This window comes from Chelonia mydas, chromosome 5, assembly GCF_015237465.2.
Source record: "Chelonia mydas isolate rCheMyd1 chromosome 5, rCheMyd1.pri.v2, whole genome shotgun sequence".
In the NCBI taxonomy this organism is placed as follows: domain Eukaryota; kingdom Metazoa; phylum Chordata; order Testudines; family Cheloniidae; genus Chelonia; species Chelonia mydas.
In genome coordinates this window covers 34,724,009-34,847,112 of record NC_051245.2, presented here as the reverse complement: position 1 = coordinate 34,847,112, position 123,104 = coordinate 34,724,009, and the positions used below count along the sequence as shown (strand labels likewise).

Below are 123,104 nucleotides of genomic sequence, written 5' to 3'. Positions count from 1 at the left end.
GGGACTTCAGGAGGTCATCTAGTCCAAACCCCCTAATCCTGTCCTGTAAGCCCCCATTTCCCTAGGGGTCCTGACCCAAAAGGGAGTCACAAGACTATTGTGGGGGGGGGCAGTATTTTTACCCTTACTTCTGCACTGCCCTCAGAGCTGGGTGGCTGGAGAGCAGTGGCTGCTGGCCAGGCACCCAGCTCTGAAGACAGCACCGGCTCCAGCAGCAGTGCAGAAGTAAGGGTGGCATGATATGGGAGGGTCATCACTTTTTAGGGGGTAGGGGGTGATTGCAGCCTGAAATATTTTCAAAGGGGGCCCCAGCCAAAAAAGTTTGAGAACCCCTGCCCCAGGCCTCATTCACACCCACCATGAAGGGGCAACTTTAGCCCAACATGCACACAACCCCTAGCACTTTCTCTGTACTACCAGCTAGTGCAAAGAAGACAAATGGCCCACTGAAATGAGCCCATTGTTGAGCTTCCTGAATGAAATGTGTTTTTAAGAAGGTATTTGAAGGGGAGGGGAAGGAGAATGTTTGGCACACAGAGGTGGGAGGCTGTCTCCGTGTGTAGTGGTGGCAGAAAGGAAGTTACAAACCACTGTCATAAGTGATATGCTTATATTTAATCCACTGTAATTGACAGAAGTTGAAAAGCAGTCTAATAGCCAGCTGGGAACCACAGTGTTTCTTCCTGTGTCTCTACTGCTGTTTTCTTGTTGTAACAAACCAGAGCAGAGTACTGCTTGAACAAAAATCACAGCCTTTTGATTTTTCTCTTATCTGCTGCATTCTGTATTTTTATCAGTATAGCTATGTAGACTGAAAAAAAAAAACTATATCAAATGGACCTTTGGCTAAAATGTGGCGGCTGGTTTATGTCAAATGTGAATAATTTTACATCTTTGATCTTGCAGCTAGGGCAACTAGGCCAGCACTTTTAATGACTCACACTAGACAGAATGAAGTGTGTCTCTGAGAAAACAGGAGGGGTACCATTACTCTATTTTTTTTAAATAAACAGAGTTGTAATAGTTCTTTAAGCTGAAGAGGATAGATCCTGAGCTGGAAAGAAGCACCTAAGTATCAGCCAAGTTCTGTGAATAGTGTGTATATAATAATGTAACCCTTCTGCCAGGCCAAGTTGATAGCAGCAAGGGCTGGGTTCAGTATACAGGGGTTCCCTCTCATCAAAGCAAATGCAAAACTGGCTCAAGCCCCCACCTAGTGACCTGGGAAAATCTTACACACACCCCTGGGCGCCTAAAAGAGGCAATACTTCCCCTCTCTCAAGCACAGAGTCTCTTTAAAAACATGAGGTAAACAACATCAGCATTAAATTGGGAAAACGCCACAACTAGGGTTCATCAACCAAACCATGAGCAAAGACCCACCCCAGCAAACTGGGCCATGTCCTTTCCCTTGGGTTCTTGGGTCCAACAACCCAAACGTCTCTTGAGTCCAGCAATCCAAAAATCACCCAAAGTCCAACAACCCAAAAGTCCAGCCCCAGAGTTCAAAAGTTCATCTGCAGAGTGTTACTCCCCAGTCTGGGTGAAAATGTGTGTGTGTGGCAGGGGGAAGAGGTAAGGGGCACCTTACATAATCTGAAGCTGACTGCCCTGCAGCTCCATAGGGCTTCACTCCGATCCGCCCCACAAGCCACTCTGCTCCACCAGCCATCCCACAAACCGCTCCACAAGCAGCTTCTGCCATCCCACGAACTGCTCCATCAGCCAGTCCACAAGCCAGTCCAGCCATCCTGTGAACTGCTCCGCTCTGCAATAGATCTTCAGGCTCCCCACTACTTAACACTGTGTTCAGTGATTTCAGCTTGTAGTAGTAGGAGCCTTAGTATTTTTACACCATAAGGCCAAAGTGAATTCAGCTTAGCACCTGTAGCTAGGCTCCTAATAGACCCAAAATTAGCTCTGATATTCCACAGTGGAAAATAACAGAGGTGCAATTGATGTTTTGGGCCTTCACAAACGGGCCCACACCACCAAGTACTAACACCTGTCAACAGCCTCTCTCAATTCACAGAGTTTTGGAACCCATGTCCCTTGCCTAGCGAGTGCTACTTCATTGATGGCGAGTCCCTCCATCATAACAAAAGGCCAAGTACAGTTCCACTGTCCTTGATTCACAAAATCAGGATAATAACAATTTATTCTTCCTGCCCCAATAAAAGAGAAACTGGGGATCCCACAGCAGCCAAAGTGACCATTTGGGCAGCTATAGGCTCATTCTAGGCGGGGGGTGTGTGTGTGCCTATGCAAATGAGATCAGCCCCTGAAGTTCTTTTCCACAACTTGCCACACCTCACCACCAGATGTCAGGGTGGAGCTCATCCTGACTCTGCTTACAATAACTTATTGTGGTAGTGCTTTTTTCTGATCTACAAGAACACATTCATGGTGTTACCAATTTAGCAACTGCATGAGAGAGAGAAATATTTGTAATCACTATGCGCACTGTCTACACATTTCCCTCGCCCCCTCACCCCCCGCAAAAAACATTTTAGTGGCTTTTTTTCTTTATCTATTCAGCTACCAGACTATGTATGTTGTATTGTCCTTTCACCTAAAGGACCTCAATTTAAACTAATTAAAACCAGACATTTCTGATGCATGTTAGTATTATAGTGAGTGACTAGAACACATCAGGCTACATCAAGAATCGCTGTTAACTAACTCTGCCCCTCTTTGTATGCACTGCATACAAGTTCCACGAAGCAGAAGCCCAAGATAATGACTATGGCAAACTGTTTCTTTCTCTCTTTCTAATCTAATCTGGGGTGCATAGCCCAATGGCAGCTAAATGTCATTTTCTTCTGAACCTTAAGAAACAGTTGGCTTTCAGGGTGGGTCAGGCACAAGTCAGGCTACAGGGTCTGTCCGGAAGTTTCACCGCAAACAGAAAACCACCTCCACAAGAGGCGTACAGTGCTAACTGGTGATAGTTTTGTGGTGAGGTGCAAGTGAAGACAAGTTCTTCCTGTTTACAGAGCTTTTAGCGTCCGGACGATATCCCACAGTGACTAGGTGACCACTCTGGCCAGCAGCTCTGCTGCTCTGACGCCAGGTAAACAGACATCCGCCTCCCGCTGTAAAGCCCTGGGAACTTTGAAACTCCCCTTCCTGTTTTCTTGGCAAGTCCAAAAACTCTGCAAGTGTAGACATAGCCAAAGAAAAGGTAAGCTTGTGTGTTGGTGGTTAGAAAAAACAATCCTCAATGCGGTCTGGGCTGGCTTAGTTTTGACCATGTGGTCGGGACCTTGCTAAATGCAAAGTAACTCTTTACAAGCTGTTCTGGAAAGTCACCAGTACCCTTCCAGTGGACTGTCGCCACCCTATACCGGAAACCTACTGACCACTATGCCTACCTACATGCCTCCAGCTTTCATCCAGACCACACCACGCGATCCATTGTCTACAGCCAAGCTCTTCGATACATCCGCATTTGCTCCAACCCCTCAGACAGAGACAAACACCTACAAGATCTCTATCAAGCATTCTTACAACTACAATACCCACCTGCTGAAGTGAAGAAACAGATTGACAGAGCCAGAAGAGTACCCAGAAGTTACCTACTACAGGACAGGCCCAACAAAGAAAATAACAGAAGGCCACTAGCCTTCATCTTCAGCCCCCAACTAAAACCTCTCCAACGTATCATCAAAGATCTACAGCCTATCCTGAAGGATGACCCATCACTCTCACAGATCTTGGGAGACAGGCCAGTCCTTGCTTACAGACAGCCCCCCAACCTGAAGCAAATACTCACCAGCAACCACACAACAAAACCACTAACCCAGGAACCTCTCCTTGCAACAAAGCCCGTTGCCAACTGTGTCCACATATCTATTCAGGGGACACCATCATAGGGCCTAATCACAACAGCCACGCTATCAGAGGCTCGTTCACCTGCACATCTACCAATGTGATATATGCCATCATGTGCCAGCAATGCCCCTCTGCCATGTACATTGGTCAAACTGGACAGTCTCTACGTAAAAGAATAAATGGACACAAATCAGACGTCAAGAATTATAACATTCAAAAACCAGTTGGAGAACACTTCAGTCTCTTTGGTCACTCGATTACAGACCTAAAAGTGGCAATTCTTCAACAAAAAAACTTCAAAAACAGACTCCAACAAGAGACTGCTGAATTGGAATTAATTTGCAAACTGGATACAATTAATTTAGTCTTGGATAGAGACTGGGAGTGGATGGGTCATTACCAAAGTAAAACTATTTCCCCATGTTTATTCCCCTCCCTCCCCGCCACTGTTCCTCAGATGTTCTTGTCAACTGCTGGAACTGGCCCATCTTGATTATCACTGCAAAAGGTCCCCTCCCGCCCCTTCTCCAGCTCTCCTGTTGGTAATAGCTCACCTTACCTGATCGCTCTCGTTACAGTGTGTATGGTAACACCCATTGTTTCATGTTCTCTGTGTATATAAATCTCCCCACTGTATTTTCCACTGAATGCATCTGACGAAGTGAGCTGTAGCTCATGAAAGCTTATGCTCAAATAAATTTGTTAGTCTCTAAGGTGCCACAAGTCCTCCTTTTCTTTTTGCAGATACAGACTAACACAGCTGCTACTCTGAAACCTGTCTTAATATGGTGCACTAACAAGCTTCAAAGCTGTCAGCCTGCAACAGTTCACTGGGTTTTCAGTTGTTAAGCCTTAAATCCATTCAGCTAACATGATTTAGCCCATCAAGACAAGTCCTCATGGAGCCTTTCGTCAGACTGAAACAATAGCACCAATAGATTAAAATACGTGTAAGCAGAAGTGCCTGAAAATGGCAACCGGTCACGAGAGGAAAGTCACTAGCATGATGCAATGTGGAGAGAATTCCCTAGTGTCACTAGAGCATTTAACAATCACTAGAATGAGCTTAGGGTTCAGTTCCAAGGTTGTTGCTTTTTCAATTTTTTTATTGATCACTTTGATTTAATGAGTTGGATCTGTGTATGGGGGTCTTTCCATTGACTTCACTGGAGCTGGATCATGCCTTTAGAGCTGGACTGCACCTTTAGAGTGGTAAAAATTTAATATCCACAATGAGTATGTATTCAGTCTTTACTAGGTCCTGGCTCAAGCAAACTCCCATTGAAGTCCACAGCAACTTTGGCTCACTCCCACAGTAAGTAAGCATTCTCCAACATCATAACTGGCATTGGTAATGAATGGACCCTTTCTGGAATCCTTGTAATGAGGCAAAGTGGCCTCCCTGCAGACCTGAGAGGGAGGGACCATTACACCTCCCCAGTCGACAGAGTCGAACATGCCCTGCCCCACTTACCGGACATATCAAGGTGGGACAGCAGGTAAAGGGAGGGCTCTGTAATTCAGTTGGGGCTGGACCAGGGAAGGAGGTGGACATTTCCTTTAGGGAGCCAACCCCTCTGGCTGATCCCAAACCAGCGCCCTACTGACTGGGAAGCCGCAAGGCTCCAAGGAGTTGCTGGAGAGGATGCCGCCCAACTGCAAAGTGGCGAGACAGAGCCTGGGACCAAAAGAGCAGTGCAGGCACATCTGAGTAGGAAGTAGACCTGAGGAGCCAGACTTTGGTCCAGTTGCGCTGCCAGGAAGCAAGGCAGTGCCTTTGTATTTACCCGCTGACCCAGTGGTGGGACCACCCACCACTAACAGGACCCTGGTCTGGGACCCAGTGCAGTAGTGTGGGCACCGGGTCCCCCTACCCCCTGCTGCCACCCCCACACCTGGGATTTGCTGCACACTCACCCTAGGCCAGAAGGGCAGTACTTGCTTGATTGTTGTCTGCCCCAGCCAGCAGGCTGTGGGATATAGACTGTTGCTCTGCCCTGCCCAGAGGAGCCCAAGCCCAGGTTATTGGTACCAGCCATAGTGCGGCAGAGTGGCCTCCCTCCTAGTGTTGCCACCTTTCTAATTGCTGGTAATGACCACTGAGGTCCTTCCCCTGAGGCCCCGCCACTGCTCTGTCTCTCCCCTAGCCCCCAAAGCTCAGCCCCTGTCACTCCCCCTCTCTCCCCTTTCCTCCTGTTGCTTGCTGGATTGTCTCAAGAAGCCTGCCTGCAGGTAGGAGGTGGCCCTGGGTGAGCAGGGGCTGGTGCTGGTCAATGACCCAGCGCTTCTCCCACCCTGCAGTAACCAGACTTTTGGGTAGGGTGCCATTTAAGTTTGGTAGGTCCCTAAAAATCAGGCACCACTGGAAACCCTAAATGGCACCTGGACACAGAAGCCAAAAACCAGACTGTCTGGCTAAAAAGTGGACAGGTGGCAATCCTACTCCCTCCAGACCCGAGAGGGAGGGACCATTACAGTCCTGTATGTATTTTAATGGTAAAATTTCAGTAGGATCTGGTTTGATTTCACATAGGACTCATGTAAAATAAATACGTGCCTGTTTGTCACGCTATATTTCTATCTAAAGTATTGCTCCAGCACCCTTAACTAAACTAACTTAAAATATAGCACACTGTATCACATCAAAATATCAGCAAAATGGGCAGTGTTGTAGCATGGTTCCCCTCTTGCTTATACCAGTGTCACTCATCTAACAAGCAGTAGCAGATGTTTGAGGCTTTGCTGGTTGGCTTCCAAATGGAGGAGAAATCAGGGATGTACATTTTGAGTATAACATGTTTTATTTACACACACACACACACACACACACACACACACACACCCATCCTGGAGCAGAGAGCACGCAGGGCAATTGGGAATTTCAGCTTCACTGGTGTCCAGTTCCCAGAAAGGAGAACTGCTTTAAGAACGTTCTCCAGGCAGAGACCACCACAGGCAGCATACTGTCCTGCTGCTTGCACAGCTCCCTCTTCAAGGGCAACACCACTGTCTCAACACAGACATTTCCATAACGAAAAAGAACAACACAGCATGTCTGAACATTTGCTTGCACACTGAGAACTGTGAAGACTATATTTAATAGCGCCACCTACATGGCACCTGCGATAGCATTGCACTATTTATAAATATACACTCAGTTTAATATTCTGTTATATGTAATAGCTGTTATCAAAAGTACAATAGAGAGAGAGAATACATTTTTCCCAGAAAAGATTTGTAACCTTATCAAAAATAATAAATTCATGGTCAATAACTTACCTCCAGCTTATTTTGGTGTTTCTTAGTCAATGTATCATCATCACTCCAAATGTACAAGGTTTTCCACCATTTCACACAGTATTTTATGTGGTGGGAAGCAAAATCTAGACAATAACTATCTTCTGATGGAATTGGAGTTCTGTCTGTGCCAAAGGTCATGTGAATGCTTTCCTGTATTTATTGATTAAAAACTTGTTTGTGCTGTCTCCAGCAATTAGACATTTGGATCAGCTAGCCAGGGATCAGATAGTGTGTACTGAAAATGTAACAGATGCCCTGAAAGCACGTCCTGCTCTCCTAACCTTGTGCCCCTTTCTTTTGCTAGTTAGTAACGTGAATTTGTTTCTAAATTAGCAGAAGGCCAGCAATCGGCAAATGTGTAGAGAATGAAGTTGAAATGGATGCGAGACAGCCTGTTCCTTTTGGGCTAGTTATTCAGTCCAGATGTGTCTTGCACAATTATTTTGCATAAAACCTTAGGTGTCTAGACGTGCTGAGCCAGATTTTTGTTTGGTGTAAATTGTTACTGCACAATTGACTTCAGTGGAGCTATGCTGATTTACACCAGCTGAGGATCTGACCTGCTAAATATATATTTTTGGTAAGAAGGAATCTTATCTATGTCCTTGAAACAGAATCATTCCAGCAAACTCCAGGTGCCACCAAACCTGCTGTGTCTGGGGACCTTGGGCAAAGCAGACATTTTGAGTTCTATTTGTTTTGACGATAAGTCTGTATCAGCCCTGGAGGAGCTGGCATACTTAGCTGATCTGTGTCTGACATCCCAGCATGGCCACCTGGCAGACATTTCAGTTCACCTCTGTCTGAGACAAGCAGAATCGATTGTGTTCATGGCAGCTAGTGGAAAAGAACAGTTCAGGCCAAACTGAGCCCTAAGAACCAAAAACTGTTCTAGGAAGGATGTCAGGGAAGTATTTTTTTATTATTTAAGCTAATTTACATGGGTGGTGGTATTTTATTTTAGAAAACTTTTGTCTGAGGGATAACTATTCACATGAGCTCTACTAGTCTTAGCAATGGGGGAAGAAAGGAAAAATAACTCATCTAAATACATTTTAGACTTTGGAAGATAAGGAGCTGAGTGTAATATTTCTGGTGGGACCAGGGGCACAACTCTGATCTTGCTTACACGAGTGTATAAAAGTAGTAACTCAGTGGGAGTCAATGGAGGTACAACAGGCCTATGGTTTCCAATCAGGTCTGATTTACTGAGCTGAATATAGTGTCTGTGAAGCACAGGAAAAATAGCCCAACCTTGTATTCACTTGGAGCTGGGCAGGGAATCTTCCTCTCTTTCCATCCTCCACTGAATAAACTGCTAAAAGACATACATAAAGCTGTTGCAGAGATAATAAGAACTAAAGGATTTGCAGCAGGTGTTGAGCATTATAGTACCATCTGGGCCTGTCTAATTCCAGCCAAAACAATCTCCTCTGCAATTGCACAGAAGGGTAGAGATCTGATAGTAACTAGTAGTAAATCAAAGTCAGGACAGGAGGAAAGGAGAGCAGAAGCCCTGGCTCAAGCATGGAGACTGTTACAGAGGCTAGTAAGGTGGTGGTAGTTCCATTAATTATAAGGAAATGTTAATGCTAGTGGCCAGCTTGCATTCTTTGTGCAATAACTTTTATTTATGTATCATGAAATTTTAAATTTGCTCTGGCTCAGAACTGTTAGGGCATGTGCCAGGTTACAAAAACAATGCAAAACACACCAACAATTAAATGAACAAAGGGTCCCCTGCCTGAGTTCAGTTAACATATTTTCCCTTCACTTAAGTCAGACATAAGGCTGAGAAAATAGATGGGCCATACACCATGCCCTGAAACTCAACCATCACTCAAAATTCACTGTCGCAATCAGTGTCCTGAATTGCAGCCAGAAAATGACTAGAACCAGTAGAGACTTCAGATCGAAAAACTTCAACAATAGGGAACTCATGACAACTGGTCCAGGACTGATGGGCTGGGGACAGCTGGGGAGGAGAAACAATTGTAATAAGACCCTGAGCTCAGGGGGCTCCCCAAAACATACACCATCTAAGTAAATAAAGATGGGTACTGTCCCAGCAAACATGATGTACCAGGACCCCATACTTCTCTTGACAAGCCTGTGGGAGTGGCATCACTAAATAACCTTCATTCTGCACCAGCTGCAGCTTTTGCGTGAACGTAAGGACTCTCCCTCTAACTCTAAAATGTGTCAGCTGCTGGATGTCTGTGCAGCAATTACACAAGCACACACACACACACCTCAACTTTGAGCCCCTCCTGCACCCCAAACCACTCATCCCCAGCCCAGAGCCCCCTCCCACACCTGAACCCCTCATTCCTGGCCTCACCCTGCAGCCCTCACCCCAATCCTCTGCTCCAACCCTGAACCCCTCCCAAATCCCTCATCCCCAGCTCCGTTGGGTCGTGGGCATCAACAATTTTCTTCAATTGGGTCCCCAGGGAAAAAGAAGTTTGAAAACCACTGCTGTAGGCTACATCGCAATAGCAAAGTTGGGAAAAATACTCAAATCTCATTACTACAGGAATGCATTTGATTCTGCAACTGTTCTTACTTGAAAAATAAGAACAAGACAATGGATAGTCATTAAGAAACCTAAAATTCACTGTTATTGAAATATAAATGTAGAGGTAGGATCATACTTCAAATACTTATCAGAAGCCAGGCCCTCTGTACTCCTTCATGGATTATTTGTAGTAATGTATGTTAGGTAAATGGACATGAGCAGGAAGTGAAATACACTTGTGGTTCACAAAATTTGTAATAGGGCACAATGACCCAAACTAAATACCCAGAAAGGGTCAAGAACTGAACGCCTGTTTCAATAACTAATTTGTGACTCCTGATGCTGAATCTTGAAGCAGAAGATCTAACAAGGAGACAGGTACAATGAACCCAATGAACGTCATGCCAGTTGAGACTCTTAGGCCTGGTCTACACTACAGGGTTAGGTCAAATTTAGCCGCTTTAGGACGATTTAAAAATGACTGCATCCACACAACCAATCCCATTCCGTCGACTTAAAGGGCTCTTAAAGTCGACTTCTGTACTCCTCCCCGATGAGGGGAGTAGCGCTAAAAGCGACCTTGTTGGGTTGAATTTGGGGTAGTGTGGTCACAAATTGACGGTATTGGCCTCCAGGAGCTATCCCAGAGTGATCCATTGTGCACTAACCAGGTACACAGGAAAAGTCCCGGGAACTTTTGAATTTCATTTCCTGTTTGGTCAGCATGGCAAACTCAGCAGCACAGGTGACCATGCAGTCCCCCCAGAATCTTAGAGCGTAGAATGTTTCTACGCTCCCCCTATCATCTCCTTCCCTGAGGTTATTGCAGATTAGAAGGTGAAAAAAAACGCACTCGCGATGACATGTTTTCCGAGTTCATGCAGTCCTCCCACACTGATAGGGCACAGCTTAATACAAGGAGGCATTCAGTGGCAGAGGCCAGGAAAGAATTAAGTGAGCATGAAGAATGGAGGCAGGACGCAATGCTGAGGCTAACTGAGGAGAAAACGGACATGTTGAAGTGTCCATTGGGGGAGCAAATGGACATGAAGCGTCTGTTGGGGCTGCAGGAAAGCCAATAAGAGCACAGACCCCCTGCTGCATCCACTGTATAACCACCTACCCTTCTCCCCATGTTCCATAGCCTCCTCACCCAGAAGCCCAAGAACGCGGGGGGTGGGCTCTGGGCACCCAGCCACTCCACTCCAGAGGATGGCCCAAGCAACAGACAGCTGTCATTCAAACAGTTTGATTTTTAGTGTAGCTACAATAAGCAATGTGGCCTTGTCCCTCCCTCCTCCCCCACTCCACCCGGGCTACCTTGTCCATTATCTCATTTTTTTTTTAATTAAGAAAGAAAGAATGCATGGTTTCAAAACAATAGTTACATTATTTCGAAGGGGGGAGGGTGGTTGGCTTACAGGGAATTAAAATCAACAAATGTGGTGGGTTTGCATCAAGAAGAAACACACACAACTGGCAAACTGAAGCCTGGCCAGTCACGAAACTGGTTTTCACAGCCTCCCTGATGCGCAGCATGCCTAGCTGTGCTCTTCTAATCGCCCTGGTGTCTGGCTGCTCAAAATCGGCAGCCAGGCGATTTGCCTCAACCTCCCACCCCACCATAAACATCTCCCCCTTACTCTCACAGATATTATGGAGCACATAGCAAGCAGCAATAACAATGGGAATGTTGGTTGCGCTGAGGTCTGACCTAGTCAGTAAACTGCTCCAGCGAGCTTTCAAACATCCAAAGGCACATTCTGCCACCATTCCGCACTTGCTCAGCCTATAGATGAACTGTTCCTTTCTACTGTCCAGGCTTCAGGAGCCATCGGAGCAAGGGGTAGGCTGGGGGAGGTGCGACTGCGTGGTGCTGCCGGCTAGGAGAGCAGCCTGAGGCAGAAGCCTCCAGCTCACATGATATTTCAGGCAGGACTGAATCTCCATGAGATGAAACTTAAAGAAGAAAATGACCTGGAGTCTCTGGCTCCCATTTGGTGCTCTAAGCCCTGGTCTACACTAGCAGTTTAGGTCGAATTTAGCAGTGTTAAATCGATGTAAACCTGCACCCGTCCACATGATGAAGCCCTTTTTTTCGACTTAAAGGGCTCTTAAAATCGATTTCCTTACTCCACCCCTGACAAGCGGATTAGCGCTTAAATTGGCCTTGCCGGGTCGAATATGGGGTACTGTGGACGCAATTAGATGGTATTGGCCTCCGGGAGCTATCCCAGAGTGCTCTATTGTGACCGCTCTGGACAGCACTCTCAACTTAGATGCACTGGCCAGGTAGACAGGAAAAAGCCCGCGAACTTTTGAATTTCAATTTCCTGTTTGCGTGGTCACCTGCAGCTTGCCACACTGGCCAGAGATCGTCAGCAGAGGTGACCATGATGGAGTCCCAGAATCGCAAAAAAAGCTCCAGCATGGACCAAACGGGAGGTACGGGATCTGATTGCTGTATGGGGAGAGGAATCCGTGCTATCAGAACTCCGTTCCAGTTTTCGAAATGCCAAAACAGATGTCAAAATCTCCCAGGGCATGAAGGACAGAGGCCATAACAGGGACCTGAAGCAATGCCACATGAAACTTAAGGAGTTGAGGCAAGCCTACCAGAAAACCAGAGAGGCAAACGGCCGCTCCGGGTCAGAGCCCAAAACATGCTGCTTCTGTGATGAGCTGCATGCCATTTTAGGGGGTTCAGCCACCACTACCCCACCCGTGTTGTTTGACTCCTTCAATGGAGATGGAGGCTACACGGAAGCAGGTTTTGGGGGACGAGGAAGATGATGATGATGAAGTTGTAGATAGCTCACAGCAAGCAAGCAGAGAAACCGGTTTTCACAACAGCCAGGAACTGTTTCTCACCCTGGACCTGGAGGCAGTACCCCCCGAACCCACCCAAGGCTGCCTCCTGGACCCGCCAGGCAGAGAAGGGACCTCTGGTGAGTGTACCTTTTAAAATACTATACATGGTTTAAAAGCAAGCATGTTTAATGATTAATTTGCCCTGGCATTTGCGGCTCTCCTGGATGTACTCCCAAAGCCTTTCCAAAAGGTTTCTGGGGAGGGCAGCCTTATTCCATCCACCATGGTAGGACACTTTACCACACCAGGCCAATAGCACGTACTCGGGAATCATTGTAGAACAAAGCATTGCAGTGTATGTTTGCTGGCATTCAAACAACATCCGTTCTTTATCTCTCTGTGTTATCCTCAGGAGAGTGATATCATTCATGGTCACCTGGTTGAAATAGGGTGCTTTTCTTAAGGGGACATTCAGAGGTGCCCGTTCCTGCTGGACTGTTTGCCTGTGGCTGAACAGAAATGTTCCCCACTGTTAGCTATGGGGAGGGGAGAGGGGCTAGCCACATGGTGGGGGGAGGCAAAATGCGACCTTGGAACAAAAGCACATTTGCTGTGTATGTAATGTTAACAGCAAGGTTAACCATGAAAGAGTATACCCATTGTTGTATAAAATGTGTGTTTTTAAATACCACTGCCTCTTTTTTTTTTTTCTCCACCAGCTGCATTTGTTTCAAGGATCTTCTCCTTCCCAGAGGCTAGTGAAGATTAGAAGGCGAAAAAAAACGCATTCATGATGAAATGTTCTCTGAGCTCATGCTGTCCTCCCACACTGACACAGCACAGACGAATACGTGGAGGCAGACAATATCAGAGTGCAGGAAAGCACAAAAGGACCGGGAGGAGAGATGGTGGGCTGAAGAGAGTAAGTGGCGGGCTGAAGAGAGGGCTGAAGCTGAAAGGTGGCGGCAGCGTGATGAGAGGAGGCAGGATTCAATGCTGAGGCAGCTGGAGGATCAAACCAATATGCTCCAGCGTGTGGTTGAGCTGCAGGAAAGGCAGCAGGAGCACAGACCGCCGCTATAGCCCCTGTGTAACCAACCGCCCTCCTCCCCAGGTTCCATAGCCTCCTCACCAGACACCCAAGAACGCGGTGGGGGGGGCCTCCGGCCACCCGGCCACTCCACCCCAGAGGATTGCCCAAGCAACAGAAGGCTGGCATTCAATAAGTTTTAAAGTTTTAAACTTTCAAAGTGCTGTGTGGCCTTGTCCTTCCCTTCTCCACCACCCCTCCTGGTGCTACTCTCCTCCACCACCCCTCCTGGGCTACCTTGATAATTATCCCCCCTGTTTGTGTGATGAATTAATAAAGAATGCATGAATGTGAAGCAACAATGACTTTATTGCCTCTGCAATCGGTGATCGAAGGGAGGAGAGGAGGGTGGTTAGCTTACAGGGAAGTAGAGTGAACTAAGGGGCAGGGGGGTTTCATCAAGGAGAAACAAACAGAACTTTCACACCGTAGCCTGTCCAGTCATGAAACTGGTTTTCAAAGCTTCGATGCGCACCATGCCCTCCTGTGCTCTTCTAACCGCCCTGGTGTCTAGCTGTGTGAAACCAGCAGCCAGGCAATTTGCCTCAACCTCCCACCCCGCCATAAACGTCTCCCCCTTACTCTCACAGATATTGCGGAGCACACAGCAAGCAGTAATAACAGTGGGAATATTGGTTTCGCTGAAGTCTAACCGAGTCAGTAAACTGCGCCAGCGTGCTTTTAAATGTCCAAATGCACATTCTACCATCATTCTGCACTTGCTCAGCCTTTAGTTGAACAGCTCCTGACTACTGTCCAGGCTGCCTGTGTACGGCTTCATGAGCCATGGCATTAATGGATAGGCTGGGTCCCCAAGGATAACTATAGGCATTTCAACATCCCCAACGGTTATTTTCTGGTCTAGGAATAAAGTCCCTTTTTGCAGCTTTTGAAACAGACCAGAGTTCCTGAAGATGCGAGCGTAATGTACCTTTCCCGGCCATCCCACGTTGATGTTGGTGAAACGTCCCTTGTGATCCACCAGTGCTTACAGCACTATTGAAAAGTACCCCTTGCGTTTTATGTACTCGGCGGCTTGGTGCTCCGGTGCCAAGATAGGGATATGGATTCCGTCTATGGCCCCACCACAGTTAGGGAATCCCATTGCAGCAAAGACTTCCACTATGACCTGCACATTTCCCAGGGTCACTACCCTTGATATCAGCAGATCTTTGATTGCATCATAGCAGCCCCCACAGTAGATTTGCCCACTCCAAATTGATTCCCAACTGACCGGTAGCTGTCTGGCGTTGCAAGCTTCCGCAGGGCTATTGCCACTTGCTTCTCAACTGTGAGGGCTGCTCTCATCTTGGTATTCTTGTGCCTCAGGGCAGGGGAAAGCAAGTCACAAAGTTCCATGAAAGTGCCCTTACGCATGCGAAAGTTTTGCAACCACTGGGAATCGTCCCAGACCTGCAACACTACGCGGTCCCACCAGTCTGTGCTTGTTTCCCGAGCCCAGAATCGGTGTTCCACCGCATGAACCTGCCCCATTAGCACCATGATGCCCACGTTGCCAGGGCCCATGCTTTGAGAGAGGTCTGTGTCCATGTCCTCATCACTCACGTCACCACGCTGATGTCGCCTACTCGCCCGGTATCGCTTTGCCAGGTTCTGGTGCTGCATATACTGCTGGATAATGCACGTAGTGTTTAATGTGCTCCTAATTGCCAAAGTGATCTGAGCAGGCTCCATGCTTGCCGTGGTATGGCGTCTGCGCAGTAAAAAGGCGCGGAACGATTGTCTGCCGTCGCCCTGACGGAGGGAGGGGCGACTGACGACATGGCTTACAGGGTTGGCTTACAGGGAATTAAAATCAACAAAGGGGGTGGCTTTGCAAGAAACTGAATGGCCCCCTCAAGGATAGAACTCAAAACCTCAAGGATAGAACTCAAAACTGGGTTTAGCAAGCCGTTGATTTCACAGAGGGAAGAAGGGAGGGAGGAGAAAATGAATACAAAACAAATCTGGTCTATTTCTTGTTCTGAGCCACTTCATCTATCTTTATACAGTTTGCTGGCAGCAGACTGTGCAGTACGACTGCTAGCCATCATCATCTCCTGGGTGCTCGGCAGAAGACGGTGCAATATGACGACTAGCCATCATCTTCTGCTGGCTGGAGATTAAAAGACAGTGCACTGCCGGTAGGACTGAATCGCCACGAGACGAAACAAGGGAAATGACCTGGCTGAGTCACTCCCGTGTTTGCCCAGGAGCCCAGTTAAAAGAGCACCCAGGACTACGTTGATGACGGCTACCAATCATACTGCACTGTCTGCTGCCAAAAGGCAATTAACTGCTGCTGTGTAGCAATGCAGTACCACATCTGCCAGCACCCAGGAGACATACGGTGACGGTTAACTGAGCAGGCTCCATGCTTGCCGTGGTATGGCGTCTGCATAGGTAACTCAAGAAAAAAGGCACAAAACAATCGTCTGTCCTTGCTTTCACGGAGGGAGGGAGGGAACGGGGGCCTGACGATATGTACCCAGAACCACCCGCGACAATGTTTTAGCCCCATCAGGCACTGGGATTTCTACCCAGAATTCAAATGGGTGGCGGAGACTGTGGGAACTGTGGGATAGCCACCCACAGTGCAACGCTCTGGAAGTCGACGGTTGCCTCAATACTGTGGACACACTCCGCCGACTACATGCACTTAGAGCATTTGTGTGGGGACATACACAATCAACTGTATAAAAACGCTTTCTACAAAACCGACTTCTATAAATTCAACTTAATTTCATAGTGTAGACATACCCTAAGAGGAGGATAGCCACATCTGTCCAGGAGCCCCTGATCGACCTCACCGAGGTCTGCCAGGAGCACTCAGGAGATGTACGACAGCTATCAGTCCTACTTCACCATCTGCTGCGAAGGCAAGGAGCTGCTGCTGTGTAGCAATGCAGTACCGCATCTGCCAGCAGCACCCAGGAGACGTACGGTGATAGTGAGCTGAGCAGGCTCCATGCTTGCCGTTGTATGGCGTCTGCATGGGTAACCCAGGAAAAAAGGCGCAAAATGATTGTCTGCCGTTGCTTTCATGGAGGGAGGGAGGGGAGCCTGAGGACACGTATCCAAAACCACCTGCGACAATGTTTTTGCCCCATCAGGCACTGGGACTTTAACCCAGAATTCCAATGGGCAGCAGAGACTGCGGGAACTGTGGGATAGCTACCCTCAGTGCACTGCTCTGTAAATCAATGCTAGCCACAGTAGTGAGGACACACTCCGCCAACTTAATGTGCTTAGTGTGGACATATGCAATCGACTGCATAAAATTGGTTTCTAAAAATCAACTTCTATAAAATCAACCTAATTTCGTAGTATAGACAGGGCCTTAGTCCTTAATACTTCCTGCTATGGACAAAACTTGATGTTTCAGAGAAAGTAAGGTTATGTAATGGGTTTCCCAACCTTACTGCCATAGACTATGGGTGGGATATTCAAAAGTCCTCCGTATTGGCCTAATTGTGGTCTCTCTGATGTCAATGGGAGCAGAGTTAGGCTGCTTTTAAAAATGTTATCCTATAAATGCAGAATCTCCTTCCAGTGTAAATATATAGCCTGGAAGCCTGTATTAATTTAGATACTATGCTGTGGCTAATCACCGATTCATCAATATTTCTTGATAGCTTTCATATAGGTGAGTGTATTGTAATGATATTTTCTCCTAGATTGTGTTTTCCTCTTATGTATGTTAACATTTTTATAGAGGAAAAGAATTCATAAAAATATCTTACAAAAAATTTAGGCTACAGAATGTTGTGATACAAATTAGCCTGGGTATTTGTAATTGCAGCATTCATAGTGCCTAGGAGAGAATACTGTTCCAGTAGGGCTTGAGCTAGCATGCTAACAATAGCAGTGAGAACGTTGTGGCTCAGGCTGTCAGGTCCCCCAGCTTTAGATCCGGAGCCACACCGCTATTTTTTAGCGTACTAGCTCAAGTCTGTCTATCCAGGCTGAGTGGGTGGCACAGTTCTCCCACTATGGTTATTTCTGCACTGCAGCTGGAAGCAAAAGTATAATGATAGTATGTATTAACTTCCAGCCCAGCACATCATAGCCTGCGATTTTGCAGGTCATGGAATGCCAGCATTCAGTATCAAGAAGCCATATTTTTCCTTGGCAGCTGAAAGCGTTAATTCCCATGATGTGATAACACAATCATGTTATCTTGTGATGCTGAGGAGATAATGCATGTCTCCATTGTAACTTTTATATCTTGCCCAATTTTTGTTTTCAAAGATTCTGATTTTAAATGAAGTGTGACAAACATGATTATTAATAAATAATGGAGTACTATTACACAGCTATTGATAGGAGAGTCCAAAACTGTACTGATTATGACCAAAACCTGCATTTGGATCACAGAAAGCTCTTTGTAGACACCCTGCGATTTTGCAGGGAATGTCAGCATTCAGTATCAAGAAGCCATATTTTTCCTTGGCAGCTGAAAGCGTTAATTCCCATGACGTGATAACATAATCATGTTATCTTGTGATGCTGAGGAGATAATGCATGACTCCATTGTGACTTTTATATCTGAGTATATATGAGTAATGGTCTCAAGTTGCAATGGGGGAGGTTTAGATTGGATATTAGGAAAAACTTTTTCACTAAGAGGGTGGTGAAACACTGGAATGCGTTACCTAGGGAGGTGGTAGAATCTCCTTCCTTAGAGGTTTTTAAGGTCAGGCTTGACAAAGCCCTGGCTGGGATGATTTAACTGGGACTTGGTCCTGCTTCGAGCAGGGGGTTGGACTAGATGACCTTCTGGGGTCCCTTCCAACCCTGATATTCTATGATTCTATGATATCTTGCCCAATTTTTGTTTTCAAAGATTCTGATTTTAAATGAAGTGTCTACACAGAGCTTTCTATGATCCAAATGCAGATTTTGGTCATAATCAGTACAGTTTTGGACTCTCCTATCAATAGGTGGGTAATAGTACTCCATTATTTATTAATAATCATGTTTGTCACAGTTTCAGGATTAACTGCACTTTTGACACACACATTCCCAGTCTTCCTTGAGGGCACCCACTTAAGATTTTAGGCTTTCCACCTGTCGTTTCTCTAGGAGTGGAGATTCATGTGTCCCTCCCTTCAGCTGGGGGTTTTAGGCTTGGAGTCCTTCTACACCTCACTATAATTTCCCAGCAGGTCTGATCAGTGTCTAGCACCTGGGTTTAACTCTCTTTCTTCAGAAGATAACACAGTATATGCCAATTACCAGCCAACCTTCACAAAGCAAACCATTTATTCTTAGGGCAAAAGCATTTACAGAGAAAACACATAAGAGAACCTCCATGTATTCTAAAAGTGTACCAAAGGTCATCCCCAAATCCAACATAGGGCTCTCGTAGGCGTCAGTCTTTTAAACTGGGTTGCAACTACCAATGCAGAGTACTAAAATATTCCGTCTAGAAGTGGGGTACTAGAACATCAGAGTAGGGGTACGCAAGTATTCCAGGGTTTGTTCTTGAAAGGGGTTTAGCAAGGTTGTGTCATGTCTCTGCCAGGCCAGAGACAGTGGAGAGTGATAAGCTTTCAATGATCTAGTCAAAGTCACACCCCTTGGGACAATGGGTTTGTTCTAGCGGGGAGAAGACCCTTCCTCCTCTTGTCTGAAGGGATGGGGGTTGGGAGTAATGTGAAGTTACCAGAAGCTTCACAGCTTTGGATGGAGTCCTGGGGTGAGTTTAAGTCCTGGGCAGTCTGAAGGGTCAGCAGTGTGCCCAAGGGGCTTGGTGGCTGGACAGTGGGTTCCAACACTGAGGTGGGAGTACCAGGGCTGCCCAGGGGATTCAGGGGCCTGGGGTCTTTGGCGGTGGGGGTCCTTCCACTTCAGGGCACTTCACCAAAGACATGGAGTGGAAGGACCCCCGCCGCCGAAAACTCTCGTGGGGGCTCCTGAAAACTCTTGTGCGGGCCTCTGCGGGGCCTGGGGCAAATTGCTCCACTTGGCTCCCCCCCCTCGGGGCATCTCTGGGGAGTACCAGACATTAGGTCTGCAAGCTGAGGGTGTTCCTAGTGATCCTGAGAGTGGGGCACTGGCTGGACTCCATTCAGGCTCCAGGAGCTTGAAACACCCCAGGGATCCAGAGTGGCAGAGGCTTGGACTCCCCTCGCAGCAGGCCTAGTGGCTAGCCAGGAAGGGGCAGGCACTCCCTAGGGTCAGTCATGGTTTATTACAATAATGTCTAGGGACCAACTAAGATTGGACCCTATTATGTTAGGCTCTGCACAAACACAGAATCCGTGCCCCTAACCCACGACTTGTCTATTCAACAAAATAAGTTCCTGAACTCTTTTGCATCATCTCTCAGAGCTCTGGAACAGCTCCCAATGATTGATTATGTATACTGCTTTAAACTTGATCCAAACTGTCAGTGCCTATGCTTAGAAATACTGGCCTAGCTCCATACACATGTTTTCCTATGTCTTATCACAGATTATAGAAACTAGAAAATTTAAGATGGAAAAAGATCTATTATCTTGTCCCTCCCCCTGTCAGTTCAGGAATGCTCCCTATAATATATTTCAGAGTATCTTTTCCTGTTTAGTTTTAAGTGACCTTCAGGCTTCCGTCAGACTATTTTGTAGTCCATTGCTAGGAAAAAATTTCAGATCGCCTACATTTTTACTTTGTTCAGTTTCATCCCACTATTTCTAACTGTTGTCCTTGCTTTTACTGCTATGTAAAGAACCTGGATCCCTTTAGGTTTTGGCTTCTTGGGAAGTGTGAAATAATTCTGGAGTTAGGTGCTATGGAAAATCATAAAATAGATAGGAAGTATAAGTGGAACACAGTAGGTAGAACATTACTGAATATTTTGGAGCTATGCCACGTGGATCTGCCTCCAACTTAGAACAAATTTTATGTTGTTTCTTCAAGGAATAAGCTTTCTTCCTATTATTCCACTTACTGCCCATACAACCCACCTCTGCTTCAAAATTCAGTGGATAGAATTTTTCCTGTAAATATTAGTCTTTTTTCCATCCTTCCATCTATTTTTAATCCATTGCTTTAAAAAAAACATTGCCATGTATGTTCCATGTTTGCATTCAGGCCCATACCCTTTGACCCTGTTCTGATAGAGCCTCTTGTCTTCCAAATCATTCTGCTCCACCACCATCCCCTTCAGAAAGAGTCCAGTGGAAAGGCCACCCTAATTAACAAGCAGTGTTATCTAGATAATCTCATTAGACTTCATAATCCTGATTCAAATGTGCAGCCAACAACAAATGACAGTGTGTGGCTAAAAGAGTTTCATAGGACTGCAATTTTTAATTGTAATTCTCAGACAGTAAAGTAGTGCCTTTTACATTCAAGGGATCTTAAAAGTTAGCACTGTAAAAATAATAATAATTTAGAGACCAGTTATGCAGTGGCTATTCAGGCAACTACAGTGTCTATGATCTTCCATAGTATTTTATACACAGCCTTCGACAGTAGGTACATTACTGTATCTAATCTAGCTATCGTATTTATATGATGCCTATCACCTTGGTTATCAGACCTGCTTATTTTGTGGAGAGAATATTGGCTGGGACACTGGGTATATTACACATTTCCTACTGCTGTAGAACAACTAAAATGACAACTCTAACATTGCAGTATCCCTTAATGCACTCATGCTACATCCCCTTCTACGCTTTGCAGCTGAGGCTACAATCGCTTGGCTCTGCAATGTATCCTGAAGAGGTGCTTTCGAGCTCAGCGTTTGGCACAGTGACATCCGGTCACCACTTGCTCTGCTGCTGGCTGTGCTCTCTTGGAGGTTGGAGCTTTCCCTTTACTATTCTGATAGTTGCTGGCCCAGGGGAAGAAAAGTTAATGTTCTTTGAATCTTCGCCCCCATGTTGGGGAGGACTTGTCTATAGTCCCAAGTCAGAGCAGGAGAAGAATGGTGCCTTGCATAGCTGACATCTCAACAACAAATGCAGAGCAAGAACCATTCTGTCTAGGGAGGGCAGTTCTGGGCTGGACTTTTTTCGGTGAAGAAAAAGCAAGCAGGCTACATAGGGGAGAAACTCTGAGTGGAACTTCAGGCAGACCCCTTTGGAATATTGAAACTTTGGTCCTCATCCTCATTTCCTGTGCTTCTGATAGAATTTCCACTGGTCTTTGGCCCCCACCCCTAGCAAACATCCAGCCATTCCCCCTCCTGAACACCAAGACAATGAAATGCTAATCATCCTTACACCAAACCATGGCTTTCCTATAAGCTGCTGTTTGCTGATCTTTGCCAAGTAGTCTTATGTATGCTAAGCTTTCTATCTGCTTTCCAAGTCTGAGAACTTTATCTTCTCCCTTCTCCCTTCACTACTGCAGGAAGAGTAAACCTGCTGAGACATCTGATCATAACACTGACAGCTATTGTGTGCAATATTTTGTTACTGCCTTTTCAGATGATTTGTTAGTTGTTGGACTAAATTCACCCCCAGTGAACTCCACTGATATCCATGAAGTTCTGCCAGGATGGATTTGTCCACTGTATTTAAGCAGCTCTTGTACCAGCTCGGGCTGACAGCTATATTGACCTTTCAGTCACCTATCAAAACACTGATGAAACATCTGCTTGCTATTCCCTAATCAGAGAATTATTCCTTTTGAGGATCTCTTTGTAGTTTTCCCCACTTCTATGATTCTGATTTGTAAAAGTTTGACAGAAAAAATGCACCAGACCTGTTATAGAACTTCATTTCTCAGCATGTTCCATTAAATCTAAACTTCAAAGTAGTATACCTTAGACTATGTGCATCTTAAGATGCATGTCAGTTTCATGACGTAATGGAGTTCCTGATGAATATGGAACAGCCTTTATTTCTCATTCTTTGAATTCTTTAAAAAAGCACTGACAACAGATGGTTTAAAAAGCATGTGGGGAACTGGAATGCATTGGGGGATTGGTAATGGCATACAGAACCTTTCACCTCTAGGTCACCAGATCAAATCCAAACAAGATCGGTAGTGACTGCAAGTCATTGCTATCTGATTACTGTTTGGTGGCCTATGAGAAATGAGTTGGTGGTGTCAGTGTTGTTCCTACTGGACAAATGTCCACATCACTAATTGATATTAATTTGTATCCTGACAGCCAATATCCTCAAAGAAGACAAGGACTTGTTGGGGAAGAGATTGAACACTGTCTCTGTAAGGAGGTTAGGTAAACCGATGAGTAGCTTATATTGCTATTATCTGCACGGTACTAGTTTTGTAGAGACAGCTGAGCACTTCAGTACTGAAAACAATTAGTCCAGCCTCTTTCCAAGAACCAAATTCACACCAGCGAATAGCGTCTGGCTACGTAATGGTGCAGTGGTCACTGCAGTGCTTGTGCATGTTCCAGTGCCCCTATTGTGATCCTCAGCTCTTTAAGGAAAGCATATTGCTGGGGATTCATGTGACTGTGTCAAGACTGTATGAACTAGTCTGACCTCCAGTATAACACAGGCCATAGAACTTCCCCAGAATAATTTTGAGAGCGTGTCTTTTAGCAAAACATCCAATTTTGATTTTCAAATCACCCATGATAAAGAATCCACCATGACCCTTGTTAAATTGCTCCAGTAGTTAATCAGCCTCGCTGTTAAAAATGTACGGTTCTGAAGAAAGAGTCCTTGGTGTTGGAAGGGAAAGAGGGCCATTGAGAGACCAGAGGTCAGAGCTAAACTCTTGCTTTCCACCACAGGAGCTGGGAGGCACTTGGCCAAGGCAGGACATCACCCTTTCTACAACTTGTCTCAGTGAGTGTAGAATTCTGCTAGAATGAAAGCTGTTCCATCCTGATTATAAGTTATAAATCTGCTGTAGTGTAAGAAAGTTCAGTATAAGGCTCTCTATTATCTTTGTTTAATATAAGGCATTTTTTCTGAGTTTCTATGTTCATTGCAATCTTTCTTTTCATCAACTTTCCTATAATCAAACTTAACATCCAGTTAAAGATACTGTACATGTGTGTAAGTAATATGAGTTAGAGTTGATTCAACACTAGATTACAAATAATATTCAAAATTAGCCCTCTTCTAGTTAATGAAAATATTTTTGGCTGATGCTAATTTTACTATCCTCTCCTTTACTAGGCTGATAGGTGTTCCTTCAAACAACTTGAAAACCTACAAATAACTATTCATGAAAAGTTATCTTTAAATTGTTTGATTGCTCATCTAAGGGATTGTCAACATGGGGAATTTACTCGCAGAAGTATACTAGTATATTATACCACTCTAGCTATGCTGGTATAACTTTCCCATGTGGACATTCTTATTTCAGAATAAGAGTGCATTTTTTCCTGGTATAGTTTCACTCTGAAAGCAGTAAAGTATGACAGGAAAAGGCAGTGGACAACAAATAATACATTGCCAGTTCAAAATTAAGATAACTAAGTATTAATTTATATTAAGATTAGTTTGTGAATCATAAAAGTTTCATGATTCACAAACAAGATTATCTGGTCACATGGCTGCCAGAATACTTGTGAACAACTAATGACTTCATGAGTTCATCAAACCAAACTCAAGGCTTTAAACAGCAAAAGTGTACACAAATCAGTTTCTTTACTACTTCTGCACAGAGCCCCTAATGTTGATACACCTCACATCCAAGCATCTTTTTCTTAGAGTTAAAAAAAAACAAAAAAACACCAGATCTAATCCATAAAAATCAGCCTTGAGTTTATAACTTGAACCATTCTGAAGAAGTGGGGTTTTTACCCACAAAAGCTTTTGCTCAAATACATTTGTTAGTCTTTAAGGTGCCACTGGACTCCTTGTTGTATTAGTAATAAAGTTAATGTCTCATGTTTTCTTCCATACACACAGCCTCATTCGTCCCCCAGATAATGCGGTAATTAATAATTTGGGATTTATAGTCTGCATAATTGCCACCCAGTTAAAGAAAAGAATGAGCTACTATTCTGTAAGAATGTGATTGTTCCACAAAGTGAAGATTAAAAACCTGCATAAGGAACTTTAAATACTACTAGGATTAGTCAGTGCACTACCATTTAAATAGACATTCACTCTATCTAGTATGTTTCTTTCAGTGCTGTCCAAAGGCTTGTCTTGCAAAGTCATCTCTTTTTGTGGTGGTTTGAGAGTCAATGAGCTAGTGAGACGACAGCATGCCTTCTCTCATACCAGGCTACACTCAGATTCTTCTCTTTCTGCTTTCACTGCCTTTCTGTTAATGCCGATGAAGTGAGCTGTAGCTCACGAAAGCTTATGCTCAAATAAATTGGTTAGTCTCTAAGGTGCCACAAGTACTCCTTTTCTTTTTGCAAATACAGACTAACACGGCTGTTACTCTGAAACCTGTTAATTCCTGTTATACCTAACACTACATCAATACTCTGAAAGATTGAGACACAAGTTACATAGCTTGACATACATGGAGAGGGGGAGAGTGGGGGCCAAATCACTCTTTGCTTTGTTCCATTAAAAACAAAGATGAAGCAAAAATGCCTGCATAACTAGCAGTAGCATAGTACAATCAAAAAGCAGGTGTGGCATGCCTGACACTTCAGTAATATATGTTTAACATGTGACCGAAAGCTTTCCTTTGGCACCTACTCTTCATGGTCTTCTCTCCTAAAGAGTTAAATGATCAGTGTTATTTGAGACTCTTGTTTTGCTCTGCTCAGGAAGTCATGTGACTTGCACACAGCAGGTGCTTCAAATAGTGTGTATGAAGAAGGGTGTGCTGGGCAGCTGAGCTACAAGCAGACATGCTTGGGATGTGCTCTGATGCTATCTGTATCACAGCTACCATCTAGTGAGAAACTCAACAGGTGATCAAAAATGTGACTAGATTGAGTATCCAGAACAGGGGATATTATCACAGAATTGTCTGAGATAATCAATTGGGGGGCGGGGGGGGGGGCGGAGGAACCAGCACTGAGTATCTCTTATCACTCTGATAATATGTGTCTCCTAGTTAGGAAGATATTTTGTGTGGTTCTAGGATGGAATGTAGCTCAAGAGCCTGGTCTGTATTTGGCAGCCAGAACAAGCCAACATATGCTTTAAATCTAACCCAAAAATGTGGGGCCAGCTTTTGACAGAATATTAACCATGTGTTCTCAAAGCAAATGAGAACCCCCCTCTGACAGTCTGATCTGTTTACTGAGATTCATGTTCCTACTGCCCCGCTCACACACACATCAGCGGCCAATTGGGAGAGCAGCCTGGGTGTCTTGTCAGCAGAATTCAGCTCTTAGGATGGATCTACACTTAGCTTAACGAGCAAGTCACAGTGACTTTTCTTAGTCAGACAAGGAGCATCTCTGACACCAGCTGGCCGCTAGAGTGTCCTGCATCTGAGGATCTCAGGCACACAGTTCTATTGAGCACTGAATATTATGTTTTGGTTACCGGGCCTTTCTGTCCTTAATGCTGCTTTAGTTGAATAAACATTGCAAGAGTATTTCCCCCTGAACTAGATGCTTGCAAAAAAGTACCTGTTTGTTTTGCATTGTTCCTAAGGGAGTAAAATCTCACCCCCTTACCTTTCCTAACACTTGTTTTCTCTCTCATGCTTTACTTTAATTTTTGTTGATCAAAGTGAGAAATGTTTCTCTTTCCATTGAAAACAAAGAATGGCAGTTTTGCCAGAAAGGGGTGTGTGTGATATCTTGAGCATCACATGTAATGCAGACTTGGGATTTGGGAGGAAGATTTGCTGTTTCATGTGTCACCTTGTGTGTCGCATAAAATTTATTCCAATGCAAAGTACTTTGCACTCAAATATTACACTGGGCCATGCAGTGCTATTCTTCTGATCATGTACTCTGGCTCCATAAAATGCCAAGCTAATTATTGCCTCAGGTCAAACTGCAGAGTTGCAAAGCCCTAGTTTAGGGCTTGGTTATGTCACATGGACATAGTCCTGTATGTGAGGCTGTGCAGAGCCACAGTACTCTAGAAGGAACAATGCCTCCAAGAGCTCCCCATTACACAGAGGCAGCATACTCTCTCATCCTTTCTAAAGTGCCTATGAGAGTAAAGAGGGAGCTGTCCCTGCTTTTTTTTCTTAACATGGGTACTCCAGTTCTTCCTGCCCTTATACACGTTGCACAAGGGGTTGAGGCTGCTCTCGCGCTCCCCAACTATTGGATACCCAGGTAAGAGTCATGCAGAATCTGGCTTTAGTAAGTACAAGATGACCTAAATATTCCAAGTATCTCACACACACAGTTTACATGGTATTTCATCGTGATTAAGGCTACAATTTAGACATGGGTATTTTTAGTAAAAGTCATGGACAGGTCATGGGCAATAAACAAAAATTCATGGCCTGTGACCTGTCCATGACTTGTACTTAGGGCCCTACCAAATTAACGGTCCATTTTGGTCAATTTCACGGTCACAGGAATTTAAAAATAATAAATTTCATGATTTCAGCTAATTAAATCTGAAATTTCATGGTGTTGTAATTGTAGGGGGTCCTGACCCAGAAAGGAGGTGTGGGGGGTAGAGGGGGTCACAAGGTAACTGTAGGGGGGTACGGTAATACTACCTTACTTCTATGCTGCTTCTGGCAGCTGGAGAGTGGCAGCCACTGGCTGGGAGCCCAGCTGTGAAGGCAGCAAAGCAGAAGTGAGGGTGGCATGGTATGGTACTGTCACCCTTACTTCTGCACTGGCAGGGTACTGCCTTCAGATCTGGGCGCCTGGCGAACAGCTGCCACTCTCTGGCCACCCAACTCTGAAAGCAGCGCAGAAGTAAGCGTGGCAATACTGTGACACACACTTCTTAAAATAACCTTGGGACCCCCACTGAAACTCCCTTTTGGTTCAGGACCCCCAATTTGAGAAATGCTGGTCTTTCCCCATGAAATCTGTATGGTATAGGGTAAAAGCACACAAAACACCAGATTTCACAGCGAGAGGAGGGGGGGAGACCAGATTTCACGGTACATAATGCATTTTTCATGGCTGTGAATTTGATAGGGCCCTGCTTATACTATAAATACCCCCGACTAAATCTTGGGTGGAGGGGGCCACTGCAGGGGGGCTAAGGCCAGCAGAACCAGGTGCTGGGGATCACCAGGCAGCAGCTGACCCAGCCACCCCGGGACCGCTGCTCCAGCAGTCCCTGGGGCCAGCTGCCCGGGGCTGCCTGAGCAGCAGCCCGTGTAGCTGACCCTGGGGCACTCCAGCAGCGGCCAGTGTGAATGGATGCAGAGCCGCTCCAGCAGCTGGATGCAGAGCCGCTCCAGCAGCGGCCAGTGTGGCTGTCCCTGGGACCACCTGAGCAGCTGGCCCCAGAGCCAGCTGGTTGGGGAGCCCTGGGGTCAGCCACACTGGCCAGTGCAGAAGTCACAGAGGTCACAGGAAGTCACGGAATCTGTGACTTCTGTGATCTCCATGACAGACACGGAGCCCTAATCATGTACTACTCTTGACTTTCAGCAGTATAAATAATGACAGATTATGGGAATGTTTACATACTGTGACGGGGCAAGACCAGATCGCTATGGGAAAGTAGTGTTTAGCCCCAGGCTAAACAAATCCCTGTTACCGTGGTAATCAAAGGGCAGTTGCTCCAGGTTAATCAAGACACCTGGGGCCAATTAAGATCCTTCTAGAAAGCAGTGGAAACAGCTAGGTTTGTTGGGACACCTGAAGCCAATCAAGGGCTGGCTGGAACTAGTTAAAAGCCTCCCAGTTAGTCAGTTAGAGGCGTGTGCATCAGGAGCTGTAGGAGGAAGCTGCATTGCTGGGGAAACTGGGCAGGACAAACCCTATCAGGCACAAGGAAGGAGGTCCTGAGGTAAGGGTGAAGTAGATGTGGTGGAGAAGGAGAAGGGGGGGACTGCTGTGGGGAAGTAGCCCAGGGAATTGTACTCGTCCTGTTTCAAGAAGTCAGCTACCAATAGCTACTACTATTAGGGTCCTTGGGCTGGAGCCCAGAGTAGAGGGTGGGCCCGGGCTTCCCTCCCAGACACTCTCCCTGATTAATCATAGAGACTTTGAGGCAACAGAGACTGTGCAAGGGAGAGTTGTTTCCTCCCACTTCTCTTGCTGGCTTATGATGAAAATGGCTCTGTAGGCTGTGACCCTTGCCTCTAGAGAGAGAAGGGCTACGTGGAGGGTCACAGTGAGCCTCTGAAGCTAGCATAATCTGCCTGGAAGCGCGGGACCCACTGAGACAGGGTTGGAGCTTTGTCAATACTTAATCTATAAATTGTCTTTCTGAACAGTATATTTGCATCTGGTTGAGTTTTCAGTCTCATTTGCGAGGAAAGACTTTCCTCTTTAACTGTAGGTTTATTTTTGCCCCATAGTTTTCACACGTTCACAATGAGGTCCCAGTTATTTCTGAACACTAAAGGGAGATTGCTCAAGTAGTTTAGGGCCACAATTAGGCCGACTTTTCCTTCTCTCAGCAAAAGTCCTTTGTAGTTTATATAAAGTGACTTTTTCAAACCCTCCTGTAAGCCATCAACAAAAAATGGCCTCTGCTTTGGTGCTGCATACCCAGTCGTGGCAGTCACAATTTAGAGATGGGCAAGAACTGCAACAAATCTTCTGAAAATGCTCATTTAGACATTTAAAATAAACTCACATCCATTCTGTGTGCAGGTCTTTGTTTGCTTTCTATGACTGTCTGCTGACCTTTGTTACTATTACTTGTATTATAGTACCACCTATGTGCTGCAACTGAACTATGCACTGGACTAGGCACTGTACATGTGCCTAGTATTCATGCAACTCTGCTCCAACACATTTACAATCAAGCTAGGCTAGGAGAAAGGAAGTATTATCCCAATTTTACAGAGGGGAAGTGAAGTTCACAGAGATTAAGAACTTGATCCTGATATCAACAGACTGCATACACACTCAGTGGTCTGCCTGCTCCTGGTAAACTGCAGGATCAGGACCTATGTGACTTTACAAGGTCACACACAAGGCTAGTGGCAGAATCTAGATCTCCTAAGTTCCCAGTCTAGCACCTCAACCGAAGACCATCATTCTTCTCTCTACCATCAGCCCTACTGTAGGTTCTCTTGAGAAGCACACTTTAAGCTTGTATGCTTGCATTTTCACTGAGAGCACACTCTGAATTGTGCGACTAACCAACAAGTGTGTAACTTTCACACTGGGAATCTTACACGACCTCTGTTGGTTAATTATTTAAGTTCTCCAGTGAAGGGAGAAACAATTCCATATGACGTGTAACTAATCCACGCAGAGGAAAACAGACTGAGTCTCCATTTGAGAATCTACAGATGAATATTTACCCATTGAAGCAGTCTTGGACAGTGAACATAAAGACACATTCACCAAATAAATTGTTCACTGTGAATTGTGTCTGCCTGTATTCTCAGTAGACAAAGTTGGATGAGTAAAGGTGTTAACCCCTTGCAAGAGAAGTAGAGCAGTCCAATGGATAGCACTGGCCTGGCACTCAGGCAGATGTAGATTCTAGTCCCAGCTTTCCCACTGGCCTGCTGTGTGACTGTAAACAAGTCACTTCACCTCAGTGTTTGTACAGCGGAGCTCTGGTCTTAGCGTGGGCCTCTGGGTGCTATAGTAATATAAATAATAATTCCAGTGATACAGCTGGACAGGTGAGTTCATACGTAGATAACAAAGCCCTTGGGGAACTGTCTAGATAATTTGTGCTATATCAAAGTAATACCTAAAATCACCATAATTCATTGCCTCTTTCAGAGCCATATTAAGTGTGGACTTCATGTGCACTCAGCATCTGGAACTGCATCAGCTCTTGATAACTGCATCGCAAAGCACTGCTACAGGTATAATAGCGATTTGGGATATTCAGTGGCTGATCAGTCACTTTTCTTCCATTTTTTTTGTTCTGAAACTTTCAAATTCTTCAGCCTTCAGTTCTGCCTGTGCATGCCTGTGTTGATTATGGTCAGTCAGCAGGGTTAAATATTCTCCTTGTGGTTTGAGTGTTGTGGATACATGCACAGGGTTAAATCAAACACTACAATACAAATGCAGTAATAAAAATGTGCAGATCTACTGTGCCCAGTTACTGGTAGTGCACATAACGCCTTTCTGACTGTGACGAGTGCTGAGAATCAGCAGCTGAAGCAGCACTCTGGTCACTGTAAATCCAGTTAGTTCCCTGGAGAGGATCTGATTGAGGGAAAGGAGTGGCTAATTACTAGACTGGGAGGAGCTAAGAAGCTAATTAGCCTGTTAATTGCAAGAGTGGAAAAGAAGTACAGGAAGGAAGCACACAGTGAGAGGGAGAAAGGTCAGCATGGCCAGGGCAAAGGGAGATCTCTGCCCCCTCTTATGATTATATGACACTGTAAATAGGATTGCTGCATGGAGCTATAAGAGGATGATGGTTAATAAAACACAAAGTGCGCTGTGGTTGTGACAAACCAGAGGTGTCAGAACCATTTATGAGAAGACTGGAACAGAAGGCCACAGATCAAAAGACAAGTTAATGATCTAAGGTCTGCGCTCAGTGAGAGTTCTGAGTGTGCAAGCAATGCAGCGCTAGGCCCTTTGTGATGCAGTCAGGCCGCAGTTTCTAATGAGCTTACTTGTGCTCACGTTTGGGGCTTAGGGAAGCACTTGCTTTGAAATGTAAAATATACTTGATCGCAAATTTAACATGGATTAAGAAACATCCGTGTATGGGGGAGTGTTATTTTTATATATATGTAAGCCTTATACAGCTGATATTTACCTAGTTAAACATGGACTAGCTATGTAAAAAGCAAAGTTAAACAAGAAAGTATTAGGCTTATATCATTTACTTTCACCTGCTTCCACACAGGTTTTTATGTTTGAGTTTATGAACTATGGGATAGGGATCAAAGACTGCAAAGTCAAACTAATTTCTTATGGTTTATAATAACAAATAGATGCTGCAGCCTGGTCGTGGTATACAGTCTCTGTATAATGTACAAAACCCTTATGGTTTTGTTTTAGAACTGTGTGAAGGTCCATTCTTAATTTTTAATTATATTTGAAGCTGCAAACGTGTCCCAATCCAAACAGGTTTTTCCTTTTTAATTTTGCAAAAAATGTTTTACTTTTTATGCGAATAAACCTAAATTCTCACTGGTTTTAGCACCGTCCCAATATCTTCCACTCCATTCAAACTGGCTTCATAAGATAGAGCTGAAGACATTGGCACAGTTTCTAGCATATTCCCAATCACTCCTAGACAAGGGTGGAAGGCACTCTCTAGATCTTCATGTGTCAGGCAGAGGGGAAAAATTCATTCCAAAGGCATGGAACTACTGGAGTGCTAACATAACCACAGCAGCATGAAATGGAAATCTTTAATATGAATGTTATTTAAAAACATGAGCCTTCATAACTGGTATTCTAGGAAAACTTATTTATACCCAATATAGTGTAGTAGTTGATGGCTAGAGCTAATATTTGCATTTGTGTACAATTACATTTCTACTACTGCCGAGGCCAGTGTCTGAATGGATTTGATGTTCACTATTTGCCAGTCATATAAGTAAAGCTGCCCAGGAGCAGACTTAGATGAACACCTAGGCCTGGTCTACGCTTAAAAATTACATCGTGATTTGTGAAAGAGAGCGTAGAATCAAATGAAATAAAAATCTTAAATGAACCAAACTGTACCACAGAATCTCTCTGGATAGTAATTCCATGCTCTAATAATAAGAATATAGCAGTAGAGATATATTACTGACCACAATGGGGATAGTGACAGTGAAATGCTCAGGGAGATTAGAGAGGCTATTAAAATAAAAAAACTCAGTAATAATGGGGAATTTCAACTATCCCCATATTGACTGGGTACATGTCACTTCAGGACGGGATGCAGAGATAAAGTTTCTTGACACCTTAAATAACTGCTTCTTGGAGCAGCTAGTCCTGGAATGCACCAGAGGAGAGGCAATTCTTGATTTAGTCCTTGGTGGAGCTCAGGATCTGGTCCAAGAGGTGAATATAGCTGGACTGCTTGGTAATAGTGACCATAACATAATTAACATCCCTGAGGCAGGGAAAACACCACAGCAGTGTAACACTGTAACATTTAATTTTAGAAAGGGGGACGACACAAATATGAGGAAGTTAGTGAAAGAAAGTAAAAGGTACAGCGCCAAAACTGAAATCCCTGCAAGCTGCATGGAAACTTTTTAAAGACACCATAATAGAGGCTCAACTTAAATGTATACCCCAAATTAAAAAAAATAGTAAGAGAACCAAAAAAGTTACACTGTGTCTAAACAATAAAGTAAAAGAAGCAGTGAGAGGCAAAAAGGCATCCTTTAAAAAGTGGAAAGTAAATCCTAGTGAGGAAAATAGAAAGGAGCACATAAACTCTGGCAATTGAAGCCTAAAAATATAATTAGGAAGGCCGAGAAAGAGTTTGAAGAACAACTAGCCAAAGACTCAAAGTAATAGCAACAAAGAAAAAGCATCTCAGAAGCAGGAAGCCTGCTAAACAACCAGTGGGGCTACTGGACGATCGAGAGGCTGAAGGACCACTCAAGGATGATAAGACCATTGCGGAGAAACTAAATGAATTCTTCGCATCGGTCTTCACAGCTGAGGACATGAGGGAGATTCCCAAACCTGATCCATTCTTTTTATGTGACAAATCTGAGGAACTGTCCCAGATTGAGGTGTCATTAGAGGACGTTTTGGAACAAATTGATAAACTAAACAGTAATAAGTCACCAGGACCAGATGGTATTCACCCAAGAGTTCTGAAGGAACTCAAATGTGAAATTGCAGAACTACTAACTGTAGTCTGTAACCTATCGTTTAAATCAGCCTCTGTACCAAATTAATGGAGGATAGCTAATGTGGTGCCAATTTTTTAAAAGGGCTCCAGAAGTGATCCTGGCAACTGCAGGCCCGACTTCAGTACCAGGCAAACTGATTGAAAGTATAGTGAAGAACAAAATTGTCACACACATAGATGAACATAATTTGTTGGTGGAAGAGTCAACATGGGTTTGGTAAAGGGAAATCTTGCCTCACCAATCTCCTAGAATTCTTTGAGGGGGTCAACAAGCATGTGGACAAGAGGGATCCAGTGGATATAGTGTGCTTAGATTTTCAGAAAGCCTTTGACAAGGTCCCTTACCAAAGGCCCTTAAACAAAGTAAGCTGTCATGGGAGAAGAGGGAAGGTCCTCTCATGGACTGGTAACTGGTTAAAAGATAGGAAACAAAGGATAGGAATAATTGTTCGGTTTTCAGAATGGAGTGAGGTAAATAGTGCTGTTCCCCAGGGGTCTGTACTGAGACCAGTCCTATTCAACATAAATGATCTGGAAAAAGGGATAAACAGGTGGCAAAATTTGCAGATCTTACAAAACTACTCAAGATAGGTAAGTCCGAGGCAGACTGCAAAGAGCTACAAAAGGATCTCTCAAAACTGGGTGACTGGGCAACAAAATGGCAGATGAAATTCAATGTTGCTAAATGCAAAGTAATGCACATTGGAAAACATAATGCCAACTATACATATAAAACGATGGGGTCTAAATTAGCTGTTACCACTCAAGAAAGAGATCTTGGAGCCATTGTGGATAGTTCTCTGAAAACATCCACTCAGTGTGCAGTGGCAGTCAAAAAAGCAAACAGAATGTTGAGCATCATTAAGAAAGGGATACATAATGAGGCAGAAAATATCATATTGCCTCTATATAAATCCATGGTACCCCCACATCTTGAATACTGTGTGCAGATGTGGTCGCCCCATCTCAAAAAAGATATATTGGAACTGGAAAGGGATCAGAAAAGGGCAACAAAAATGATTAGGGGTATGGAACAGCTTCCGTATGAGGAGAGATTAATAACACTGGGACTTTTCAGCTTGGAAAAGAGATGACTAAGGGGGGATATGATTGAGGTCTATAAAATCATGACTGGTGTGAAGAAAATAAATAAGGAAGTGTTATTTACTTCTCATGACACAAGAACTGGGGGTCACAATATGAAATTAATAGGCAGCAGGTTTAAAACAAACAAAAGGCAGTATTTCTTCACACAGTGCACAGTCTGTGGAACTCTTTGCCAGAGGATGTTGTGAAGGTCAGGACTATAACAGGGTTCAAAAAAGAACTAGATAAATTTGTGGAGGATAGGTCCATCAATGGCTAAGAGCCAGGATGGGCAGGGATGGTGTCCCTAGTCCCTGTTAGACAGAAGCTGGGAATGAGTGACAGGGAATGGATCACTTGATTACTTGTTCTGTTCATTCCCTCTGGGGCATCTGGCATTGGCCACTGTCGAAAGACAGGATACTGGGCTAGAGGGACCTTTGGTTTGACCCAGTATGGTCATTCTTATGTTCTTATTGAACTGGCTGTATCACTCACGGCAGTGAAAAATTTCCTGCCCTGAGCACTGTAGTTTAAATAGACCTAACCTCCAGTGTAGATGAAGCTAGGTCGACAGAGTTGTTCCATCATCCTGGCTAACACCTCTCACAGAGATGAATTAACTACAGTGATGGTAAAACCCATTCCTAGGTTTCTTCTGACAGTTTCTTTCAACCTAGAGCTCCCTGTTCTCTGTTTAGTTTTGCCTATTTGGATTTGCACACTTCCCAGGTTAAACCATCCAAGTGTCCCGTTCCACAATGAGAAGAGGCAAAGTGTAACTATACCACTTATGCTGCAGTTTGAGTGAGAAAAGGTCTGTGATTTAGAGGTAATCTGGGAATTATAAGAAGTCTGAGAACACACAGGGTCAATAAAAAGAATAAGGAACAAGACGACAAGTGAGTGACCAGGGATCGGGAGCAGGGGAGAGAAAAAAAGAATCGCATTCTAGAAGCAGGTAAGTATCAGTTGATGTGTAAAGTAGACTATTTGCTTACATATCAATGAAAATGTTGGTATCAAAGGTTTATACAGAGATTCAAGATTTGGTATTGCTGTATAATCTAGTTTGTATTTGTCTTCATTGTAATCTAGCTTCTGGAATGAGAATGAATGAATTTTCTAACCACTCTTTATTCTTAATGCACTGCATAATGTTGGAGATTCCCTGTTCCCAACAGCTAATCTTCTTCTTTTCCTCTTCCCATTAAAATGATTTGGAAAAGCAACATCAGTGTCTATACATGGAGTCAATTCTGCTACAAATTGGATCAAAGAAAAAAGTGGTGATCAAAGTTCACCATCTAGTGGAATTTGGCAGCATTACGCTAATACTAGAAACGGTTGAGAGGAATTGCAGGGATGACTGTGACATGTTACTGTCTAATCGAATCTTGATAATATAACAAAGATATTGTGCCAAATCCTAGTCCCACTGAAGTCAATGGCACAATTCAGACTGATTCAGTAGGACCAGGATGTGGCCATGTATATCAGTGGCCAAATGAAAAATCTGGAAAAAAAATTTTTTCTTTAGTTCAAACCAAAACTGAACTTTTTTGTTTTTCATGACAAAATGTGAACCCTCCCCTCAAAAAAATCATTTGAGGCCAACAAAATTCCATTTGATTCAAATTTGATTTGATTTTTCATTGCGGGCTCTGGGGTGGAGCAAGGGATGAGCGGTATGGGGTGCAGGAGGGGGCTCTGGGCTGGAGCAAGGGGTTGGTGGTGTCGGGGGGGGGTGCGGAGTCCAGGTGGTGCTTACTGTAGCTCCCAGGAAGTTGCTGCCAGGTCCCTACGGCCCCTAGGTGTATGGCTTTTACTGGCCTGGTCGGCAGTGCCAACTGAAGCTGCCAGGGTCCCTTTTCGACCAGGCGTTCCGGTCAAAAAATGGACGCCTAGCAGCCCTACTGCTGACCCATGTAGTGCAGCACTTCCACATTGGTTACACTTCTCTTCAATGAATTCCCAAGATTTTTCTTAAACAATGCTAGTGGAATGCATTCAGCTTCTTGTTGGCTACTTCTACATTTTTTAGTCATACAGTAGTGTTGGAAGGACAATAGCATTGTACAATCTAATTTTAGTGTGTAGATCTATCTTCTTACTCTTCCAGATATTTGACAAATGGGAAAATATCAAGGGACTTTACCAGTTCTTGCCTTCACTTTAGTGAGCTGGCTACTACCCGCTGTTGTACTTCCAAGATAGACAAAGTCATCAACTTTTTCCTGCTCTTCTCCATTAATCCCACATCCGCCAGTGTTGACAACATTCTCTGTCTCCATGGTCTTCGGTCTTCTGCATATTCATATGAAGTCCCACTTTAGCAGCTTCTGTTTTTATGGTCATAAAGAGCCTTTCATTCCATCCAAGTTAATATCCAATATGTCTGTGTCATCTCAAAATCAAGTCTCTCAGCTTCTCTCTCGCCCAAACAATGCCAGTGCCCCTTGGCAGCTGCAGTCTATGGCAATGCAGAAGAGAAGTGGGGATAGTATGCAACCTTGCCTTATGCCACAATTTAAACGTTCTGTGTCTCCACTCTGTCCTGCTTCAACCTGCAGATTTGTCATAGAAATTTTATACTAAATTAAAAATCTTTACTGGAATTCCGTAGTGTCTCAGGGGATCTTCCAGAGGGCTTCTCTGTGGACACTAGTAAATAGTTTTTAATTTCCTTGATTTTAGAAAAGCATCTTCTGCTGGTATTCTAATCTTTTCTCAGTAAGTCTTCTCGAGGTTAAAATCTGGTCTGAATATAACCTACCAGATCAAAATCCAGCTGCTGCTTCTCTGAGTACTTTGTCAACAGCAGTTTTCATCCTATGCGAAATGATAATGCAAAACACTTTTTATTGCCAGGTATAAATAGGTGTGTCACCTCTCTCCAGGTATCACAAATAAACTGCTCCCCCTTTTTAGGGAATTGATAGAGGACACCTCTTCTCCAATCTTTAGGGATAATCTCCTTTTCCCAAACCATCCAGCACATGTAACTCACCATCACTTGCTTTCCAGCTTTTAACATTTCAGCTTCTGTCTCATCAAAGCTTGGTGCTTTACCACTCTAGAAGGGTCCTCCTGGGTCATCGAGTCCAGGCACTTGCTAGTGCAGGCAGCCGCATTCTATAATCCCATTCATAAATGTATCAAGATCCATCTGAAAAGTAACTGATTGCCCCCACTGCTCCTGTTGATTACAGAATTTCATTCCTCTGATGGTTAGAAACCCTCTTCTAATTTCCAGCCTAAATTTATTCACGGTCAGTTTATATCTATTTGTTCTTGTGCCAAGATTGTCCTTTATCTTAAATAGCTCTTCTCCCTCCCTAGTATTTAACCTTCTGATGTATTTATACAGAGCAATCATATCCCCTCTCAGCCTTTGCTTTGCTAGACTAAACAAAACAAGCTCTTCGGATATGTCTATGCGGCAACTAGGAGCCAGCCTCCCAGCCTGGGTAGACAGACTAGGGTTGCCAATTTTGGTTGGACATATTCCTGGAGGTTACCTCACATGACAATCTTTAATTAAAAAGATTAATCTTTTTGGAGACTCCAGGACAACCCTAAAACAGACTTGCACTAGCTCCGCTCAAGCTAGTGTGCTAAAAATAGCCAGGTGGATGTTGTGACTCAGGTGGCAGCGTGGGCTCTCAAGCCCACTTGATCCCCTTCGGTCCAAGTTTTGGTCCCTAGCCCAAGCCTCCACAAATGCCACAAAGTCCACACTGCTATTTTTAGCATACTAGCTCGAGCCAACCTAGCATAAGTCTGTCTTCCCAGGCTGCGAGGCGCATTCACAGGTGCAGTGTAGACATACCCTTTGAGACTTTCTTCTGAGCGTCAGCTAAGTGTCCAGATCAGGGAGCCACAACTGGCTCCTGGGAGCCACAAGGCCCTCTTGGATTGAGTCAGTAATCAAGCCCTATCATAATACTTATCCACACGTGGGAGCTTACTGTTACCTTTGTCACTCCCTGACTTGCGTGCTTAACCATGGAACCCTCTTGTTCTCTGATTGCCAGCTGTCTTGCAACAATTGCTACTCTTTCACTCCTTGTTCTGTATCGATGATCAACTCCTCTGCCTCTACAGCTTTAGTAGGCAACATAGTGGCTAAAGTTGCACAAAAAATCTTGTATTTCAAGCCGTTTTCATGAAAAATTACGAAGTGTTGAGACTTTTTAACAAAAAAAAAATACACTGAACGTTGTGGTGGTTTCCCCCCCTTTTCTAGTGGCACAGTGGAAGAAATGCAGGGAGAAAGAAAAGGGAAATAAAAAAAATGGAGGTAGAAATACTGAAAGAGAAAAATTTCCTCAAAAAGCCCCTTTGTCAATAGTTTAGAACACACAATATTGTCCAGCTCTAATAATGACTGATTTGTCCAGCCAGAAGCACAAAGTGATTGTCTCCTGGCTCTATACTCAAACAGAAACTAATGTAGGTTTCAGAAGCATGTGGTTGAAAGTTCATATGTAGAATCTGTATGTGAAGTTAATGGTCTTACTTTGAGACTGCATCTTTAAAACTTGGATTCAAACTACAAAGCTATGAAAAATGTACAGAAACATCTCCCTATTAGTTACCATCTGTTGCAGTGGTCCCTAAACTGTGGAGCACACAGGAACGTTCTGGGGGGATAGGGTACGGCAAGGCCCAGGCCAATCCCTACAGGGGGCGGGGAGGGAGCGCCACCCACCCTCATCCCCAGCCACAGCCCTGGCCACCGCTCCCAACCGCAGCCCCACTCCTGGCCGCGGCTCCACTCCTGACCCTGGCTCCCGGCTCCCAGCTGCGGCTCCGGCCCTGACCGCGGCCCCAACCCAGCTGTGGCTCCGCTCCTGGCCCTGGCTCTCGACCATGGCCCTGGCCCCGCTCCCATCTCCCAATCCCGGCTCCTGGGGTGATGTGGACTGGGTAACGGGGAGGGCACAACCGAAAATGTTTGGGGACCACTGATCTGTTGACTAAATGGAGGTCGTTCTAGTGACTGTAACAGTCCTGAACTTTCAGTGCAGTGGTCCAATGCCATCTGGTACAATGAAACGATAGAAATTTCGGAACACAGGATTATTAAATCCTTCAAAACCTCCTTGAAGAAATAAGAATTGAAAGAATGATCTCAATCCTTTTCCTATTGAAGTCAATGGGAGTCTTGCTTTGGACTTCAGTGGAGGCAGTACTGTGTATAATAATACTCTGTATGCTGCAAAAATATTGCATCTACTGAGGGCTAGATTATGACATGGACTACAGGCCAGCCCAGATGTGCAGGCATAAATAGATGCTTAGATATGTACCAGGAGATATGACATTTAGAATCCCACTTTTGTGAGAACTCAGACTGTGGGTCAACTTTACCCTGGACAAGTGGGCACAACTTTGTACACTTTGGTGGAGTGTTGCCAGCAGTGAAGTTAGACCTGCATCCCAGCCCACTGACATGCTTACTCACATACCAAGTGAAACTGTTTCATGGCAAACCTGCTATGCCAGATCTTTAGAGAGATGACGGACACTTCTGGGAGCAGGTAGAAGCAGGTTACCAAAACTCCTTGGGGGTTATTTTTAACCTATTTTTATATATCAGTAATCAGATTAGTACAATGGCAATTCAATAAGACCAAAGAGTCAATGTTATGTACTTGGGGTATATTTTATCCCTGTGCTCAGAGTTTGACTTTGGCTCACCAGATCATATCCTACAAGAACAATATTTGTGTATTGAGCTAGGACGAAGGTAAGTCATGGACCAGGACTAGATACTGTACAAAGACCCAACAAAAACGTGGTTCCTTCCCCATAGCCTACAATGTTATGAGTGCAAAATGGATTCAGAGTTGGAACCGGACTTGCCCATGGTCATACAGGAAGGTAGTGGCAGAGATAGAAATTGAACTCTAAAGTTCTTTATTCCCAGCCTTGTGCCTAGACCTAAAATGTCACAATTTCTTTACACACCAAGCACCATGGGGGAATTACCATGGCACTGTGTAAACACACAGTTACCATTCTGTACATGCATACAGAGGTAAATCTCAACACCTGAGGTTTTTCTCTATGATCACTCCAACCCCTACCTGTAGCCAGGTTTCTCTTCCATTAAAAATGGCATCACTTTAAAAATCAGAAAAACTTCAATTAAATCCAAATGCCTGTAGTATAAGAACTGTCCTCTTTGCTTCCTGCCTAGCCTGGACAGTACCAGTTCTTTGATTCCATCTCTGTCCTACTTGGTGTCACTTTCACAATCCATGGCCATCACGCTGACAGTAGCCTTAAATTTTTTGAGATATTTCCATGGGTCTTAAACTACCACCCGTCCCAACTCCTCTCCACTAAAAATGCCGGGGACTTGAGCCAAGTCTAAGGTTCAGCAGCTTCAAGCTCCAATGTGTCCAGCATTGCTGTGATACAGATTGAGGCCTTAATCTTGCAATCAGATCTACATTGGCAGAGCCATTTGAAGGTTCAGGGCCTTATTTTGTATGTCAGATTCTTTTAATAATGGCTTAATATCGTGTATGATGGTAAAAGATACATGTTAAGTCCAACACTTATAAGACTCGAAGCAGAAACAGGCCCTGCCCTGACGAGCTCCCAGGCTCGGTGGGACAGAGTGGAACGGTTACACTGAGAAGTCCAGAGGAAAGAATGAGTGGGATTTTTAGCGTGGTTCATCAGCCATTTGTCTTGTGGACAGTGCTGGCCTCTCGGTAAAAAACTGTGTTACGACATTCATGCCGAGACTAAAATGTAAAACCCCTTGTGTTCTTTCAATAAACCTTCAGGAGTGAATATAATTCTAGGCAAGGATCGACTTTCTTTTGAGTATTTGGTTTCTAAAATGCATGAAGAAAAGCAGTGACTACGGTCTTCTGATTAATTAATTTGTGTTGAATCTGCTCATAAGGGAGCCGTTGGCGTATTTCAATGGATGGGACAGAGCAAGAGATTTTTGCTCAGATTTTCAGCTGGAGACGACATGCTGGTTTTAAGTGATCACCAAATAAAATCCTATTCTGCTGTAAGAAGTCTTCTTGTGCCTTTTACGGGATCCCAAAATTAATCTGATCCCTAAAAGGCTTATACAGGTTTATCTCCCTACTTCATGGGAATGTTCAGTCAGTCAGTGGCCATATGCTCTACAGTGTCTCTTGTCCTCAGGAAAACTATTAAAATTAAGAATATATAGATGCCCTCCAAACCATCCATTCAGGGATGAGGATGGGTGGCAGAGAAAGACTCCCAGTGACTGTTGGGGGCAGGTGAGTCCATCGGCTATCAAGATAGAGGAAGGGTTAGGGGAAGAAGTAGGAACAACAGCTTTTGTTGATTACATTAATTTCCTGGTTTGCAGTAGCATCAACTGGTCCAGTAGCAGATCAGGGCCCCACTGGGCTAGACACTGTGCACACGGATAATGAAAAGATGGAGCTTACATTCTATGTATCTGATATCCTAATATCAACCTAATATCACTTTGAATCTTTACTTTTATATTGACAGGTTTCAGAGTAGCAGCCGTGTTAGTCTGTATTCGCAAAAAGAAAAGGAGTGCTTGTGGCACCTTAGAGACTAACAAATTTATTTGAGCATAAGTTTTCGTGAGCTACAGCTCACTTCATCAGATGCATTCAGTGGAAAATACAGTGGGGAGATTTATGTACATAGAGAACATGAAACAATGGGTGTTACCATACACACTGTAACCAGAGTGATCACTTAAGGTGAGCTATTACCAGCAGGAGAGTGGGGGCGGGGGGGGAACCTTTTGTAGTGATAATCAAGGTGGGACATTTCCAGCAGTTGACAAGAACGTCTGAGGAACAGTGGGGGTGGAGATAAACATGGGGAAATAGTTTTACTTTGTGTAATGACCCATCCACTCCCAGTCTCTATTCAAGCCTAAGTTAATTGTATCCAGTTTGCAAATTAATTCCAATTCAGCAGTCTCTCGCTGGAGTCTGGTTTTGAAGTTTTTTTGTGGAAGTATTGCCACTTTTAGGTCTGTAATTGAGTGACCAGAGAGACTGAAGTGTTCTCCAACTGGCTTTTGAATGTTATAATTCTTGACGTCTGATTTGTGTCCATTTATTCTTTTATGTAGAGACTGTCCAGTTTGACCAATGTACATGGCAGAGGGGCATTGCTGGCACATGATGGCATATATCACATTGGTAGATGTGCAGGTGAACGAGCCTCTGATAGTGTGGCTGATGTGATTAGGCCCTATGATGGTGTCCCTGAATAGATATGTGGACACAGTTGGCAACGGGCTTTGTTGCAAGGATAGGTTCCTGGGTTAGTGGTTCTGTTGTGTGGTGTGTGGTTGCTGGTGAGTATTTGCTTCGGGTTGGGGGGCTGTCTGTAAGCAAGGACTGGCCTGTCTCCCAAGATCTGTGAGATTGATGGGTCGTCCTTCAGGATAGGTTGTAGATCCCTGACGATGCATTAGAAAGGTTTTAGTTGGGGGCTGAAGGTGATGGCTAGTGGCGTTCTGTTATTTTCTTTGTTGGGCCTGTTTGCTGTAGACACACCACTGACTTCCTGAGGAAACTACAATCCATCAGTGATCTTCCTGAAAACACCATCCTGGCCACTATGGATGTAGAAGCCGTCTATACCAACATTCCACACAAAGATGGACTACAAGCCGTCAGGAACAGTATCCCCGATAATGTCACGGCAAACCTGGCGGCTGAACTTTGTGACTTTGTCCTCACCCATAACTATTTCACATTTGGGGACAATGTATACCTTCAAATCAGCGGCACTGCTATGAGTACCCGCCTGGCCCCACAGTATGCCAACATTTTTATGGCTGACTTAGAACAACGCTTCCTCAGCTCTCGTCCCCTAATGTCCCTACTCTACTTGCGCTACATTGATGACATCTGCATCATCTGGACCCATGGAAAAGAAGCCCTTGAGGAATTCTACTGTGATTTCAACAATTTCCATCCCACCATCAACCTCAGCCTGGACCAGTCCACACAAGAGATCCACTTCCTGGACACTACGGTGTTAATAAGCGATGATCACATAAACACCACCCTAAACCGGAAACCTACTGACTGCTATTCCTACCTACATGCCTCCAGCTTTCATCCAGACCACGCCACACGATCCATTGTCTACAGCCAAGCTCTACAATACAACCGCATTTGCTCCAACCCCTCAGACAGAGACAAACACCTACAAGATCTCTATCAAGCATTCTTACAACTACAATACCCACCTGCTGAAGTGACGAAACAGATTGACAGAGCCAGAAGAGTACCCAGAAGTCACCTACTATAGGACAGGCCCAACAAAGAAAATAACAGAATGCCACTAGCCATTACCTTCAGCCCCCAACTAAAACCTTTCTAATGCATCGTCAGGGATCTACAACCTATCCTGAAGGACGACCCATCACTCTCACAGATCTTGGGAGACAGGCCAGTCCTTGCTTACAGACAGCCCCCCAACCCGAAGCAAATACTCACCAGCAACCACACACCACACTAACCCAGGAACCTATCCTTGCAACAAAGCCCGTTGCCAACTGTGTCCACATATCTATTCAGGGACACCATCATAGGGCCTAATCACATCAGCCACACTATCAGAGGCTCGTTCACCTGCACATCTACCAATGTGATATATGCCATCATGTGCCAGCAATGCCCCTCTGCCATGTACATTGGTCAAACTGGACAGTCTCTACGTAAAAGAATAAATGGACACAAATCAGACGTCAAGAATTATAACATTCAAAAGCCAGTTGGAGAACACTTCAGTCTCTCTGGTCACTCAATTACAGACCTAAAAGTGGCAATACTTCCACAAAAAAACTTCAAAACCAGGCTCCAGCGAGAGACTGCTGAATTGGAATTAATTTGCAAACTGGATACAATTAACTTAGGCTTGAATAGAGACTGGGAGTGGATGGGTCATTACACAAAGTAAAACTATTTCCCCATATTTATCCCCACCCCCACTGTTCCTCAGACGTTCTTGTCAACTGCTGGAAATGTCCCACCTTGATTATCACTACAAAAGGTTCCCTCCCGCCCCCACTCTCCTGCTGGTAATAGCTCACCTTAAGTGATCACTCTGGTTACAGTGTGTATGGTAACACCCATTGTTTCATGTTCTCTATGTATATAAATCTCCCCACTGTGTTTTCCACTGAATGCATCCGATGAAGTGAGCTGTAGCTCATGAAAGCTTATGCTCAAATAAATTTGTTAGTCTCTAAGGTGCCACAAGTACTCTTTTTCCTTTTCCTTTTATATTGCTGTTTGTCTATTGAGACTGTAGCTCCCCAGGGCATGACTACTGGAAGGGACTCAGATACTACCGTGATGAAGGCAATAAAAGAATCTCTGCAGAACAGAGTAGACTGTGTTCTTATGTGTACATACAATGCCTAGTGCATAGGGAGCGCTACTGCAATATAAATAAGCCTGATCTTATTCAAAGGACATAGTGTCCAAATTCCCTCTATGAATACATTGGCAGTCAAGTAAAGAAAGCAATATAAATAAGTCAAAGCTTTGACATCAAAATACCACAACAAGATTTCTTTATGCAAACCAGTGCTCCAGAGCTGAACACCTTCAACTGTTAGAGAACTTCAGATCTGGCCTGGAATTTTGTGGTGTATTCTCTCTCTCAAACTGTTTGTTGTAGCTTAACAGCCCTGAATTTTAGGCAGTTTTGGATTCAGACTCAAATTTGAACACTGGAGTTTCTGAATGTTTGACAAGTGTTATTACATCTACAGTAGGTTCTTCACAATGAAGCAATGTTTGCAACTATTAAATAATAAAACTACATTATGTTAAGAATGCAAAGGAAGCAATCAAGTTAGGAGACACCCGTGTTAAGGTTGCCCTACACAGTCTTAACTCTGCACTGTGGGTGAACATAATGACCAAGTCTTTGCACCAGATTCTCTGGTGTGATCCAGCTCCTTTTCACCACTTAGTGCAAAGGAGCTGGATTCTGGCTATAAATAGCCAGCACAGAATCTTCTTTTGAAGGAGAAAACTCTGATGGGAATCTGGGCATGATGAGTATATAGAGAAATCAAGGTCAGGCGGAGCAGAGCTATTCCTCACTGATCCACCACTAATGTGAGTTTCTCAAGACTTCTCTGACTCATAGGCACTGGCTCCGTGGCCGCTCTGGGGCTCAAGCACCCATGGTAAAAAACAGTGGGTGCTCAGCACCCAGGAGTCGGACCTTGAGTGTGGAATGTGGTGAGCTCTGTGCTGCTACCAACTTCCATCCTTGGGCAGGGAGTTTGTTTATAAACAGGGGCAGGGTGATTAAGATATCAAAAGGTTTGTCATTAAATTAAGAATCATTAGATGATCCTGAAAGCATTTCCAGGCACTCCAGTTAAAAGATAGGAAACAAAGGGTAGGAATAAATGGTCCATTTTCAGAATGGAGAGAAGTCAATAGCGGTGTCCCACGAGGGGCTTGTACAATGACCAGTGCTTTTCAACATATTCATAAATGATCTGGAAAAAGGGGGTTAACAGTAAGGTGGCAAAATTTGCAGATGATACAAAATTACTCAAGATTGTTAAATCCAAAACAGACTGCAAAAAGTTACAACCGGATCTCACAAAACAGGGTGACTTGGCAACAAAATGACAGATAAAATTCAATGTTAAATGCAAAGAAATGCATATGGCAAAATATAATCCCAACTATATATACAAAATGATGGGGCCTAAATTAGCTGTTACCCATCAAAAAAGAGATCTTGGAGTCACTTGCAGTACTCTGGAAGTACGATGCTTCCAAAGTACTGCAAATTTATAAGAATCCTTCTCATTGTGTCCGTATCATCCTGAACTCATTCTCCAGCTTCAGAAGACGTAAAAATTATCTCCAGTCATCAATGGGATAGATGCAACTGAATAATGTAGCTGTCCTTAACGTGCATCAAGATAATACCAGAGAACCAGTTGTAAATAAGATTGCTGACAGTTTCATCCAGAAGACTACAAAGAGACATAATGTCTTTAAACTGGGATGTTAGTGAAGACAGCTTGTAGGTGATTGCAATGGTTTTAATATACTGTAATTCATGATAATGTAATTATGTAGTTCATAGCAATTTAATCATTATTAAAATAGTAAAGATATCAATGATAAACATTCAATAACTAGAATATGAAAGAAGTGTATAAATATGCTGAAAATAGCCTTCCCCCAAAACTGACAGAGTACCCCCCTCAAACGTACACACCTCTTCAAAAGCAGCCACCAGCAAAAACAAAAGTCAGCGCCTATGTTCTGACTCATACCAGAACTGGGCTGATGGAGAATCAGGGAACTAGATTTGGCTTTCTGACAGCTTTCCCCAATCCTCTGTGTCAGCACTGCTCAGCTTTTTTATTGAGTCAGGACCCCTAACTCATTCATTTTACACGTTAGATGGTGTTCAGTGAACTTATTTTTGCCCTTACTGTTCACTAAGCAGGGTCCTGCATCATCCACAACTTTCTGTCCTTTGCTGGCCCAAATGTGTTCTCATGAGGCCAAAGTAAATTCAGAGTAAATCCATTTTATCATACTTACACAATGGTAATTGCAACTAGACATTGACCCAGTGTAATGCAAAGATCTGAAGGGCTTCTGTCTCATACTCTGCACAGAATCCAGCCTGCACACTGAAGAAGGCAGCCAGGCACAGGTCCTGCAGAAAAATATATAACACAGGCCATAGAACTTCCACAACATAATTCCTAGGGTATATCGTTTAGAAAAAACATCCACTCTTAGTTTAAATATTGTCAGTGATGGCAGATTCTCCATGACCCTTGGTAAGCTATTCCAGTTACTCTCACTGTGTGACAGGTCATGCATGCCCCGCATGGGACTACAGGGGTTAATTCCTATCTTTGGGCCGAGCAGGCCACGCCCCCTTGACCCTGCTGGATATGCTCTGGCTGGAGGCCAGGTATAAAAGGGAGCAGCCCAGTTCATTTGGGGCTGACCACTGGAGAGGAAGGAGGTGTGATGTAGACTCCTGCTGAAGGATCATTGACACTCCATGACACAGAAGCCAGTCAGATGGCAGTGACCCACAACCCCCAGGCTCTGGGTGCCACAGAGGGAGGAGAGCCTGGGGGAACCATGAGACCACAAGCTGCAGAGAGGTGGATAGGAAGTAACCTAGGGAGGTTTTGCAGGGAGGTGGTTGGAGATCTGGAGACTGTCTCGGTGTGTTTTGGCCGGATCCCCACTGAGCTGGTGGCGGGTAACCCCACCACTGACAGGGCCCTGGCTTGGCACCCCCTATCCTGGCCGCCACCCACCCTGGGGTGGCAGCCTGCCTCACCAGCCCTACGGACTCTGGCCGCTAGGCCGCACAGCCCTGGTTGCGAGGGCTGCCCTACGGACTCTGGCCGCTAGGCCGCACAGCCCTGGTTGCGAGGGCTGCCCTACGGACTCTGGCCGCTAGGCCGCACAGCCCTGGTTGCGAGGGCTGCCCTACGGACTCTGGCCGCTAGGCCGCACAGCCCTGGTTGCGAGGCCCGCCTTATGGACTCTGGCCTCAAAGCCTCACAGCTCTGATAGAGAGGGCAGATAGAGTGACTTTGGCTGTTAGGCCACATTACTCTGTGACCAGAGGGGTCACACAGACTTGCCTGCGGGCCTATAACAACCCGTGCCGCATCCCCAAAATGGACAGGGCATGTATGACCCATGACACACTGTTAAAAAATATTTGCCTTATTTCCAGTCTGAATTGTCTAGCTTCAACTTCCAGCCATGTTATACCTTTCTCTTCTAGAGAATATTTATTAAATATTTGTTCCCCATGGCAATACTTATAGACTATAATCAAGTCACTCCTTCTCTTTGTTAATTAAATTAGATTGAGCTCCTTAAACCTTTTAGTAATAAACTTGTTTTCTAATCCTATACACATGCTCAGGCCTCTTCTCTGAACCCTCTCAAATTTATTAATATCCTTCTTGAATTGTGGATGCCAGAACTAAACACAGTATTCCAGCAATGGTTGTACCTGTGCCAAATACAGAGGTAAAATAACCTCTCTACTCCTACTTGAGATTCCCCTTGTTTATGCATCCCAAGATCGCATTAGCCTTTTTGGCCACAGAATCACACTGGGAGCTCATGTTTAGCCCCCACAACCTCCAGACCTTTTACAGAGTCTCTGCTTCCCAGGATAGAGTCCCACATCCTGTAAGTAGGGCCTACCTTCTTTGTACCTAAATGTATACCTTTATATTTAGCCATATTAAAATGCATAGTTTGCTTGCGGCCATCTTACCAAGTCAACCAGAACACTCTGTGAGAGTGACTTGTCCTCGTCATTATTTACTATACCCCCAATTTTTGTCAGTGATGATTTTGTGTTTTCTTCCAAGCCATTAATAAAAAGGTTAAATAATGTAAGACCAAGAACAAATCCCAGCGGGATTTCACTAGAAACACTGTTCAATGGTGATTCCCTGTTTACAATTACATTTTGAGACCTTTCCAGATTTTAATCTATTTAATATGCGCCATGTTAATTTTATATCTAGCTAGGTTTTTTAATCAAAATGTTGTGTCGTATCAAGTCAAATGTCTTACAGAAGTCTAAATGCGTTATATCAAAACGTTTACCTCGTAATCTCTTCAAAGAAGGTGTCAAGTTAGTTTGATGGGATCTATTTTCCATAGTTCTTGTTTATTAGCACTAATTATATTACCCTCATTTAAATTCTTTATTAATCGAGTCCCATATCAGCCTCTCCATTATCTAGCCCAGAATTGATGTCAGACTAACCAGCCTACAGCTGGACTCCCTCTCCTTTGGCTTGGACATAGGACTAGGAGAGTAAGTATAAAATGTGTATATTACAAGTTGCATTGTAATATCTCATTAAAACACTACTAAAACACACCAAACATGTTTACATTAAAAAGGCTTTCTATTTCAACTGACCGTAGTTACTGAGAACAGTTACATTGAACTTTTACACCTTATCTATTAAATACAGCAAAAAACGTCATTCCCTTTTATTTATGTTCTCCATGCTATTCAAAACTCACTCAGTTAAATAGGTGGGTGGCTGATTAATTAATAAACGACAGAATGTATGCCTACTACAATATTTATATAATAGTCAATTAAGACAGCATTGTCTGTGAACACAGCATATGCCGTTTGGCTTCTAAAATGAGTACCTCAGAAGCATCCAAATTGCACTGGCAGTTTTGCACATGCTCTGTTTGCCATAGCGAATCCTCATTCACCCATTGAGATTTCTGTTTGTTTAAAGCCAGCATTCTCGTTGCTGATGCTGGGTGATCTGCAGTGTCTTTCTCAGGCCTGATCATAGACAGTTTGCCCCTCTTAAGCTAGTGTTTTTTCAAGACCTAGAAGCTCAATTAGGCCATTTCTGGAGAAGTCTTTTTAATAGGGTCCTTATTTAACAGAATATACCATTCTCACTATGTGAGCGACCGTGTCTTTGCCTTGACAACAACCTGCAGCCGTAAAGCGAATTTAATTCTCAAACAAGAAGATTGGCGACAGCTATCATTGCATATATTGTTTACTGTAATATATGGGATTCTTCCCTGGAAACCACGGAGATGGTATTTGCCTGGTCTAACAGTAAATAATGAGAGAGACCACAATGGATTTTAGTACCTCATCGGTGTTTGATCAGCACAAAGGTAAGTCAATTGCTACTAAAATCCCAGCATCCCTGTTGAAATTGTATGGTTTTGGCTGGTAAATCAATGCCTCATATTTTATGGTGGAGGTCTGGTCTAATGTGAATGTCTTATATGTTTATCGTATGTTGTTTCTCTGTGTTTATACAAAAGGGACCTTCTTCCATCAGTGTTAAGGACAGATATTTCTGCCTACTAGTATTGCTTTAAAAATAAAGCAATGATTTCATCAAGAAGAATGACAGCAGTTTTTTAAGGTCAGCTATGAGAGTTGTGTATACAACGGTTGTTACATTAAACTAGAACCAGTTAAAAATGTGGTGTTTGACTTGTACAAAACTAAGTGCCCATTTTCCTAATTAAATTCACCTATTTTGGAATTATAAGATGTAAATAATGAAAGAAATACACACTAACAAGTGATCTTAATTCAGGAACTCTTTAGATGTACTGCACAAATATTACTGTGTCTGAACATAACATATCTAAAATAAGCCCTAGGGCAATGATAAATTTTCTACAAGAATAGGTTGCTATGGAAATATAGATGGATCTTAGTTATCTATTTTGTAGTTAGATTATTTGAATTTTATTTGTTGGGGTGGGGGCTATGCTATATCTAATATAATTTACATCCTTTCTTGCCTAATTCACTAAAGTTCTGTATTCTTTATATTCCCCTTTTTTCACAAAGCAGGAAATTTTCATTGTTTAAACAACTATGTTGCATGAAATCTCTCTGTCTATTTACAAAGCCCCCAAATGACTTATGTGCAATCTTCCCAATCACCAGTATGCATCTGCAAGGTGTACATGCTGATAAAGCAGAGTTGGCCCCAAAACAAAAGCTTGTGGCTTGCTGCGTATGTGAAAAGGCTAACATCAAAATTCTTCAAAATGCAAGTGGTGCACCAAGAATACTGCTTGTTTAGTCTCTTTAACACATCAGCATCCCATTCTGCTATTTGTGAATAAATTGATATAAATCAGATATATATGCATCAAATTGCAATGGGAATCAGTGACTGTGCAAAACACAGTTTTGTCACGGTCATTTTCTGGATCCATTTTGATTTGAGTTTTTCTCTTAAAGTGTTCTATAGGATTAGAGCATAAGAACGGCCATACTGGGTCAGACCAAAGGTCCATCTAGCCCACTATCCTGTATTCTGACAGTGGCCAATGCCAGGTGCTCCAGAGGGAATGAACAGGTAATCATCAAGTGATCCTTTTCATAGAATATCATAGAATCATAGAATATCAGGGTTGGAAGGGGCCTCAGGAGGTCATCTAGTCCAACCCCCTGCTCAAAGAAGGACTAATCCCCAACTAAATCATCCCAGCCAGGGCTTCCTCAAGCCTGGCCTTAAAAATATCTAAGGAAGGAGATTCCACCAGCTCTCTAGGTAACGCATTCCAGTGTTTCACCACCCTCCTAGTGAAAAAGTTTTTCTTAATATCCAACCTAAACCTCCCCCGCTGCAACTTGAGACCATTACTCCTTGTTCTGTCATCAGCTACCGCTGAGAACAGTCTAGATCCATCCCCTTTGGAACCCCCTTTCAGGTAGTTGAAAGCAGCTATCAAATCCCCCCTCATTCTTCTCTTCCGCAGTCTAAACAATCCTAGTTCCCTCAGCCTCTCCTCATAAGTCATCTGTTCCAGTCCCCTAATCATTTTTGTTGCCCTCCGCTGGACTCTTTCCAATTTTTCCACATCCTTCTTGTAGTGTGGGGCCCAAAACTGGACACAGTACTTCAGATGAGGACTCACCAATGTTGAATAGAGGAGAACGATCACATCCCTCGATCTGCTGGCAATGCCCCTACATATACATCCCAAAATGCCATTGGCCTTCTTGGCAACAAAGGCACACTGTTGACTCATATCCAGCTTCTCGTCCACTGTCACCCCTAGGTCCTTTTCTGCAGAACTGCTGCCGAGCCATTCGGTCCCTAGTCTGTAGCAGTGCATGGGATTCTTCCGTCCTAAGTGCAGAACTCTGCACTTGTCCTTGTTGAACCTCATCAGATTTCTTTTGGCCCAATCCTCCAATTTGTCTAGGTCCCTCTGTATCCTATCCCTACCCTCCAGCATATCTACCTCTCCTCCCAGTTTAGTGTCCTCTGCAAACTTGCTGAGGATTCAATCCACACCATCCTCCAGATCATTAAAGACGATATTGAACAAAACCGGCCCGAGGACCGACCCTTGGAGCACTCCACTTGATACCGGATGCCAACTAGACATGGAGCCACTGATCGCTACCCTTTGAGCCCGACAATCTAGCCAACTTTCTATCCACCTTATAGTCCATTCATCCAGCCCATACTTCTTTAACTTGCTGGCAAGAATACTGTGGGAGACCGTGTCAAAAGCTTTGCTAAAGTCTGTTGCTTTTCCTGTCACTCATTCCCAGCTTCTGGCAAACAGAGGCTAGGAACACCGTCCCTGCCCATCCTGACTAATAGCCAATGATAGACCTATCCTCCATGAATTTATCTGGTTCTTTTTGGAACCCTGTTATAGTCTTGGCCTTCACAACATCCTCTGGCAAAGAGTTCCACAGGTTGACTGTGTGTTGTGTTAAGAAATACTTCCTATTGTTTGTTTTAAACCTGTTGCCTATTAATTTCATTTGGTGACCCCTAGTTCTTTCTTTATTTACTTTCTCCACACCAGTCATGATTTTATAGACCACAATCATATCCCCCGTTTAGTCACCTCTTTTCCAAGCTGAAAAGTCCCAGTTTTATTAATCTCTCCTCATACGGAAGCTGTTTCATTCCCCTAATAATTTTTGTTGCCCTTTTCTGAACCTTTTCCAATTCCAATATATCTTTTTGAGATGGGGCAACCACATCTGCACGTAGAATTCAAGATGTGGGCATACCATGGATTTATATAGAGGCAATATGATATTTTCTGTCTTATTATCTATTCCTTTCTTAATGATTCCCAACGTTCTGTTCGCTTTTTTGACTATGACTGCACATTGAGTGGATGTTTTCAGAGAACTGCCAACAATGACTCCAAGATCTCTTTCTTGAGTTGTAACAGCTAATTTAGACCCATCATTTTATAGGTATAGTTGGGATTATGTTTTCCCAGGTGTATTACTTTGCATTTATCAACACTGAATTTCATCTGCCATTTTGTTGCCCAGTCACCTAGTTTTGAGAGCTCTTTTGTAGCTTTTTGCAGTCTGCTTGGGACTTAACTAGCTTGAGCAGCTTTGTATCAAAACAGAGATAGAAAAAAAACCATTACTTCATTGTGCTGGCTCGTGCATTGGTGGGATTCACTCTTCCCACGTAAGCATTCTTGCCAAACTTCGTTATTGGTCATTCTGTAGGCCTGGCTTGACATGAATAATTGGCCATGGGTACAGCCTTATTTTTTGGGAGACAGGATTAGGGAAGTAGATAAATCAGGAGGCTGTACACAGAATATCTGTAGTAGCTAAGATAAGAGGGAACATCATTTACAATGAACAAGATAACAATGGATAAAATAAGCCTGGCATATAAATGAGGTAAAAGTAAATTGTGCATGGACAGAGCGTGCTGCACAGGGACTGGTTCCTACAAAGTAAACAAGCCAGTCCCAAAACATGTAATGCAAGGCATAGTAAATGCAGTGTAATACGTAAGCATGGAAGAAGTTTGTTTTGTAACTTTGGAGGTGCGGTATGCCCTGTACTTGCCCCCTACACTTCAGCCTGATTAACTCAAGTGTAGTTTGATTGTATGCTAATAAAGAAATCTCAGTGATTAGGTCTGGGAGCCTACTGAGTGCATAAGTTTTCAGAATTCACCCCAACAGACTCCTGAGTGGAAAAGGTCTCAGAAGCTACCCCAACGTACTGGTGCCATGACTCAGTGTGACATTCTGTACCTTAATTGTTACCTTACAAGACGCGCTTTATATGTAAGATATCAAGGGAAAGGTTATGATCTGCTGAAAGTCATTTCTCTATCCATATATGTATATCAGTAATGCATATGAAGTTATAAGAATTGTGTTGTATGGTTGTCACTAAAACATGCTGTATGTTGGGGAAGAATCAGCCACATATTAGCTCCCCAGAGACAACAGCAAGGAAAGTAACCAACACCCAGGCAGGATGTCAATGAGCCCATCAACAACCATTGTCCAGCAAGGGAGCTACAATGCAATGACTCACCTGCATGAGGCCACACCAGAGGAATTGCTCAGCCTTGACTGGAGACTCAGCAATGCCCACCCAGACATGCCTGGACTTGTGTTTTCCAAGCACGTGGATTGAGGGTATAAAACTGAACACAGGGGGCCCAGGCTGGGCCTTTCTCCTTCACCCACCTACGCAGCAAGCAACAAGGAGACTCTGAAGACTCCAACTGAGGGGACTGCCCCAGATTTCAAGGGTGAAATCTGTGTACTATGAACTGCAGTACCCAGTGGGGTGAGAAAAACTGCTTAATCTAGTGTTGCCAACTCTAATAGGGATGAGAGTTTAGACTGCATGCTTAAAAAGAAAAGGAGTACTTGTGGCACCTTAGAGACTAACCAGTTTATTTGAGCATGAGCTTTCGTGAGCTACAGCTCACTTCATCGGATGCATAGCATATCGTGGAGCTATGCATCCGATGAAGTGAGCTGTAGCTCACGAAAGCTCATGCTCAAATAAACTGGTTAGTCTCTAAGGTGCCACAAGTACTCCTTTTCTTTTTACGAATACAGACTAACACGGCTGTTACTCTGAAGACTGCATGCTTATATTTTATTTTGGTAACCAACTCTGACTTTTTGCCTATCACTTATAATCTATCTTTTGTAGCCAAGAAGCTTCTTTTACTGTTTATCTTTACCAGTGAGTCTGTATGAAGTGTGTGGCAAAACTGCCCACATTTGCAAAGGCTGGTATATATGCACTTTCCATTGAAGTAGTAGTGAACCAATGAATAAAATTCCATTGCTCGTCTTGGGGGAAGGGGGAGGATTTGGCTGGTGCCTTTCCCTGTGTGATTCCCGAGTGGCTCTGGGATCATTCATGCAAACTAGCTGGGTGTGGGGTCTCTACATGCGGTTGTGCTGAGTGATAACACCTGGAGGGGTTTGCTGCTGGTCATTAGCAAGGCATTGTGAGAGACAGCCCAGGCTGGAGAGAGTTAAGGGGTCACAGTGGTCCCATGGTCCCAGGCTGCACCCTGGAGATCCCATCACACTCAGATGCTGTAGTCTGGAGCAGGTAACATATACACCTCACAGCCTAGCGTTAAAGGAATGGCACTGGAAGGGTTTAAATATGAACAAGTGGGTACCATGCTGGAGAAGTGGGTTAAATCTAAGGGTGGACACTCTGGACTCCTCATTGAAGTATTAGGGGGAGTTTGGGACCAGGTGCAAAAGGAACTCCAGAGAGTGTTATGGGGATGGGGGGACTGCTTGGAAGAGCACAGCAGAGATCCTTTGAATGCCACTGAAATTTCCAATATGGATTAACTGCTTCTGAATATACTAGGGGGGTGTAACTTGGATACAGTTGTGTAAAAAAGTAACTACAAGCAAAAACAAGGGGTGGGAAGGGAATACCTAGTAAGTTTTAAAAAAAAAAATACTGCCTGTCACAAATTTCAGTGTCGCAATCAGCTTACTAAAGCTTCAGCTAGCTGAACCACAGAATTAAAACAAGGGCGTTAGAGACAGCAGTAAAACAAAACAGTGCAGTTATCAGGGCCCAAGCCAAAAAGTTCTCACTTCTTGGTTTTTTTTTTAAAAAAAAAAACTTGTTCAAAGCTTAAATATAAAAATTGCAGTTTAAAAAAGTAAAAAAATTAAATGGTCTTTGCTTACAATTTGCAATTTACAAAAGGAAAATGTCAGGTGTGCAAAAACCATTTTAAAAAAGAAGAAAGTTCAAAGGTTCAGCTGACAAGGCTAAGCCAAGCAAAATTAAAAGATTTATTTGGTCTCTCTTACTAAATTGTTTACAACATAGCAAGCGACCACAAAATTTAACAAAACACCTCTTTAATAGGTGTGCTAATAATAACATCACATGTAGTATGTGGGCAATACAGCTATATCAGCAGTTCTCAGCCTGTGGGCCACGTGTGCTTTTAAAAAAAAAAAATTTGCTGGTCTGGCAGGGGAGGGGCTGTCTGAGGGAGGGGAGAGAGAATGGCAGCCTGCAGAAGTGCTGCTCCCAGCAGGGGGCTGGTGAGTACTTCAGGGGGCAGGAGAGAGTGGGTCTGTGGGTAGGTTGGGCGGGGGGGCACGCTGGGATTTAGAGTTTTGCTGGGGTACTGCAGCACTCCCAGGTTTTAGGTAGGGTTCAGCTCCAGGGGTCGGTTCCAGCTACCCAGCCCATTGTTGGGGGTGGGAGGTCCAGGTCCAGCTGCGGGCCCCGGGGTCCTGGGATCTGGCTGCCTGGCCCTGAGCTGCGGGGTCCTGGTCCAGCTGCTAGCTGTCCAGGTCACGCTGCCTGGCCCTGCATGGCGGGGTTCCGGGCTCTAGCTGCTGTCGGTCAGCCAGTCCGGCCACAAGGCAGTCCCGTGTATGGCCACCTGGCCCTGCACTGTAGGGTCTAGGTCCAGTCCCCCTGTCCAGCCCCACACCTCAGGGTCCCAGGGTCTGGCTTCTTGCCACCTGGCCCTGTACCACGGGGTCCCGGACTCCAGCTGCCTGGCCCCGTGCTGCAGGGTCCGGATCCAGCCCTGCACAAGGGAGGGGTGTCCCGCATTCTGGCCACCCAGCTCCATGTCGGGGTCTGGTGTCTGGCCCTGCTGCAGGGCCCAGGGATCAGCTGCCCGGTCCCAGGCAGTGGTCTGGGTCTCTGCTGCCCAACCCAGCACCCAGAGCTCTGCTCCTGGCGCCGCTCTGGGTGGTGGCACTAGGCATAAGGGATTGTGGAGGGATTGTGTGTGGGGAGTGCAGTGGTTCTCAGCCTGAGGCTCACAATGATAAACAGGTTGAGAGCCACTGTGCTATACAAAGTAAAAGCAGCCTTAAAATATAAGGAGCAAGAAAACGTGCTCTTTTAACCCGACAGAAAAGCTAAAAATTTGGCACAAGAGGTGACACGAGTTGGTGCAGGATAAGAAAATTAACAAGGGGCCAATACCATGAAGTTAAATGTGAAATCACTGTAACACGTACAATGTGGAAGATAGAACAGCTTGATTATCACTACAAAAGGTTCCCCCCCCCCAACTCTTCTGCAGGTAATAGCTTACCTTACCTGATCACCCTTGTTACAGTGTGTATGGTAACACCCATTGTTTCATGTTCTCTGTGTATATAAATCTCCCCACTGTATTTTCCACTGCATGCATCTGATGAAGTGAGCTGTAGCTCACGAAAGCTTATGCTCAAATAAATTTGTTAGTCTCTAAGGTGCCACAAGTCCTCCTTTTCTTTTTGCGGATACAGACTAACACAGCTGCTACTCTGAAATGTGGAAGAAGTTTGTTTTCCCTTCTCAAATACTGTTGTAAGACAATGCAAGGTCTGGAAAGACCCAGGTTTGTACTGCTGTTTGCACCTGGAGGACACTTGCATGTGCAGGTGTATTGTCTTACAAACAGAGTTGCTGGCATGTGGATTCACTCTAGGGGAACAGTCTCCAAATTTCACAGTACAGTTGAGATGCTGGAAGGTTGATAAAGTAAAAACTGCCTATGCTGGTGATAAGTTTTATGTGGTGGCTAAAGAGGACCACTTCTGGTACAGACCCAGGGAATGCTATTTTAATTGTCCTATGTTCTGTTTCACACCCAAATCTCTTGTGGTAATAAATGGAAAGATTTTTTTATATATTTTGTACTGGTTTTTTATCCTATAATGAAAGCAAATTACAGAAGGATGCTTTAAAGGCAGGGAATCTTATAATGTGGGATTACACCCTGTTGGACTATACTGAAGGAGGTGAGCTTGCACTGCCTGGTTTGTACTTTGAGACAAGTATCAATGGTGGTTCAAATGATTACAGCTACCGGTCTCGGGAATCTGTCCCTGGGTAGTGAACTTCAAAAAGAAAGCCCAGAAAGACAGGAATGTAATGCAAATGAAACAAATGCTAATATAAAAAAAAAAGAAAAGCAGTGGAATATAGGCCTGGCTTGACATAAGTAATTGGGCATGGCTGGGGCTTCATTTCTTGAGGGAGATGATTAGGGAGGTAAATAAATCAGCAGGCTGGAAACAGAATGTTGGTACTAGCTAAAATAAGGGGAACACCTAGGGGACCACTAATAATGAATAAGACAAACCTGGAATGTAAAATGAGATAAAGAGTAAGGCGTGCATGTGATGGGTTGGACCCCCTGTCTGGGTGTCCACCTGATGTGCTGGGATTCCACTGAGCCCACGCATTCCACCAGCCTGGGCTTCCTCCCCCTGTCCTTACTGTGCGAGACCCTCAAGCCTTTCCTGGCACACGCATAGCAGACAGACTGAAATCAGCTCTGTGTGGGAGGATTCAGCTCGGGCATTTAACCAGCACTCACATGCACACCTCCTTTGGGGTGTAAACCCAAAATAATATTGTCTTACACTGTATAGAAAGATCTGTACCATGCACGCTGATAAAAATTTGCCCCTCCCTCAATGTGGAGGAAGATATGCACAGCTTTTTGTCGTCTGGTCCTCCCAGATATGAATTGTACAAACTGGGTATTTGAATAAACAAAAACAAGTTTATTAACTACAAAAGGTAAATTTTAAGTGATTGTAAGGGATAGCAAATAAAACAAAACACGCAACCTAAGCTTAATTCACTAAAGAAACAATTTAGTAATTTCTCACCCTAAATGCTGTTTTAGGCAGGTTGCAGAGTTTCTGCAGCTTAGAGTTCCAGTTATTTCTCTTCACAGGCTAGACCCTGTCTCAGCCTGGACTCAGCCCTTGCCTTTCCCCAGCTTAGTTCCTTTGTTTCTTCAGGTACTTTCAGCAGTTTTCCTTCTTGGGTGGGGAGGTAATGGAGAAGAGTCCTGATTGACTTACTTCCCAGCCTTAAGTAGAATTTACATAACGCGGGAATCCTTTGTCTCCAGTGGAAAAATACCAGCAGTGTCCAAGGTGGTACTCTGTACTAGGTGACATTATCACATGGCCTTACAGTGTTAAAGCCACTATGAGACAAGGTTTATTTGTAACAACCACGGGAAGGAACTCCATGAAGGCGAGAGATCAGCATCTTCATAAACCTATTGTCTATCCTAATGGGTCATCCAGGCTGATTGCATACTGTCTGGCGGTCGTTTCCCAGGTGTAACCACAGTTATAATTGTTACATACTTAATATTCCTAACTTCAGATACAGAAATGATACATGTATACAAATAGGATAATCATATTCAGTAAAACATAATCTTTCCAATGATAACTTACATGACCTAACTTGCATAAAACATATCTTAGTTATGCCATATTTATATCATAACAATATTTCTATGAAGAATATGGGATGTAGTGACACAGAGCATGGACAGAGCATTTGGTACAGGGATTGGGTCCTACAAAATAACCAAGCCAGTCCCAAAAGATGTGAGGCAATGTAATGTATAAATGTATATAAAGGAAGAGGTTTGCTGTGTAACTTTGGATGTCTGGTACACCCTATATGCACCTCCTATACCTGAGCCTGACCAGTTCAAATGTAGTTTGATTGTATGCCAATAAAGAAACCTCAGAGATGAGTTTGGAATTGAGCTGAGTTCTTGGGAACCAAGTGGACAAGGTCTCAGAGGCTACCCCAAAACAGTGATAACACACCTAGGTACTCCACATGTCAAGAAACCAGCCAGTGTCAGTATCCAAAGCTGAATTCGAACACAAGTGGTTACCCATGGAGTCGCAACCTACTAGGATTGTGTAACCGTCCATTATACAAGGGCCCATGCAACTTGCCTTGAACGCACAGCCCATTGTTTAAGGAATTAACACCAGACAGCCACGCCAATGCTAGTGTAATGGCACCCTTCTCTCCCTGCAGCATGTCATTGTGGGACACCACTCCCTTTCACAGGGGTAAGCCTGGTCTGTGATAGAAAATTAGGTCGGTTTAACTACATTGCTCAGGAGTGTGAAAAATCCACACCCCGGAGCAGCACTGTTAAGCTGTCCCTGTGTAGACAGAACTGGGCTGATGGAAGAATTATTCTGTTGACCTAGCTACTGCCTGTCAGGGAGGTGAGTTACCTACGCTGACGGGAGAACCCCTCCCATCAGCATAGGTAGCATCTACACTAAAGTACTACAGCTTCAGTCATTGTGCCACTGTAGCTTTTTAAGTGTAGACGAGCCCTTCGTGGCATATCCAGTAAGCTACAGTCTTGAAGGCAAGAGCAGTAGATACTCAGGTTATTCTTTCCATAGCCACTAGTGCCTGGGTTCCTCACAACTTGGGAAGTTTGTTTATTTGAATTTACTATGCCCCCTAGCACCCATGGGCTGGGCTGCCTTTGCCCAGAACCCAGCTCTCCTGTCACAACTGTAGCTCTCCAGGCTCTCTCCCAGCTCCACGAGGGGGTTGCACAGCAGCCTACTCTATAAGCTGCTCTTCTGTTCTCAAGCTTGTTCTATGCTGGTTCATGGCTGTATCAGTCAGCCTTTCGGGGCTGCTTCTCGTGGTCCAGTTCTACCTCTGGACAGCTATCAGGACCTAGTGCTTGATCTACAGCTCTCATAAGAACGGCCATACTGGTCAGACCAAAAAGGTCCATGTAGTCCAGTATCCTGTCTTCCAACAGTGACCAATGCCAAGTGCCCCAGAGCGAATGAACAGAACACGTAATCATCAAGTGATCCATCCTCTGTTTCCCATTCCCAGCTTCTGACAAACAGAGGCTAGGGACACCATCCCTGCCAATCCTGGGTAATAGTCATTGATGGACCTATCTTCCATGAACGTATCTAGTTCTTTTTTGAACTAGATACTCAACTGCTGTCTTCAGGTTCCTGCTGACAAATACTTCTCTCACACACACTTTCTATTCTTCATCCCATGTCCTCTGTAAAGTATGCTACCTCCTCTTTCTGGTCACCTGGTACCTGGGATGATTTAGTTGGTGTTGGTCCTACTTTGAGCAGGGGGTTGGACTAGATGACCTCCTGAGGTCTCTTCCAACCCTAATCGTCTATGATTCTACCCCCTGTTGGCGGTGCCCCCAGGGTGGATGGATACTAAGCTAGTCCAAGAGCATGCAGAGGAGAGAAGATAAAACACCTGGGGTGGGGGAGGGAAGGAAATTGAGGAGGAGCCAGGGATAACACTGAAATAGACTGAGATTTCCAGTTTATTTACCAAGCATGGGAGGGAAAGTGTCCTATTAAAAGTCTGTGAACACTAGGTTAAGTGTTGTTTAAGCTCCTGCAGTTCCTAAAATGATCTCTGGGTCATCCATGTGGGATGAAGGGGGCACTACCTGGTGATGGGCCAGTGGGGCCATCAACCAAAAAGAACCTGATAGTCTGTTTAAAGTACACTCTGTTAAATTGTATCAAAATGACATATTGTTGCAAAAAGAAAAGGAGGACTTGTGGCACCATAGAGACTAACCAATTTATTTGAGCCTAAGCTTTCGTGAGCTACAGCTCACTTCATCGGGTGCATACTGATGTATGTGAGCTGTAGCTCACGAAAGCTTATGCTCAAATAAATTGGTTAGTCTCTAAGGTGCCACACGTACTCCTTTTTGTTTTTGCGAATACAGACTAACACGGCTGTTACTCTGAAACCTGTCATATTGTTGCATGTAACTACTGGTTTAGGCACAAAATATTTGGGCTTTGAAAATCCTGCTGTCTTTCCCTCAGATAGTAATGCTTATTAATATTTATTTGTATTATGGCAGCACCATTAACCAACCAAGATCAGTACCCATTGCTCTAGGTACGGTACAAGCGAGTGCGCAGCAGTCCCAAAGAGCTTCTAGTCTAAAGAAGAAAAACAGAGACTTGGGAGAGGGGGGGAAAAGACTGAACACAGAAATTGCATAAACAATGTGATGGTGAATAAACATCATGTTTAGGTCCAGGACTTTGGGGGTTTCTCTGATGGAGCAGAGAATCACATATTGCACTCCTGTCTTCTAGGTATAATTCACTTTCAAAATGACATTCCCAAAGAACAACATGTAGTTTCAGGACTCTCTGCAACAAGAATTTTATCTTTATGGATTGAAATTATGTCCCTACTCTGGCACCACCAGTGATGGTTTTGTTGGTGTGTGGCTTTATTTATCTTCATAAAGAAACAATCAATAAAAATACAAAAAAATTAACAACTGGCTCACAACTTGTATATGTTACCACATTATGTGGCCCCACATTTCACAAGATATCAATAAAATTATGCAGCTTGTCAAAGTTGCGAGACCAGTCAATATAAAATCGGAAAATGTTACACAGACATAACATGTTAGGGTGGTGGTAACAATAATACAAAAAAAGGGGAAAAAAGGAAGGAAAGAAGGGGTTTGGGGGAGAGGTGGCAGGAAGACGGACAGGGAAAGCGCAGAGGTATTATTTGAGCTATCTTAGCATTCTTTATCCAAATGTATCAAGAGACGAGGTCCAAATTTTTCTGAATCCATACAATTGGTCTCTACATTAATAAGTTGTTCTTTCTTACATTGCTAACTCACAGGTCTGAATAGCACAAGAATGTTTTAAATAATCAAATCCATAAAATAAGAGAATGAAGTGATTGCTGAATTCTGTATTCATACACTACATGCTGTTACTTGAGTATTAATAGGCTGTTGCTGGAGGGCCGAATAGAATACTAACATTCATGAAACAGGTTTCAGAGTAGCAGCCATATTAGTCTGTATCCGCAAAAAGAACAGGAGTACTTGTGGCACCTTAGAGACTAACAAATTTATTAAAGCATAAGCTTTCGTGAGCTACAGCTCACTTCATCGGATGCATTCAGTGGAAAATACAGTGAAATTCATGAAACAGGTTATCACAATACAACCAGAAAGGAAAGCATGTCCCATTACTTCAAGCATCAAAGGGCTGGAGGAGATGGACGCTTGTTGCTAAGCACTGTTGTTCATGCTGAACTGCTGGGAAGTGAGCCTGATATGACATACTTCACTATCTGCCAGACACTGGTGGTCTTTATGAGGAGACCAAGCAGCATCTTATTGATGGTGGGGAAAGCAAATAATAAAAATACAGGTTTCAGAGTAGTAGCCGTGTTAGTCTGTATCCGCAAAAAGAATTCTTCACAACACTGAACATGTAACACCTTGATTTCCTGTTTTGCAATCACTAATAATAATAATTAATAATGTATAAATGTCGTCTTGTCAGTATGATCATATACATTTAGCTCCAGAAATTCTATGTGGATATTAAGAACTAAAGTCTAGTCTAACAAAAAGATCGCATGCACATATAACATATTCCTTGTAAAACACGACATTAAGATCACATTGTATGTATTTTATACACTTCCTTTGAGACCAAATTTCTAGTATTTAATGTCTTGAAAGAAATTATATCCTTGTGGAACACTACTATGTATTTCAGAAATGCTAAACAGAGATGTCAACTTTGAACATTCATCTTTCCTGAACATTAAAGATGCACTAGAAGTGTTTTAAAAAAAACCCTAAACCCAGATTTGTTATTGTGACAGCATTTTGAACCCATACATCATTTGGCTCTTTGCCCACAATGTTACCTGCAGATCTTTCTGTGGCACTGCTATGTATAGCCACATTACAGGCTTCTCCTTGACCCATATGCACCTTTTCGCTTCCCAGAAGACGAGTGACAGCTTCCATTCAGCAGTGCCAGACAGTAATTTCCCAGATAAAACAGTCTAACAGTCAGCTTAGATGAAACAAATGTAGCATTTATTGGTGTTTTTAACAGCATAGTGAGAAAGCAAATTAAGTTAGGTAAACACACTTGAATGCAGAGGACCTGCTCTCCTGCTGGGATAAATTGGTGTCGTGCCATCACAGTCTGTTTACTCCAGCTGAGGATGTGACCCCAATCGTACAATAAAAATCCACAAGTTGGTACTGTAAACAACTTACAAAAGGAGATTAAAGGGGTGATATGTTACCTGACTGCTGTATTAGTCCCCTTTTTGACACAATTTCTCAGTCTGTCAGTATAGTTCAACTTGTTTGTGATGCAAAAGTTTGGCAAGTTGCAATGGAGGTATAGGAGATTAGAGGTATGTCAAAACACACAGATCTTGTTTAAGCCATCCTCTCTGAAATCAAATCAATGGAATTAGCATTAATTAAAATGTGTGTCAAATGATATATTATGGCTTCGGTGCAGTTAGGAATACATAATATGCTCATTTAGTCATTCCTGTTATTGGTTAAGGATTCCCCACTTATCCCCATGTCTTGTGCTAGCTTTGGGCTATGTAAATCTTATAAAGAGCCCTATGCCACTGACAGCAGTAGAGTCAATGTTTTTTTGGAGGGGGGAAAAGGGCAGAGAGAGTCACTGAATATTTCTCTGGCTCTCCTGGGGTGGGAAGGAGGTTGCTATGATGTTGCTATGGGGATTGGGAGGGTAAGGTAGGTTATTGTGACTAGGAAGGTTTGTTTGTTTGTTTTTCTTATGTGGGAAAGTGCACCTGCTGTTACTTAAATATTAATGTTCTATTGATTTCATTTTATTGCGCTGTGGGAGGGTAAGTGCCTCACATGTCAAGGACTGGAGAATTTGGCTTCCTTTTCTAGATGGATCACTTCATGTCTCTGCCAAGAGTAGGCCTGCCTACATTGTATAAAGCCTGAGGATTTTTGCATAAAGCTTGCATATGCAAAGTGTATGCCATTTTAAAATCCCAGGTGGGCACCCAGGCTACAAATACCCCAATTTCATTAGTTATCCCCACCCAAAAAATTGATCCTGCTCCTTTATTCCATCATTTTCTTCCCTTTCCCACCCCTGTAGGGTTTCCAACCATTTATAACTGTGAAGGACTCCCAGTGACAGTACTCAAGATGGAATTCCCCATCTAGCTGCAGAATACGTACAGCAGTGGTACCAGCAACATAAGCGTCACCTCTCTGCCCTGCCAATTTGCTTCAAACTTCATACAGCGGATACTCTTCTTGGAGTAAGAGATTAGAACTAATATCCATGATACAATCAAGTCTTAGCCTCTTTGCCGAGATTACCAGTTGTGATAGTGGTTTGCGTAATGTGGAAACTGTCTATTATTGGACATTGAACTGAAACCACTGCCATTATTTCACATACTGGTAGGCTGCCGAGCAACCATCAGACAGTAATGGCTCTTAGTCACTTCTGATCCCAGCTATCTTGAAAGCTGTGACCTACAGGTCAAAGGCTCAATATCTACTTACCACCTCCGGAGCATTCCTCTTCCACTACTAACTGGATTTTAAAGTAAAATTATCTATTTTTATTTGTAAGTTGTTTAAAATGTGCAATTTAAGAGACTAACTGAAAGGAAAACAGCGTGCTTCAGTCTCAATTTAACAGTAATGGAATGGGAGGGTCTGTATTTTTAGAGGCAGAGTTCATGTCAGCTTTCTAAATCTACCAAGACTATAAGCATTGGCCTTGAGTGTGACAGACTAACTTTTCTCAGGGTGAGGGTTGATTCAGTCTCCATGGTAGCCAAGTTTTAAAAGTAAGAATGATGATTGTTTCCAAGGGAGAGAAAGTCATGTGTGCGGAATTATGCTGGATGGGAAATTATAATGTGGAGCTAATGGGAGCTGAGACCACATAGGATCATGGATTGGTCTTGTACGTCAAATAATTTTTAAATATTTTGAAGACATTTTATCGCGTATCCATCCAGGAAATAATAATAATTGTTTGTTTGTATATTAGTAAATGGTTTGAACAGACTTCTTTACAGCTGCTTGGTCTTTTTTATCCTACAAAGAATTTTCAAATGTAATTATGTTAGCACAGAAAATTATGTACATAGGGCCGTGCCACCCTTAACTTAGATTCCCTTTCTGTTGGCGAACTCTTCCCATTCACGTTACTTAAACTCACTTTTCTGTCACCTTCCTTTGTTCACATTGTAGTTCAGTGGCCTGACAAATTTCACTCTAAAGAACTAAGGGCCTGACCCTCAGTTACACTAATGGGCCTTAAGGTAGATGGTCAGCTCATGTCACTCAGGTAGTGTAACTGAGCATCAGGCCTGAGATCTATTGCATAACTGAAGCGGCTACTTTGTTGTGCCAGGGGTATGTCTATGTGGCTGTTGGGAGCAAGCCTCCCAGCCCAGGTAGCGAGACTTACACTGGTTTGGCTTGAGCTAGCGCACCAAAAATAGCAGTGTGGATATTGTGACTCTGGCTGGAGCTCGGGTTCTGGAGCCTAAGGAGTCAGGTGGGCTTGAGACTCCAAACCTCAATATCCACACTGCTATTTTTAGCGTGCTAGCTCAAGCCTTGCTAGCGTGAGTCTGTCTACCTAGTCTGGGAGGCTCATTCCCAGATGCAGTGTAGACATACCCTTAAAGAGCAGACTGTAACAGGCCAGCAGCATTTACCTAAAACATCACACCATAATAGGTGTGAGCCTGTGGAGAAAGGGTAGGAGAGTTCTGTTGACTTACTGAGAAAGATGGCTCCTTACCCTACCAAGATATAAGGGAAGTGGGGGTAGGGGCTTTCTAGACAGAGAAGGTCTAGGTGGGAGCTACACAGGCTGGATGGAGGAACCTGAGAAGGAGAGAGGAAGTTTGAGCTGAACTTTATCTTATTATTAACTTCTATGTTAATAAAAATAGACTACATTAAGGGGATGAGTTTGTACTGTATATAATATTTTTATTTAATATTTGAACTGTGTTTCAGAGCCGGTTCAGAAAGACATGTTCACATGCACTTTTTTGCTATTGTAAAAGCAGTTCGCTCTCAGGCTTACACCCTTTTAATGTTTATTTAAAAACTCAGTATGAGATAATAAAGAAAATACAGAAACATCCTTAATCATTGTGTTGATAAATGATAGGGGACTGCAAAGGAAATTCTGAAACAGCCTGAGACATATTGATGCTACTGAGCACTGAAGAAGGAGATTAAAATTGAAAATACGTTCACAGTCCAATTTAACATCTGAATGCTAGAGATTCATAAATGCTCATCTTCATTTCCCAGCAATTTTGCTAACGTGCAAAATGAAATTGCCATTCACTGTGTCGCATGAAAGATTACTTAGATATGTCAGAAGTTTGGGTAATAATAATTAGATCTAGTACACTTTCAAAAGCAGATTAGTTGAAGTGAAAGAAACTCTGACTACTAGGAAATATACCCCATGTGGCTCTTTAATAGGCACCCAGTAAAGCCTCTGAAATGCTCAAAGATATAATTTGTCTGTAAGAATTACTCATGGCCAGTGGAGGACATGCTTATTTTTCATTAGCATTGGAACTAATGCCATCTGTGGGCTTGGGCAAACAACCTGGTTTCTCTGGACCCATACTGTAGTCCTTTCTAGGCATAAATGTCCTGGCCCCCTTTGCCTTAGTGCCCCCTTACTTCACAGAGGTGTTGCGAGGCTTTGAGGGGTGTTGTACTGTGAAGACATAAAGTGTTACCTAGCCTAATTTATTACATTATAAGTAGGGTTGGTAGAATTTGGGGGGAAGCTGGGTTTGGGGTTGGTTTTTTTGCAATTTTGACAATTAATATAGATTTTTATTAAGATTTTGTTTCAATTTTTAACTATATTTTTATAGGTGCTAGAAGATAAGGGGGATAGGGCTGGAGTTAGAGTTAGGGCAGGGCTGCAGGGGGCTCCCTGCATGGCCAAGGGGCCCAAGATACCCAGGCACAAGGTGAGGGGAGGCTACGGTCCTGGCCCAGCAGAACAGAGACCTCTGCCAGGGCTGCAAGGAGGAGGACAAACTCCCGGCTATTGGGAAGATCATCCCCTGCTGAACTTTTCTTGCCCATACTCCTAGCTGATGAATGAGGGAGCAGGGCCATGACAGCGGAGCTGCAGAGGGCTCCCTGCATGGCCGCAGGGTGAATGACACCTGAACCCTGCAGGCACAAGGTGCAGGGAAGGCTGAGGACCTGGCCGGGGAGAGAAGACACCACCGGTTAATACTGTGAGGGCACCATGCTGTTGAATGGCTCTTGCCTGGGGACAGCTGCAGCACTCCCAGCTGGGGAATGAGAGAGCAGGTTCATAGGAGTAGGGCTGAAGAAGCTGCCACAGGGACAGTGACACCTGATCCCTGCAGGTACAAGGAATCAACAACAAGAATTTTTGCTATAAACTGGGGATGTATCAGTTGGAAGTGACTGAAAAGGAGAAAGACCTGGATTTATTGGTCAATGACAGGATTACTATGAGTTGCCAATGTGATGTGACTGTGAAAAAGGCTAATGCAACACTAGGATGCATCTGGCAAGGTACTTCCAGTAGAGATATAGAAGTATTATTATCATTATATGAGGCGCTGGTGAAATCTCATCGGGAATACTGTGTGCAATTCTGGTCTCCTATGTTTAAGAAAGATTAACTCACACCGGGACAGGTGCAGAGACTGAGCTTTACAAGTTTCTGGAGACGATGGTACGATGAGATTGCCCACAATGGCATATTGTCCATCAACAACTGCTCTTAGCAAATATCTCCAATGTCTGAAGATGGGGAGGGCTCTGAGTTACTACTGAGAATTCTTTCGCAGGTGTCTGGTTGGTGGATCTGGCTGAAGTGCTCAGGATGCAACTGATCACCATATCTGGGGTCAAGAAGAAATTTTCCCCAGGTCAGAATGGCAGAGACCCTGGCAGTTTTTTTTCTTCCTCTGCAGCATGGGGCATGAGCACTTGCTGGTTTGAACTAGGGTAAATGGTGGATTTTCTGTAAATTTAAGACTTTAACTCAATATTTGAGGACTTCAGTAACTCAGCCAGAGGTTATAGGTCTATTACAGGAATGGGTAGGTGAAGATCTGTGCAGTGTTTAGGAGGTCAGGCTCATGATGGTTCCTTGTCGCCTTGAAATCTGAGTCTGAGTTCAAGAAAGAACCATGGCTGTTTTACAGCCCTCAAATCGGGCAATATCACATGCATTATATAGTCTAGCCAGTCTGTTCTCATTCTCCCTCTTTCATGCATACAGGCTGAAGACCAGAGATAATGGGAGAAGAAAAGAAGTTACCAAAATGACAGAAGGGTCAGATGAATTCATGTCAGTCTTAAGTGAAATAACCTTCAGTGAGGAACTCACTTATTTAGCTTTTTAATTTAGCTTTATCATGAAGCAGTTTTGCTCATAAACTACTCCTTTCCTAAAAAAAGACTTAAAATGGACTCGTTGGCACGTTACTTAAACGGTGTTGTTTTTGCTGATGAAACGAGTTACATGCTCACACCTTGGAAGTATTCTAGTAATTTGCCCTATAAGCAACATATATGCAACATTGTATGTAAACTGGGAATACTCTTCACAACTTCAGGCTCCAACTGATGCTTGCACCATGTCGTGCAGTGTAGATTTGGCAGGTGGCTGAGGGGAAGCTAGGTTTTTCACCAGAAAAAGATATCGGGGTGGGATTTTCAAAGTTAGGACCAAGCAATCGCACATGTACCCTTCAACTCATTTGCAAATATTCAGTGTGAATACACAAATAAGGTATTTGCACCTGCACATGGACAGATAGGCACCTATTGGCTATGTGGGCATGCAAATAACTTGTTTGTGTATATAAATCATAGACTCATAGAATATCAGGGTTGGAAGGGACCTCAGGAGGTCATCTAGTCCAACCCCCTGCTCAAAGAAGGACCAATCCCCAACTAAATCATCCCAGCCAGGGCTTTCTCAAGCCTGACCTTAAAAATATCTAAGGAAGGAGATTCCACCACCTCCCTAGGTAACCCATTCCAGTGTTTCACCACCCTCCTAGTGAAAAAGTTTTTCCAAATATCCAACCTAAACCTCCCCCACTGCAACTTGAGACCATTACTCCTTGTTCTGTCATCAGCTACCACTGAGAACAGTCTAGATCCATCCTCTTTGGAACCCCCTTTCAGGTAGTTGAAAGCAGCTATCAAATCCCCCCTCATTCTTCTCTTCCGCAGACTAAACAATCCCAGTTCCCTCAGCCTCTCCTCATAAGTCATGTGTTCCAGTCCCCTAATCATTTTTGTTGCCCTCCGCTGGACTCTTTCCAATTTTTCCATATCCTTCTTGTAGTGTGGGGCCCAAAACTGGACACAGTACTTCAGATGAGGCCTCACCAATGTTGAATAGAGGAGAATGATCATGTCCCTCGATCTGCTGGTAATGCCCCTACGTATACATCCCAAAATGCCATTGGCCTTCTTGGCAACAAGGGCACACTCTTGATTCATATCCAGCTTCTCGTCCACTGTAACCCCTAGGTCCTTTTCTGCAGAACTGCTGCCGAGCCATTCGGTCCCTAGTCTGTAGCAGTGCATGGGGTTCTTCCGTCCTAAGTGCAGGACTCTACACTTGTCCTTGTTGAACCTCATCAGATTTCTTTTGGCCCAATCCTCCAATTTGTCTAGGTCCCTCTGTATCCTATCCCTACCCTCCAGCGTATCTACCTCTCCTCCCAGTTTAGTGTCATCTGCAAACTTGCTGAGGATGCAATCCATACCATCCTCCAGATCATTAATGAAGATATTGAACAAAAGCGGCCCCAGAACCGACCCTTGGGGCACTCCACTTGATACCGGCTGCCAACTAGACATGGAGCCATTGATCACTACCCTTTGAGCCCGACAATCTAGCCAACTTTCTATCCACCTTATAGTCCATTCATCCAGCCCATACTTCTTTAACTTGCTGGCAAGAATAAAGCACATACTAATATGCCATGTTAGACACTCATGCCTAACCTAGAAAATGTAACATATTATAATCTGGGAGTTAATCATATTTTTATTTATTCAGATAACAGGTCGCATTCTCACCAAAATGAATGGGTGTGTGTGTGTGTGTGTGTGAGTGAGATAGAGAGACACTATGCTCATCCATCATTTACTTTTTCTCTTGTACAGATAGCTGATCTTTTTTAACTATTTCTGGGAGTGGAGTGAGAATGTCACAGATTCAGAGACTTTCAACTGTGTCGCTACACTTTTGGATTACAACACACTTGAAAATCTCATCTTGGTATGATGAATTAGGAGTCTTTTTAGTTTTAAGCTTATATAGGTCTAGAAATACTGTATTAAAACATGAATTTTTTTACTTTGTTTTCACTGTTATTGAAATTTACTTGGACATCATTTTTCCTCATCACTGGTACAGAAGGCTCAGAAGAGTGTGCTCATAATTCAATAATAGATGTCATAGAGACTGCAACCTCTGTCTAGTGGGACTAAGCTGCCTTTTAGAATAAGGGCCACTGGTGAAATTATAGATAAAATCCAAAAGAATCCCACCATGAAAACAAATAAGATTCCCAGAAATGAAGGAGTAAATTAGATGAAAAGACACTTTCACCTGTTTTGACTGGTGAAGTTCATTGTAGTTGAAGAAGAACTCAACTATTGCTAATAAACAACTGCTTTGCACTTGGTCTTCTGTAACTGTTAATGAAACTAGTGTAACCTCCTCTGAAATGAGACTCCTGGGTTTTTCCTCTGACCAAGCTGTCATCCCTGAGTAACCATAGAGGCCTTTTTGTTTGCCTTCTCTATGAGTTGCTGTTGACGATAAATTTAAAAAGTACTTTTTTCTGAAGGATTGAATTTGGCTAAATTAGATCATTTCTCTAGTCAACCCATGATTGGTTTTTTTTGCTTTTTACTCTTCCCTTGACAGGCACACAACCCTTTGAGGACTCTAATCTATGCATGGCAGTAATATATAAACAGGACTTATGGTTGCATGAAATCCAAATGCAGTTATAGGCAAAGTAGTGACTAATCATTCACTCTGGTAAGAGTAGACTCTATTTACCAGCCTTTCTGAAACAGAATTAAAAATCCAGCTGCTAGAATAAAATGACATATGGAGCACAATCAGGAGAACCCTGGAAGCAAAATATTTGTGTTTGACGACAATAGCTGGTTACTTATGATATAACAAACGAATGGTTTGATTATTTGAAAATATTAATATGTGCAAAGCCCTGCTTGTGGTTACCTTCCAGTGTAACTTTACATCACTAGTGGTAATCTGTAAAGTAAAGTTTTGGAGCAAACAGGATTTCACTCTTCAGTATTAGATTGTGTAATCCATACTTTTTATTCTTTCATTTTTAAGTACAGTTAAATAGTGCAGAGTGTTGCAATAGAGTAAATAATACTCTGGATTTCTATAGTGCCTTCTATCTAAGAATCTCAAGGTGCTTTACAAACAACTAAGTCTCACATCCCTGTGAGTTACAGAAGTAGTGTACTTGGCTGGATTCTCCAGCAAACTAAGACCACTCTGCATGGCCATGGTACAAAGTGGCCTTAAAGCAGCTGGAGACAGCCAGTGTCACAGCCTCTGTACAAGCGAACTTTGCACTAATGGCATGCTGACAGAGATGGCTCCAATGCTTTCTTCACCAGCCACCCCACCTTCACCCCTCAAAGAAGCTTATTTTAAATCGGCCCAATGTCCATTTCAGCTTGCAAACTGTCATCAGGATCACCTGTCGGAATATGTTACTTCAGTTTTAAATCAGAGTTTTTCTACCACCTGGCACTATAGAATGCAGAGAGAAAATAAGGACTATACAATTCTCATTGATCTTCACCGGCCAGTTTACACTTCCTTGTTTTAAACACTATTTGCCTTTAAAACCAACATCGAAATTGCAAACATTTATATTTCCTGGAGGAGGATCAGAATACTTCAGAGGAAACAAGTTCATAATCTCCACCTCATGTTTTGTGGTGAGATAATAAAGAAACTGAAAATACCTGTATCCTTAACTTACACTGTATCATACATATATACGTGGCTGCTAATCTTTTGAGAAACTTGTCAAAACTTCATTGATGGGTTTCTTTTTTTACAACTTAGTGTTTCTCACTCCAGACTTTATTCTGTGCAATTCATATGGCCTTCATGAGTTGAGTCAGAAACCTAGCCCCCTCAGAAGATTGCTTGTACATACTTCTCAGTGACTCTGTCTGAGAACTTGTAGGAGGTTGTTGATACTGAAGAACATGATTCAGATGACCAAATGCAACATCATGTTGGTTGGATTGTTTTTGGTTAGACGTCTCATGAAACCCAGCCTCATGAAAATAAATGGCATTATTTTTACTATTCATCATTTGTAGAGTTTCCCCACATACCTACTTAAATGTATCTGTCTCTAGGTGATTCAGCAGAAGAAATCGACCTCACTGTGGTTTACCAAACAGCTGCTAATGGCGACGTCAACACACTGACTGCAGTGATTCTTGAAGACCCTTCAATATTAGAATGCTGCGACAGCGAGGGTAAAACTTAGAGGGTTTAGATGGTTCCCAACGAGTTAATCAATACAATATGTGACTGAGCTATCATCTTTTTTCCATTTTTAATATTGACTTTAAAAATTAGTGAAACATCATAAGTAGAATTATATCAAGTTCTCCCCTTTATGAGCAATAGAATGGGAAATTGGTATTTTGGGGGGGATATCCATTGGGAATATGCATTTTGGATGTCCCTGGATGGCCACAAAATAATATTTTCTTCCTCCTTACAAAGTTTATTCATTTACATATAACTAAGAATATCCCATGTATCAGACAGTGGACATGAGACACAAAGTCGTCTGCCATGAATTTATATTGTTTGTCATAGGAAGAGAAATGCTGGAAAGTTGCTGAAATTTCAGGGGAGGATGGAGAAATAATTTATTCTAGTCAAATCCAAATTATATATATTTTTGGACATCTTAAAGACTCATTTGGCCAAATTTTAAAAAGTGGACACCAGCAGTTATTTGTGCTTGCTGAATAAGGGCACAGGTACAAACAGACAATTAATAAAATGGTAACATATGCAGTTTCTTGCCAAAAGAGTAATTGCATGTATAATCAGTTACCTGTTTTATGCTTGAAGTTGCATATTTTTTTCTATTCAGGTTCTCATGCCATGCCTGACAGGGTGCCATCTGAGTGCATGCAGTTACTTGGTTGTCTTTTCAGGCATGTATTTTCCAAGTGAATATGAACCAGAGATCTTTGAAAGCTTGTCCCTTGAAGTATTTTGTGTTCAGTCAAGAGTCTAGTTTTTACCACAGCATTTTCCCAGGATTATCATGAAAAGTGCAGGATTCAATCATTTAAAAAGAAACAAACAAACAAAAACCACCCTGCAGATATCTCTGTCTGTTTCTGAAAACTGGTTGTAAAATCTGGATTCAGAAATTGGGATCTTTGTGTTATCCCTGGATCTCAGTAAAGTCAAGACGAGAGCCTTTTGACCTTCCAGCTCCTAAACCAGAAAAATAAAGGCAGGGTGTCTAACTGCCTGCAGTAGACTAACCATTACGTTTCAATTCCAGAGTAACTTGGTGATACTTATATACATGCACTGATGTAACTGAGATCATCTGTGTGACACCCTGGCACCCCCATATTCACCACTGTCATATAATGATGATATGTTTTATACGAAGTATGCCTTGTGAGGTATTATTCTAAAAGTCTTGAACTGCGAGACATTAATATATCATTGGATCGTACGTGCTATCATCGTATGTGACGTTATGAAGTTTGGCTCTGTATGTGCTACTGAAACACGTTGTGAGGTTGAGAACACCCACAAGCAGCCGTTCAGGTACAACAATAAAAAGGCCAAACAATGTTGATGGCTTATTGAGGAAATGCACACAAGCACCAGGATTACCCCAGGAACTGTGTTCAATAGAAACCTCTCAGAGATAGCCCTACACAATGGGAACTCTTTGACCCAGGTCACAGCAAAAGAGCTTTCCAGCAAATTGGAAGAGATATAAAAGGGAGAAGTATCATCATAACTGGATCTCACTCTCCCTACAACACAACACCTGAAAGTGGGGAAGAGGGGGAATACTGGTCCCAGGCAGGAAAGAAGGAAGCCTGCCTGTGTATGCAAAAGCTAACCTGCTTGTACTATCTAACTGGGTGAGACATTTGACACTTTGAATTGTGATTCAAATCCTAGCGAGTACATTAGGCTTAGATTGCAGTTTTGTTTTATTTCTTATGGTAATCTGCTTTGATCTGTTTGCAATCAGTTATAATCACTTAAAATCTACCTTTCTATAATTAATAAACCCTTTTTAAGTTTTATCTTAACCAGTATGTTTTTGAGTGAAGTGTTTGTGGAAAAATCTCAGCTCAGTTAACAAGGGCTTGTGCATCGTCCTCTTCACATCGAGGGAAGGGTGCACTGTGTAATAAATTCATACTGGTCAAGCTTTGACCAGGGCAGGATGCTACAGCTCTGGGGTCCTAGACTAGGGAGCTGGAGATATTTTGGCTTGAGCCTTTCTATTGTTGGTTCATGCAGTGGCTGGCAGAGCATTCATGAATGCAGCTGGGTGTGGCACCTGCCTATGGATGTTGGTGTGAGCACAAGCTTGGGGGGCTTTGCAGCTTGTCACAATGTCACAGTGTGAGAGGGAACCCAGACTGGTAAAACAGAGGGCTCAGCTTTACCCAAGTTCCATATGGCACCCTAGAAGGGACCCATCACAACCTGCTTCAAGACAAAATGTAGGGCCAGATTTTGCAATGCTTTCTCATGTTGAATGGTACTTATTCACCCAAGTAGTGCCACAGAGTTCAGTGAAACTACTCACATGAGAATAAGGCCCTTAAATTGCACAAATATACAGCACTTTTCAAACTATAGTTGCTAGTGTTCAATGTATCAGTTTAATCATTTTAAATCACTCCATCACCTGTTGGAGAAAAGCATATTGCTGTTAGTCAGGTTTCAGAGTAACAGCTGTGTTAGTCTGTATTCACAAAAAGAAAAGGAGGACTTGTGGCACCTTAGAGACTAACCAATTTATTTGAGCATGAGCTTTCGTGAGCTACAGCTCACTTCAGCTGTAGCTCACGAAAGCTCATGCTCAAATAAATTGGTTAGTCTCTAAGGTGCCACAAGTACTCCTTTTCTTTTTGCTGTTAGTCAGTAGTTAATTATTAAGAAGACATAAAAGAGAAGAAACAATTTAAATGCAGTGATGAAATTCTTGAGGAAAATCAAGTATTAGTTTGGATGCTGCTTATTCTGCTCTTTCCAGCCTTGGAGACAGCTAATATAGAGTAACTACTAGAGAACTTAACTTCCAAAGGTGGGAGAAGGCAAAATATTCTAGACTGAAGGCCAATTTCCAAAGAAGCAATTGCGTACATGCAGTATCATCTGTAGGTGCATGCTGATTTGTGCCCTCAGAATGGTGCCTATTTTCATAAACCCTGTAGGCACACACAGGTAGGGTGAAACTGAAGTTGGAGAAGAGCATCTCCCAGGCCTGGGCTTGTGTGCATTTTGAGGAATATCAGCTTCAAAATTGTTACTTGAGGCCTGACTCACATAGAAGGCTTGTCAATGTAAAAAGAATTTTCCCACCAAAACGCTAACTAGGCAAGCCTTTTGTTAATTAAGGCACATTTTTTTTAAAAACTGGATGATCAGCTAGCTGGAATAGGAATTCCTTTGTGCCTCCGGTACAGTTGCTAAACAGTTGGTAGAAGAGGAGGTTTCTTAATGTACCAGTGGTTTATTTAGCAAACAAAAGACTATCTCCTCCTTATGGCTTTAACAAACGAAGGATTGGAAAAGAATTATTAACTATTTAATTAATTAATTAGTATCTATTTCCCCCCAAGGTTGTACCCCCTTGATGCATGCTGTTTCGGGACGCCAAGTCGATACAGTGAAATTGCTGTTGAAGATGGGAGCAAATATTAATACTCAAGATGCCTGTGGACGCACCAGTTTATCTCTTGCAACCTATCTGGTACCAAGACTTCTGTCTGTTACAGAGAGCACTTTTGGAGGGCAAGAGGGTGAAGTAATAAAGACTAATTTTGAATCACAGCAAGGGGAGAATAAGTACAAGACTTGTGTGGTCCTAGGGAACTGGGGAAAGAACAGTGCTTCAGCTTAACTGTGACATTTTCAGCTAGAAAATGTGTCAAAAGTAGCAGAATGGGCAATCCATTCAAACATATTAAATATGCATGTCACTTTCAAGAACAGATATTTCCTTTGCCAGATATTTTCAAAAAATCCTATGATTAGTAACATGCTGTGTTTTCCCTTCCTCTTTTCCTGAAGGGGGAAAAAACATCTGTTGAAAAAATAAATTACTGGAAAACATTCCAGACACTTAGGCTGGCCTCATGGCTTCAGAATTCCCAAGTTTTAGCTGAAATTCTTATCCTTACGGTCTCTAAGGCTAAACAGAAGGCATAAGATAGGATGAGCATTTGTTTTCCCACCCCAAATGGTTAATTACATTATAGAGTGACCAGTGCCACAAAACTTACATAGGCTAAAATCCTCAAGGATGTCCTAAGGATTAGGCTCACGATCCTTTGCAATTTAATCAGGTGCCTGGGGTAGGGAGAGTGAATCATTGTAATGTACTCCCTTGGTTAGCATCAAAGAGACAACGAGAGTAAGAGCCTTGGATGCATGGGGAAATTTCAGATCCATGAGCCTTAGGTGAGCGTGCTACATGTGATTTAAATTAGTGAATGGTGGTTTCTATGCTGTAAGTAGTGTGAGGCCTCGAGAGAACCTGGGTGTGACGTCTGCCCAGAGGATTGATTTCAATGGGATTGCATGTGTGCATGAATGCAACTGAGTGCTGGATTTAGCCAAGTTTGCAAACTTCTCTGCAACAAAACTTTGATCAGTGGGCAACACAAAGGTGCTTTAATTCCCTCATTCCACCTCTTCCCAGTAAATACTAGTCATGCTTGGCAGGCAGATGACTTGAGCTGCAGGGGAGTGACCCTGCAGAGGCCCCAGTTTGAGGAAAGCACTTAAGCACACATTTGACTTCCTTGGGACTCAAGCACATGCCAAAATACTTTGCTCAGTGAGAACCAGAGTGCTCATCTGCTTTGGTTTGTTTTTGAAGGTGACAGTGCAGCATTTTACTCCCATCAGTGACCACTCCCCATAAATGAAGGTGCCATTTTCAGTATAACACTTCTATTTGAACTCTGTAAAAAGCCACTTGCTAAAACAAGAACGAACAGCTGAAAGCAAAACCTAAAATAACTCCAATTCTCAGATTTTTCATATCAATTTACTACCTGTGGTAACCTCTTATAAAGAAAATCAGATCAAATGCTCAGGGTCTTGGCTGACTCTCATTTAATTAAAATCCATATGCAGGAACATACTTAAGACTTTCTAGTACAACAGCAATTTTCAGTGCCATGTCTACTGCAAATTTTAAAACAGCCCTCCAGCCCCACCACAGCCAAAGAAAGGCCAAAATGCAGTGGAACTAAAAAGTTTAATTACAGAAGTGGATGGATGAACCAATCCAGGATTTGAACCAAACGTGAACCATCTTTGAAGCTCTAACCAGATGTTTTTCTGAAACCGACAAACAGATCCTCAGCTGGTGTAAGCAGAATTACACCAGCTGAGGATCTGGCCCCAAATCTTCTCCATTCCTTTTTGACCTTCTGTACTTTCTTTCTTAGGGGTGGCTTGAAGGCTGTGTCAGTCTGCTCCGAAATGGTGCCAAGCAGAACATACCTGATAAAAATGGGAGACTGCCACTGCACGCTGCTACCGCAGAGCCTGATGTGAGGTAAGCACCCATGTTAAAAGGGCGTTTGCTTATTTGAGTAAAACATCTTCTCAGTCCGGTACATAGTCACCAAAAGAACATGGAGGTTGACTGATTGGAGGCAGCGTAGGGCAGGCAAGCTAGCTGTGGCAATTACCCGTGTGATTTGCTGTTTCATCCGGTGATTATCATATATTTAAATGAAGAAGCTATTGGGACTTTAGACCTAAGTCTATGGCTCTTTCTGCTGCACTTGTTTTACAGGAACGTGTTCAGGCAGGTTGAAGAATCTGATTTAAACCTCACAAAAGCAATGGAATTCAGAATGGAGACTGAAACTCCAGATTTCTCACAGTGAACAATCACCACCAACGTGATCAAGCTGTCCTCTATACTAGAAATACCACAGGACGTTTGTTTCCATGATAGTTCAATGCTGTATTTTCCCTAGCTAACTTGGTGCCAGTGTTCAGGGTGTTCTTCTTTAACTCAGGCTTCAGCATTATTTACAAATGCAGGTCTCCCAGCAGGAGCCACAAAACCAGTTGCCCTGCACTCTATTGCCACTGCTTATTATATAAATTAAATGTTATAGGCTATATGCTAAAGCAGAGGTTCCCAAAATGTGACTCTTGCTCGTGGTTCATGGAGAGGTGGCTGGTCACATGGTTCTGGCTCCTCATTGTTTACAGCTGCATTAAAAGAGAGCTAAAAATTTATTAAATACTTTCCTAATGTTACTTTCTCATGCAAGTAATTGCTACAGCTACCATAATATTACGTGGATAATGTTAGTGGCATTAAATAGTAAATATTTGTATTATTATTATTATAATTCATTAGTATTATTATAGTGCCTTGGAGCCACAGTCATAGAACATGTCTCTGTTATATAATATGTATATATAATATATTTATAATATGATGTATTTATACTATTGTTTTGAATATAATAGTTTATTATTGGGAGGCGAGGCAACCTATGGGTTTATGAATGGGAGGAAAGGTGTTCAAAAGACAAACTCTGTTAAGATTTGGTCCATCCTATGGAAAGTAGCTCTAAAGGATCAGGTAAGATGTAGTACAGTTGATTTTTGACAGCTGTTATTAAAGATGTATCAAAAAGTCTGAAGAGCAGTTCACCAAAACAAGTCACAAGCCAATGTGCTATTTGTATCATAGTTTCCTTTGTGAATAGGAATGCTTCTTAAAGCTTTTCAAGTCCTGATTTATATAAGTTGATTAAATTCATGCAAAATCTCTCCTGAGTAAATCGTTTATGAGTAGCTGAAAAAGGCTGGTTGAAAGTGTAAGTTGCAAGAAACGCATAGAACTTAGAGCGGCGGTTTGACACATCTGATGCAGCAAAGCTGTAACTTGATGTTCAAGTTACAGGTGAGTATTGTGACAGTCTATAATGTCTCCTTATGTATTAATTTTGCACCTTCATCATTGTTTTTCATGCATCACTCTGATGGTACAGTTGGAGGGTTTCAGAGCAAGAGTGCGTTATCATTACACAAAGCCTCTGAAGAGAAAAGGCTATGTTTGTGCCACACTGGACATGCTGATATTAGAAAGGAAACAGTAATTTACTTTAACAACAGCAGCACACAGAGTTCCCTGAAGTTTTTTCACAGTCCCCATGGAAACAAGCAGACCTTTGCTCCACACAGGCGTGTGCCAGCTGCTCAGCTCTTTTTCATCTGTCTTATTAGCCCAAGTCAACAAAATTAGTTCTGGATATGATTGCCCTGTTATCCAGAAGGCGCAGCTGGAGTGCCATACCCATTAGTGAGATTTTTCCATTGGACTCATTTTTGCTCTCTGCCAACTATTTAGATTTGAAAGGAAGACGTAATGCGGTGGCTAATTGTGAAGTGCTTCCTCACCTGAGTTTAAGAACTGGCAGCCCATTGCTATAAATCAATGCACTGGAGGAATAGCTAGCAGCACACAGACCAAGCTGAAATCGACAGGCTGTAATCAGTCCATTTAAACACTTCAGGCACAAGGGCTGGCAAGTTTTTAAACTTCAATACATGTTTCATAGAGTGGCTGAGCCTTCAGTGAGAAATGGGATAAATGGACCCTGCTGACTCTCCACATGCTACATGTGTAGTTAAAATTGGCAGAGCTCATCTGTGTGGTTGCAGACTTTCAGCGTTGTGGGGGGTTGTATGTATATGTACACACACACACACACTAATTTAATTGATTACATCCCATGTTAATTTGTGGAACTATGTAACAAATTACAGAGCCATGTGATAGATGAATTTATCAAGCACCTTTTGATCATCTCTCCTTCCTTCTACCCACTAATCCATTTCCACCTGGACTTATTTTAATATACCAAACTTCTGAGCTGTCAGTCTGGGGTTTTATTAATTATATCAGTTTACCACAAAAATGTTTCCTCTACTTCCCACCAAAAAAAATCTACGCCCTTTAAGGCCCAGAACAGGTAAGATTCAGGCCTGCAGCAATCTCAAAATGACCTGACTTTTAAGTCCATTATAACATGGCCTGACTATGCAATTGGCTGCATGCCTCAGAAGAGGGCTGTAACACCCGTTTGCTTTTTAGTGATCATACCAGTCTGAGTCCAGGCCCTGGTGTGCCATTGGCCGAATAATATTTTTTAATTGATTTAATACTTTTGAAGAGAGTATCTGGTTAGAAAAGAATCTGGGTGTGTTACACCCTGATTCTGCCACGTTGGTATGTCACTTCAGAGCAAATCATTTTTTTGCCTCCTTGGAGAATTGTAACTTCTGCAAATGATCACTAAGCAGTTTCGAATGCAGCTTCTTTAAAACAGTTGTACTGTCTAATAGCTCACAATCCATGACTGCAGAATGATTTTTTTCAGGCTTAATGCACAAACAGCTAAATAAATGGCAGGGCTGCATTTCATTATAGGTTTGTGTGGCAGAGCTCTGGGCAACTGTATCTGTACCAGCTCTCTGATCACTGGATCACCAGTTACATTGCCATGGTGTAAACCTGAGAGGAAAAGCTGTGCCTAGTAATTGATAGATTGGGATGGGCTGAGAAGAGCCCCAAAGGCTAATTAGCCCATTACCCAAGAGGTAGAAAAGGCACAGGAAGGAAGTGCACAGGGGGAAGGAAGAGACTGGTAGGCCTTTTAGGGGTTGAGTCTGGAATTGAGTGAGTGGAGGGGTGTATGCTATTGTAAATATAGACCTGAAAACATTTATAAGGGTGGTGAGGAGAAGACTGTGAATGAATTGTACAAGGTGTTTGACCAGAAGAAGGTCTCTAGGTGGTTTGTGCCTAGAAAAGAGACAGGAGTGGGATGATGCTGGGTCACAGCTTGCTATATTTTTGCAGTCTGATACTGTTAAAGTTTAATAATACATCCACCTGAACTTTACCTGTTTTCAGATGAGAGTGAGGTATACCACATGAATACCATGGAAGAATTATAGGCTTTGAATTTATAAAATGTGTTTATAGAATGGTATGAAATAACTACTAATATTCTAATTTTGGATATGTATTTATTGCTTAAGTTACATAGTATGTCTTCTGTCTAAACCTAAGACTGATAGAACACATTCTAGGACAACTTGATACAGAAAATATACTATGAGCAATTCAGGATTGTCCAGCTAAGAAACAGAGTAAAAGATTTCAAAGGAGAGAAGAGCCTTTCTCTTGTATTTTGTTTGAAGGGGGAGCAAGTACTTCCACATAACCTACCATGCCTTGGGTGAGTATTATGGTCCCAATCTGATAGTTGGGTTCTGCTAGCTCAGACCCTTACATCTGCCAGTGTCACATGGACTCTAAACAGGCATAAGAGTCTCTATATTGGCTGATCCTGATATGAGGATGTGACAAGATGGTCTGGATATCCCTACCATCTCCACACTTTAACCAATGCTCAGCGCACTTCTATAAAACATAATTTGCCTGCTCCAAATCCAGTGACCAAACCATTTTCAGAGTTAACTGCAGTAGTTTGAAGGGTGATTATGAAAATCCTGGAGCAAAATCTCTCAGGTTATAAAACCATTGTTTCACCTAAGGCCTGGTCTCGATTACACAGCTAAGTCGATCTAAGGCAGCTTACGTTGACCTGACTATGTCCATGAACATACAATGGTGGGACACAGCTGTAGTAAGTGCCCTAATACACTGACATAACTCCACCTCCATGAGAGGCATAGGGCTTATGTCAGTGTAGCTAAGGTGATGCAGTGTCTGCGTGGACACTGTGTTACTTACATCAGCTGTCTTGTCAATTTCAGGACTCCATACCATGAAAAACCAACATCTCATGTATAATAGTTCTAACTATTCCCGCCACAACATGGGAGTGTTTATACTCTACTTCTCTACAAAAGTAAACAGATGTATTTCTCTATAAATTCCAGTTTATGGCATAATTGCCTTACTCCCAACAGAGAGACTGTGAGCCGTAATCTAACCCTGTCTCTGTGTGTGCATGCATACAAGGGCTTCTTAATCCAAGAATACAAAAGTATAATAGGAAGGTAATTTGCATTTCTGTTTAACACTTTAAAAGGATCACAATGAATAGTTCTATTGATTTCTAGGCTATAAAAAAATTGCTCAGGTATTCACTACACATTCTGATATATTAATGCCCATTTATTATTTTGGAAACTAACACTGGAATTATTCCTGATTGTGTCTGCTTTTGCATTTATGTACAGGTGACCTCTGATTCCAAGTGTTGAGTTTGTGTTCTGGTTTTAGTTACAAATAGAGTAAGCCACAAACTTCAGAAGTGGATCTGGGTTTGGCTTTCAAACATGAACACATACAAGATCTGGGATTCTGGTTCACATCCATCACTGCTGTTAATTTTGCTTTCAATTGTGGGTTCTGTTTCTCTAAAAACCTCTCATCCAGTTTTAGCCGTCAATGTAGCATATTAAATATATCTTTGCTTCCACAGGCTTCTAGCGGTGCTGCTGCAGCAATCGCATCTAAGTGACATTAATCATCGGGACAATGAGGTGAGTAAACATGCACCAGCTGTAATGGTACCATGCATCAGGTCATATTCTTCCCTGTTGCCTAAAAAGGGTCCACAGAATTACTTTTTTTATTATAGTAATTGCAATTGACAACCCTAATTATAATTTAACACCTACAATTAACTGAAAACAAAATTAAAGTGTTAATCAGATCCCTCTGGGTGGGGAGGGAAGCATCCCCAGCAGGAGTGGGGCTGAAGCCCCAGCCCACAGCTTGGGGAGACAGCCAGGGTCGGGGGAGGGTTGAAGCTCCAGCCCACAGCTTCGGAGCAGTGGAGGGGGCCGAAGCCCCAAGCTGAGCTGGAGCCCTGCTTTCAAGAGGGACTGAAACCCAGAGCCCCGCACCCTGAGGTGGGGAAGCCCTGTGCCCTGGGGGGGGGGGGGGGTTGGAAGGTAGGGGGCCAAAATTTTTTCTAGTGAGGAGGGTAAAAAATATATATGTCCAAATGGGGTTGCCAGCACAAAAAGTTTGACAAACGCTGTCATAGAGGATAGCGGCCTGGCAAGCCCACATTCCCTGCATCAGCCTTTCCCCTTCCTCCTCCCCCGGCCCCGCTCCATGCCAAGTGGAGATAAAATCCACCCTCCTTTGCAAACAAGGGATCACTCAGCTGAAGGGAGTCATGTAAAAATAATTTTACATTTGTAAGTTCAACTTTCATGATAGAGATTGCACTACCGTACTTGTATGAGGTGAATTGAAAAATACTATATCTTTTTTACAGTGCAAATATTTGTAATAAAAATAATATAAAGTGAGCATTGTACACTTTGTATTCTGTGTTGTAATTGAAATCAATATATTTGAAAATATGGAAAACATCCAAAAATATTTAAAAATATTTAAATTTAATATGGGTATTCTATTTAACAGTGCGATTAAAACTGCAATTAATCGCAATTAAGTTTTTTTTAATCGCTTGACAGCCCTAATTATAGTATTTTGCACTGATCTAGCACCTCTCAGCTAATGGCCTCAGAGCACTTTACAGAAGTTGGTTTCATTTTTCTCAGTTTATATACATACTGCATCTAAGGTGACCAGACCGCAAGTGTGAAATTGGGATGGGGTGGGGGGTAATAGGAGCCTATATAAGAGAGACCCAAAAATCGGGACTGTCCCTATAAAATTGGGACATCTGGTCACCCTAGCTGCATTGCCTCACTGTGGATCTCCTGGCTGACTGCTCTCAAATGGAGCTGGCAGATGCAAATGGAATCTGGGCCGATAAACCCACTCCCTCCACATGCCACCAGTTATGCTTCCCTGCACATCCTTCCTACGTCACCTGCCAAGATAGGGATTTCTTTGCTTATTTTCAAGTTAGACAGATTCTCTCCTTCACTGAGCATCTCACCATCAGGCAGATAGTTCTTCTTGGGAGGTCTGCCTGAAGCCGTGTTATAGGTCCAGCAACCATTTTATGCCAGATTGCTATGGTCCTTAATTGTACACCAACTAAATATACCCCTGTGCCGGGAGACGGATTAGATATGCTGGCTCCACATCGCACACCGGAGGAACTCTGTTTGCCACATCTGGCTGCTTACTAGCTCCATCCATTCAGCACAAAGGAGCCAGCACACAACAGAGAATCTGGTGCATTGTTTCAAATATGTCTCTCCAGCCTGGTAGCAACTTGAGGATATTGCTGAAGGGCACTAACTTGCAAATTTCCTTCCTGCCTTGTACTTCGTGCCCATCTACACTGTGGTTTGCAGAGCCTTTTTACTTGGCTATATAAGACTTACAACAGCCTGAACAGGATCTAGGATTTGGCCCTATATTGAAAATGTGGGGTTATAGTCTCGGTGAGTTGCACAGAATTAAAACTTAATGTGAACCATGCAGGACACTTGGAATCCTCAATGCTTTTTCTGTATGTTACCACATTCAACTTAAAATCTCAAGGGTCAAAAGTGTATTAAACACCACTTGGCATCAGGAGCATATTTGTCTGACGGTTCAGTGCTAGACCCCTGGTTATTCATGTTTGCTTGGAAATGTGCTCAGAGCTTGTTTGCACTAACAGCTCTTCTCCTAACTATTGCCCAATTTAAAGGAAAACAAGTTTTTTTTTTTTTCCTGTAACTTTATAAAACCACCCCACAAAACCCAAACACATTAAATAGTAAGAAATACAGCTGGCAGCCGCACTGTTTCTATGACTGGAGCTATCTCTAAGGACTTTCAGTGGAGGCTGCCAAGAGATGTGTATTGAAAATCCCTCCAGAAGGAGGGCAGCTGAACAAAAATTAGAGGCACACAATTCCTCAGAAAGGCTTCCTGAGGGTGCGGTTTCCAACCCCTGTCAAGGTTATAAGGTGATTATCTGTCCCCACTGTCTCTCCTGATGGTTTTGTTTAACTTGCGTGGCAATGTGCTTTTCTTTGTCTTTGGTCACACCTTGCTTAATTTACACTGGAGACTCATTCAAGCATATTCCTTTGTCTGGAACTGGCACTGGTCGACACATACATTTTCAGAACATATTTCCAGCACATATCTGTACATTTCTTTGTGGGTTTATTGTATGTACATCACATGCAAATATTACTGATTAGGGAGTTACTAGTTTTCTAATACATTACATGCCACCACTGGGGCGGGGGGGCACAGATGGCAACACAGAAGTTTGGGTGGGTGAGCTGCTGCCTGCGGGCCTGCTCATTGGGGCCAAAGTGGGAGGTGGGTAACTTTTCAAGGGGACACCTACCACTTTTACCAGCAGATGGATGAGAGGAGGCTGATCTGGCATCCTGTAGCTTGCCCTGGCTACACTGACTCATTGTTCCCCTGAACTAGCTTTGCACTCACTTCTCAGGGCAGAAAACACTGCTGTAGTGCCTCAGGTCAAGAGTCCCAGGATATTCAGTGTCCATCAGCAGTGTCAGGTCCCTGTGGTGAACTCCTGGCACCACTGAAGTTGATGGGGTGGGGTGGGGCGGGGGGACTCCTATTAACCTAGATGGGGCTGGATTTAACCCTGGTTTTTTGTTTCTTGTAAAACTAAGCCCCAATGAAAAAGTTCTGCAAAACCAAAATAACCAAAACCTGGTTTAACTGATCTCTCAAGTATTTGGACTTCCCAACCCCTGCCCAGACTCGATGAGCAGAGAGAAACTAATGTTAAGGAATTTGGACTTGATTGGCAACCATTTGGAGTTTTATTTGAAGTTTTAATTTTTCTTCCATTCTACACAATTTGGGTTTTTACCCTCTTGAAAACTAAGAGAAACCACAGAACTGATTTCCACACATTGTGTAGTCATTGATGCCTGTGCAAAGTGGGTGTATAACAAGCCACCAAACAAGAATGGTGCTTATATTATATTTCTTAAGACTGATGTTGCTTAGGTACCTTGATAGGAAAAGTGTGTAACATAGATTTAAAGTGTATATGTGGACTTGCTTTTGATGTTGGTTGATGTGCACATACAACGTGGATTCTTGGTCTGCTAAGACCAGTTTGCACTGCATAAGGACAGCTTCGATAGAGCAGAGAATCAAGTTCTCCGTTCATTGTTTGGTTGTTGTTTGTTTGTATTTTGAGATTACTGTTAAAATAACTGGCCCACTTTCTCAGCCAGCCCAGACTGAAGTCAGTGGGGCTAGACTGCTTTACACCAGCTGAGAAGCTAACCCACAGTAATTATTGTGAGTTAGAGATAAGGCTGTTGCATTGTGATAAAACACAAGCCTAAAAGAGGGCTTTCTATTGGGAACTGTATGCAACTTTAACATGTGAGGAACCTATTATGCTTCTGACTGATGCATTACTTTAATAAAAGAGGCATGTATCTAATATTTGTATGTCTTCTATAGTAGTCAACCTTTTTTATTGGCTGCTACTTTTTTTTATACAACCCCATTAAGCCAGAAACTGCTTCAAATTATTCAATCTTGAGCAGGTGGATTTCCGATCTCCAAATTGCCCAACTCATCTAGGGTGACCAGACAGCAAATGTGAAAAATCGGTGGGGGGTAATAGGAGCCTATATAAGAGACCCAAAAATCGGCACTGTTCCTATAAAATCGCGACATCTGGTCACCCTAAACTCATTTCTAGTGAAAAGGAAAAGTAAATCCTTTGACGTTTTAAATCTTTCTGTGAATGATAATTCTTTACTGTCTTGGATTGTGATTTTTAGGGAATGACCGCCCTTCACTGGGCTGCTTTCCACAATCGGCCCCAGCATGTGCAAACCCTGCTGCAGAAAGGAGCAGATCCAACTCTGGTGGACAAAGACTTTAAAACAGCTCTTCACTGGGCAGTACAGGTGAGGGCTAACTATCAATATTTTAACAATACACCACGTGCATTACAATGATTGTTTGTTGTCTGAAATTCTAAGGCATGGGGCATCAGAACTGAAGAAGAATTTCAGTTGGAAAGGCCGAGGGCAGGAAACCCCAGCTGTGTAAACTGGCCTGCATTGCTCAAAGCCAGGGGAGCTGTGCCAATTTACACTGGCTGAGGATCTAGCCCATGTTTCCTGTGGCACAACACCATTATTAACAAATATTAAATATAGGCTTGATGCTGCAAGGTGCTGGGCTCTCTTGCCCTGATCCAGCAAAGCATTTATGTCTCTGGAAATAGTCACGTGCTGAGCGTTAAGGACATGCGTGTTTTTGATGGATCAGGGCCAGAGTGCTCCACGCCTGTCAGGACTGGGCTGTAAACCTGTGACTTCAGACCACTGAGAATAAAATATACATGTAGTGTAAAATGGCAAATATTGTTACAGGACAGTGTTCTAAAGGCTTGAAGCTCTCATCCTGTGGAAATCCTAACTTCATTAAGTACAGTGTAATGTTAAATGCTCTTCCTATCAAGTTATAAAGAAATCATTGCTATATGGGGCAATCGGGGAGCCACTTTTGGGGCCTCATAGGGTTTCTACTACCCATCACAAATGCTCCCCCAAATGTACAACAGCTAAGAAATTACTGAGGGACTCATTAAAGGTGGAAAAATACAGCAGGCAAATATCAGATGTGACTAGGCACTATAATAATAGTAGTAACCTATAGAAAAGTGAATGGTTTCTTTAGGATGCATCATGTTAAGCAATTGGTAACGTAATATCTATAATACTGTTTAAGTGTCCTGCATGAACTTTGCTTCAGATAACTTTTTAATGCTAAATATGAGTTCTGTGTGTAGGTTACAGTGCAATTATCGAAGTACAGTAAAAGCTCTGTTATCCAGCACTTTACCAACTGGAAATCTCTAGAAATCAGCATTTCTGATATCTCCCAATACAAATCTTTATAGGGTTGCCAGGTGTCCAGTTTTTGACTGGAAGACCTGGTCAAAAAGGGACCCTGGTGGCTCCGGTCAGCACCGCTGATCGGGCCATTAAAAGTCCAGTTGGTGCGGGGCTGGCAGGCTCCCTACCTGGCTCCACATGGCTCCCCAGAAACAACATGTCCCTGCTGCTCCTAAGTGGAGGAACAGCCACGGGGTATCTGTGCGCTGCCCCTTCCCCAAGGGCTGGCTCCGCAGCTCCCATTGCCCGAGAACCATGGCCAACACGAGCTGCGGGGGCAGCGCCTGCGGGCGGAGGCAGCGCACAGAGCCGCCTGACCAGGCCTCCACCTAGGAGCGGCAGGGACATGTCGCTGTTGGCAAGAAGCCACCTCAGGTGAGCGCTGCCTGGATCCGGCACCCTGAAACCCCTCCCGTACCCCTTCCCCGAGCCCCCTCCCACACCCAAACTCCCTCCATTAGTAAGTATAACTGAGTTAACCAGAATTTTTGACTAACTGGCACCCCCCATTCCCCAACATGCCTGATGACAAAGCTTTTACTGTACACTTTAATTGATTTATAGTGACACTTTTATAGTAAGTATTCAAAACATCTCTATCATATAAACAGAAAACATGAATTGCAAGCAGAAGATACACTGATTAAACATCCCCATTCTAACATTTTTGGTCTTAACTCTATCATGCTTAAAATATCTCCCTCCTCCCCCCCCCCCCCCCCCCGGGTCTGGAATAGAATTAATGTGTAGCCTCCATACATAGCATTACTTTCAACTACACTTCCTCTCTGACTTCATATTTTTCTGATCATTTCAAAACTATATTGTCTTATAGATTTTTTTTTTTGCCTTGGTATTTCAAAGGGATCTATTCTAATAGTTATTAAATACTTCTTGTACATTTGCTCCAGTGTAGGTTCCATCCAGCTGAAAATTTCTGAAATTCTGTACCGTGCAAGCTCTGGAGGGTCCAGCATTCAAGCTCGGTGAGGGCCAAGCTAGTCAAAAAGGCAAAGTGGAAGCCTTATTGGGTATGTTTACACTGCACACTAAGCCCGGGTCTGTGGGACCCAGGTTTGCGGACTTGGTGTTTCCACCCTGCATTCTAAACATGGGTTTACAATTGCTGAACCCAGGTCTCTCAGCCATGCTAATGTATTCATACTGTGCTATGCAGACCTGGCTTCACTCTGCAGCTTGACCTGTGTGTACTGTGCAAAATGACAGGTGTTGGACCCGAGTCTCAGTGGGACTTGGTTTTTGACCCAACCCATTTGCAGGGTCCTAAGACCTGTGTCCCGAGCAGTTGCTGACCCAAGTCAGATTGATTTGTGTATGGACGCCCTACCTTAGTGTGCAGTGTAGACATACCCACTCAGTCCATATCCCCCCACACCTTCCTCTCAGAACAACAAATGTGCAATGCAAGTTTTGGGAAAACATGGGAGGTTGAATGGTGCAAATAAGCCCTCAGTTTCCTGTGGTTAACAAATCCTTGCTCTTTCTTCATTCAAGTCACCCACTCACAGCTGGATTACTCTCTCTGCCTGACAGCAGAGGGAATAAGTATTGTTTCACTGCTGGGATTTGTTCTGTGAAATTTCTGTTAGTGAACCTGGCTGGTTCGCAGTCTTTATTTCTTGGGGGTGTGGAGTGGAGAGGGATGGGCAGGTTTAAATATCTGGACCAGGCGTAGTCTCTTAGACATGTCTACACTACAGCCCAAAATTGACCTATGTTAGGTTGACTTAAAGTCGGCTCAGTAATTACTGCGGTGGCTGATGTCCACGCTACCCTCCTTCTGTCAGTGATGCGTGTCCTCACCAGGAGCACTTCCCCTGACTGAAGAGGGCAGTGTGGCAGGCTAAGAGCCCTCCCACCTGGAGCTCAGCTTCCCCACCCAGCTCTTGGTGGGAGCTGGGGAGGGGGGCAGCCACCCAGGCTTCTCATCTCCCTGAGTGGGGAGCCTCCCAGCAGCAGTATGGAGCCATGAAATTGACAAGACAGCTGATGTTAGGGTGACGCAGTGTCTACCTTACTACGCTGACATATGTCATACATTTCTCGTATATATCATGTATGTTTGTCGGTGTCGTAGGACAACTACCTCAGCAGGACAAGGCTGTAGTGTAGACACTGATATAATTAAGTCAACATAAGCTGCCTTACATTCCCCTAACTGTGTAGTGTTAGGCCTTAGTGTCCTTCTCTGACTTGAGCTTAGCCAGGGAGTAGTATTTGATAGCTGTTGCTCTCTACCTCCCTGTCAATATAAGGGCAAATAGAGACTAATAACTAGCATAACTTTCCCTCCATAGCTGATCCCAGGCAGGAGCAAACCTGCTGCCCATGCAGGATAAGGCTTTGGCCTGTCTAAAGCTCCTGCCAAGCTGACAGACATGTGGTTAGATGGGGAAGGATTCATTGCCACAGTCTGAGATCTGGGGAACTCTGAAAATGCTCAGTGGATACCCCCAAACTTTTTCACAAGAGCCCAGAGGTGGAGTCCCAGGACTGTGCTGTGGAGGTGGTAGTGGCAAGGGATGTCTAGTAACCACTTCTGGAGCTGCTGAAGAGGGGATATTTTTCCCATAAGAGCTGTGCTAAACATCTGCGAAGCACAAGAGGCCCAGAGAACTCCCAGAGCCAGCAGCTGCAGGAGCTGTTTTCAGCTGAATGGGGCCTTGTGCTTTTTTTTCCCAGGAAAGCAGCAGATGAAACATCAGGCATAGTAAAGAAACCTGTGCCAGAAGGCACAGAAAAGAGGCAGTGTGGGTAGATGTTGCTAAAACATACACCATTTTACACCATCACACCCCATTACAGTTATTATGTGTGGGTGGGAGATAAATATATTTCCTCTGCCTACAGTTTCAAAGAATGCATGTTTAGTACTCGGCAAGGTGCAAACAAAAAAAGTTTGTGCATCTCATTTCCCCACCAGAGTTCCAGGCACGTGACACTAGAGAACCAGACAGGCCTTGCCTAAACCAGAAGTTGATTGTACAGGAAGAGCAACAGTGATGTAGTTGCCCTAGTGTAAGCCCCTATTGTAGACATGCTGCATCAGAGTAAAACACAACTCCTTTGAAACGAGAGTAAGATATTAGAGCAAGTCACAGTTTGCAGATGTGCGCTAGGGGTTTGCACTGGTTCAGCTCCATCAGTGTTGCTGGGTCAGTTTATACAGATCTAATGGAGGCATGCCACAGGACTGAATCAGGCCCAAAGTATTTTCATTTATGCAATTAAAGTACCTAGAAATGGAAAATAAGGAAGTTGGGGGCAGGCTGTATCTGGCCCTGCTTGGGAGCAATACAGGACAGTTGAATTCTGACCTCCTGGTGAGATGAGGCAGAGCCATAGCACCTCCACCCACCTCCATGCTGCTGGCCCAATTCAGTAGGGTAATGCACACTGCACCATAAAAAAGGGTGGTGAGAGCCCCTGCTCCAGCATGCACTCCCCCGAGACAGCCAAAATTGCTCGAGAGATCCCTGCTGGGCCCCTCCCCCCCCCCCCACACACAGCCCCTGCTTTTGCACATGAAAATACTCCATACTGCTGAATAAGCAGTGTTGAACTGGGCCCACCATTCTTAAGTGTTAGCATGGCTACTTCCTTGTAGAACAGTCAATCAGCTGCCAAACTCTGCACCTACTTAGAGCCAAATACTTCCCTTGTACATGTACACAACACACTTCCCCTTGGCTTCACTAGGAGCTTTGCATGTGATTTCACCACAAACACACGAGAATGTCTGTCTGTAGGTGAGTGAACACCCAGTCCTGTCATCCCTGTAGTTTCACTTGCTCTATTTAAACAGGGCCTTGGGTGCTGTTTTTCCCCTTTCAGTCAAACAAGCAATAATCTTTGTAACCGGAAGGAAACTTAGTTGCATCATGAAAGCATGTTTACTAAAGTTGAGACCAAATGTAATTTCTTTAAAATGTTCTAAATCCCAGATAATGCTGCCACTTAAATACAATAGTGGCAAAGGTTCTAGAAACGCCTTAAAAAGGTTTCCTCACTGTGCTGTGTTGCCAATTCTCATGATTTTTACAAAAAGGGTCACAGTATTTGGTCTTTTTCTTAAAGCTCCAGCTCCTGGAGTCAGGTAATTATACGAAAATTTCAGCTTTCATTTAAAAAAAAAACCACATTTCTAGGCTTTAGGCTTGGAGAGAGAAGTTGGAAAATATGAACCCTAAAAACTCAAAAATCAGAAGGGAAATAAAAAAATTCACATTTTAAAAAAAAATAAAAACAACCAACACACACCTGATCTATTGCAGCGCAAGTTCATGTTGTTTGAATGATGCTAAGTTTATCAAACTTGTGCCCAGAAACATTTGCTCCTTGGCAACAATTAAACTTTCATTAGTACACGTAGTGTGATGAAATCATAGATTATTTGTTTGGATTTATAGGGGAAGACTTGACAGCTTTTTCTTACTCTGACTTACTGAGAGTTACTTGAGGTTCAGGCTCTCTGAGAACAAGACTGTACCCTTTGGAGCTGTGGGTAGAGGGCGCCCTTTGCTTATGGAAGGATCGCGGCTGCCATTTCAGCAGCTTTCCTTTCTCTCCCACTAGGTTCCACAGAAGGCTCTCGCTTGGCCTGGGGAATTTCCATATAGAGAAGGTGGAGGGAGTAGGCAGGCTCCAGGAGGTGGGAGCAGTAGGCAGAGGAAATATCATTTTCCCCCCCTCCATCTCCCACAGACAGCCCTTGAGGAGAGTTAATATGGCCTGATGAGCCCCCTATGTGCTGGGAAACCCCTTCAGGGGGAATAGCTGGCAGCGCAGGCTGGAGGCGAAGCCACCCATGGCAATGCAGAAGTGCAGGATCTGCATGTGGATGGCCTGGAGTCCCTCCTGAATCCTATGATTCAGGTTATCTTGGAGACCCCTGGTTTCTTTGGGGAGAGGTGATCCCTCCCTCCAAAGGTATAATAAAGAAAAGAGTTTCCTAGTTCAGTGGGTGTTTCCTTTAGGGCCATGGTCTAGCCCTATGTTTGTTGGTGGATAAGGTGTGTAACCTGTAACTCTTTGCTAGGTAGAGTTTGCTTGCGGTTTCAGACAACTTTTTCATTTTTAAACTTAACTTGCTGTCTGCTGGTTTCATGTGTTTTCCCAGGAATGCCTAAGGCGGGGGATGACTATTTAACTTTGTGAAACTTTAAAAAAAATTTCTACTTAAAAAAAATCTGAATCAAGCCTCACCCTTCAGTTCCCTCATTCTTCAACGTACTCACATCCAAGATCTTTCCTCATGCAAATAGTGTCCTCCCATTGAAGTGAAAGGGACTTCTGACAGGGATAGTTTTTTTTCTACAGAAGTGAGGGCTGAGCAGTTGGGCTGTTGATGTTCAAACAGTGAATGATAAAGAATTGCAAATAAGGAGAATTTAAGTAAATAAAAGCTATTTACATCTGTTTTTACAGGGACTTTTCAAAAATTGGCCTCTGCCTTTGAATATACACACTTATTTATTTTGATTTATAATAAACAAAGGGGCTTGTCCACTGCTCTGGATCTCAATATTCAGCTATAAACTCACTAGCGTAATCAGGTCATCAAAACAACTAACCAGAGCTTAGATGATTTCCCCCCTAAATGCAGGCCCTTCAACTGAAGACATGCCATGTCGTTTTTCCAGTCCACCAGCTACTGTGGAAGAGAAATGGGGTCATGACACCTCCATGTTCCCTGCAATGTGTCTAGCACCACTGATGGTAACAGTAATCCAGAGAGTACACACGCAGGGCCAGCTGTGATCTAACACTTAGATGAGTATTCCGTAGTAATGGGATGGGGCCATGTGACAGAAACAACAGGTGAATAACAGATGATTAACAGACATCTTCTTAGCAGACGGTCTGTGTGTAGCCCCCTGGCTGAATGCCAGAACATAAGTAAGGGGCATGCCCCCACACCTTTTTGCATGCCCACATATGTTTTAATTTTCTGTATCTTATCAAAATGCAGCATCATGACTCATCTTCTCCTAGGGTACCAACAAATGAATCCTCAACAACAAAAATAATGGAAAGTTCTGCTGCTTTGTAGTGCAGAATAAAGAACCCGCAGGAGCACACTCATTTGTTAAAACCACACCATAACTCATCCACAGAAACCAGTTGACACAAGACTGTGCTAAAAGGGGGAAAGATCGCAACTCGTTTTAGTCATAATCATAGTACTTGATAAACCCTGTGCACTCTTTACAGAAATTTCCATATACATATAAGGTGTCAAATAGACAATGTCAGTGTTTCATACAACTTTTATTTGAACAATACTTACAACAAAGACAGGGACAAACCAACACTTCAGCCAGACAGCTTTTCCTCAAGGAATCCTTGGTCATTTGGCAGCTTTTGGAAAGCACAAAGGCTATACAGTAGAAACTCAGAGTTATGGACACTTCAGGAATGGAGGTTTTCCATAACTCTGAAATGGTCTGTAACTCTGAAGAAGAGGTTATGGACTTCAGTTACATGCAGGGCTGGTGCTGCAGCCACAGGGTGGGAGGAGCCAGGGCTCAGGGCAGGGAGGGAAAATTGGGGCTTCTGACTCTCAGGACAGAGGCTCAGGGTTTCTGCCCCGCAGGAGCATTGGGGCTCAGTGCTTTAGACCTGGGGGGAGCGCTGCGGTTGGGGCTTCAGCCCTGTGGCTCCAACCCCGGCTTCAGCCCCCTCAGGGGCGCCAGGGTTCGGGGCTCTCCACAGCTCCGCTCCCTGCGTCAACGGGTGGGGACCGGTGCCAGGGCTCTCCACGGCTCCGTTCCCTGCTTCAACGGGTGGGGACCCACACCAGGGTTCGGGGCTTTAGCTACGGAGGGAGCACTCAGGCTGAAACTGGCGCCCCCTTGTAGCTAAAGCCCTGAACCTCGGCACGGGGCTGAAACCAGGAGCGCAGCCACGGGGCTCCCCCTACTCCCGTCTAAGCCTGGAGCACTCTAGCCTGGAGTGCTAGAAGCCTGGAGCCCTGACTGCCCCCGCCCCCCTGCAGCTAAGCTCCAACCCCCCATGGCTGAAGTCCTGAACTTCAAGGCTAAAACCCCGAGACAGTACAGTATTTGCTTTTTTTGTGTCTGCGCTGCTGCCTGATTGACTTCTGGTTCCAGAGGGTGTCTGGTTCACCGGTAAGTCCGTAACTCTGGTGTTCATATCTTTGAGGTTCTACTGTAATATGATTGTGGCTGGATAGTTATTTTAGAAATACATCTGCTAACTGATCCAGTGATAAATATTTGTCTTCAGTGTTTTCAGGGCCCTTAAAGCAGAGTTTTTTGCACAATACAATCTCTCCCCAAGAGTGGCACAAAACAAAACCACATTAGGACAGTATGGTTCTGTAAGAGTCACTGCATCAGTGGGTGATTTGAGAATGAAGCATCAAGGATACGGGCAAACAAATGACATCATGGATTCACTTGGGAAGCATACAGGCTTCATTCTGATTCTCATCTATATAACTCCATTGACTTCAGTGGAGTTATTCTTAATTTACATTGGTGTGAAATCCATAATCAGATCCCATGAATCTATAGGCCCAGTTTCTGAGCTGTGTCCAAGTAGTATTTGGTTAAGCATCGGGGAGGGGAGAAATGAGGAGATGGTGTTAAAGCACCTTTATATTCCCAAATGCTGGGCTGCACCCATCCTGTCCCCAACATAAAGTACAGCATCCTCAGGGCTGCTTTACTTTTTACTGGCTTCCAATCCCAAAGGGTATTGTGGCAGCCTGAGAACACCAGGAGTAGAGATGTCTTAGCCATGCTTCCTCTATGCTGGTGTAGACGAAGAAGTGTGCATAGGTTGTACACCACCCAAAGAGTCTTCCACACGTGAAATCCTCATGTGACCGGATCTTCTGGATTTATAGGAAATACCTGAGAAAAAGAGAAATATTAGGGGCAGTGGGCATAGGACCATTCCAGAATAAGAAGCAGAATTAGTTAGGACTACAAAATAACAGTAATCTCAAATACCTTGTTTTGCTCAGCATTCAACAAAAGGGATCCAGGGTAATTAAAGTGATCATTAAAAAATACAGAAACTGCCAGTTCTAGAGAGGGGCAAGTTAATGTTTTAAGAGACTGAGATGAGGAATTTTCAATAAAGTACCTGATGACTATAAAAATTAAAAGGCAAATGAAGAACTGTACTTTTAAGGAGGAAAAATTGGAAAACCACTGGCCAATTGAATGAAATGTTCAGACACATTTTAAGGGAGCCATTGTGTCATTATTTGGGAGAAAAGATTCCAATCAACACACTGCTCAGGTTTGTTATCTTTGATGCAGTTAGTGATTTGGCAGATAACAGGAAGCCAGTGGATATTGTATATTTGGATTTCAATGTGGCCATCAGTTAATTATCACATTATAAGCTTCTAAATAAACTGGAAAAATGCCAACTGATAAAGTACCATTGCACGGAACACAAACTGATTGTTAAACAAGGTTGTAAAACAGTAATCATCAAAGGTCCAACTCTCTGTTCCTTACTCTTGCTGAGCAGTACTTACAGTTGTAATCCCATTGAAGTCAGTGGAACTATTTATATAAGTACAACTCACCATGATGAAGGGGTGCAGAATTCAGTGCCAAGTTAAGACCCCCAGTGTGGAACCGAGACAAGGGAATAACAGAGCCTAAGCCAATCTGGGGATTTATACTATTTTGTATAGTCTTGATTAAAAACAGAGAGGAAAATGTAAATGCTCTTCAAAGGGACACATGCAAATACATGTTTGTATCCCCCTAAATTCTGTGTTTCATAAAAATCAAAACATTTCTGAGAAAGTATTAATGGAAGTTTATATGCTGTCTTTCTTTGGATATTTCTATTGTGGTACCTTATTTGTTATTTCTACAATGCCCAGAGGCATTCTAGAAAACTCACAAACCAGACAATTTTGGGAGGGGCAGGAATTCTCAAATCTGAAATAAACAGAAAATGCTGTTGTTGTATTTATTCCTCCCAAGAATAGACAGCACAGTCTAACATGTGCTTCATAGTTAAATGCTTCTCTTCCCCTTACTTGTTTTCCAGAGTGGAAACAGGATTCTGTGTTCCATCATTCTGAACCATCACCAAGGTCCATCGATAATAAACTATGACGATGAGAATGGGAAGACGTGTATGCACATTGCTGCTGCTGCAGGTTACAGTGACATTATCAGTGAGCTGGCTAGAGTCCCAGAGTGCAATCTACAGGCCCTTGATGTGGATGACAGGTACCCATGGAAATGTACTGAAAGTGCTGGAAACCCCCAGCTCTAAGTCCCATTGTATTACCTGAGCCTAAGAATGTCTGTTTAATAATCATGTTTCCTGTTCTACAGGGCATGACCTATTTAATTTAACTGAATTTTCTGAGAATTGTGTGTGCTTAGCGACTCTGGAAATCAGGCCATGATATTTATACAACTGCTGACTCATGTAAATGGTTTTTTATGCTATTCCTGGAAGGAAAATATGGTGGTTATATACAGGGGGTTGTTACTATTTGATTCACTAAAATTAGGCATTCCTTCCAAAATACCAGAACAAGAACCTACAACTTTGGGGTGAAGCCCTGGCCCCATTGAAGTCAATGACAAAACTCCCATTGATTTTGGTGGATGCAGTCTTTCACCCTTGCTATTCTAAGATGTTAGAGCCTAATTTTCCAAGATGCTGAGAACCTCATCTCCCATTCTCATAGGAAGCATTTTTCACCATTGTACTGTACATGCAGAAGATTCCTTAACGGATACCATGTTGGAGACTGGACAATACCTTGTAAACCCTCATTAGCTGTCCTTTCAGTTCTGTTCCCTGTTACGCTCATTTAAAATCAATGGGTTGCACCATGTTCACACATTTCCTCTTATATTCACCTATCGTCATTCACAGTCTTCCTTATCTGGCATGCTCTGTACCTTGCAGCTTGTTTCAATTTCAGAAATATAAGCCGTAGTTTTTCTGGGTAATGTTACAATTTTGAGCCCAAATATTAGTTTCTAGACACTAGGCCCAAATAATGCTTCTTTCACTGTGACTTCAGAGGTTCCTGGTTGCAGAAAATCAAATAGGTTCCCCTACACAAAAAAAAGGATCAGGACAGCTTGATTTAGAAAATGGATCTGCCTCTGTGTGGGTCTTCTGCTGATCATCGTCCACTGTGCAATAGGAACACAGCAAAAGAAGCTACTGCAGTCTGATGGATGAAGTAGCAGTTGCAGAGTAAATCCACTACTGCTCTGTGGCTAGAGAGAGCATCCTTTCCCCTACACCCTCACAGATGGGTCCAGCGCAGAGGTGGGAAGGATTTGCCACTAGACAGTGGAGACTAGAAAGCTTTTCTTCAAACTCCACACTGAGAATTTTAGGCAATTCTTTCCCTAGTTCAGATCCACCAGTGCTAGCAATCATGGAGTGTTAATGTAGATCAACCACAAGCATTTTTACCACCACATCACTGAGAGCGCTAGTGGATGCACTCTGTGTAGATGCGGGCTAAGTAATACTGAAATAGTTCTCATTGGGTCATTAATTTGTTCCATATTTTCCCTAGGACGCCTCTGCACTGGGCTGCAGCAGCAGGGAAAGCTGACTGTGTACAGACGCTGCTGCAGCTGGGGATAGATAGTAGCTCTCGGGACATCAATGAAAACACTCCTCTGACATACGCCTTGTACTGTGGGCACACAGCATGCATCAAGCTGCTCTCTCAGGAGAACAGGTAAAGGAACAAGAAATCAAAGAACCTCTTGCTTTTGCCAGCAGGTCACTTGCTAGAACAGTATATCAGTAGGAAAGAAATGACATTTCCTTCTCTCTGCACGCTACTGAGGAGTGTAAGAGCCGCGTAACTACTGAAATTAATTTGCAGTTCCTATACAACGATTGGTTCACATTCTTCACTATAAATAGCAATGGTAAAGTCAGTCAACTAATGAATGACCTGTCTCAGATAGGGTTCAGAATAATAACTGTAGGGTTCAGAACAAATCAAACATGAATTTAGTTGTAAATCAATACAGCAATGTCTCCTGCACAAAATACACTTTATGGGACAATTTTTGCCCTCAAATATCTGCCTTCTGTGGAAGCCCATGGAGGTTAGCTATGTGTTCATGTAACCACCATTGGTTCATGTAACTATGGCAGAATTTGCCCCACTAAATATAATAGTCATGTTCAATAAATGGCTAATAATGTAAGCTTTCATACCCATAATTTTAAAATAGTTTTCACCCTTGATAAAATGTTTTTGTCTATGATTACTTCTGTGCCTTGCTGTCTACATGTTTTCACTTTTCTAAACCTCTTCTATTAAAGAGGCTTTATTATTTGTCTCTCTACCAATTATTTTTCCTTTTATCAGTGGCCCCAATTTTGTTCATTTAGGTTCTCCTTCACTGGTAGAAAAACTCACTTATAAAGACTGAAAGCTATCATGCTTTTTGGGTTTTTTTTTCAGACTTTTGTCACATTTCTTTATCCTGCCCTTTTCTTTCCAATCAGCAGTCAGTATTATTTCCTGTGTACAAAGGGTGAGACGTACTTCAAATGATCTTTGAGGCTGCTGCAAACTCTACTTCCTGAGCAGCCTCTAGAATTTGATTATTTAGGCAGCAACAGCCTCCTGTAAAACCTGCTGAAGCCAGACTACGTCAAACTATGATCTTGATAAAGCTCCCAAAACTGTGTGAGGTCTGCTTGGCACTTGGATGAGCAACCTCCAAGGAAAGTCCTGGGGCACAGTAAAAAAAAATATGGTATTGATTTAATGGTGGCTTTGTTTTGCTGAACCATTGCCCCTCACGTGGTGCTAGCGATCGCTGTGCAGTTGGAAATACCAGCTTTCAAATTTGACATAAAACAAAGGCTGCTTTGTCTTTCAAGATCCCAATGCATTTTTTCTTGTTAAAAGGAGTCCCAGTGTACTAGCGTAAAGTGCATTTATACTCTGAAAACTGCCCACAAAATTGGCACCCCAGGTTCCAAATCTATTAATGTCTCAAAGATTCCAGACCAAATTTACTCAGTTTCCAAATTAAAAAAAGGTTGTTTTTTTAACTACCTGCCCTGTAAATTCAGCCTGGCATTTGAGTTAAGCTCTGTTATTTTTGGCTAATGCATCACCATCTTATGTATTCTTAATACACACAAAAAGCAGATCAGTTGAGTCAGAAGGCACCGTTTTTAGTTTCTTTTTTGATCATAAGTGTCCTTTACATTCCAGTTTTGGCAATACCATTCAACCTACTTAAATTACTCCTGCAGCTTCTTCTGGATATGACAGTCTTCATTTTGTGTGCTAAGACAGGCAAGATTTCTTTTAAGATTCAGGACATTTGTACAAAAACTCTGAAGGATTTCCACTTTCCGTTCTCTTATTTATTTATTTATTATTTTCTAGTAGATCTGAGCCAGTCCATCACCCTCCTTCACAGAACAATAAAATCCTAAAGAAGGAAGGAAGATTCAGTATGATTAACCAAATCTTCTCCTGCAAAAAGAAGAAAGATGATCAGAAAACAAACCAGAAAGACAGAGGCAGAGACAGATATCAAAGGGAAGAGACCTCGGAAGTTGATGACATTATCACTACATTTGATTGCATTATGGACACGAACTGTAAAGACAACTCCGAGGAATGTATGACCACTGTTGACTTTAAAAGAAGAAGCACAGATACCCAGAAGTACCTCATATCAGAAAAGAAGCAGCCAGAGTATAATGGACTTCCTCCAATAAGAACACAAAGTCTCCCCCCCATTACTATAGGCAAATCTTTTCGAACAACTTCCTACAGTGCAACTTCAAGTGTCTCCTTAGCTACTAATGCCTACCATTTTGCACACAGGTCTCAGAAAAGTAGAAGTGAACATGACTTGTTAAATCACAGAAGTAGCTGCCAGACTTTATCAGACAATCCTTGGAACACAGATGCTAACCAAATACTCTCGTATAAAGTCTGTACTGCAACTCCTTCAGATAAACTGATAGATGGTTTACTCTCTGAAAGATCCAGCCATGTGCTTTTGTGCCCTCCCCACCTTCCCTATCTGCCTAGTTCTCCATCAGGTAATTTCTTTGTTCAATATCCCCCGTATCATCTAATCTCTACAGACATGGCAGGTTGGATAGGGGCATGTTGGAAATATAGGTAAGTCTGAGTGCTGATATTTCTAATTTTTTTAGTTTATTCTTCCTGTATGCAGTAGGACTCCCAAAACAGCATCTTAAGAGATTTTTAGTTAATATATTGTCTTTTCAGCACTTCAGTTATATGTGTTGTGTTCAAGTTTATGTTGTCTTCAGTGCTGAATTAAAGTTGCTAAATTTACTGAGAAAGTAAATGCTTTTACCTAGTATTTTGTAAGCTGTTCTATAATGATAATGAAACTAAAGAAGAGCCTGAGCTACAAGGTTCTGAAGTGAATTTGGAGCTGACGTTTGGCAGTTTGGGATCCCATGTTTTGATTCACGTCTGTCTCTTCATGAATCTGTCTATCAGGCCCTGATTCAGGAAATAACTTAAGCATACAAGCAATTTTAACTTCATTCCCAATTGTACTTCTCACATGCTTCAAGTTCAGCACATGCTTACGTACCTTCCCAAAGTGGGATCTTGGAGTGCACCAAGCACCATAGATGCAAATTGAAAATTAAACAAAAAAAAAACCCTATTTGTACACCAATTCCAAGAATAGATGTAATTTAAGTATTTGTATCTACCACCACTGCTGCTGAGGGACTATGTCAGAGCCCACTATCCTTCAGTTCAAGGAGGATTGGAAAGGACTCCTTTCTGATACAAACCCTTAACTGGTCAGATGCATCACTATTGAGCCATGGCTGCCTCCTGCATGGCAGTGAAGACTGAGCAATCCACTAAGCTACTTACTGCACAGTAGCTGAACTTTCATTACATTTGTAATAGAGACTCTGTAGACAAGATAATTTCAGAATAACTGATGCTGTGCAAATAAGGGCTGGAAATTATTTGTAGAGGGTTAAGTAGAGCCAGGTCCCTAAAAGTTTGACAGACCTTGGCTGATTAAATTCACACAGTCTGGGACCCCAGATCTCTGCCTAGGGATGTTTTTTTCCCTACCTTCCCCTTTGCCATCCTTCTCACTTCATGCACCCAAGACTCCAGATGAACTAGCAGTGATTGATGTGATGCAATCATCTCTAGATTGAATTCATCAGGGTTCACTTCACACAACCCTTAAGAAACAAATCCTGTCGGACTTTTTTGCAACCCAAGTGTAAACTAAAACCAAGGAGGCTGAGGAATCGTTTAGGGTCATGCAAGAGGTTTTCAGTCAGAGAAATGGGATAAAACTGAATAAAGAAAAACGGAGACTGAATATTTGGAAACATTCCCCAAGTCTGTGGAGTACTTTCCCTGGGGGAGTGATGAAAGCCCTATCACTTAAGTAATTTAAATCTACATTGTTGGCTTTTCTTAAGAAGGCGTAATATGGTAAGGGTCAATCCTACTATGCTGGAGGGAGGGAGAGATGGACGGACAGACAGGATCACCTAGTTGCTATCCTTCCAAGAGTTTTCTGTGTCTTAAAGCCCCAATCCTGCAAATGAATCTAAACAAATAGACATTTGTATCCACATAGAGACCCCATTAACTTCCATGGGGCTTGGGGTGGGTGTAAAGGTCTGCCTGCATGGGTCTGCTCGCAGGATCATGGCCCAAGTATGGAACCTACAGGAAACAGTTAACTCATTATGGTGGGAGCTCTTTGTGTACCAAAGGGAAGAATGTATCCCCTTATCTGTAATGGTTTGCAATTTACCTTAGAGGTATGAAAAATTACAGTTAGAAAATTAACTTACTATATAAAGCTGGAGCACTATGAGAGTTCAGTAGTCTGCGTACAGGCTCAGCGGCTCTTTAACAAGGAAAATTTTCCAACAGTAAGAAGATTCCCATAAGCTAGAATAGAGGACATCCATTGAAATGAATAAAACAAGGGCTCCTAAACAGGCAGCTAGCTAGTTGATGGGAACAGATTGCATAGCCCAGGTATTGTCTTAAAATTTCATGATAGAAAAGAGCTGTGTGTGTTGTTTTTAAAATCTGTCTGCTGTGGTAATTAGGGACACCTGCATCCCTGTTATTAACACTGCATTTACTTTATGAATTCAGAGCCTCTTGGCTCTTACTTTAGCTCTGGGTTTTTTATCCTCCATAGCTTTCACAGCATTTCCCTGCCTGCAGGATCGTAGATGTTTGGAAGTAAATTAAGGTTCCCCACCAGACAGCTGGGCTTGATATAGGGGAGGCCCTTTCATAAAAGAGTATAAAAATATTGCTCGGGCATGTAGGAATGATATCAGGAGGGCCAAATCGCACCTGGAGCTGCAGCTAGCAAGAGATGTCAAGAGTAACAAGAAGGGTTTCTTCAGGTATGTTGGCAACAAGAAGAAAGCCAAGGAAAGTGTGGGTCCCTTACTGAATGAGGGAGGCAACCTAGTGACAGAGGATGTGGAAAAAGCTAATGTACTCAATGCTTTTTTTGCCTCTGTCTTCACTAACAAGGTCAGCTCCCAGACTGCTGCGCTGGGCATCACAAAATGGGGAAGAGATGGCCAGCCCTCTGTGGAGATAGAGGTGGTTAGGGACTATTTAGAAAAGCTGGACGTGCACAAGTCCATGGGGCCGGACGAGTTGCATCCGAGAGTGCTGAAGGAATTGGCGGCTGTGATTGCAGAGCCATTGGCCATTATCTTTGAAAACTCGTGGCGAACGGGGGAAGTCCCAGATGACTGGAAAAAGGCTAATGTAGTGCCAATCTTTAAAAAAGGGAAGAAGGAGGATCCTGGGAACTACAGGCCAGTCAGCCTCACCTCAGTCCCTGGAAAAATCTTGGAGCAGGTCCTCAAAGAATCAATCCTGAAGCACTTGCATGAGAGGAAAGTGATCAGGAACAGCCAGCATGGATTCACCAAGGGAAGGTCATGCCTCACTAATCTAATCGCCTTTTATGATGAGATTACTGGTTCTGTGGATGAAGGGAAAGCAGTGGATGTATTGTTTCTTGACTTTAGCAAAGCTTTTGACACGGTCTCCCACAGTATTCTTGTCAGCAAGTTAAGGAAGTATGGGCTGGATGAATGCACTATAAGGTGGGTAGAAAGTTGGCTAGATTGTCGGGCTCAACGGGTAGTGATCAATGGCTCCATGTCTAGTTGGCAGCCGGTGTCAAGTGGAGTGCCCCAGGGGTCGGTTTTGTTCAATATCTTCATAAATGATCTGGAGGATGGTGTGGATTGCACTCTCAGCAAATTTGCGGATGATACTAAACTAGGAGGAGTGGTAGATACTGTGGCAAGTAGGGATAGGATACAGAAGGACCTAGACAAATTGGAGGATTGGGCCAAAAGAAATCTGATGAGGTTCAATAAGGATAAGTGCAGGGTCCTGCACTTAGGACGGAAGAATCCAATGCACCGCTACAGACTAGGGACCGAATGGCTAGGCAGCAGTTCTGCGGAAAAGGACCTAGGGGTGACAGTGGACGACAAGCTGGATATGAGTCAGCAGTGTGCCCTTGTTGCCAAAAAGGCCAATGGCATTTTGGGATGTATAAGTAGGGGCATAGCGAGCAGATCGAGGGACGTGATCGTTCCCCTCTATTCGACATTGGTGAGGCCTCATCTGGAGTACTGTGTCCAGTTTTGGGCCCCACACTACAAGAAGGATGTGGATAAATTGGAGAGAGTCCAGCGAAGAGCAACAAAAATGATTAGGGGTCTAGAACACATGACTTATGAGGAGAGGCTGAGGGAGCTGGGATCGTTTAGTCTACAGAAGAGAAGAATGAGGGGGGATTTGATAGCTGCTTTCAACTACCTGAAAGGGGGTTCCAAAGAGGATGGCTCTAGACTGTTCTCAATGGTAGCAGATGACAGAACGAGGAGTAATGGTCTCAAGTTGCAGTGGGGGAGGTTTAGATTGGATATTAGGAAAAACTTTTTCACTAAGAGGGTGGTGAAACACTGGAATGCGTTACCTAGGGAGGTGGTAGAATCTCCTTCCTTAGAGGTTTTTAAGGTCAGGCTTGACAAAGCCCTGGCTGGGATGATTTAACTGGGACTTGGTCCTGCTTCAAGCAGGGGGTTGGACTAGATGACCTTCTGAGGTCCCTTCCAACCCGGATATTCTATGATTCTAAAGCCCACCATTTTCTTCATCTTTGCACAGGGGGTAGGGATAAGAGAGAAAGATACATTTTGGCTCTTTATAGGGATTAAATGTTAATATTCTTTTCCTCCATTTTCAATACTGACAATGGTTGCTACATCTAACTTCCTATCCACTGAAAATATAGGACAAAATTATGATTATCAGCCATCTGGGGGGTTTTTAGTAGCTGAAGTTAATTTGCAAGTCGTCATCTCAGCTGAAATTCAGCATTTAAGCCCTAAAATGGAGTTATCTTTTCTAAAATTTAGAGCTATATTTTATGCTAATGCTACTGAGACATCTGTCATGAAACTGGGGATTTCTTGGTGGTTTTTTGTACTCTTGGCAATGAAAGCTCAGCTGATCTATTTACTGATACCTGACATTTATTCAAAGGGCAGAGTGTGGTGTTGGTAGCATCGGGCATTTTGAGCCTTACCATCTTATCACTGGCACAAATTTAGAACAAAAACACTATCTTGGATTGTCTCCATCAGCGCATGACCTTGGTAGAACAAGGATGATCAACTATCCCAAAAAACATTGGCAACATTGCAGCAGAAACTCCTGTCAACTGCAGCTTTGAGTTGGCATCAGTGATACAGAATATTTTGCTTAAATGAGCCTTGCCAGTATATCCCTTTGTAAAACACACACAACCCTTCTTCTACTCTGTGGAACAGAAAGGAGTTAAATTACAGAAATTCCAAGCAATATGGGAAAGGGACCCCCAGTATAGGGTGGAAAGGCAGGTGCACAAGATGTTTCCGACCCCCACCATGTAACCACCTCCCACCCTTCTTTATTGTTCATTTGTTTCTTGTGCATATTGCTAAGCCATCAGGAACAAGACTAGACCTTCTTATGTGTTTGTACAGCACCCAGCATATCTTGAGTGCTATGACAGGGTAATCTAAAAAATGGGCTAATAATAAAAAAGGGAACATGTTTTGGCATAGAGGGCAAGGAGCTGGGCAATAGCTGATCTGTGTGACCTGCTCCCCTTTTCAAAGCTAAGGGGTAACTTATGATACCCTATGCATCAGAAGTTATTTCTGTGCCACATGAAACCCCCCTGCAGGGATCATGTCCCCATTTGCAAATGGGGAGCAAAGAGCAACAACACAGCTGCAATGCCAGCTATCATAAAACTGGCAATGTAATAAAATGCCAGCAAAGATTACAACATTTTGCAATCAAAACAGCATATCCTTACTACCTCATACAAAAACAAATGCCATCAAAAGTCCTTTGTACCTTGGGCCCAAAGAAAATATTTTGGGGAAGATAAATTCTCTCTGCATGCTGATATACATCCACTTTATTCCAGACCTTCTAACCAACAACAAGGATTGTCTCCCAGTCATTCATATCAAAGCATATAATTATGCTCTATGGCCATTATGTGACCACGCTTCCCCATTTAAGAAATAAGTCATTGTCTTACGCAAAATAAAATTCCAAAGTGAGACTCATACAAATACATACAAATTAAGCAAAACCAACAGCTTCCAATTTAAAGCATTGCAATACAGCAAACACAACTTGACTATAGTAATGGAAGCAGATGGACATTCTCTGTTACCTTGAAGCTTATGTCGTCATTTATCCTAGTGCAAAGTGGATGTAAGATAGTGACAGCATTTTACAGCCGTTTGGCACAAGCATTAGGAACTAAACAGACTGCCAAACAAAGGAAAAGCAGGTCTAGGGAGTTCACCTGCATTTAGACTCTAGTGTTGTGGCAAAATCTTTGATTTTCACAGGTGTTCTTCATATTTTAGCAAAGCTATTTTGGCCTGATCCAAAGCCCATAGAGGCCAGTGGACAGACCCCCATTGCTTTCAATGGGCTTTGAATCCGGCCTTTGGTCCAGGACTGGTGAGATGAACTACACTTGTCTACACAGAGGACAGTAACTAAGAAACACTGACTTCAATACCTCATTTCAGAAGTGGGAACAGCAAACTGTACAATGGATGGACGCACACACAAGTGTGCAGCCCTATTGGCTTCCTATGTGGATTTAGTTACAAGATTTTGGGCCCGTTTTAAACAAGACAGTACAAATGAGTGTTATGCACAATATGAGAGAACAGGAACCAGAGTGACAGTAACAAGGTCATGTTGTTATATAGACTTGTTATGTGCACAACTTAATGATGTCAACTCATTTTTATAAATGAATATAAATAAATATCAGCAATCCCCAGTGACCTTCTGTCTAGCCATTTTCAGTTGGTTTTCTGTAGACATGAAGGTACCCATTTCTGAATATTAACACAGAAGTTGTTAGTCTACCAGAAAGTAGAGTACTGTCCTGCTCCATATTATTTCTAAGTACATATAGTATGTATATATTTTTCTATCACAGGGAAAAGTTTTCAACAGATGTCCCTAGACCGACTCAAAGTAAAAGACCTTACTCCTGTACGGAACAATCTAGCTCCCATACCAGACCACTGTGTTCAGAAAAGTAAGTAGAGCCTTTAAATTACTGTAGCACTCCTATGTGAATCTGTAAATCATTTGCATTGGAATTGTTTTTTAATTTTTCTTTATCCCAGATGTGTTTGATATAATTGGTCTAGCATTAGTTAAGAGCATGATCATATAGGAGAATTTAATACTAGGATAGCAGGGGCTGGAATATGTTGAAGATGTGGTATGCTCAGTCTCCAGTAGAAGTGAAAGTGCCTTGTACCACTCTGGTAGCAGCCCTTCCTAGATACTCCAAAGCAATGTTTTACCCTACTGAAGAGTAGGGATGTATATACAATGTGCTGTAGATCATAGAACATATAATAGGTACAGTGCCACTGAAAAGTGAAAATGTGTCCTGCTTGGTGCATTTTGGAGCAATGCTTGATGTGTGTGATAAAACCATGGATAAACAATGGCTCTACTATTGTTAAGATGAAGAAAATCCATCATCTCCCATAAGTATGTGCTTATATTTATATGTCCTTGTCCATGATCATGGCAGGAAAAAGAATTAGTTCTGGATTAGTTGGGTGCCTACCACAAATCAAGTTGTTTTCTTTAGACAGAGATCATGCACAAATGAGAAGGTGGTCTGTGCTGGCCTTTTACTCTGTATTATAGTCTGGTGCTTGGACTTGATCTTAAGCAAGAGCATATAACTTTATATCCACATAGTCAATCTAAAGTACTGTATTATATGTTGCTACAACAGACCTTTCAAAGCATTAGTTTATCTGTCTACAGTAACCTAGGTGTCTAGGTTTTGACAGTGTGCGCTTTACCATGGTGTCTGAGGTGCTAGATAATTTGGGTCACTATTTCATCATACACAGCTACAAATGTGTACAGTTTGTGGGTCAAAGCCTCCACAATCCTATCTGCAAGTGAAAGGATGGGAGGTAGAGCTTGAGGCTGTCTCCTCCTTCACAGGAAGCTGGTGGCAGCTGCCTTCACTCATTCTCTACAGCTGTGCTCGGTGCTTGAAATTATTGCTGTCTTGGTAGCTTCTGCTGTAATCAAGAGGAGCAGGAAGACAATGAGGGCCTCTCTTGCTGTAGACTGCCAGCCAGTTCCTCTTCATTCCCATGGCAACTCCAAGACAGCTGCTGCAAGAGCAAAGAGAGCCGGTCCCTGCCCCAGTTATCAGCATCAGCAGCGGGGAGAATGTTTAAAAAGTCAGGACAGAGGAGGAAGACTATAGGCCAGTATCAGAGCTTTAGCTGGAGCTAGACATGGTAAGGCACTTGGGTGTGTGATGCTACCAATGCCAGCCCCACTCTCAGCACAGTAGCATGGTCTCACATTTCTGTGCTCCATTAAGCTCCAAACCCATATATTTGTTTTGAATAAGGATTTGTGCGTTTGCCATTTACCAAAGCACAAATCAGCCAGGTCCTACAACACCAACGTTTTAGAGCTAAGCAAAAGGTTTCTTGCCCATTAGGACCTGAGTTCTACCACTCCAGAATCTGTGTATCTGCAGCTGAAGTTGACCCCATTGCTAACAACAACAAAATAAAGGAAGCCGCACTCCTTACACTGCTCTGCACATTAATGACGTTTCCAGCGAGGGTGGTGGAAAAACAGAACCCTGAACTCTGCTGTTGTCTAGAAAGTAAAAGAGAAACTAATGTTCACCTCTTCTCTTTTGAGGCGAAGACATGAAGAATGCTCAAGTGACACTCCATGTCGTCAAGGAAAAATTCTTTAGCTACTTTCAGAACCAGAGCTTCAAGTTGTCTCTTTAATTTTAAACTCTGATGTTTAAATATTCTCTGCTCATCCCCAATTAGCATACTGTTGTTAGGTATAACTTTCAAAGGTAGATTTCATAGTCATCGGTAATTATGTAGATTTAATTCACACAAGCAACCAGGGTATTTTCAGCTACAAGTAGCATATTACTGTCACAGTTAAGCATCACAGATAGAGGTATGAGGTATTAATGTTTACCAGCAGTGCCATATACAGGGTATCACCTTTCCTAGGGCAGATATAAATAACAAAAAGAAAATCTGTTTGCAAAACTGATTACATGTTTCACTTGCTATAGAAAACAACAGAGAAAAACTTAAATATGATGGGTGAAATCCAACACTGTTTGGATTTATCTTACTCAGGTAAACTTCCCTGGGAGTAAAATTTCAAGAGTGGAAACCTAGATCTACTAAAATCAAATTAAGAAAAGGAGTACTAGTGGCACCTTAGAGACTATTTCAATAGATCTAGGTTTCCACTCCTGAAGTTTTACTCCCAGGGAAGTTTACCTGAGTAAGAATGTTAGGATTCAAATAGAAAAGACAAGATTCAATGACTTTTTAATTAAATTGAAACAAGTGCTAAATACATAGAATAGAAAGGTGAAATAAAACACAATAAAAGTATAAAAATAATTAGAGAACTGAAACCTCTATGAATGTAAACAGAAAAAAGTACACCCCCCCTAAAAAGGAAGCGAAGCAAAAAAAGGAAGATGTATTTGCCTTAAAACAACTTTAAAAATATCTTTTAGAAAAAAGTTTATAAGTAGCACTGAAACAATAACATAAGAAAAGAAAAACATATGGTGGGAGGAGGGACTGTCTTTAAGCCATCATTTTGACCTCCCAATTTTGAGCTGCTTCTGGGAGCTGGAGAGGTCCTAGCATAACATAACCTCCTGTGGCTGCCCTGTTGGCCTGGAATCTATGCAGTATTCAGTGCTGCTGCCCCACTCCCAACACACCCTTCCTGCCCCTGGTATATACCTCCTAAACCAAGGCTTGCAAAAGGGTCCTCAGAAGACAGCCTTAGGGCTGACTTTCACAGCTCCTGCAATGGAGGAGTCCTCCCCTGGCAAAATATTGGGCTTTTAAGGCCCCCTTATACTGCTCTGGCCCTTTCATGTGGTATAAAGGGGCTAGAACTGCAGTGAAATTCTCACCTCTTAAATATAAATATGAGTAGATCTGGTTCAACAGGTCAATTTTGAAAATAGGAATAATGGTCATTTTTGCCATTATTCTTTATAACTGAAAGTTTCTTCAAAAAGAACAGGAGGACTTGTGGCACCTTAGAGACTAACAAATTTATTAGCGCATAAGCTTTCGTGGGCTACAGCCCACTTCATCGGATGCATAGAATGGAACATATAGTAAGGTGTGTGTGTGTATGTGTGTATGAATGGAACATATAGTAAGGTGTGTGTGTGTGTGTGTATACACACACACACACACGCACACACCTTACTATATGTTCCATTCTATGCATCCGATGAAGTGGGCTGTAACCTATGAAAGTTTATGCTCAAATAAATTTGTTAGTCTCTAAGATGCCACAAGTCCTCCTGTTCTTTTTGCGGTTACAGACTAACACGGCTGCTACTCTGAAATGTGAAAGTTTCTTCCTCAACATGGGCTGAAGAATAATGTTCTACAAGAGAGAATTCGACAAAGGATTCTCCTCTTTCAGAATGGCTGCCATCTCCTATGGGTCTCAGTAGGAGGAGGCTGAAAATGCCCTTTGCAAAGACACCCTCCTTCAAATTGACCACTGCCTCCCATTTTTCCCAATGAGAGTGAAGCCAAGCTGCACTCAGGGAAGTTGTGGACTCAGGCCGCCATCTTCTTTGAGGGCAGGTTGGCATCACTCCCATAGGGCATAATAGGAGTCAGAGGCCATTTTGAAAGAGGGTATCTTGAAAGGTTAGCCCTCTAGTCACACTTTCTTCATGTGTAACAAAGTGGTTGAATCTCTGCTTTAAGTGAAAATCTCAACTTTTAACTTATGGAAGTGCCGGTCACTGTTCCAAATATTTCCCCAGCCCTTGCCTTCCCAACCAGTATTATTTCATTTTGTCATGACTAATCTTGCTCCATTCTCCTTCCAAACCTTACCTATGATGCCTTTGTCCTCACTCCACAGTTTCTCTTCGAGCATCCCCTGGGCACCACTTCTCCGACAATCTGCCTCTTGTCTCTGCAGACACGAGCAGTTCGCAATAGTCATACTTGAGTATTGAGGAACCAAGGGCTGGAAGGGCATAGAGTTGCTGCTGGAGTCTCTTTCTTCCCCAGAGAATTGACCCTGCCCTGTCCCATCAGCAGTGCTGCCCACATAAGGCAGGCTAGTGCCTCCCTGTTACCACACCACACTGCACCCCAAAAGCGGCCAGCAACAAGTCTGGCTTCTAGGCAGGGGGGCCACGGGGCTCCACATGCTGCTCCTGCCCCAAGCACCAGCTCCACACTCCCATTGGCCGGTGAGGGCAGTGCCTGTGGGAGAGCGCCGCATGGAGCCGCTTGCGCACCCCCGCCATGGAGCCAGACCTACTGCTGGCTGCTTCCGGGGTGCAGCACGGTCCGCAGTCCCAGGACAGGCGGGAAGTCTGCCTCTGCACCCCGGCTTCATCACTGACTGGGAGCCACCAGAGGTAAGCCAACGCCCCAACCCCACACCCCAATCTCCTGCCCTAGCCCTGAGCATCCCCCAACCCCAGAACCCCTTACTGCACCCCAAACCTCTCATCCCTGGCCCCACCCCAGAGCCCTGAGCCCCTCCCACACCCCAAACCCCTCTTCCCCAGGGCTACTGGGTCACAGGCATCAACAATTTTCTTCAACTGGGTCCCCAGAAAAAAAGTTTGAAAACCACTGTCCTAGAGGGAGTTTTGCATTATTCAGGATCCAACAGACAGACAGGGCTTGACTTCTGGCCGCCTCGACTTGCCTGTTTGAAAGCATGTTACTACGTAGTGGTTTCTGATGCTTGGTGGTAAAGTCACCACAGCGCAGCAGGCCTGTGCAAGGTTCTCTAAACCACTTACACTTTTAGTTAAGGGCTTAAGCGGGTTTTTCCTGGTGTTTAGGGCCTTCTGCAGACCCTTTGCACTCGTGTGAATTTCACTTAGGTGAATAACAATCTGCAAATGTCACAGATGTTGAGCTTGGTGCCGTCCTCTTAAGAGATGAGTGAGTGCTCCTCCGGATGTGATTGGTTTCCATGCAAAAGTCTCCACTAAACCAATTCTACCACATGCCACAAAATAGAAATCCTGACCCCTTCCTTTTTAGAACATCACAATGCATGTGTCCCTGGAGTCACCCAGGCAAATTCTGTACAAAGTGATTGAAACCATAATTGGTGCATTTTTTCTTTTAAAAATGTTTCTTGAATTACAGTATTAAATATTAATGAACCATGAATCTGAGCTATGCATCATGTTAAACTGCAAAAGACCAGGCAGTTAGCTTACAATACTGCCTATTACACGCCATGAGAACTTGGTTTGTGTGCTTTGATCAAGCTTGAGTTTGGAATAGACTTGTCCGTTTAGAAGCTAGTAAAAAAAAATTTAAAAAAAGACCTCCAGTACTTTTAAATCCTTTCTATAAGAATCTGCTTTGCAACAAGTGGCCATTCTGGAATTATTGTTCATGGCAAATGACGAATTATTATATAGGCATGTGGCTTTGGAAGGGGATGGTTGGGAGAACTTCAGCCTTTGTTGTATCAGGCATATAGCAAAAAAAAAATTCTATATATATGGGGAGGGGAGCTGTTCCAGTGTCCATTGATGTCAACAGGAAAGCTAGCATTGACTTCAATAGGAGTTGAATCAGGTCCTTGATGCACAAGGGAAAAATCTGCTTCCCTACCCCCTCTGTAATTCTGCAGGTATAGAGGGCCCTGAGCATGACAATACTGGTCTGATTGCACTCTGCAGGGGCAGGTGGGATTCAGGGATTCCACGTAGGGGTTCTGCAAATCACAGAGCTTCCCTAGACGTCAGCTTGGAAGGAGGTCATGAGATTGGCTGGAGAAGGATAGGCATGGAGGCAGTGAATCCTCAACTAGTTGAGGTATCTCTCAGATGAAGTAGTACTATTTTTATCTAAACCAAATATTTCCCTGAAATTAGTATCTAAAGAAATCCATTATGTTGGGAAAGTGTCTGAATTTAAAGTCAGTTATGCCAAATCTGAAATGCTAGCTATAAATTTGCCAGGCTCTAAGAAGTCATTCTTCCAGAAGACATTTGGATACAAATGGGCAACAAATTCTATAAGATTGTGACCCTAAGAACCCATTTAGACCGACGGCAAAAATGCACACCCAACACACAGTTGTCAGAATATTTTACCAAACAGTGTCTTGTAAGGTATCTCATGAAAAGTGGCGTCACACTGATCAGGAATATCATTGTGTGATGTATGTGCATGCTGTGTATACAGAGTTACGTGAGCATGCTGGAAATAAGTTCTTAAAGTATGGTGTGGAGGCAGCTGATAAACAAGCCTGCCCTAGACAAAGGAATGTGGATTTATCTGTCTGCATGGACCCAGTTCACAGGCGGATGAAAAAATAGCATGGCTTGGTTACAAACAAAGTGCTCAAGCCAATAAAAAGAGCAAATTGACTGGAGGACAATCAAAAGACTTGGTACCTACACCCCAAAGAACAAGCAGCAGGGGAAAGAAACTTTATCTGGGCTTACTGTTCAAAAAATACAATTCAAAGCTTTTCTGGACTATAAAAGGTAAGAAAGGGGACTCCTTTGATACCTATTACTTAAGGGACAAAAGGGGCCAGCACTCTTGGAATCTGTGAAAGGTGGTTCCCCCTCCCATGTGTTAAGATACAGAACTGACTGTAGTTGAGAAATTTCCTGACACCAGGACTGTAATCTAAATTTTAGACTCTAGAAAGCGTGTTTTATTTGTAACTATTTTCTGCTTGTATTAGCTCTGCTTAGCATCACTTACATCTGTTCTTTATTAATAAACTTATTCTTGTTTTATTAATTTTCAGTGCTGTTATACTAAAGTGAGGGGTGCATTCTCAGTTGAGACCATAGGCTGGGGTGTATTGTGTCTCTTTGGAGACAGCTGACTTGGTAATTTCTGTGATTGTCCAGTTGGAAGGACTGGATATTGCAAATGAATGCTCTTCCGGAGGTTCAGGAACTAGAGTTTACTGAATGTTACCTGCAAGACAAGGTGTTATGGGATGTATTTACCCCATGCCAGAACTGAAGGGGTTAAGGAGTAACCCTGGGCCCAGGCAGCCCTACCCATCTCCACCTGCAGAGCATACTCCAACTGGAGGTGGAGTTTAAAAGGGAGCCAGACAGTTCAGAAGAGGCCTGACAGGACAGGGAGAGACACCTACCCTAAAAGCTCCTGAAGGATGCTACGAAAACTTTTCCCTGGGAGAAAAACCCTGCCTGCTGAGCCCAGAGTGGCAGAAATTTCAATTATTCTCCTTTCCTTTGCTACTGTGACAAACTGTAAGACTTTTCAGGGTAAGCGAGTGATAAGAAGTGGTCCCAGAGGCAGCCTTAAGATACTCCTGGGTGCCAGAGCCCAGTGGAGGGGGAGGGCCCATGCTCCCCTTCCAACCACCTTGTTACGGAAGGCACAAAAACCCTCTCTTCCAGACTCCCCCTTGGGGAAAGCCAGAGAGGGTAAAGACTTTGCAAGCTGCCTGGCTGGAACTCAACACCCACAGGAGTCACTAAACAGACTGAAGGTCATCTCCCCATCACCCCTTCATGGGGACGTGGGGCCCAATAACTTCCTTGAGACTCTGTTCCCCCACAGAGGGTTACAGCTAATTGGTGACCTGGCCAGAAGGTCAGATTAACACTCACCAAAAGGCAGGCCTCCCCAGGACATGACAGTAGCCAGTGGGAGACTTTGGAGGCAAAGTAAGTAAAGACCTAGTGTCTTAACCACTAGGCAACATCACCAGTGAGCCACCCTTCGCAACTTGATGGAGAAGGCGGGCACTCATCAGAGGTCTGCAGTAAAGCCTTGAAAGAAAAAAAAATCATGGATATAGACAAACTGTTGAAGTGGCTGATGGACAGCCAGAATTAACAGAACCAGCTGTTCCAACATAAATGGCTACCCAGCAACAGCAGTAAGCAGCACGACAGCAGCAGCTCAACCAGGAGCTGATGGCACAACAGTTAGAGCAGCAACAACACCTGGTCCAGCAGGTGGTGACCCTTTCACAACCACTAGGGGCAAGCACAAATCTTGTGGTCAGGACCAAAAACCCTACCCCAACCCCAAACCTTCTGGTAAGGTGTCTGGGGACAACTCTGATGCTTTCCTTACTACTTTTGAGAAGATCGCGGCAGCAGCTCAATAGCCATCTGAACACTGGGCTGTTTCGCCAGCACTTTATCTTACCAGGACAGCTCAAGCAGCATATCAGAACCTTGATGCCATGGATGTGCAAGACTATGCATGTCAAGGCAGCCATTTTAGACATCTTTGATATCATGGCCGAGACCCACCAGCAGCACTTTTCACCGGGATCCCGGCCTCAAGCAGTGGCTCAGAGCCTTAAAGAACATTGTTGGCTGTGGCTCCAGTTGAGCAAGTCACGCTCAAGCAATTCATGCAGATTCTCCCAGCTGGCAGACATGGGTGAGTGTTCTGACACAAGCCTGAGACATTGGCTGATGCAATAATGCTGTCAGAAAATTATATGGTGACCACATGCCTGGCCACTGGAACACTGAGGCCTCAATAAGCTCATTCCAGAGGATCACAGACTGCGGATCTGTGGCCCAGCGAGGGGAATGCCCTCTGGGGTACTGAATGCCAAGCCCAGTCCCCTGGATGATCTGCAGCTATGGATGACATGACCAGAGGGTCGGATGGGCACCCATCAGAAGGCAGACCACCACAAGACATGACCATAGCCAGTGGGAGACACTGGAAGTGGGGCAAGTAGAGACCTAGCATCCTAACCACTTGGTGACACTGCCAGTGAGTGCCACCTATCACACAAGGTTAAGACTGGCAGAGTCTCAAGGAATTTGCTGGTGAGACAGGCAGAATGGTGTGGCAAGGAGAGGACACGTGCAGTTTAAGTTCCAGTAAAGCTCTCGCTCACAGAAGTAGTGGGGTAACAGTGGCTTGTGATTTTGGGCGCCCAAAGAAAGACTCACAAAGATACCTGGGAATTCACATCTCAAACAACCTAGAAGAGCTTTATAATTTAAATGTCAAATCTCTACTTCAGCAAATGAAAAGAGATTTGGAGTCCTGGGGGAAGTATGCCATTTCTTGGTTGGGAGAAATAGTCACAGTCAAAATGAACATTTTGCCAAGGATATCTTTCTTTTTTCAAAGTCTTCTTGAAATCATCCCGGATAAAAAGCCTAGCAGAAATACAGAGGATGGTGTTAGAATGTATATGGAATAAGAAAAGACCAAGTATAAGTGCAGATACTTTCTTTACACCCATTGAACAAGGTGGATTAGCTATTACAAATATTCTGTGACACTACCAAGGCAGCCCGCTCAAAGCAGTAGTGCAGAGGTGGGCAAACTATGGACCATGGGCCACATCCAGCCCATGGGACCATTCTTCCCAGTCCCTGAGCTCCTGGCCTGGGAGGCTAGCCCCCAGCCCCTCCCCTGCTGTTCCCCCTCCCCTGTAGGCTCAGTTCACTGCACCGCCAGCGCAATGCTCTGGGCGGTGGGGCTGCGAGCTCTTGGGGCACAGCCTGACCCAGGGCTCTGTGCTGTGTGGTGCATGGCTGGCTCCAGCCGGGAGATGCGGCTGCCTGTCATGCCTGGCTGTTTGGGGAGGCACAGCCTCCCCTAACCGGCTCTCCATGCAATTTCTGAAACCCGATGCAGCCCTCAGGCCAAAAAGTTTGCCTGCCCCTTCAGTGGTGGATTGAGAGCACTCTAACCCAGCCAAACACTGGGTCTTTTATTTAACAAGAAAATTGGAGCAGAATAAACATTGCTAGGCTACCGTGGACCAATTTAAAAAAAACATGCCCTCCAGAAATTTACACACATCCTTAAGTGAAGACTTCTCTATAGGTTGGGATAGAATTAAAGATAAAATAAATCCCTTTCCCCCATTGCAAACATTCCAAATTTTAACCCAAATTATGAATCAGAAAGTCTAAAGACTGAAAAGCTCATGGAGTACAAACAGTTGACCAGCTATTCAGCAAAAAAGCTTTTCTAATTTAATTAGAGCTCAAAACTAACTTTAACTGGCTCACTTTCTCATGGTACCAGTACTTTCAACCTTCTAGAAAAGCTGTTTTATATGGAAAGCCAACTTTAATAGACGAGATGGCGTATGGTCAGTTAGGTGACTGAGACATTATAACTAATTTATAATCACTCTTTGCAGACACCTTTCTTAACAAAAAAAAAAAAAGTGTCAATATGAGACAAACTGGGAGAAACATATGGATAGATAAATTACCTAGAGAAGAGGACAAGCAATTTCAGTCCGTAGCACCATTTATTTTTTTTTTTAAAAAGGTCTTTCCGATACTGTTTCAATGGTCGCTCGCACCAGGCAGGTTAAAAAATATTTATAGATTGAATGGGGATAAATGTTGAAGAAATTGTGGTGGACATGTCCAGTCATTAAAGAGTACTGGGGTGCAATTTGTAACCAACATGTCACAAATTATTGGATATTTAGATACTGGTTACCATTTAGAGTACATTCACCTCTACAAAAAAAGCACACCAGTTAATTTTTTATATTAACATTCAGTAGACATACCTGGTTTGTTAAATATAATTCAATAAATCACTAGACAACAACATGTCATGGGTAGTGTAAAGATGCTCACTCTGTAACATGGTAGCACTATGTTAAGTGGAGAGCTCCAACAATTACGTTTCTCCAAACCAAAGCTCACTGTCGTAACGGTTATTGCATTTGTCTCTGATATTTATATGGCTAGGATTTGTAAACCTATTAAAATATCCTAAATAAAAACAGATTTAGATGTGTAACAAACAGGCCACTCTTCTGTCTGCACATTTTTTGATCTGCTATTCTTTCTAACGGTACAATTAATCGGTAAATATGGATTCTACAGTGTTCCATATACAGCAAATCTACTCTTACCAGGTAAATTCAGATTGTTTAAAGTGGACTTGTAGGACAAGATCCTCAGCAGATATAAATTGCCATAGCTCCAGTGACTTCAGTGAAGATACTCAACTGACACCAGCTAAGGATGTTACCTGTTGATTCTAACAAAAATTGCTCCAAATTCTCCTCTATTAAATCATAAGAACGTAAGAATGGCAATACTGGGTCAGATCAAAGGTCCATCCAGCCCAGTATCCTGTCTTCCGATAGTGGCCAATGCCAGGTGCCCCAGAGGGAATGAACAGAACAGGTAATCATCATGCGATCAATTCCCTGTCACTCATGCCCAGCTTCTGGCAAACAGAGACTAGAGACACCATCCCTGTCTATACTGGCTAATAGCCACTGATGGACCAATCCTCCATGAATTTATCTAGTTCTTTTTTGAACCCTGTTATAGTCTTGGCCTTCACAACATCCTCTGGCAAAGAGTTCTACAGGTTGACTGTGTTAAGAAATACTTCCTTTTATTTGTTTTAAACCTGCTGCCTATTAATTTCATTTGGTAACCCCTAGTCAATCAATCAATCTACATCTGGATTAATTCTATTGTTTTCAGTGGCATTATACAAGATTTACATCAGATTAAGAGAGAATCTCCTCTTTGTTGGCTTGTAGAATTTACTTAAACTTGTGCAGAGAATCTCCCCATCAGGTGGGTTGTGAGGAAGGAGCAAAGAACTGAAGAACTGCCCAAGGAAGGGAGGGAGTCATGAAGATTCATGTTCAGATAAGTTTTGGACACGTATCCGTGTGTTTCAGTGATTAACAAAAGTGAAGCTATGCAGGCTCACAGATCACTGAAAACTCCTTGTAAATCATCTGTCATTTTGTTGTTTGCTTGGTTATTACAAAGAAAAGTATTTTCACACATGATTAGTTCTGCCAGAGTGTGTTTTAAATTACTTTATTAATTCTTTGCTCATTTTCTATACTGTTTCTAAATTTCATGGATTCAATTTAAGTGCACATGATACAAGATAAACGTACAAGAATAAGAAAGTGACAAACTGACAAATTATAGAATTTGTTTCTGACTTTCTGGGCACTCTTTCTCTTTTTTCCTCAGTCCAGCTACCACCTACTGAAGTTTCTCATGGTGTCAAGAAGTCAAAGTCTCTGTCTTTAAACTCCTTAAGGACTGGCACAACTATTCTCCCACCAGCACTTACCTCCAAATCCCAGAGAGGAGGACTTTCTCAAAGTCATTCACTGCATTCCTTCTTACCTGTTGTATCAGGGGAGTCTCTCAGAACAAGCCGTGTCCTGCCTGCTATCCCGAGTCAGAAGGGGTCCACTCTCACAGTGGAATACTCTAAGAAATCTTCCAGCAAATCAGACAGTGAAAATTAGCTCATCTTGCTGGCCTCAAACACATAGATGGAAATATTTCGAAGCTTTTTATTACAAGATAACTATACAGTAGAACCTCGCTAATTCACGTTAATGAAAGCTGATGACAACTAGACTGTTAATGATTAAACAATTTAAAAAGCAAGGATAATGTATCACACACCGTATTTTGTGCATTGTTTTGACTTTTAGTATTTTAATTTATGATTAATTTGATAGTGAGTAGTAAATATACTGTAGTATATTTTGTGAAAGGAGACCCTGGTAACATACAACTCTACTACAGCACTGTATTAAATCTTTGCTGAGAAGGAGGGCTAGAATGCCAGGGTTTGTGTGAGAGTCATAAAGTGTTTGGATAAGTGAAATATGAGTTGGTGAGGTTCTACTGTAATTCAAAAAGCAAAGGCTCTGATGCTGAAAACCAATTTTTTTTTTTTTAAACTAAAATTCTGAACTCTAAAGAAACATCAGTTTTGGTAAATCAGCTGTTATTTTCCAATTTATTTCTAACACATTTTCTACACTGTGAATTTGTGATTTTTGTGATCTCCACATGCCAAAAAAATGTAACACAAAAAACCAAATCTTTGTAAGACAGACAGGGACATAGCATGGGCCTTTCAAAATGTTTGCTGATTGCACGGATTGATTTATGTATCTGATTTACTTAATACTTTATATTCTTCAATAACAAGACACTGTATTATTTTCATATAACAAGGATAATTCAATCAGATCAGTGTTATTAGCTGTTATTTCATCAATTTAATCCTTCTGAGCTACAAATTAAAAAAAAATCAAAACTGAAAGCCTTTTAATCAACAGAAATTTGAATTGCATTATATGGGGGCATGCTCTATGGTCTTTTGCAAAACATTTTCTAACACTGTACTTTTTTGGAGGCTGACAGAGTTAGTCAGCATATGATTGCTACAGGGTGCTCATCTCTTTGCTTTCCCATATTACAGTCTTCAGTTAACAACCTACTTCTCCATTTCTAGTCAAATACATAGGTTGATTAACTCCAAATCCCACTCTGCCAATGCGAATGGAATAAGCACTCCCAAGTAGTTCTAGATAAATGTTTTATTAGCTACATGATTCTTTTTTAATTGCCTCACAGTAGAGGCCAAATCCAGCACAACATACCCCTAGGTATTCAACCTGTGCAAGTGCCAATACCTAAGTTTCTAATTTCAATGCAAGGTGATCTAGTCAAAGAAAACAATGGCTTGTCCTTCTCACAGGTGTCCTGAGACAAAAACTGCCCAACAGTCGAGAGCTGTTTTGGGAAAATAGAGGGGAAAGAACTCCTATAAATGGGTTCCTGATTCCTGTGCTTGCACCTGATCCAAATATCAGGCCCTAAATGCACAAGCTTGAAAGCATCCAGATCCTCTGTAGCTAGGTGGATAAAAAGCTGTATCACCGTAGCACACTAAGTCAGTGGTAAACCAGTTCCACAAGGATGCAGAGCCCACTCAATGCATTGCACAGCAGCCTCCTGGGCAAAACGCGTGGCAGCCACTACAGAGGAAGTCTGCAAACCTACCACTTGGTTATCTATGAACGTGTATAAAACTCCACAGATGTGAACACAACAGTCTCAAGACCCACTCTCCTGGAGCGATGTTATTACATCAGAACCTAAGCTTTCATGAAAAAAAGTACGTTTCTAGCCCTCATGGTTGCACGGAAAGTTTGAGGTGGTGACCCAAGTGTTACCAGAGTGATGTCTGCCTCGTATGCACACGGCCTGAAACAATTGCTCTGAGACATGTGAACTGCCCCTGCCTCTCAGTGGGGTGTGAACTCTAAGGCCACCCTGAAAGGGGCACTGTGTGTGGCAGGCCCGGCCCACCAAACATTCACCGAAGCAGATATACCCTGGCTCTTCGGGTAAGTACTTAATGACCCCCTGTTGCCACTCTTGTCCTTTGCAGGATGAAAGAAGCAGATGCCTGTTGGCTTGCAGGGAGAAGGAGCCCCATGCCAAGGCCTCTGCCTCTCTGGAAAG

At 43.2% G+C, this 123,104-nt stretch overlaps 1 protein-coding gene and 1 long non-coding RNA gene across 5 annotated transcripts; both read left to right on the top strand.

Annotated features, from left to right (window-relative positions):
* Positions 1-49,665: 49,665 nt before the first annotated feature.
* Positions 49,666-122,107, top strand: ANKRD55 (ankyrin repeat domain 55). Of its 4 annotated transcripts, none has more exons than XM_043546923.1 (11): positions 49,666-50,097; positions 73,371-73,493; positions 76,869-76,999; positions 78,708-78,817; positions 83,751-83,811; positions 87,985-88,113; positions 98,176-98,360; positions 99,683-99,850; positions 101,534-102,201; positions 108,705-108,806; positions 120,801-122,105. In XM_043546923.1, exons 1-11 carry the CDS (start codon positions 50,043-50,045, stop codon positions 121,082-121,084), a joined length of 2,016 nt encoding a protein of 671 aa, XP_043402858.1. In that variant the 5' UTR covers positions 49,666-50,042; the 3' UTR covers positions 121,085-122,105. The 4 variants fall into 4 exon arrangements, with proteins under 4 accessions (XP_043402858.1, XP_037759116.1, XP_043402859.1 ...); XM_037903188.2 differs by having other exon boundaries at positions 49,672-50,097; positions 101,537-102,201; positions 120,801-122,107; XM_043546924.1 differs by having other exon boundaries at positions 49,672-50,097; positions 101,534-102,283; positions 120,801-122,106.
* On the top strand, positions 81,945-83,742 carry LOC122465848. The gene is made up of 3 exons (XR_006290950.1): positions 81,945-81,970; positions 82,208-82,283; positions 83,506-83,742. It is a non-coding gene; the product is annotated as an uncharacterized LOC122465848 (long non-coding RNA).
* Positions 122,108-123,104: the final 997 nt, after the last annotated feature.

Excerpts from the sequence above, each read along its gene's own strand:
- ANKRD55 (XM_043546923.1), top strand. The coding sequence starts at position 50,043 with ATGAGAGAGACCACAATGGATTTTAGTACCTCATCGGTGTTTGATCAG. Across the intron at positions 83,812-87,984 it reads TTAATCATCGGGACAATGAG|GGAATGACCGCCCTTCACTG; the intron begins GTGAGTAAACAT and ends TGTGATTTTTAG. Across the intron at positions 102,202-108,704 it reads TCTGCCTAGTTCTCCATCAG|GGAAAAGTTTTCAACAGATG; the intron begins GTAATTTCTTTG and ends TTTCTATCACAG.